Consider the following 144,179-nt stretch of genomic DNA (forward strand, 5'->3'; position numbering starts at 1 on the left):
AGGAATCGAGCAACTATAGACCAGTGAGTCTGACATCAATAGTAGGCAAATTAATGGAAACCCTATTAAAGGATAGGATTGTGGAACATCTAAAATCCCATGGATTGCAAGATGAAAAACAACATGGGTTTACTTCAGGGAGATCATGTCAAACAAATCTTATAGATTTTTTTTGACTGGGTGACTAAAATAATAGACGGTGGAGGTGCAGTAGACATCGCATATCTAGATTTTAGTAAGGCTTTTGACACTGTCCCACATAGAAGACTTATCAATAAACTGCAGTCATTGAGCATGGACTCCCATATTGTTGAGTGGATTAGGCAGTGGCTGAGTGACAGACAACAGAGGGTTGTAGTCAATGGAGAACATTCAAAACAAGGTCATGTTACCAGTGGGGTTCCACAGGGATCTGTACTGGGACCAATTTTGTTTAATATCTTCATAAGTGATATTGCAAAAGGCCTCGATGGTAAGGTTTGTCTTTTTGCTGATGACACAAAGATATGTAACAGGGTTGATGTTCCTGGAGGGAAACGCCAAATGGAAAAGGATTTAGGAAAACTAGAAGAATGGTCAGAACTCTGGCAACTGAAATTTAATGTGGATAAGTGCAAGATAATGCACCTGGGGCGTAAAAACCCAAGGGCAGTATATAGAATATTTGACACAGTCCTGACCTCAGTATCTGAGGAAAGGGATTTAGGAGTAATTATTTCAGAAGACTTAAAGGTGGGAAGACAATGTAATAGAGCAGCACAAAATGCCAGCAGAATGCTTGGATGTATAGGGAGAGGTATAAGCAGTAGAAAGAGTGAAGTGCTTATGCCGCTATACAGAACACTGGTGAGACCTCACTTGGAGTATTGTGCGCAGTACTGGAGGCCATATCTCCAGAAGGATATAGATACTCTAGAGAGAGTTCAGAGAAGAGCTACTAAACTAGTACATGGATTGCAGGATAAAACTTACCAGGAAAGGTTAAAAGACCTTAATATGTATAGCTTGGAAGAAAGAAGAGACAGAGGGGATATGATAGAAACTTTTAAATACATAAAGGGAATCAACTCGGTAAAGGAGGAGAGCATATTTAAAAGAAGAAAAACTACCACAAGAGGACACAGTTTTAAATTAGAGGGGCAAAGGTTTAAAAGTAATATAAGGAAGTATTACTTTACTGAGAGAGTAGTGGATGCATGGAATAGCCTTCCTGCAGAAGTGGTAGCTGCAAATACAGTGAAGGAGTTTAAGCATGCATGGGATAGGCATAAGGCTATCCTTCATATAAGATAGGGCCAGGGACTATTCATAGGATTCAGATATATTGGGCAGACTAGATGGGCCAAATGGTTCTTATCTGCCGACACATTCTATGTTTCTATGTTTCTATTACAAATGCAGTGACTCCCTTAGGCTAATTTCAGGCGAGCGTGTCCACTGCAGAAAACACACACTATGTGGGAGTGTGATTTCCCGCTATAGACACTGCTCTTTTCACAGGATCACACATCATTATAATAATTTATAATGCTGTATGTCTCTGACCAACTTTGTATCTACAGAATTGTACTGATATAATGCTGTTAGAACAATTCTGCAGATACAAGGTCAGACAGAGACACACATTATTATAAATAATTATAATGTTGTGCGGTCCTGTGAAATGAGCACTGTCCATAATGAGAAATCACGTTCCCACATGGAACGTGTTTTCCACAGTTGACACACTCATCTGAAATTATCTTTAGACTTCAATAGAGCCACGTTTTTCACCTATTTTTGGCTGGATAGGATTGCCGTTTTCTGTTTTCCTAGGAACTGAGGATCCCAAGTGATTTCCATCCTCAGAATATTGTAGCGTGGTTAAAAAATACTTAGTTATAGGTGCAGCATCTTGCTCCAAGTGTCATGTACGTATGCGTATGGTACTAACAGGCCATATTCATAACCACCACTATATATATATATATATATATATATATATACAGTACAGACCAAATGTTTGGACACACCTTCTCATTCAAAGAGTTTTCTTTATTTTCATGACTATGAAAATTGTAGATTCACACTGAAGGCATCAAAACTATGAATTAACACATGTGGAATTATATACATAACAAAAAAGTGTGAAACAACTGAAAATATGTCATATTTTAGGTTCCTCAAAGTAGCTACCTTTTGCTTTGATTACTGCTTTGCAAACTCTTGGCATTCTCTTGATGAGCTTCAAGAGGTAGTCACCTGAAATAGTCTTCCAACAGTCTTGAAGGAGTTCCCAGAGATGCTTAGCACTTGTTGGCCCTTTTGCCTTCACTCTGCAGTCCAGCTCACCCCAAACCATCTCGATTGGGTTCAGGTCCGGTGACTGTGGAGGCCAGGTCATCTGGCGCAGCACCCCATCACTCTCCTTCATGGTCAAATAGCCCTTACACAGCCTGGAGGTGTGTTTGGGGTCATTGTCCTGTTGAAAAATAAATGATGGTCCAACTAAACGCAAACCGGATGGAATAGCATGCCGCTGCAAGATACTGTGGTAGCCATGCTGGTTCAGTATGCCTTCAATTTTGAATAAATCTCCAACAGTGTCACCAGCAAAGCACCACCCCACCATCACACCTCCTCCTCCATGCTTCACGGTTGGAACCAGGCATGTAGAGTCCATCCGTTCACCTTTTCTGCGTCGCACAAAGACATGGTGGTTGGAACCAAAGATCTCAAATTTGGACTCATCAGACCAAAGCACAGATTTCCACTAGTCTAATGTCCATTCCTTGTGTTCTTTAGCCCAAACAAGTCTCTTCTGCTTGTTGCCTGTCCTTAGCAGTGGTTTCCTAGCAGATATTTTACCATTCACACAGTCTCCTCTTAACAGTTGTTCTAGAGATGTGTCTGCTGCTAGAACTCTGTGTGGCATTGACCTGGTCTCTAATCTGAGCTGCTGTTAACCTGCGATTTGAGGCTAGTGACTCGGATGAACTTATCCTCCGCAGCAGAGGTGACTCTTGGTCTTCCTTTCCTGGGGCGGTCTGCATGTGAGCCAGTTTCTTTGCAGCGCTTGATGGTTTTTGTAACTGCACTTGGGGACACTTTCAAAATGTTCTCAATTTTTCGGACTGACTGACCTTCATTTCTTAAAGTAATGATGGCCACTCGTTTTTCTTTACTTAGCTGCTTTTTTCTTGCCATAATACAAATTCTAACAGTCTATTCAGTAGGACTATCAGCTGTGTATCCACCTGACTTCTCCACAACGCAACTGATGGTCCCAACCCCATTTATAAGGCAAGAAATCCCACTTATTAAACCTGACAGGGCACACCTGTGAAGTGAAAACCATTTCAGATGACTACCTCTTGAAGCTCATCAAGAGAATGCCAAGAGTGTGCAAAGCAGTAATCAAAGCAAAAGGTGGCTACTTTGAAGAACCTAGAATATGACATATTTTCAGTTGTTTCACACTTTTTTGTTATGTATATAATTCCACATGTGTTAATTCATAGTTTTGATGCCTTCAGTGTGAATCTACAATTTTCCTAGTCATGAAAATAAAGAAAACTCTTTGAATGAGAAGGTGTGTTCAAACTTTTGGTCTGTACTGTATATATATATATATATATATATATATATATATAGATATATATATATAGAGAGAGAGAGAGAGAGAGAGGGATAGAGAGAAGTTAGAATATTCTAAAGAGTATAGCAGTCTAGCCTTGCTAGGGCTAGAAGGAAGCACATGTGTGAATCTGACAGCAAAGCTCGTCCTGGACCCGGTATCATCTAGGACAGGACTGGAATATCTACAGAAAGCCAACCACATGTACAAAGAGAGGTGTATGGTAGGACCAGTAGAGATAACTTGTCTAAAAATAACCTATTGACTCTACTGCACCCATTTTCAGGAGTTGCCTCCGATGCCTGAGCATACCAAAGGACAGTATGGCCGACTGTGAACATCTCCACATCCTAAGGTGGATTTTGTTGAAATATACTGTGAGTACTGCAACCTGTTCAAAGAATGGAGCAAACGAGTTTGCTGCCATGAAAGAGAACAACTCTTCTAGTTGAATTGCATTTATTTAAAGTCTATATATTTAGATGCTTATGTCAGAGTCAGTTAGCCACGTGCAGATTGAGGAAGATTACTTTAAGGAGACACCTTTTGGCCTATTACTACTTGTACAGCCATGAGACCTGTGACATCTGTGTATCAACTGCTGGGCTGTTGCATGATAAGAACTGTCCTAATCTGTTTGCATTTGATTCAGTAAAGAACTGTTCTGCGGCACAACTGCCTCCTCATTGCTTCCTGCACTACTATTACACTGAAAAGTGCTGTCAACAACTGGGACTCTGCCTTGCACCTCAAAACTACTATCATCAAGGGCACCTCAACTGTCATCATGGAAGAGAACCCCAGAACGAGAGTGTGCCCTAAAGGAAGAACAGATGTGCCCTTCCCATCACTGCAGGCTGGTCAAGGGAGCTTCAGGACTGAGTGTACAACTACTACTACACATCCGGCCACTCACACACACATACGCTCCTGCTACCTGATTGCTGCATAGGATCATTAAACAGATTATAAATATTTTCCCATCCTATAATCCCTATAATCTAGCCCTGAAAGAATAATTGAATCTATTTATCTGAATGAGGGTATGAACTGTTTCATCAATCAGTTTGTAGTAAGTGACATGCTTACCATCTTTAATTATTAATTTTAAAACAACTGAGGAATATTTTGCCGCTAGATTTTCATGAATCGGTAATAACTATATAAGATATACAGTTTTCTCCTTTAAATAACACTGTTTATTTTAATGTCTTGTGCGTTTAAATGTAGAAAAGATATTTAACATCACTTGGTCAATCCACACTCCAGTCACATATATCCTCTATGTAGCTGTTTTTGACTCTCTTGAAGTAATGAATACAAGTCCGAAAAAAGTGATTCCATATTTGTAGACTTTGCACATTCCTGCACAGTCTTATGTAGTTCAGCTTGAAGAGGAAAGGGACGAATAGACCCCATCATAGTCTGAGTGAACCATTGCCGAAATATCTTGTCACAGATGACCTAGAAGAAGGGAAATATATTATTCAACTATTTCAAACAAATGTAATCATTCATTTTCTAAGCTTTTCCTTCAGAACTTTCCAAATCCCATCTCAAATGCACTCGATCACAAAACAGAGCAACCTTTGTTGTTTGTGCTGTTTCCCTCCTTAGGAAGAGGTTTCCATGGACTGAATCTTTTAGGATTTAAGAGTTTCAGTATATACTTTAATGACAGGGTTTCTTTTGGCAGGATAAATTAGATTTTCTTGTCTGCTGACATTTCCCATTGTATGAATGGCTCTAAACAGAAACAAGAAGGTTCCTTGGAGTGTTCTGCTTCATCAAGAGCAGACATAATCTGTATGTTTGTAAACAAGAAAAGATTCCCCTACTGTATTTTACAGTATAGCTGCCGCATATGTGGCTAGGTTAAAGTGGTTGTTTGGTCATTTACATTTTTTTTTTTAAACACTCGGAATGGTGTAAGAATAATAAAAGACAGATTTTCTTAACGGTTTGAATAAAACTGCGCTAGTCACATTATGTTGCCTATTACACAACACATATGAATTAATGGCTTTTGAAAATCCTTAAAGATGTTATCCAAAGTTTAAAACATGCCCCCCCCAATGCCCGGGTCCCTCATATAGATTATACTTACCCCGCTCCCTGGCACTCGCGTCACTCCTTTGATCCACACAACGGGGAGATGCAGAGGTGGCCGTGAGGGGATCAGGAGAGACGCGTTTCGGGGCCAAACGTTGCCCCTTCCTCAGTGGAAGGGGCAACGTTTGGCCCTGAAACGCTTTTGGTGAAAGACCCCCGGATAAAACACAGGAATTTTCCTCCAACATATGCCGAAATAATCCAGGCTGATTTCCACTAAAATACGAACACCCTGTGAGTAACCAAGTCCTGACACGCCAACTACTAAAGTATGCAGCACGAAGATACAAAGTATCGTGTCTGAGTAAAGTTAACGTGGGAGAAGGCGATTTGAGTCTCAAGGAATACCGGCTCTTAAGAACTACGGAGCGGTGCCCAGAGTACTTCAGGGTGACGGCAGTGGAAGCCTGTGAGTTAATAACTACGGCACGAGTTTGGATCATAATTTCAACAGTGGAAAATCTCCAGTGCTGCGCAGTGAGTATAGCGGGACGCCGCGACAATACACTCACTAATTACCAGCCACCAAAACTGCAGTATTTTAAATCAGTAAGAGGGAATTTGTTTTTGTGGGTAACAAAGAACATCCAGAGAAGACAGTCACTAGCCGCAAGGTAACCAAGCGGCTAGTCTGGTTCTCAAGACCCCATTGTCCACTAAGTATCGCATCTCCAAGAGACTATCACATGGATATGTCAGCCCAATAGCCATATTGTGGTTTTTTATTACCCAACGATTTATTATACAATTTTAGTAAGCTGTTTAGTGTTTTATATATATTATTATATCCCCGAGGTATATCTTTTTATATATGTTATGATTAAATGTTTATATGTTCAATAGATTGCATGGTTTCACATAAAGAGTGAGTGCCCAGTATTTTTATCTTCATTCGTGTACTTGTCAGAGGAGGGGTGATTCCTCTTTACTGTGAGCACCACCACCTGATTTTATTCACTCCTGTGCGTCACACAAGCTAATTCGATGTATGAAAGTGTTCAGTACTACGTAGGATGGGTGTGGCTATGCTTAGGATATATTAAAAGGATAACCGATGTTGGAGTTCAGGATCCGTTCCATCGCTCGGGTAAGGGGGGGGGGGGATTGGGTTTTAGTTGGGCAGGGAGGGTTGGTCCTATGTTCATTAATTACAATCCCATTGAGATGCTGTGGGGTGACTTGAAAAGGGCTGTACGTGCAAGAAACCCCTCAAACATCTCACAGCTGAAAAAGTTCTGCATTGAGGAGTGGGGTAAAATTTCCTCAGACCGATGTCGAAGACTGGTAGATGGCTACAAGAACCGTCTCACTGCAGTTATTTCAGCCAAAGGAGGTAACACTCGCTATTAGGGGCAAGGGTGTCCTATCTTTTTCCTCAGTTAGAATAGGCATTTTTGTAGAATGACATTTACAGAAGATCTTGAAAAGACTTTTCTTCAGTTTTCTTTGTTTAGTTGGATTACTTTAATCTCTCTGTATTGTTGAAACGGAGATGAAATAACCTTTTATTAAAAATGTTACAAAAAACCACATGCTTTCAAAGGGTGTCCTAATTTTTTCACATGACTGTATATATATATATATATATATATATATATATACTTATAACCTATATATGGCAAATTTCCCCCAAGCACGGGAGCCCACCCAGCTGATGCCGCCTAGATGACTGGACAATTATGTCCAGTTGCGGTCACCTTAAAAGACAGAGGATCAATACAGGGCCGGAGATGTTTTGCATTACAGGGACAGGAGAGCAAAGAGCTTCCCTGCCCCTGTATGCTGTGTACCTCTGGAGCTGTAATTACAGCGCCAGAGGTATGCGGTCTCTTCACAGGTGGGAGGATCAAAGCATCACCCTTGCCTGGAAGCGCGTGCCAGGACGCGCAGGCTGGTGCGGTGACGTCATATTATCGCGCCGGCCCGTGTGTACTGGGCTGCAGCGTGGGAGGCGTGAGAGCAAGCGCCGTAGGGTTTAAATAATCTGGAGGTGCTGCGCTCAGAAGGTAAACTGAGCCAAGCAGCCCAATGGAAGAGAATGATCCCCAGGATGACGAGCAACCCCTGGAGACGAGCAATTAACCCCTGGATGGTTGAGTACCCTATACCAGCAACGATTAAACCCTGCTATAACCCTTGCCCTGCATTAACCCCTGAACCACCAATCCATAAAACCCTGCTATAGCCCCTGCCCTGCATTAACCCCTGAACCACCAATCCATACCCTATACCACCAACTAACCCCCACAATATTAACCCCTTCACTGCTTCCATACCAATCCCACTACCACACATTAACCCCTGCAATATTAATGCATTGCCCTGATCATTAACCACCAACACATTTGCCACTAATACCTTGGGTTAACCCTTTTCACCAACCCTGCATTAACCCTTGCAGGACCACTCCTGCAACCCCTGATTGCATTTAACCTCTTGTTTTCCGTATCGACAGTGTGTAGCCAGGTGGATGGGAGCTGCTAAATAACGTGTTTGGGGTGTAATTGTGTAAGATATTGTATTGTGTTTAGTGTAGTTAGGTGTATTGTAGTGTTGTTAATATATTACTGTGACTATAAGTATATATATTTATTTGTCCATTGATATGAATATATATAGTTATAGCAATAATTAGACTGTAGACCTGTTATTGTGTAATAAATACGTTATTATTCATAGAACAGCGTATAGTCATTTATTGTAGTAGTCGCCGCCGTAGTAGTAATTCACACGTAGTTCAGTTCATAGTAAGAGCAACAAGGAAGTTAGTATTTATAGTATAAATAGGCGGTTTCATCAATAGACGACTCACGCCTATTTATGAATATTAACGCAAAATATTAATAATTAAAATTTCCTTTTACAGTAGGCTAAAATTATTTGCGAACTTGGCAATGGAACATAATCGTCCTAGGAATTCCTTCTTTCAGTATCTTCAGAATCAGTCCCTCATAAAAGCATATGATGGTTCTCTGTCAAGGTTTGTAATCCCAATATCAATAATCTCAATAAAATACATTAAAATTTGTGGGTGTAACATGAACATTTTTTGAAAAGTTTAAGTGGTATGAATATTTTTTGAAGGCACTGTACGTGTAGATGGATGATCAATTGACTCTTCACAGCAGCTAGGAGCTTAATAGCTAGGAATTGGAGGAAGAAAGCTACCCTCACACTAGTCAGATCCTGAACTAGTTGATAAAGCTAATTGTCTTTCTGGGTAGTTGAAGTCCCCCATAATAACAACCTCATGACTATTTGCCGCCTCATCTATCTCCCTTAGTAATAGATTTTCAGTGCATTCTGTTATATTAGGTGGTTTATAACAAATTCCTATCAGTATTTTATTATTGTTTTGTCTCCATGTATTTATTACTTCCCACAATGACTCCACATATTCATTACCCACAGATCTTCCCGGAGTGTGGGCTTTAGACAAGATTTTATATAAAGGCAAACCCTTCCTCTCGCTGTTTTTAGCAATCCTTCCTAAACAGACTATAACCCTGTACGTTAACTGTCCAGTCATAGCTATCATCCATCCAAATCTCAGTTCTTCCCAGTATATAATCTTCCTATGCACACATAACTAATTACAGTTCACCAATTTTATTAGTTAGGCTTCTGGCATTAGTATACATAAAGTTAAGTGATTGGATATTTACTATTCTACACCTTTCCTTATGAACTGTTGTAGTCCCTCCCTCCATTCCATCCCCAATTCCATTACCTCACCCCATGTTACTATCTCCACTTCCCCTTCTATAAGGTAGTCACTCCCCCACAGTCCCTAGTTTACACACTCCTCATACGTGTAACTATTTGTTCTCCCAAAACAGCTTCATACCGCATACCTACCTCTAACTTTGTCATTGTGCCAATGTGGACCATGACCCAGCCCCTCCCAGTATTCTATCAACCCAGTTTTCGATATGTTGAACCTGAGTGCCAGGGAGACAACATACAGTTTGACAATCCCATTCTTTGCGACAGATCTCCCTATCTCTACTCTTAATTATTGATTCTCACACTACCAGCACCTGTCTGCCCTGACCTGCACTCCTGGTCCTCTTCTTACTAGGGCTGATATTCCCCTGACTGGCAGAGGAAGTGCCTTGCTGCTGCAATACTATCCATGAACTGACATCCCCTTATCTGCCAACTTTTTGGGTTGTGTCATTAGAGGGCTAGCTTCCCTGGCACTATTCCCTCTACCCCATCTTGCAACTGTTACCCAGCTAGCGACCTCACTCGGTGACCGATCCTGAGAAAATGAACATAATAATGTCAACATATCTGGTCCACAGTGTAGTAAATTGTGTCCAGATAGAATTAGCCTCAGTAAAGACCATCGTGTCCACCCACCAGCCCAGGATCAAATTTGTATATGTGGGCGGGGCCAGGGGTGCACCACAAATGAGGTGAGGTGAGGCGATCGCCTCAGGCAGCACCAGGTAGGGGCAAGAGGGGGTTAGCAGAAGGGCCATTGGCAATGAGAGCTTCCATTGTGGAAACACTCATCTCTACATATTCAACTGAATAGCTGTACTCAGGACAGCAATTCAGTTGAATGCTGCGACGATGCATGGGAGCAATGTCTCCCTGTCCCATTGTTTCCTCTAATAGGCTTTAGTCCTAGTTCCTCTAGCCTAACATAGGCTGGTGTCAACATTATCGCGCTGCCTGAGCCGGGCTGTATAGAGCTCAGGGCACAGAGGTATGTGTCTTTCACTATATCCAATAATTATTGAAGGTGAACTATCGGCATGGTAATAGTATTTTCATGTGGATTATCCGTTTCTGCAGTATAGTATTGGGAAGCACAGTGGGCATAGTATTAGAGGTGGCAGGATGGGGTGGGGAGGAGGATGGAAAAGTAGTTGTCAAACTCTGCAGAGACAATAGATGGCTGAAAGAAATCATCATAGTGGTCTGGTCTGAATGGAGAAGATAAAGAAAGAGAACATCTCCATCAGAGAAGACATCACTGTATGTAAGAGGTTGGTGTATCACCCTGTATGTTTTGTAGCTCTATATGTAATGTTTTCCAAGTATGTCTTTAACAGTAGGGGTGAAGGGAAGGGGTTAGGTTAATAAACTGGCATTGTGTGGGGGAGCGCTGGTCCAGTCAGTTCACCTCAGGCAGCAGAAAGGCTAGGTGCACCCCTGGGTGGGGCATCTATTCTGTTTTTAGGCAGGGCATTACAGTATAGAGACATATACTAGGGGAAACTTTCTCTTCCTATAGATAGGCACCATCCACCTTCTATTATTTATTTCCCACAATAGAGGGATTTCATGAGCATTTAATATAGGTCACGTTTTATGGTGGTGGTTCTGTGACTGAATTCATTTCCCACTGCCAATCCTATAAGTCTCACAGACAGTTGACTTGCTGGATCTGTGATTTACAATGTTGTTTTTTTTTAGCCTATGCTAGGTTGATCAGAGTGTATTCCCTATTAATGCCAAAGTTTTAATAAAGCTCCCCTAATGAGCTACCTTCTGTAATCACAAATACAATCCTGGATCCAAAAGGTATCATCAGTGTTACGGATCATGAAAAAATAAAATAAAAATACTGTACTCTTTATTAGTTCAAGAGACACACTGAATTATACAAGTTGATGTTAAACCATGTTAAAAATATAACAAAAGGTTAAACAACTAACAGATTTTAATTTTGAGAAATGCCAAATTGAAGTGATCATTGATATTTTGCTGGTGCAGTGAAACAATGCAGGCCATAGTGCCAAAAGCCTTATATGTCCTGACCTCTGAGCCAAATACCAGTGATATGGCTCTTAACCTAGCGTCAGCTGCCAGTCTTGTAGCTCTGACCCTGTTGCCAAGTTTCAGTGATGCTATGAGATCCCTGCTTGCACTGGTCCACCATAGTCTCCACAGCTGACAACAGCTGAGGAGCCATATACAGCGAGCCTGAAAGCAATATGCATTTCCTAAGCTATTGGCTGCTTTTGCTATGATAAAGCTTGAGTGTCTGACATGCATGTATAATGTGACCGTATCATAAGGAAGAGATACTATATGGTTGTGTTAACTACGGAAAGAATTTACAGAAGAGCTCATTTTTTTCATGTTCATGCTGCCTTATACTAATCACTTAAATGAAGCATGTCACATCAAATATGCTGCCTGATCTTTAGACACAATGTGATAGAGCATGAAGTTTAAAAAAGTTTTAAAAGGAAGTGCAAGTTAATTGTTTGCCGCCCCCCCCCCCCCCCCCTTCTCTGCGCCCTCAAGCAGCCGCTTGGGCTGCCGTATGATAGAGCCGGCCCTGGGCTAGATCGCCTCTAGCATGTCCGCAATATACCTGTATACCTGTAAAAATCATTTTATAGATATGTAAACCTTCTTGGAGCCCAGCCAAGCCCCCTTGTAAAGGAGCCCAGCACCGCCTGCGTCCTCCGAATCTCCTCCTTGCTCACAGTTAGATCTCCGTAATCTCGCATGGTGTTCCTTCTCTGTGCTAGAATCAGCCTCAGGGAAGGAACTGCGCATCGCGAGAATACGGCGATCTAACTGTGAGCAAGGAGGAGATTCGGAGGTGCTGGGCTCCTTCACAGCGGGGCGTGGCTGGGCTCCAAGAAGGTTAGTACGGCCCCTTGGGCTCCTTACTAGGCTGATTTACATATATATATATATATAAAATAATTTTTTAAAGACAATAAAAGGACACAGCGCTATGGGACAGGTATATTGCGCACATGCTAGCGGCGATCTAGCTGTGCATGTCCGCATCTCTATAGGGTAAAAAGAGGTGACAGAATCTCTTTAAATGGTTGCTTCACTATAGGCTTGAAGTAGTTATTCCAGAACCCCAAACATTTTGAACAAGGGCAAGAATGATCTAAAATATAGATGAGCAAATCGATTTGTATTATCAGCAGGACATCCTGCAGGTGAAAAATTTCCCACCTGCCGCTAGATTGACACGGCCAAACATTTAGACCGAATCTGACAATTTCCTTCCTGTGCCGCTGCTCCAATTGGCAGACCGAGGATAGAGGCTCGGCTTTGGCTTGGCAGCAGCAACTGGTAGCAGCGCCTACAGGTAAAGAACTGCTAATGAGATAATTTGATTTGTTATAATCCATTTGCTCATTTCTAATTTAAAATATTAAAAACAAAATAAATCAAGTTTACACAGCTGCTGAACACCCTCTCCTCCCCTCTTTCCACCCCAGCACTGCATCTAAGGTGGTCCCAGTGGTCTTTGTTTCCGCTGCTGCAGGGATGACATCAACGACTACTCTATCTGATCACTGCAACCAATCACTGGTCTCACCAGGGATAATTGCCATGTCATAGTTACAATGCCAGTCTGAATACGGCAATGATGTGCAGAACTACCTCACATGATCGCTGATATGACTGGCTGCAGTGATCACATGGAGAAATCGGTGAGGTTATCATAGCACCAGAAACAGAGAACCTGGGACTACCTACCAGACTGGTGGTACTGAAACAGAAGGGGATTCAGTGGGTAAGTAAGGCTTAGTTTTGATCAAAAATTTTGAGGATCTTGGAAAAAGTCTGTAAAGGATTAAAAAAAATATGATATGGCGATGCTAGGGAGACTCGTCGCAGTCGTAGCTTTCTATTGGCTGCTTCCCCCTGTTGCCGGATGTTTTGATACACGCGACAGTGCGGGGATGAAGAGCGACACAGGTGCCGGGAAGCAGGGTAAGTATAATCTATATGAGGGGCCTGGGCATTGGGAAGGGGGTCATTATAGGGGTTGGATAACCCTTTTAAAACTGCATGTTTAAGTACCTTTAAGTACCTTCCTTTCCCACCCTAATTGGATGTGCAGATCAAAGATATGCCCTGCAAAAAAACAGCGATTAACTATCTGCAAATCAATATGTTACATTTTGTCTGTGCTGTTTACATAAGTGGCCATAACAGCTACAAAAAGTAGGCTTAAAAAGTCAAGATTATTGCATTTTGCTTTAAAAAAAAAAAAAGTTTTGTAGACTTGTCTTTTTTTTCCCTTTTTTCAGTGCACTCCTGCTTGATGAGCTGCTGCCCATCCACGAAGAGAGAGGTCCTCCAGATCATGTCAGTAAAAAGGAAGAATAAGCTGAAAATGACACTGGAGAGCAGCCTTTTTTGCATTGATATAGTTAAAATAATGGTGAATATTACTCCAGATATTCTTATTTTCTAATTTATGGGATACCCCCTTTAAAAGAGAATATATCTTTTTTATTACACAAATTCAAATTCTTTTAGGTCATAAATCGTCCACAGGGCCGGCCTTAGGTGTTCAGGCGCCCTGTGCGAGCTAACCTTGTGGCGCCCCCCCCCCCCCCCAAAAAAAAAAAAAAACACTGCTTGTTGCTGACATCATGGCATAGGCTGGCTGACTATCCAACCAAGTAGTTACCAGCCCGCACACACCCCAAAGGCCGGTGTAATGTTATACTTCCCTACTTCGTGAGATTTCCCTACCTTCGTCACTTCCGGTCGCACCGGACATGACGTGAGGAGGTGTGCAGCGCCGTGCAGGCGCACAATGACAGGTTAGGGAAATTTCACAGCAGAGTGCACATGCGCCGGGAGCCTCGCCGGCGGTTAGGGTAGGGAAAAACTATGGGCCAGTGTGCAGGCGCAGTGATCGGATGGATGTTCTCAGCTGGACACCGGCCGACACTGCGCATGCACCGGGAGCCTCGCCAGCGGTTAGGGAAGGGAAAAATTACGTACGGGCCAGTGCTTTTTCCCTACCCTAACCGCTGGTGAGGCTCCCAGCGCATGCGCAGTGTCGGCCGGTGTCCAGCTGAGAACATCCATCCGATCACCGCACCTGTGCACTGGCCCATAGTGCGCCCCCCCCCAATACCCCAGTATAATAAACATTGGTGGCGCAGTGGGCCCCCCCAATATAACAAACATTGGTGGCGCAGTGCGCCCCCCCAACACCCCAGTATGATAAACATTGGTGGCGCAGTGCGCCCCCCCAACACCCCAGTATGATAAACATTGGTGGCGCAGTGCACCCCCCCAACACCCCAGTATAATAAACATTGGTGGCGCAGTGGGCCCCCCCAACACCCCCATATAATAAACATTGGTGGTGCAGTGGGCAGTGCCAATGAGGGTTAAAAAATAAAAAAATAATTAACTCACCTCCTCCAATTGATCGTTTCCTGTTCTTTCTTCATGACCTGTCAAAGGACCTGTGGTGACATCACTGTTCTCATCACATGATCCATCACATGATCCATCACCATGGTAATGGACCATGTGATGAGCTCAGTGACGTCACCACAGGTCCTGAAGAAAGAACAGGAGACCGGCAGCTACGCGATCAACTGGAGGAGGTGAGTTAATTTTTTAAATTATTTTTTAACCCTCATTGGCACTTCCCACTGTGCCACCAACGTTTCTTATACTGGGGTGTTGGGGGGGGTGCACTGTGCCACCAACGTTTCTTATACTGGGATGTTGGGGGGGGAGGGGGGCGCACTATGCCACCAACGTTTCTTATAAAGTTATACAAATACAGGAGGCGGGTGCCGGAATCAAATAGCCGGCACCCGACCTCTGTGACAGGGAGCTGCGATCAGCGGCAGTTAACCCCTCAGGTACCGCACCTGAAGGGTTAACTCAACTGCCGCTGATCGCAGCTCCCTGTCACAGAGGTCGGGTGCCGGCTATTTGATTCCGGCACCCGCCTCCTGTATTTGTATAACTTTATAAGAAACGTTGGTGGCACAGTGGCCACAGCCCCTCCCCTCCTCCTCCCGTCTCTCTTCTTATTGGCAGCGGCGGGGGCAGCAGGCAGGTCAGACACAGGGGAGGAGGAATCAGGTCAAACAGGGGAGGGGGAGATGGAGGGGGCGCCCCGAGGTAGAACACAAGTGCAGCCTCGCCTGCCGCATATACATTGCGAGCTGTCGGCCGCCCAGCGCCCCTGTTGCTATGGCGCCCTGTGCGGCCGCACAGCCCGCACACCCCAAAGGCCGGCCCTGATCGTCCATAGAGAAGAGCAGCTACAAAGACATGTCTCTGGAGGACCCAGCACATCTGTATGATAGCATGTAGTCCCTCAGTTTGCCTTGTGATGGAGCCGCAGGGGTATGGGGTACTTGCTGCTAAGTTACATTGCTGGAGGCTCCAGCAGTGGCATACACTGTGATCAGCTTATTGTTCAACTGTTTCTATGTATGGTTACCTTGATAAATACAGAACATTCTACTTCTGTGACTTTCTGAAGGACATCCCACGTTCAAAAACCCATGATTATGAGATTTTTCCAAGCAATGTTTTTGCTATGAACTTCCCAATGTGTTACCTTTGTATATATTCTTCAGCCACATATAATTAAGTGGATTGCTGTTGTTGCTTTATGTATCCATTTTCAAATTATAGCCTGTAGTGTAGCAATGGTTGAGGAAGCTTTATTTTCAGCTAAATATAAAGTGCCTTGTATGAAATATCACCGCAGGCAGCTAATGGTGGCTAATAGCTGAGCCATTTCTATACATCTGGGCTGATTTCCAAAAAATTTCTGAAAAACTGATTTTAATATGATATTAACCAGAGCCTGGAGGCCAAAAGTACAGCGAATGTGTGCTTATGAAGTCTTAACATAATCCATAAACAGCATGGATTGAATAGAAGTGATGAGTGGGCAGCGTATCGACCTGATGCTCTGTTTCTCTACAAGAGGGCAAGATGCAGTAATATGAAGCTTTGTAATAAAGTAGTATGCAGTATATGCCATATGTGTGTGGTCATTATATATATACAGTTGAAACCAGAAGTTTACATACACTATTTAAAAAAGACACATGCATGTTTTTCTCAATATCTGACATGAAATCAGAATAAACCTTTCCTGTTTTTGGTCAATTAGGATTACCATAATTATTATTATTTGCCAAATGCCAGAATAATGAGAGAGAGAATGTTTTAAGGCATTTTATTACTTTCTGCAATGTCAAAAGTTTATATACATTTCATTGCCCTTAAACTGTATGACTTGGTTCAAACGTTTTGGATATCCTACCACAGGCTTCTCACAATAGTTGGTCAGAATTTGGGCCCATTCCTCCTGACAAAACTGGTGTAACTGAGCCATGTTTGTTGGTCGCCTTGCTCGCACCTGCCTTTTCAGCTTTGCCCATACATTTTCAATAGGATTGAGATCAGGGCTTTGTGATGGCCACTCCAAAACATTGACTTTGTTATCCTTAAGCCACTTTGTAACCAGTTTGGCAGTATGCTTCGGGTCATTGTCTATTTGGAAGACCTATTTCCGCCCAAGCTTTAACTTCCTGGCTGATGTCTTGAGATGTTGCTTCAGTATTTCCACAAAATCTTCTTTCCTCATGATGCCATCTATTTTGTGAAGTGCACCAGTCCCTCCTGCAGTAAAACAACCCCACAACATGATGCTGCCACCCTTGTGGTTCACAGTTGGGATGGTGTTCTTAGGCTTCCAAGCTTCTCCCTTTTTCCTCCAAACAAAATGATGGTCATTATGGCCAAAAAGTTTAATTTTAGTTTCGTCAGACCACAGGAGATGTCTCCAAAAATGTAGGTCTTTGTTCCTGTGTGCATTTGCAAACATTAATCTGTCTTACGTTTCTTTTGGAGTAATGGCTTCTTCCTGGCAGAGTGCCCTGTCAACCCATGTTGATACAGTACTCATTTCACTCTGGATATTGATACAATCTTACCAGCTTCCGCCATCATCTTCACAAGGTCTTTTGCTTTTGTTCTTGGATTGATATGCACGTTCATATCTGGGACACAGAACCCGTCTCCTTCCTGAGCAGTATGATGGCTGGGCATTTCTATCTTGTTTGTACTTGCGTATAATTGTTTGTTCAGATAAATGAGGCACCTTCAGGTATCTTGAAGTTGCACCCAAGGTTGTGCCAGACTTGTGCAAGTCCACAATTCCCTTCCTGATATCTTGGCTGATTTCTTTAAACTTTCCTATGATGCCACACAAAGAAGCAGTGTATTTCAGGTGTGCATTTAAATACATTCACAGGTGTGTCTCTAATTAAGGCCTCATGCACACGACCGTTGTGTGCATCTGCGTCCGTTCTGTCATTTTTCACAGTTTAGCGGAGGTCCCATTCATTTCTATGGAGCTGTGAAAAAAAACTGATAGTCCTCTGTTTTTTCTCCGCGTCCGTAATCCGTGATCCGTGATTCCAGTCCGTCAAAAAAATATAACCTGTCCTATTCTTGTCAGTGGAAAACGGAGGACGGACCCATTCAAGTCAATGGGTCTGTCAAAAAAACGGATGCACAACTGGTATGTCATCCGTGTCCGCGTCCATGTCCGTTTTTTTCTACAAGACCTTGGTGCAATAAAATGACACTTTTCATTAACCTTCCTTTTTTTTCCCCTGTCAGACAAAAAAAATAAGGAAGACACAAGGAAACACAACTGAAGCAAAATCGGACACGGACCACTGAAGCCAAATCACTGACACTGAAAAAACACTGTTGTGTGCATGAGGCCTAACTCAGATGTTGCCAACAAACCTAACAGAAGCTTCCAAACACATGACATCATCATATGGGTAGTCCAGAATTGTTTAAAGGCATAGTAATCTTAGTGTATGTAAACTTTTGACTTTGCAAAAAGTAATAAAAATGCCTTAAAACATTCTCTCTCTCATTTTTCTGGCATTTGGCAAATAATAAAAATTATGGTAATCCTAATTGACCAAAAACAGGAAAGGTTTATTCTGATTTCATGTCAGATATTGAGAAAAACATGCATATGTGTCTTTTTATATAGCGTATGTAAACTTCTGGTTTCAACTGTGTGTGTATATATATATATATATATATATAGTAGGAAGGCGCAAGGGTCTGTTATTGACCGAAAGTATGTGTCACGAGATTCCTGGCCTCAGTGATGTAAGAGCCGGTAATTTCATGTCAGCAGCAGCTAGTGCTGGCTGACATGGTTTTGCTATTTAGTATGGTTGTAAAGTCGATCCAGGCCGGCTCTTACTGGGAGCAGCCAAAGGGCAGGGTGGGTGGCTGCTTCCCATGTTCAAGGCCAGGTCTTGGTTTGGGCTATAAAACACAGGCAGCACTGTCAGGTGGTGGGAATTTACTCCTCTCTGACAGTGAAGCTCTGTCAGTCTCTGTGTTGGGACCTGGGAGTTTGGGCCTGGGTAAAGGCCTGCTACCTTGTTGGTGTGAGAGCAGGTGGTTTCTGCTATGTCCAAGGACTTCTGCATTGCTGCATGGTGAACAAACACCAGACTTTTTTCCTTGAAACTGACTTTTTGTTTTGCTTATCCTTATGTGTGAATAAACACCGAACTGTTTAAGTTAAAGACGTTGTCGTTGCCTCTTTACTGCATCCGCAAGCCTGTCTACCAGAGCAAATCCCTACTATATATATATATATATATATATATATACAGTGTATATACAGTACGTGTCAAAAGTATGAATTTGTGTTTTTATTGTAAAACTTACGCCTAAATACCTTTCGTGGTCTGACTTTTAAGGATACAATAAAACTAAAGATGTAAAGAAAACCATACTGTTGGAAAGTATTATTGCCCTAGTAACGCAATGGCCACTAGTGCTCTCACTAACAAAGGTGAATGAATTTTATATATACAGGTCCTTCTCCAAAAATTAGCATATGGTGATAAAGTTCATTATTTTCTGTAATGTACTGATAAACATTAGACTTTCATATATTTTAGATTCATTACACACCAACTGAAGTAGTTCAAGCCTTTTATTGTTTTAATATTGATGATTTTGGCATACAGCTCATGAAAACCCAAAATTCCTATCTAAAAAAATTAGCATATCATGAAAAGGTTCTCTAAACGAGCTATTAACCTAATCATCTGAATCAACTAATTAACTCTAAACACCTGCAAAAGATTCCTGAGGCTTTTAAAAACTCCCAGCCTGGTTCATTACTCAAAACCGCAATCATGGGTAAGACTGCCGACCTGACTGCTGTCCAGAAGGCCATCATTGACAAACTCAAGCAAGAGGGTAAGACACAGAAAGAAATTTCTGAATGAATAGGCTGTTCCCAGAGTGCTTTATCAAGGCACCTCAGTGGGAAGTCTGTGGGAAGGAAAAAGTGTGGCAGAAAACGCTGCACAACGAGAAGAGGTGACCGGACCCTGAGGAAGATTGTGGAGAAGGACCGATTCCAGACCTTGGGGGACCTGCGGAAGCAGTGGACTGAGTCTGGAGTAGAAACATCCAGAGCCACCGTGTACAGGCGTGTGCAGGAAATGGGCTACAGGTGCCGCATTCCCCAGGTCAAGCCACTTTTGAACCAGAAACAGCGGCAGAAGCGCCTGACCTGGGCTACAGAGAAGCAGCACTGGACTGTTGCTCAGTGGTCCAAAGTACTTTTTTCGGATGAAAGCAAATTTTGCATGTCATTCGGAAATCAAGGTGCCAGAGTCTGGAGGAAGACTGGGGAGAGGGAAATGCCAAAATGCCTGAAGTCCAGTGTTAAGTACCCACAGTCAGTGATAGTCTGGGGTGCCATGCCAGCTGCTGGTGTTGGTCCACTGTGTTTTATCAAGGGCAGGGTCAATGCAGCTAGCTATCAGGAGATTTTGGAGCACTTCATGCTTCCATCTGCTGAAAAGCTTTATGGAGATGAAGATTTCATTTTTCAGCACTGGTAAATGGTTTACTGACCATGGTATTACTGTGCTCAATTGGCCTGCCAACTCTCCTGACCTTAACCCCATAGAGAATCTGTGGGATATTGGGAAGAGAAAGTTGAGAGACGCAAGACCTAACACTCTGGATGAGCTTAAGGCCGCTATCGAAGCATCCTGGGCCTCCATAACACCTCAGCAGTGCCACAGGCTGATTGCCTCCATGCCACGCCGCATTGAAGCAGTCATTTCTGCAAAAGGATCCCCGACCAAGTATTGAGTGCATAACTGAACATAATTATTTGAAGGTTGACTTTTTTTGTATTAAAAACACTTTTCTTTTATTAGTCGGATGAAATATGCTAATTTTTTGAGATAGGAAATTTGGGTTTTCATGAGCTGTATGCCAAAATCATCAATATTAAAACAATAAAAGGCTTGAACTACTTCAGTTGGTGTGTAATGAATCTAAAATATATGAAAGTCTAATGTTTATCAGTACATTACAGAAAATAATGAACTTTATCACAATATGCTAATTTTTTTAGAAGGACCTGTATAGTACTGTGGTTCCCAGAACTCGAAGGCTATTTTAAATGACACATTGAGAGCTGCAAAGAGTCTACCGTGATGATATCAGGAATAGATTTATAATAGGTTTTAACCATGGGTACATTGATTAAAAAGATAATTCAGGTGTTAGTGTTGGTTCACATCATGTTTTATGTCTCTGTTTGACATACACATCAGGAAAAAAAAGGTACAAAAACGCAGCAAAGTATACGTTTTTTTCTTTTTAAATAGTAAAAAAAAAGTATACTTTTTTTTATAGTGGAACTCTATGGGGCACGGATGCCACTGTATGGCATCAGTCTGAGGCATGCGTTTAAAGTACACGTTTTTTGTATACAATAAAACGGAAAGGGAAAAACTTAATGTGAACCCACCCTAATGGATGAGAATTTTTAGCCAAATCTGTATCCAACCCTTTTCAAGATCATAACGGTCAAGACAGCGTTATTAAATGACAGTGACAGCAATATACAGTATATGGGTAAATACATGGTAGCCAATGACAAAAAACAGCCTGTATAAAAACACACTGCACTACTGGAATTTTCTTTGTTAAAGAACAGTGAGAAATGCCATATGAAGTGTCTTTGGAACTGTAAAATTGAGAATTGTCATTTTTAGCATAGTGATGAGAAGCCCAGTACGTAACAGGCACAAAACAAACAGATCCCTGCTCTGTGCGATGCAGCGTGACAAGGGGGAGCATCGGAGCAAGGAAATGCTCCTATGCTCCACTCAATGTAGTCTATAAATAAAGAGCAGTTTATAACCATAAATTGGTCCTGAACCCGGAAAACCCCTTTAAGGATGGTAAATGCACAACTATCAGGGGTATAGTTAAACAGGTGCCAATTATTCTGGGTTTACCCAATACAGTGGTATGCTGCATGTAAACCTAACCAAAACAACTCTGCTAGCATTAGTTTTTAGTGGGATTGTGATTTTTTTTAAACATAATGGGGTCTTAATAAGCAGACCTCTACATCCAGCACCAGTCTAAATGTAAGACAGCTTCCTTGCTGACTTACAATATAGACCATTTTCTACGCCTAAAACAGGCTAGAAAATGATGAATGAGATGGGCCTGCTGCCCCCCGGCCATGCCCACAATATTAGACCTTGAGTGAGCGGGGAAAAGTCGCAGATTGCGGCAATCTGTGCCAGAAATACAGCTAATATAGGCGTATTTCTGGATTATAAATGTTCCCAGAACTGTTTTACTATTGAAAAAGGCAAGCAGCACATTACATGAAATAACATGCTGTTTGTTTATTCCCATTAATGGAAGCCCGGCATTATTAATCCTTGCCTGCGGACACCTTTCATGTTTTGCAGATGAAATGAGAGTAGAGTAAGAGTACAGACACATGCAGGTTTTATATGTAGTTTTTGAATCAAACTTAAGTGAGTGGGCATCATAAAAGGAGAATAAGTATTAAGGAAAGATACTGATTCTCTTTATTTTTTTAATCCCCTCCTGGTTTTGGCTTCAAAAACTTTATAAAAAGTCCTGCACATAGCCACACCCTATGGGTGTTGCAGCTTTGGCAATAATATGATATAGGTGGTTCTTTTTATTCTCAGAACTATGGCTCTGTATGTGATTGATCCTACCTTGGGACATAAATATACACACAGGACATATACTTCCTACTGGCCATCATGTAACATCTGGCCATGGTGATTTTTGCTAAAAAACTAAACAAAAACACACCAACAAAAAAAGATATAGTATTAAATCATACTTTTGGCAGTAAGAGACCAGATAAACTATTCACCACTCCTTAAACTAACTCCTGTCTCCTCTGATGACCCTCATCTAAAATGAAGTGAGATAGGAGGAGATGGCCCCGTTTTTTTTATCATAAAGGTTTGTTTCCAGAACTAAGATTTAGCTTTCCTTTGAGAAACAAGAGTTATTTTCTCTTTTTAAAGCTTCACATTTCAGCCAAATGACAACTTCAATGAAAACGACCCTGAAATCTGTAGTGAATCATTATCGGGAAGATGTGCAGGGTCAAGTAATACAAAAGACATCTGTACTTTACTTGTGAACCACTTACTTGTAAATTACTGTTCTCTCTTTGTGCTCCACACATGAAAGTCTTTAAATCACAAGTTGAAAAACAGTCAAAGAAATTGCAGTCTTTATCAGATGTACATTTCTGCTCCAGTATGTTCCGCATTTTGGGTTCAAAAAATACCATATCCATATCAATGGCCACCACCTGCAACCAATAACATAAATGAAAGACTTAGTCATTTTTATTCTTCATGACAACCTTTACATGTCACATTCCTTGGTCTACGATATGAAAGAATCATTGATTTTGAACTTTACTAGGTGAGGTGAATAGTAGGTCTGTTTTTTACATTTCATGTGCACTGAGAAAGAAGGTATAATATAACCATTTACACAATAGAGAATATGATGTCCATTGAATGTCTGTCAGCCATGAACAGGATCAAATTCTGCTGAGTGCTTTTTGCTAGAAACTGTAGATTAAAGAACCTTCCACTTTCTAAATTACCCTTGAGAGAGACCTATTGGACAATACAACTATCAATATAGATGACTCTATATCAGAATCAGTATTACTGTATATTGCAAGTCTTACTTTTCACAAAAGAGATGTCACTTGGTATCTAATGGTCACGGCACCATTCTCTGTTGAGCTTATGGCATGCAAAACTTAGTTTTCATGAGTAATCATTGAAACGCAGTTCCTTCTAGAGTAAAACATATTTAGGACGACTACGGAAAACTTCTTGAAAAACTGTTTACTAGAGCGATGGTCCTCTCATAGTAGCTTGCCAGCATGCACAGTATATTAGAACATCATGAAATGTAAAGTCTTCACAAAGAGGTTTCACTGCATAATAAATTTCTCCCTCCAGACCCTTTTTTACAAAGGCAACATAGTGTAATGTTTGGTCCAGCCCTGGCCATTAGAAGCTTGAGTTCTTATTTGGAACTGTTTTGCTTGTGACCATATTGCAATTAGTATAGTGTAGAGTATTCTGTATGTAAACCGATGTTACGTGCAGCTTGGGGTCATAAACTGGGCCAAGCTTCGCTTTCCAAGATGAGCAGCTGAAATTCCAGAATGATGACAGCATCTCAAGTGAGAAGATTTTACTGATTATACAAGCTAACTTTCAGCTTTATCTACGGTGTATGTGTACACAATGATTCCAATATTTTTATGTGTCACTGACTTAACCTATATGTAACTTTTTCCATTCTTTCTTGTGCATAGTTTCTTATGAATTGTTTATTGGAGTAGTTTATACTGTAGCAGACAAGTGCCTCACTTATAAAGAACATGCAATGTTTCGTACCCCAAAAATACAGTTGGGAAGCTAATGACACCTTGACCTGACATACAATATTTAAGGGGATTTCTAAGACTGAAATTTTGCGAACTGGTTTTAATGTGAAATTCCTTAGATTTTGTGCTGGGGCTCTGCTAGAAAGTGTTCGGTCCTAAACCAAACTTTTGAATAGGGCCCACCTCACTGAAGCCTTTGCTCACTTCTAGAGTTGACATTTCTGCAGGGTCCGCACATAAACCTAGACTAGGCCATATGCAGGAACTGTCAGCTGTGACTGGTTCTTAAAGCTGCCGTACACATTCAATAGCTGTCGGCTGAACGATCATTCTCCAAATCTATCTCTCCCGACTCCCCATACACATATACATTTGGTTCAGCCAAAAATGTCTATGTATTCAACGGGAAGAGAGGCAAAAGCCACAGCCAGACATCTCTGACAGTGGCTTATCTCCTTCGCAAAACAAAAAAAGGATTGCATGAAAATATTAACTTCAATGCATTCTCGGTGGGTTCGGCTGACAACACATGTTGCCTGCCCCCACCCGATATTTCTGCCTGACATCCTGTGCATGTGTCCCGCCTGATCCTCTAAGCTCATCCCTAGCAGTCGCACACAAAGTCCTGATGCTTGCTAGCTTAAGGACCTTGTAGGCATGGCTCTGAAGTGGCTGCGGAGCCTGTGGACACACTGGATTATAGGCCAAGTTGCTACTGCTGCAGCCCCTCTAGTTAGATCACTAAGTTTGTGATATTTTTTATTATTTCCCTGGTGTATTTTGTATCTAAGCACCCAGGTGCGGTGTGTTCCATAACAGCTTCATTTATCTCTTCAGCTGCAATCCCCAGGCAGGTGATCAGGTAAATTGAGAATTCTGTACAACCATAAGAAAAACTGTGAAGCCCTCAAATACCTCCTAGGCCAATTATTTATTGCTTTATATACCATAAAGGTTATTATTTATGGATTCTTATGGGTGACTGGTCATATTAAAGATATTTCCAAGGTATAACATTAATGGTCAATCATTATGATAGGCCTTCAATGTGTGATCTAACCCCTGAAACCCAGACACATCAGGAGAACATAGGGGCCCTTGGTAATTGCTAGAGTGCCTCTGCCTCCTCTTTTATAGAATGGTTGGAGCACACAAGTGAATCTTTGAGAACAAAGTGGTAATACAGGCACTGAATGCTACCCCATGAGCAACATACCAGGAAGTATATTCAGGAGACCTAATTGCTTACTATGGGCACAAAGCACCTCTCCTTCTTGTATTCACCCAAACCAGTAGGTACAGATGTAGCAAGCATTATTTTGACACCAGCTGCACCAGGATGTTCACTTTAACAGGATTTGTTGTATTACTGTAATGTGTTTTTGTTGAGTTAAAGGGGTTGTTCATCCCTTGGAAAGATCCTTCAGCGTCGCTGGACTTGGAAAGGAATCATTCCTGGTAAGTATCATTCCCTCAGCAGGTCCAGCCACAGATCTGGTCACTCTGTGGGATTTGCCCTTGAGGCCCTAACAAGTGAACAACCCCTTTAAGCCAGTCAAAATAATGGTGGCTACAGCTGTCTATACTTATTATTAGAGTTGAGCGAACACCTGGATGTTCGGGTTCGAGAAGTTCGGCCGAACATCCCGGAAATGTTCGGGTTCGGGATCCGAACCCGATCCGAACTTCGTCCCGAACCCGAACCCCATTGAAGTCAATGGGGACCTGAACTTTTCGGCACTAAAAAGGCTGTAAAACAGCCCAGGAAAGAGCTAGAGGGCTGCAAAAGGCAGCAACATGTAGGTAAATCCCCTGCAAACAAATGTGGATAGGGAAATGAATTAAAATAAAAATTAAATAAATAAAAATTAACCAAAATCAATTGGAGAGAGGTTCCATAGCAGAGAATCTGGCTTCCCGTCACCCACCACTGGAACAGTCCATTCTCAGATATTTAGGCCCCGGCACCCAGGCAGAGGAGAGAGGTCCCGTAACAGAGAATCTGTCTTCATGTCAGCAGAGAATTAGTCTGCATGTCATAGCAGAGAATGAGGCTTCACGTCAGCCACCACTGCAACAGTCCATTGGCATATATTTAGGCCTAGCACACAGGCAGAGCAGAGAGGTCCCGTAACAGAGAATCTGGCTTCATGTCAGCAGAGAATCAGTCTGCATGTCATAGCAGAGAATGAGGCTTCACGTCACCCACCACTGCAACAGTCCATTGGCATATATTTAGGCCTAGCACACAGGCAGAGCAGAGAGGTCCCGTAACAGACAATCTGGCTTCATGTCAGCAGAGAATCAGTCTGCATGTCATAGCAGAGAATGAGGCTTCACGTCAGCCACCACTGCAACAGTCCATTGGCATATATTTAGGCCTAGCACACAGGCAGAGCAGAGAGGTCCCGTAACAGACAATCTGGCTTCATGTCAGCAGAGAATCAGTCTGCATGTCATAGCAGAGAATCAGGCTTCACGTCAGCCACCACTGCAACAGTCCATTGTCATAAATTTAGGCCCAGCACCCAGGCAGAGGAGAGAGGTCCCGTAACAGACAATCTGGCTTCATGTCAGCAGAGAATTAGTCTGCATGTCATAGCAGAGAATCAGGCTTCATGTCAGCCACCACTGCAACAGTCCATTGGCATATATTTAGGCCCAGCACCCAGGCAGAGGAGGGAGGTCCCGTAACAGAGAATCTGTCTTCATGTCAGCAGAGAATCAGTCTGCATGTCATAGCAGAGAATGAGGCTTCACGTCAGCCACCACTGCAACAGTCCATTGGCATATATTTAGGCCTAGCACACAGGCAGAGGAGAGGTTCATTCAACTTTGGGTAGCCTCGCAATATAATGGTAAAATGAAAATAAAAATAGGATTGAATGAGGAAGTGCCCTGGAGTCCAATAATATATGGTTATGGGGAGGTAGTTAATGTCTAATCTGGACAAGGGACGGACAGGTCCTGTGGGATCCATGCCTGGTTCATTTTTATGAACGTCAGCTTGTCCACATTGGCTGTAGACAGGCGGCTGCGTTTGTCTGTAATGACGCCCCCTGCCGTGCTGAATACACGTTCAGACAAAACGCTGGCTGCCGGGCAGGCCAGCACCTCCAAGGCATAAAAGGCTAGCTCTGGCCACGTGGACAATTTAGAGACCCAGAAGTTGAATGGGGCCGAACCATCAGTCAGTACGTGGAGGGGTGTGCACACGTACTGTTCCACCATGTTAGTGAAATGTTGCCTCCTGCTAACACGTTGCGTATCAGGTGGTGGTGCAGTTAGCTGTGGCGTGTTGACAAAAGTTTTCCACATCTCTGCCATGCTAACCCTGCCCTCAGAGGAGCTGGCCGTGACAAATAGCTCTGATATAGCAGAAACGACTAAATTATGAAATTGCTAAATTGGGAATTGTATTTCAACCCAGAACAAAAAATGTGCTTTGACGGACACTAAATAACTTTCCCAGCCACAACAGGACAGCGGTAACGAGAGATTTAGCGGGATATAAATTTGAGGCCTAGTATTTAGGCGCTGGGTGACAGGTATGGGTTTAGTGACAGAATTAGATTTGGAAATGCACAGTAGCGGGTGTGTGAAGTTATTCTGAATGACCCTATGTGCACCTTGAATATTATATACCCTTTTAGGGATAGATTTCAAATAGCTCTGATATAGCAGAAACCACTAAATTATGAAATTGCTAAATTGGGAATTGTATTTCAACCCAGAACAAGAAATGTGCTTGAACGGACACTAAATAACTCGCCCAGCTACAGCACTAAGGACAGATTTAGCGGGATATAAATTTGAGGCCTAGTATTTAGGCGCTGGGTGACAGGTATGGGTTTAGTGCCAGAATTAGACTTGGAAATACACAGTAGCGGGTGTGTGTGAAGTTATTCTGAATGACCCAATGTGCACCTTGAATATTATATACCCTTTTAGGGATAGATTTCAAATAGCTCTGATATAGCAGAAACCACTAAATTATGAAATTGCTAAATTGGGAATTGTATTTCAACCCAGAACAAGAAATGTGCTTGAACGGACACTAAATAACTCGCCCAGCTACAGCACTAGGGACAGATTTAGCTGGATATAAATTTGAGGCCTAGTATTTAGGCGCTGGGTGACAGGTATGGGTTTAGTGCCAGAATTAGACTTGGAAATACACAGTAGCGGGTGTGTGTGAAGTTATTCTGAATGACCCAATGTGCACCTTGAATATTATATACCCTTTTAGGGATAGATTTCAAATAGCTCTGATATAGCAGAAACCACTAAATTATGAAATTGCTAAATTGGGAATTGTATTTCAACCCAGAACAAGAAATGTGCTTGAACGGACACTAAATAACTCGCCCAGCTACAGCACTAGGGACAGATTTAGCTGGATATAAATTTGAGGCCTAGTATTTAGGCGCTGGGTGACAGGTATGGGTTTAGTGCCAGAATTAGACTTGGAAATACACAGTAGCGGGTGTGTGTGAAGTTATTCTGAATGACCCAATGTGCACCTTGAATATTATATACCCTTTTAGGGATAGATTTCAAATAGCTCTGATATAGCAGAAACCACTAAATTATGAAATTGCTAAATTGGGAATTGTATTTCAACCCAGAACAAGAAATGTGCTTGAACGGACACTAAATAACTCGCCCAGCTACAGCACTAAGGACAGATTTAGCGGGATATAAATTTGAGGCCTAGTATTTAGGCGCTGGGTGACCGGTATGGATTTAGTGACAGAATTAGACTGGGATATGGCCAAAAAATAAACAGACTATTGCTGGTTAAATGCACTTGGTGTGACAGCTTCACCCTGATGTAGGCTTTAGCCAAAAAACAACCACACCATTGAGGGTTAAATGCACTTGGTGACAGGCGCAGCTTGCCCCTGATTTAGTATATGGCCAAAAAATGAACAGACTATTGCTGGTTAAATGCACTTGGTGTGACAGCTTCACCCTGATGTAGGCTTTAGCCAAAAAACAACCACACCATTGAGGGTTAAATGCACTTGGTGACAGGCGCAGCTTGCCCCTGATTTTGTATATGGCCAAAAAATGAACAGACTATTGCTGGTTAAATGCACTTGGTGTGACAGCTTCACCCTGATGTAGGCTTTAGCCAAAAAACAACCACACCATTGAGGGTTAAATGCACTTGGTCGCAGCTTGTGCTGGCGCACCACAAGACACAAAATGGCCGCCGATCACCCCAGAAAAATGTGACTGACAAACGGTCTGGGCAGCCTAAAAACAGTGAGCAATTGAGGATCAGCAGCTCAATGATCCACAGCTGCAGATCGATCAGTTAATCAAGTCCTTTGGAGGAGTTAATCTGCCTAATCTCGCCCTACTGTCGCAGCCGCAACCTCTCCCTACGCTAATCAGAGCAGAGTGACGGGCGGCGCTATGTGACTCCAGCTTAAATAGAGGCTGGGTCACATGGTGCTCTGGCCAATCACAGCCATGCCAATAGTAGGCATGGCTGTGATGGCCTCTTGGGGCAAGTAGTATGACGCTTGTTGATTGGCTGCTTTGCAGCCTTTCAAAAAGCGCCAAGAAAGCGTCACAAAAGCGCGAAGAAAGCGACGAACACCGAACCCGAACCCGGACTTTTACGAAAATGTCCGGGTTCGGGTCCGTGTCACGGACACCCCAAAATTCGGTACGAACCCGAACTATACAGTTCGAGTTCGCTCATCCCTACTTATTATACAAATGGCACATTAGGAGTGACCACTGAATAACCAAGCATAGTCAAAGGACCACTGGACCAGGGAATAGAATAGATGGCTGGCCCTATGTGTAAGCAGTATATAAAGTAAGCTATTGCAACCTAGATCTTTTAATATCTTAAAGCCACTGATCTTTAAAGACTTATAAAACGCTGCAGGCAGATTTTCATTTTGGCTGTAGGATGTTTTATGATCTGTCATAGGAAGATGATAAAGTATTGATCACAGGGCTGATAGCTAGGAGCCCCAGCAATTCTGAGAACAGGGTCCTTCTGCTATCCATATTGATATTACGGTACTTCACATTCGCACTGACACAATTTCGAAGCTGAGAATTTGAATAGACACTGAAGATGGATGCTGCACTATTCTAGGCTAACAGCATTTTTCACGGACCAGAATAATGTTTCCATTAGGCAATTAGAATTGGTTTCTTTCTGTTTGCTATGGAGTTGCTTTGATTATACTCAAAGTGAGACAAATGCAGGACGCGAAGCCAAGGACGATCTGGAATGTGTAACAAGCAATACGTTAATTATGTTAATTGAAGCAAGGCTTCAATAATCCAGTTTTCTCTCCATCAAATAGAATCTTTTAAGCTCAATCCTTACTGGGACTATTATGAAGAAATATTCAGAAAGCCGTTTAACACATAAACGAGCTTTAACTAGCATTAGCAGTCCTCTTCATTTTCCTCAGCATGATTTGAAGTGTTACCAAAGTATCATGCGGGAAATTCATATGAATCTTTCTTTTTTTTCCCAGTCAGTCCATTACGGCTAAGGAGTGAAACTAAACTCGTGCAAGTTCTGCCTATGAAAAACTGATATGGTTTCCTCAGTTTTGCTTCAGTTCTATTCAGTGGCACAGGTTTAGTATCGGTCTAAAAAAGTGGCAACTGGGTTTCTAGAATTTTTTCTGACTGGTTTGTAAAAGGGGGTTGGACATAATGGGAAGGAGCGTGGCTTCACTAGGAATGGAGTATGGCCTACGATGCACCATTTTGTTCGAAAATTGCTCCACAATTGTAATAGAAAAATTCTAACCCAAAGTTAGCCAAGGAATAGTTGGTATAGAGTAAAGCCTGTATTACACTGCACAATGTTCGGGCATTGAGAATGACGATGGATGATATCACATCCATTAGCACTCATTTGTGGCCTGATTACACAGGTCAACTGAAACTGAATGTGTGAGGAATGATTACTACCACAATTAATTATCGGCAGCACCTCCCTGTGTAATCAGAGAGATATGCTGCCAATAATTGGGCATCTTTCATCCCAATGAAAAATGTCTATCAGCCAACAAACGAGAGTTGACTGATTTGCTGCTCGATAGGCCAATCATTAGGAACAAGCATTCATATGAACTCTTGTTTCCAATAATTGGCTCCAAAATCATGCGTTCTAATAGGGCTCTTAGACAAAAGTGTCTAGTCATGCACCACATTTGTCACCCAGCCTGAGCCACTGTGATAAATTTGTTGCAAGTCCAGACAGCCTGTTTAAAGGGTATATTAGACACCCCGATCACACAGACGATTGTCGGGAGGGAAGAGTTCCCTTCCAGCAATCGCCTGCTCGCTTCCTGAGCAGCAATCTCCTTAGCAACACGGGGAGGAGAGATCGCTATGCCATCGCTCGTCCCCATGCTGTACAATGGTTTGCCGGCGGCATATCGTGATTAGACAGCATGTTATGCCGCCAGCAAATCCTGATCTTTCAGCATGCTCGTTCATCGTGAAATTGGCAGCAATATTAGACTGGCAGATGATCGCTAACTAGCAGAAAATCTGCCCGTCTAATATACCCTTAAGTTTATACCATCTACAAGATTAGTAAATCTGCCCCAGTGTTTTCTGTGATTCTGTTCTTGTGTTTTTTCACACGGATGTCATCAGCTTTCATTCTTTTGTCACATGTGTGGAAAAAAAAACTGAAGAATAACCCACTGCATCTCCTAGCAACCTCAGTGAAAAGCTCAGTCCTTCAGGAGGTTCAGTTTTATTTCACCGACCTGCGTGAAAAACACAAAGCAACGTATGCTTTACATTTGGTTGCATTTTTCCCCCAAAAACATGAATTTATATGAATTTCTATTAAAAATGCATCAGCCCTTGTTCTCTGTGTGTCTTGTATTCAGGTTATTGCTACCAAGTCATTGCCATATTTTAGTTTTTGTACAGTAATTAATAAAATGTTTAGTTATTTAAAAATGTGCCCAGTTGTCAATTTAGTTATATCATTGGGGAGGAATACCAGGAATAGCACAATGTAGAACTGTAAGGAAAGATTCTTCACTTTTGCAATGTCATGGGGAATAAAACTATTTACTAAACAGCCATGTCAAGATGGCAACAGGTCCTTTTTAAAGGGACCCTGTCACCATGAAAATGCTATCAATCTGCCGGCATCATGTTATAGAGCTGGGCTGAGCACATTGATATATATAGTTCTGAGGGGAAAAAATTCAGGATAAGTTGTAACGTAACAATTGAAATCCTTGCTCTTTCTATGCTTAGGAGTCCATGGGTGGTCTCACTCGCTAACTGTTAGCCTTCCCTGTATGAGACTGCATGCAGAGATAGCTGCCAATCACTGAATTAAGACCACCCACTGGACTCCTAAGCATTTCAATCGATAAGTTACAACTTATGCTGAATCTTTTCCCACACAATTATACATTAATCTGCACAGCTCATCCAGCTCTATAACAGGCTGCCTGCAGCTCAAACTGCATGTTTAATGTAAAATGTTATGCCATGATTGATGTAAAAATGAAAATCAGACATCATATGTTACATGACCATCTCTTTCTAACAAAACTAGGGCCACCCCTGTACCTTACATGGATGCAGAGATTTCTCCATTCATTGCTCCAGTTGCTCTGCTAGATTTATTTCAGCCTGGCAGCTCACGGGCGTGTCCTTTCTACAACAGCTCTACCCCTGTAACTGCCACTGTGCACATGCGACCACCTCAGTTGGACGAGTAATGAGGAAAAGAATAAACAGCAAGTGGCGCTAAACGGATAGATGTTATTGAATAACTCAGTGGCTATACTAAAACTTTAATTACATGCAACTAATCTAAACTCTTTTATGTCTTTTTTTACAGTACATTTTATAGATGCTGAAATTACACATGGCAATGGTCTTGGAAACATTTAGATAATAATAAAAAAATCTGGAATCAAATTCATACTGGGCCCGATACCCACTCCGTAATTATACTTGTACTATATAGGCAGCAGCAGTTCTCAGTAGTGGCACTCAGGGCTGACTCCAAGTATATTTGGGCTGTCAGATGACTGGGTCAATTTGGAGACCATATCTTTCCTAACATTGAAAAGTGTGGGGCACTTTAACCTAGATTGCTGTGGGATTTGCATTTGCTTTGTTATACCTGATGCTGACTCTGACCCAGGTGGCATCTACAGTATGTCGGCTCCTGGAGAAATTGAAAATGCAATGTGTAAACTGGATATCACAGAACACCATGAAGCTGCTTTATTGCTGCATTAATAGCTGAATGATATCCATGTTATACCTAATACTTGGACCGCAACATTATTGTATATACAGTATTTGGCATGACTGTTGAAAGCAGAGAATACAAAAAAAAAAAAACATATAAAACAATCCTTGCAGATATTTTTGCCATTTTTTTTTTTTAAAGTCTCGGCGTTCAGGTTAGAATGGATTCCGTTACCACGGACCATAACAGAATTCCGTCATAATAGAAGTCTATGGCCAGCAAATCGCAAGTTCACTCAACTTGTCACCTCTCCTGACTTGTCTTTTTTAGTAAATACTTTAGTATTCTGAAATAACAATTCTGGATCACATTTTCTTAGAACTTTGTGTTGTGCCGTTCCACTGTTATTCTGACTAGAAATATTTGAATTTAACTGGGGGTGTTACAGCTGTGGGTGTGTCCATAAACACTCTGACACCATCCAATCATTTAGGCTGTCTGGGGACAACCCCCTGACAAGGGGAAAGGTAGTACCCAGTTCTTAATTTATTCAAAAATATTCAGGAGGAAAAACAGAGGCAATACAGAGTGCTATGAACAGATGCCCCAGAATTGTCATTTCATGGGGAACCCAAGTATTCACTAAAAAAGACATGTCAGTAGAGTTGTCAGGTCCTCCGTAAAGAATGAAATCTGTAATCAAAGGAACTAATCTTTAAGTTACAGCCCATATTACAGTCCAGAGCTGCTTTCACAAATCTGAAGGTTGGAAACTGTCAACAGGATTGTCAATAGACACATTCCTAACAGCTAAGCTGCCCATATTGCAGAATACTAGTTCTATGTAGGCAGTGAGCTTGCAAAGAATGTTGGGAGATTTCTTCTCTAAAACCAGAACTGTGAATGCAGCTCTGAAATATATTATGGGCTGTAATTCAGAGTGAGTGAAAGATAAGCAAGAACATGTTCACACTACTACTAGTCATTTCTTCTGTTAGAAGAGCAGATCAATGAAATTAGCCAAAGTGCCAGATTCAGCACATAACTGAACAAACTGGAGCTAAACCGGCCCCACTGACTATAATGTGAGTAATTTGGTTCCCTTCTTGAGTATGCTTTTTTTTTTGTGGAAAAAAGGTCCTGCATGCAGGACTTTTTTGCAGGCTCTTTTTGGCAGAATCTGCCAAGACGGCCACAAACGGAGCGTGCAATACAGGTGTGAACATGCTCTAATTCAATATACACTCACCTAAAGAATTATTAGGAACACCTGTTCTATTTCTCATTAATGCGATTATCTAGTCAACCAATCACATGGCAGTTGCTTCAATGCATGTAGGGTTGTGGTCCTGGTCAAGACAATCTCCTGAACTCCAAACTGAATGTCAGAATGGGAAAGAAAGGTGGGCTACAACAGCAGAAGACCCCACCGGGTACCACTCATCTCCACTACAAATAGGAAAAAGAGGCAAAAATTTGCACGAGCTCACCAAAATTGGACTGTTGAAGACTGGAAAAATGTTGTCTGGTCTGATGAGTCTCGATTTCTGTTGAGACATTCAAATGGTAGAGTCCGAATTTGGCGTAAACAGAATGAGAACATGTATCCATCATGCCTTGTTACCACTGTGCAGGCTGGTGGTGGTGGTGTAATGGTGTGGGGGATGTTTTCTGGGAACACTTTAGGCCCCTTAGTGCCAATTGGCCATCGTTTAAATGCTACGGGCTACCTGAGCATTGTTTCTGACCATGTCCATCCCTTCATGACCACCATGTACCTATCCTCTGATGGCTACTTCCAGCAGGATAATGCACCATGTCACAAAGCTCGAATCATTTCAAATTGGTTTCTTGAACATGACAATGAGTTCACTGTACTAAAATGGCCCCCACAGTCACCAGATCTCAACCCAATAGACCATCTTTGGGATGTGGTGGAATGGGAGCTTCGTGCCCTGGATGTGCATCCCTCAAATCTCCATCAACTGCAAGATGCTATCCTATCAATATGGGCCAACATTTCTAAAGAATGCCATCAGCACCTTGTTGAATCAATGCCATGTAGAATTAAGGCAGTTCTGAAGGCAAAAGGGGGTCCAACACCGTATTAGTATGGTGTTCCTAATGATTCTTTAGGTGAGTGTATTTACAAAGTCAACAACATTTCATGTAGCTAATATATATGTATACATTTTAAAAAATGTGGTTAAAGTTGAGTATACATTTTACCACGTACACAGTTTATTGCAGTTAGTTTCTTGCAAAAAAATTAATTAATTTATTGTTTCTCAGGAATTCCAGAGAAATGTAGTACAGCCAGGAGTGGACTGGAAACTTAAAGTGGCCTAAAAGTGTTTTGGACCCATGTTGTAGGCGGGTCCAAAATGACAGAAGGTGGAGCAACAGAAGGAGGCAGGGCCAGCAATACTGTAGTGTAGAACAAAACACCGCCCCAGCAGAACCAGATACCACAGTGAAGCATAAAATACTGTCCCAGCAGCACCAAATTCCACAGTGCGCCAAAAACTACTGCCCCAGCAGATCCAGATACCACAGTGCAGCACAAAACACTGCCACTTGCGCCACAACAGGAAACTTTATCATTATCCTGAGATCGGCAATAAAGTTGTATTCGGGAGGGGATGTACCATCGCTGGCCAGATGTATAAGTACCTGATGCTCTTACATCAATTATTGCTGAGAGCATCAGATCTTTATGTACCTGGCTGGAAGACAAGAGGAGGTCTTGGATGGCCCTCTGGGCATTGGCCCACTGGGATTTTTCCCTGTAGAGTCTAAGGGCAGTCCACCCATGAGTAAAGCCTGGTTTCCTGCACCTTTTTTCCCTGTAAGGGATCTACTGCAGTTTCTTCTATATTGTTTCTACAAACGTATACCATATATTATTTTTTGGTCTTAACTTTGGTCTAAAGACAGAAGAAAAATATGTATTGGAGTAGCAGCTTTAATTTATGACCTCTGTATTTATTAGCTGTGATAGATGGAGGGTGAATAACATGTCCTTATGTTCTTTCATACAGTACAATGAAATAATGATTCTATAAAGTAGATGAACTTAGGAAAGTACAAGTTGCAAAGAAACTATTCTGCATATCAAGCTTTTTACAGCTGGTTATAAAGAACAAGTTAAAACTTGGACGGAACCCAAACTAAACATCTGATCCCCAGCTGGAATTGCTTAGTCTTATGGTAGATTCATCACATAAAATTAGGTTTAGAGTGATCTACACATTTTACAGGTTTTAACAGGCTGTTATCAGGACTAAACATCTTTGTAAAGTCTTTACCCCACTTACCATCTAAATACACTACTGTTTATTGTATTATAATGATATTTAGGGATTAGAGCCTTTTTACACAGTACATAAAAAGTATTAAAGATTGTAACCTTACACCACTCAAAAAAGTGAGTGTTCGTTACCTACTGAACCTTTTTTTTAACTTAGTAACTGTAAAAGAAAAAATATTTACAGCAAGGAACATAAAAACTATTTGTAATAGCAAAGCAAGTAATATTCAAGGGGTTTCACAGGATTTTTATATTGAAGGCCTATCCTCAGGATAGCACATCAATATGAGGTTAGCAGAGGTCCAACCCGATCAGCTGTTTGAGGAAGTTGTGATGCTCACCGAAGCTTCAGTGAGTGCCACGGCTTCCTCACAGCTTACCAAGGACATGGTGGCAGCAGGAGCTTGTGAAGATGGGAGTGGTGGAGGTGGCAACAAGGGTGGTAGTATTCCTCACTGTGACTAATGCCTCTCCTTCTTGAGCTCCCTGGGCCACATGTCCAATGAGTGGATGGCGCACCCTTTATTCCCTCAGGGCACACTCTGGACCCTTGGGATCTCCTGCCTGATGGTGGTTGGGGTACCCTAGATGGTAGGTTATAGAACGGGTGTATAGATGGAGGACTGGCGGATGATGGATGAAGTCAATGACCAGGCCCGTTTGGTTGCAATAAACAAAGTCTCTCTTTATTGGATAGATAATCGGATTTGCATTACATATAGCAGCAATCGGTACAGTTCTAAGGTATATCACTGAGTAGGCTTTTCCCAATAGCTATGTACAGGTAGTAGCAATGATGGTAATAATCTTCCCAAAGCCTCTCTAAATAAACTTTAAAATCTTCCCAAATAATTTTGTTGTCAATAACACTTTCTGCAATGCCCAGTCTGTAGGGCGCAGATTCACAGCAGTAAAGTCTTTTGCCATAAACAAGCGATTACCTTACTGTCTGTCCAAGCACTGCCTTGGAAGTGGTTCTCAACCATCAAGAAATGTCTGTTCTCTTTCTCTCAGGGGTAGTCTTTCAGTTCAGTTGCTTCTCTGGCAGCTTTTAGTCTCAAGGATGAAGATTCCCTGGGTCAGGCCTAGTTAACAGAAGCTCTCACTAGGCACGTTCTCACTCTATATCTGCCAGCCTATCACCCCGGCAACTTAAACAAGACTGTCAGATTTGACTAACTGCTGCCCATAGACAAACATGTAGGATACACAGTACATAAAGAATACTATAGCCATAAATCACAACATTAGCTCTTAGCAGTGATACTTGACAACTTTAACCCTTTTACAGTGATACACTGTATCACTACACATGGAGGAAGGGACATTTACTGATATGTTTAAGATGGAGATAAAGAGTGGTGAATAATTATCTAATTTCTTGAGTACCTTTTTTTTTTTACTTGCCTGCTATGGAAGTGGTGAGCTGATATGGGACTGCCACAGTAAAGACGCTTATTAATTAATATTGAGACATGTCTGCCTCTGTCTTTTGGCTGTAATAATTCTAGATGGATTCAATTTTAACATAAGTTAAGAAAAATCTTTACGAAAACTCCTAAAATTAAATCAACTTACAGTTGGTACTAAACATTTTTTTTTAAAAGTTTTTATTTGTTATTTTTGAGGAAAAAAACACATTTAAAACAGTTCAGTAACCTATCAATGAGACATTTCAACAACGGTTTGGTGCAATAAAGAGATACCACAGAAGTCTGTCATTGTATTTCCTTCAGAACAGAGTTTTTTCGCCATTGCTGAATAATAATTGTGTTATACATTTTTACCTCATTCACTCGCTCATACACACCTCCACAACTCCGCTGGACTCCCACCTTTCTTTAGGCTAACGATGTTCTAGCATTGAGCCATAATCCCAAGATTTTATCAAATTTCTCTGGGTTATTTCTGGCTAAATATGTCATCTTGTACATTGGCAAGTCTTCATTTATTATTTGCATCCAGTGTTGGATTGAGTGGACTTTAGGGGCTTCCAATTCAATAGGATAGACTTCCTAGCATAGAACATTAGTTTTTTAGAGTATTTGGATTGCAATAGATCATCTACCAGTCCTAACAGGCTATTTTCAGGGGAGCACACTGCCGGTAGTCCCAGCTTCAGATTTAGGAATTCATGAATTGCTGACCAAAATTCCACAATTTTGGGGCACTCCCAAATCATGTGGATCAGAGTGCCTGTCTCTTCATTACATCTACAGCATAGTGAACTGTCAAGTGCATTTGTTTTAATCTGACTGAGGTTAGGTAAACTCTATGTAGCCACTTTACTTGTATCAGTTGGTCTCTAGCGCTTATGACCGTGTTCCTCCAGTTGTGTGTGAGTTCCTTCTCATGCCTATCTTCTAATCTAGGGACATCTTTCTACCACTTTGCCATAGCTCTGGTCAACGGGTAGGCTAATTGGGATATAAGTACTGAATAAAAGGAGGATACTGGCTTACATAAGTTCGTTTGTCTAACAATTTTTTCGATCTCTCCATACTCTATCTTGATCCTGCCGCTACCAAATTGCTTTACACATGCGTGTCTTAATTGAAAATATCTAAAGAGACTGTTCCTGGGTAAACAGTACTCCTCCCTTAATTCATGAAAAGCTTTAAACGTTCCTTCCGAGAATATCTGGGTCATGTATTTCATTTCATGTTTCGGCCAAAACTCAAAATCAGGAAGTGTGTCTAGTTCCGGTAGCTTTGCATTTCTCCACAATGGCAATACAGGGGACCATCCATCCCCTCCTCCCCTATTACTCCATACCCACAAATAATCGTTCCATACTTTTATTACTGCCGTCATGTTAGAAGAGAGATGTTCCACTGGGTATTTACCCATTCTGTACAAAAAAATTGTCAGGGCCTTATATGATCCAAGGAGTGCCGCCTCCAGTACCACTGCTGGGTTGTTGGCATCCGCTCTTACCCACCAGCTTGCATATGTCAGCTGGACAGCACAGTAATATCTGTACATATCCGGCAGGGCCAGGCCACCCTGAGTATATGGCGCTTTCAGAGTCTCCCTGGCCAGTCTGGGTTTCACATTAGCCCAGAGGAATGGAGTCAACATTTTGTCAATTTTCACAAATGGGATTTTAGAAGGACAATTGGTGCTGCCCTATATATATAATAATAATTTGGGTAGGATTATTATCTTGAAAATGTTAATGCATCCCACCAGAGACAGGGGGAGGGTTTCCCATGCCATCAGTTTACAGTTAATATATTCCATGGTTGGTGAGATATTAAGTGGGATAAATTGATATATATCCTTATGTATCATAATTCCAAGATATTTAAATCAGTCAACCACCAATAATTTGGATATGGGTGAAACCAAGATCCCTTCCCCTTCGTCAACTAGATATAGCGCTGATTTAGCCCAGTTAACTTTTAGCCCAGAAAATTTGCCATATTCATTTACTACCTCCAAAAGTGCTTCCAATGTCCCCTCTGTGTCTCCCAAGTACACCAGCATGTCATCTGTGTATAATGATAACTTCTCAGTTATCCCCGCAAAGTTTCATCCTTCTATACTGTTGCAGCTACTTAAGAGACATGACAGAGGTTCGGTACAGTGGCGTACCGCCCATAGAGGCAGACCACGCCATTGCTATGGGGCCCGCGGCACTGAGGGGCCCGAAGCGCAGCGAAGGCCCCGCCCACACTATTTGGCCCCGCCCACTCATGACATGCGGGCCGGCTATGCGGCTGGCCGGCTGCTTTTCTTCAGCCAACTCTTCTTCTGCAATCGCCGCCCCCCCCCCCCCGGGCCCCATCTGACCTGATCCTGACCTCCTGACCTGATCCTGACAGCCTGAAAGTAGCGCTCGAGTCGCTGGCCAATCAGCACAAAGCAACTCTGTTAAGGCAGCTGCTGATTGGCCAGTGGCGCAAGGGAGGCGGGAGAATCGTTTTGAACTCGGCCGTCGCCAGTGTGCCTGAGCTGAGGAGACGAAGAAGGAAGAACAGAAGCACCTGTGTCCCTGGCCTGAAGTAAGTCAGAACCGTTCGTCCTGCCGTGCTGCCTGCAGTGCCTGGCCCTGGCTGCCTGAGACGAGTGAGACTGAGAGAGAGCAGACTCAGTCAGCACTCAGCAAAGACTAGGTACCGTATGATAATGTTATGTCAGATGTGGATACTCAGATTGTCAGACACTGACAGCGGCAGGCCAGGCAGCAAGAGAGAGGAGGGGTGGGGAGGGGGACAGCCAGGACAGGGTGGGACATGCTTCAATCCCACTCCAGTGAGTCCTGTTGTCCTATGAGCCCCAAAGTGCCCATGGGGAGAAGGAAGAAAGAACACTGTCCTGAGATTTATGGGGGGCATTAGGGGTTGGGGGGGCTCATAGAGGACAGTGTGCTTTCCTCCTACACCCACTCCTTCCTAACAACCCCCCACTGGGCATTTTGGAGGGCATTAGGCGGGGTTGGCTGGATATTAACCCCTCTAAGTCCTTGCTGCTAATGCTGAGTGTGCACATAGCCACCAAATGATATTTCACCAACCAGCCAAACCCCCCCCACACACAAACATATGTGCACACTCAGCATCAGCAGCAAGGAGTTAAAGGGGTTTGGGGTAAGAAAGAGAAGCGATGACAAAATGGCGCAGGTAGCAAAGGGGTTAAGATGTGGGGGATGACTTACGTCCGGCTTTAGCACAGTGGACAGAGGCAGGAGGAGTGATGTGTATGCGCTTCTGCCCTGCACTCGCTCAGTTGTGTGGCATGCATATTGCGCCCTGTGTCCACTGTCCTGTGCCCACTCTGCTAAAGCCTGGCAAGTGACATGGCCCATCTGTGTCCACTGTCCTGTGCCCACTCTGGCAAGCCTGGGAAGTGACACGCCCATTGTATGAAAATATTAAAAAATATTCCCCATATGGCAAAACAGAAAAGACTCCAAAAGGCGGATTAGCTGTTTTTAGTCGCTTCCTTTTCCACAATAAATTTAACTAAAAAGTGATCAAAAAGTCATAAACACCCCAGAATGGTATCAATGGAAAGTTCAGATCGCCCCGCAAAATTTGAGCCCCCATATAGTTCCGTATACATAATTACAAAAAAGTTATAGGGGTCCAAATATGGCGACAAAAAAGTAAAACCTTTCCCCCCCCCCCCCCCCCGCCAATTTAGAATTTTTTTTCACTGTCAAAACGCAAACAAACAGAACAAATCCTTATTGGAAAATACATGTACATTTTATACGTTACTGCAACAAAGTTGGTTAATAATAAAATAAAAATGTTTATCCCTAACAGTTTCAGTAGGTCATGTATAAATTTATTTAATGGGGGTGTGGCATGGGAGGAGCCAGGTCAGGCAGTGGGAGGGGCCATGGTGGGTAGTGGGCGGGGTTAGGGGGCCCAATTCAGATTTTTGCAGGGAATATCTAATTAGTCTGGTCTTTTCTATATGAATTGTAATTGTTGAAGAATGTGAAGTTATACTTGAGCATTGGAGTATCTCTAGGAATACTGGAGGATGGCAGGACCTACCGGCATTAAATAATGGTTTAATTTTTGACCTATCCATAATACTGTGAGGTTTATGGGCGGGGGACCGGGGCTCGGGACTTCGGGGGAGCTGGGCATCGGGTGCGACCCGAGACGCGGCTCTTCCTGTCAGACATGAGGTTGGACTGTGGGCAGTGATACGACACATGTGTGGTATGGGTGCTACTATGTGTTCTCTTAATGGGACAGAGTCAGTCTTCGGTTGTGTCTCTGTCCACAATTTCTTTAATTGCCGGTGACTGTCGAGTGATACTCGATTCGAGTCCTTTGGCATATGAGATACTAATGTGAATACATGTGAGGTACGGTTATGCAGGGCACTAATGCTCAATTTTAATCACACGGGGATGAGGCAGTAAAATATGCGAGTGGTTTTTCCACCATTGCGATAGAAGACTGCTGGACCCCCTTTCTTGCTTTACGAAATGTTTGTGATCAAAGATCGCCGTAAGCCCGCTACGTATGGTTTATGTGAGTATCAGGTGACTGGTCACATGATTGTTAATCCTGCCGATTGTGCTCACCCATGTTTGGAGGAGGGCGTACGTGGTGCGCGTTCGCTGCTTGGCGGCCGACTGGGCTGCGGGCCTCTGATCCCTGCCTCTTATAGATAATATTACGCCAAAAGAGATGCTTCGCGTATCCGCTTTATTAAGCTTTGGATGCTAAGTGAATCCTGCTTTTTTCCCCAGTATGTGAGATCTCCATTTGATTTTTTATATCTACACAATTATGGGCACCCGTATGAAATTATTGTTAATCATGCTCACAAATTAGAATTGACGGACTTATGGATTTTATAATACCACAAATGTAATATTGATATGAATTTTTGTTTTATAATTAATAAAATATTGAAAGGGAAAAAAAACAAAAACAAAAACATAACAGAATAGAATTAACTCCTTCTTTCCAGGACAAGAAATCGTAGGGTAATATAAAAGTCAAAAGGTCCCTTTACACAGGACTATTGTCAGGAGGTGTATGGGTTCCCGAAAACTGGCCCGTGCAAAGGTGCTACAGACTTCCCAATAAACAAAAAAATACTCGTTCGGCTACTTTCACATTAGCGTTTTAGTTTTCCGGTATTGAGATCCATCATAGGGGCTCAATACCGGAAAAAACACTTCAGTTTTGTCCCCATTCATAGTCAATGGGGACAAAACTGAACTGAACAGAACAGAATGCTCCAAAATGTATTCCGTTCCGTTTAGTTGAGTTCTCATACCGGAGAGCAAACCGCAACATGTAGTTTGCTTTCCGTCCTGGGATGTGAAGCAAGACGGATCCGGCATGACCTCCAATGCAAGTCAATGGGGACAGACCCGTTTTTGTCTGACACAATCGAAAACGGATCCGTCCCCCATTAACTTTCAATGGAGTACATGATGGATCCGTCTTGGGTATGTTAAAGATAATACAACCGGATCCATTCATAACAGATGCAGATGGTTGTATTATCAGTAATGGAAGCATTTTTGCTGAACCCTGCCGGATCCAGTAAAAACACTAGTGTGAAAGTAGCCTTCATTGCGTAAAATAATCACATAGGCTGAGACAAAAATCATTGGTTCTGTTCAGCAGATCACACGGTTTAAATAGCGACCCCCTGCTCAGAATCAATGAATCTCTATGGGCACTAGTGATAGCAGTTGTGATTACTCATCCCCATACAGTGGAGGTGATTTATGCTTGATTAGTTAGTCCATCTACTGTAAATTCACGTTAATTTTCATCATAGGGTAACGGCTGTGTAAACTGAACAGCTGTAGAGAAACCTCCTTATTGCAGTTTTCTACACAGAATCACTTGTCTTTTGGATTTAAGACGTGAAGTAGGGTCATCGACTTATATCACACGAGCGCAGCATTCAATTGCACGCAGCAATCTAGATAATGTGCTATACAACATTTTTCTTTCAGTCTGGTTATGAAGGAGGAAAGCTTCTACTACAATTGATCTGCCCCCTTATTACCACCGTTATTACTTATATTGATATTTGCAGCAGTATGGCCTCGACACATAAAGAGTCAAGTCCAGGAGCAGCTGCTGGTGTGTAAGATTGAGTTGGGCTGATTTTCTGAGCCACGAGGCACCTTGCAAGAAACATTACGCTGACTATGGAAATACAACCATTTATCTCTGCCAAAAGTTACAGTGCTAGCTATTTAGTTTGGAGGCTGCATTGTAAAGAATGTGTATTTTTTTCACCAATGTATGAATAATATCCATTCATCTCAAATAAAGATGAATACGACAACACCCCATTGCAGGCACAGAGGTCACCTAGTCTCCACTGCAGGAGAATTTCTGTCTACAGATGGTGGCTATAAAATACAATGTCTCATTGTGCCCACAACAGAGTCAATCTTTTACTGAGCACATATTCAAGGAGCCTAAATGTGCATTGTTGCTGCCCTGATATGGAGGAAATGTATTCTACTGTTGTCTTTATGGTCACTGATTCTAGGTTCACACTATGCCAGCTTTCAGCAGTGGTATTTGTCCAGTCGGCATTTTTTCTGGAAACCGTCCGGATCACCATCAGATCCTATTATAGTCAATAGGGATACGGCAGTGCCTAGCCATGCCCACCAATGGATACAGTGAACTTCTCTTACGGATTTCATAAAAAATAAATCTATTATTAAAAAAATGTCTTAGAAAGATGACAGAAGCACCTTTCAGGCTTGCAGTCCATTCAGTATCTTGCTTTGTCACTGGATCCTAGAAGAACAAAAAACTTTACTTTTCTAAACATTTCCCTTTTTCCAGGCCTCAGAATGGTCTATGTTAACTAATTCGCAATGTACTGATCTTCAAGCCAAGCTGAGCAGGCGAGTCGATATCTGGATCTCTGATTAACAAATGTTCATATCAATAATAATCTAGACCACCCACAGTCTACATGGGAAAGATGGATGAATTCAACAGGGATCATTTAACGTCGCTACATATAGTCATTGTTTAGTAAGAAAAAGATCAATGTGGATTTTATTTACTCCAAGCCAAGACAAATCGATGAGGTGGCCATGGTTAAGATTCATAAGTCTGAGCTCCGGGGAGAAGATTATTAGGTTCAGTGTTTGTACTGCCTTTCTCTTAATAACATACTATTGTCAGGTTACCAAGAAGTAAGGAACAGATGGAAGAGAATTTAGGATCAGACCACAGAAGTTATTTTTTTTGCAGTCTATTATTATGGAGACACCTAGTCATGTAGAGAAATTCCATTAAGTGCTTATTCAAGTCAGTGAATGACAAACGTATGCGGCCCATGTTCTTCACGGACAGCATGCATATCAATTCTCAGCTCAACTGTTGGCCATGAATGGAGAACTTTGCAATGGACTACATATCTCTGTCTGCATAGCTGGCAGCACATGACTGAGAACTTACATTATACAGTACTATTGACTATAAAAGTTACCATTGCCATCTGCCATCTTGTATTCTCAGAAACTTGTATAGACAAGTCCCATTACCTAAACTGTGATGCACTATAGTTATTTTTTCTTGATACATAGCAGCATGAAGCATACATAGTAAGAAGGGAACCATGATTATGGCATTGCTCATTAAGGGATTACCGTTTGTCAGGTTATTTCTTCTATTATGTACATAAACAGCGTTCTACAATAATTAAACTCTACAGCTTCAATGAAAATATTAAGCTGAACAAACATCCTGTCTAAATACAAGAAAGCTGTATAAATGTACAATTCTTGACTGGAGTTGAAGATTTTGCCAACACTCACTAATGATCTTTCCTCCTCCTTTATGGCAAGAGAACAAAAACAAACACATACTTTGAGGATGATTCTTAGGATTAGCAATGCAAACACAGTCATTTTATCCAAGAAGACTGGAGAAATCCAATTGAAGGGTGTGGATCAAGAACCAAGAAAAGGAATGATAGACTTTCAATCTTACGTAGTCATGACTGTGATAGCCAACAAGAATATAGCACTGGCACATTGACTTAAAGGGATTCTGTCACCTCTCATAACACAAATTCAGATTTTAAACCAGTCATGCTCCACAGATTACCTTGAATCGGCTTTGCTATTCTATACTGTAATCCGTCCAGTAGTTTTGCTGAAAAACGACTTTTATAATTATGCTAATTAATCCTGAAGGTGCCCAGAGGGGCATTATGTTCCACTTTGTGTGCCCAGTAACGCCCCCCTGCAGTGCCCAAAACGCCTTCCTCCTGAATCCCTAACCGCCCACAGCGTCTCATCCCTGTCATTCCCCTCCCTGACGGCCCAGCGAAGTCTGAGGGCTGCGCCAGTGCGATTTGCTGGAGACTGAGGGCAGGAGCTTTATCGTCGTTACTGGGCATGCGCCGAGCCCAGTGACGTCCGATTCTCGCTCTTCTCTCAGTCTCCAGCAAATCGCACTGGTGCAGCCCTCAGTGGGTACTGCGTCTGCGCGAGACTTCGCTCGGCCGTCAGGAAGAGGGAGGAGAGGGATGAGATGCTGCGGGCAGTTAGGGATTCAGGAGGAAGGCGTTTTGGGCACTGCAGGGGGGCATTACTGGGCACACAAAGTGGAACATAACGCCCCTCTGGGCACCTTCAGGATGAATTAGCATAATTATAAAAGTCGTTTTTCAGCAAAACTACTGGACGGATTACAGTATAGAACAGCAAAGCCGATTCAAGGTAATCTGTGGAGCATGACTGGTTTAAAATCTGAATTTGTGTTATGAGAGGTGACAGAATCCCTTTAAGAGTTCATTGTGACTATTAAATTGGTTCAGCTACAGTAACAAGCATATATTCATTCACAGAGAAGAGTGAATGTCAATCATTAATTCAGTTGAATGCCTCTTAAAAGGGACACACAGCATTGCTTCTCTTTATGCTGGGAATGTTTTATTACCAGTTATCTAATATATAAAGCTGTGTGTGTGTACGTATGTATGTCCGCTAAAGGAATCCGCACCATCGCATTTACAATCTCGAAATTTGGCACACAGGTACATCAGGTGTCCGGGAAGGTTTTAGACACCTGATCTCTAGGTTCAGCTCTCTAGCATGAGGGTAGGCTTGAGAACTAGCAGGAGGCGCGCCTGGGCTCCTTCCTGCAAGAGTGGCGCCCCTCTGGGCACCTTACTGGCTCATTTGCATACCAAATAAACTGGATTTTCAGAAGATAGAAAACATCTATTGTTGTAACAAAGGCACATCTAAAAAAAAGGTACTAAGTGCTACTAGGCCATGGCTTTAATTCAATAGCGATTATTCTGCTGACAGATTTCCTTTAAAGGGGCAGGGTGCTGTGGATGACACTGTTAAGGGAGTGGAGTGCTGTGGAGGTCACAATTCAGGGGCAGGTAGGGTGGCCATTCAGGCCACCCTCAAAAGAAGGACCTAAAACCCCCACCCCCAGGTCCTGCTAAGACATGTCCCGGTTAGGCCACGCCCCCTCACACTCCGCAGCCGACGGGATTGAAAAAATGAAGGTAAAAATCAACTTCTGTCAGCTACAGGGGTGGGAGGGAGGGGGACTTTCTCCCTGCAGCTCACGCTCAGACAGCATAGTGCTGCTGTCTGAGAGTGAGCTGTTCAAAAGGACATCCCTGTGTCTGACCAGGCCCTGCACCAGACTGAGACAGGGATTCTGAAAGCCGGACTGCCCTGCCTAAAACCGGACCTCTGGCCACCCTAGAGGCAGGCTGCTGTGGAGGTCACAATTAAGAGGACGGTCTGCTATGGAGGTCAGTGTTAAGGGGCAGATTGCTGTTAAGGGGATGGGGTGTTGTGGAAATCACTGTTAAGGAGAGGGGGTACTGTGGAGGTCACTAATAAAGGGGCGGCCTCTGTGGAGGTCACTGTTAAAGGGGCAGGTCACTGTGGAGGTCACTGCTAAGGGGATAGGATGCTGTGGAGGTCACTGTTAAAGGGGCAGGCGCTGTGGTTGTCTTTGTTATGGGGACAGAGAACGGTGAAGGTCACAGTTAAGGGGACGGTCCGCTATAGAGGTCAGTGTTTAGGGGCAGGGTGCTGTAGAGGTCATTGTTAAGGGGGTGGGGAGTTGTGGAGGTAACATTTTAAGGGAACGGAGCTCTGTGGAGGTCACTTTTAAGGGGTCGGATTATTGTGTACATCACTGTTAAGGAGGCGGGGTACTGTGGAGGTCACTAATAAAGGGGCGGCTGCTGTGGAGGTCACTGTTAAAGGGGAGGGCACTGTGGATGTTACTGCTAAGGGGGGAGGCCGCTGTGGAGGGTAATGTTAAAGGGGCGGGCAGTGTGGAGGTCACTGTAAAAAGGGGCAGTCGCTGTGGAGGTCTCTGTTGAGGGGGCTGGGAATGGTGGAGGTCACAGTTAAGGGGACTGTAACCTATAGTCAGTGTTAAGGGGGCGGGCCCCTGTGGAGGTCACTGTCAAGAGGGTGGGGTGCTGTGGAACTCACTGTTAAAGGGGCAGGCTGCTGTGGAAGTCCCATTTTAAGGAGACACGGCACTGTGCGGGGATCAGTGTTAAAAGGTGGGGGGGTGTGGAAGTCACTCACTATTAAGGGGGCGGGGTACTTCAGATGTCACTGTTATAGTAGATACTGTCCACTTCACTATGGCGGTCACAAGAGCTCAGTTTAAATCTTCAACTGCCAACAGGAATATCTTCTGTAAAAAGCTGTGCCAGTTAGAGGGAAAGAGCTACAGCAGAAAGGACACACCCTCTGAGCTGTGATAGAGAGAGAGCTACAGCAGAAAGGGCATACCCCATGAGCTGCCATCCCGAAATAAATATACAGAACAACTAGGGCAATGGATGGGGGGATAACTGGTTCCTTCTGAGGTTCAGGGCTGGTTCTAGCTTTGTTAGCAAGAGATTGTCATGTACTATATGTGACACTATATAATGTCTGATTTTTATTTTTTACATTAGTCATGGCATAACAGCTTTAAAGATAGTATGGGACATGTGAAAATAAATAGACAGTCATCTACAGGAGTGGTCCTCTGAAAGACGAGGGCCCATTCACTTAGGATAGTGGTATTCTCAGAGAGGTTTCAATATATAGGGACTACATGCAGTTCTTCGACCTTTTATAAAGCTCATGAATTCCTAGCTCCAGGTCGATGTAGTGTTTGGGATTTAGTAAGGCAGGCTTAGTTGCCTGGTACTGCTTTGGAATGAAACACATATTCAACAGTTTCTGCCTTGTATATTGCTGATCTCTGGCATATTGGTATAGCAATTTATAACTAAATTGAAGACGCTAATGACTGACAGTTCCTTTCTAAGTCCCTGTTTGAAATGTAGAGGAGATGGAGAAGATACGTTTCTTTGGTGAGAGCCTGACTCCAGACTCATTATGACTCTACATGTAAGCCAGACACTTAAACCTAATGGGAATCTCTAGACTAAAGTGTGCTCAAGTTGCAATGGCCAAAACTAGCAATGGTGTAAATACGGAGGTGTCACTGATGGTCTTTACAAATGCTTAGCTAACACATTGGACAGAAAACCAATCTGACATCCAACAGTGCAGTTAGTATATGAAAGCAGTACCTCTGTAGGCTCCCACAATAGGCATAATTCAAAGACAATAGCTAACTGACTACTCTATGTTGTTTACTGAAAAACAGTTTGTATATCACAGACCGTGGATACATACACTGATCAACCATAAAATTAGAGCCAATTACCTAATTTTGTGTGGATCACTCTTATTCTATCAAATCAGTATCTGACACCAAGATATTTTAGGTCCTGTCAGTTCTCAGGTGGCATGTCCATGTATTAGACTTGTATTTCCAGCACATCCCACTTATGCTCAAACAGACTGCGATCTGGAGAATATGGAGGCCAAGTCAACACCTTGAATTCTTTGCCATATTCATCAAACGATTTCTATACATTTTTTGCAGTGCACTTGGGTGAACTTTGTGTGCAACAATATTTAGGTAGGTGGTACGTGTCCATCAAATCCATATGAATACCACTACCAAAGGTTTCCCAACAGAACATTGACCAGAGCAAAACTCTGCCTCTGCAATCTTTTTCTTCCCATTGTGGACCCTGGGGTAATTTCTTTCCTGGATATGAGATACAAACACACTTGGCTGTCTGCATGATGTAAAAAAAAACTATTCAGCAGACTAGGTCAACTTCTTCCATTGCTCTATAGTCCAGTTCTGATGTTTGTGTTCTCATTAGGGCTTTCAGTGGTGGGCAAACTGTGATGCACTATGTGTTCTGATACTGTTCTATCAAGCCAGAAGTAACTTTTTTAGTAGATATTCTGTGGAATAGCCTTTTCTCCCCATGCATATTAATGAGCCCTATGCGCCATGACCTTGTCAGCTGTTTACGCCTTGTCCTTCCTTGGACCACTTTTAGTTGGTACTAAATAATAACTGTATACTTGGAACACCCCACAAGACCTGCCGTTTTGGAGATGCTCTGACCAAGTCATCTAGTCATCACAGTTTGGCTCTTGTCCATGTTGCTTGCCGTTCTTCCTGCTGCCAACAAATCAGCTTAAAGAACTAGCGGTTCACCTGCTGCCTTAAGGTTCTGCAACATGTGCAGGTTTTTAATGCAGTTTTTGGAGCATTTTTTAATCTGTTTCTAGTTTTGGCTTCACAAACTGCATGAAAAAACCTGCACATGTGGCAGCATCTTTATATGTTCCACCCCTCGACAGATGCCATTATTACATTTTAATGAATGTAACAATGTTTTAATTTTATGGCTGATTAGATGCATATAAGTAGATAAATACTGTTAACACCCTGCTATATTCCCACTTTGGCACTTGGGGCTGAAACAAGAGCACAATTCATCTAGACAAGATCTAATTTTTAAAATGATAGAAAATTTTAAATGAAAACATAAAAAAAAAGTTTATATATGCAGCAGTGTGGGCACTGCTTAAAAGCACTTTTTACCTTGTCAATTGCATTATGTTGTATTGTGGTACTTTGTATTAATGTATCTGCAAAATCCCTGTTACCAGGCAGATTAGGTGTAATTTATACATCGCACCACTAGATGGGGATATAGCTTAGGATCCATATATACCTAGGTCAGGCCTAGTTAGTCAGTTGAGACCAGAGTGAGTTAAGAATGTAGTTCAGATTAGAGCAGATCTGAAGAGATCAGATTAGATTAGTGGGAGAAAATGTAGAGTGAAGACTCCATGACACAGATTAAGGAGTGGAGCCAACTTCGCTATGAGGTGATACTAAGATGTGAGGCGCAGAAGAGCGTTTTCCTTCTGTGGCCAGACTATACACTTGCATCCCTGACCAGTAGGAGAGAGTTTGCCTCCCTGGAATAGAAACAAGCTTCCTAAGGAATTATCGGTGATAAGAGCCATTATTGAGGGCCACAGACACCTTTGCACATGGTGCAGGATTTATAGCTTTTGGCAGTCACACCATACTTCTGAGAGACAGTTGAGTTTTCCTGTCCAAATGTTCAGCTTGTAGGGAAAGGACAAGGAATAGGACTGAGCACATCAACAGAAACAAGGTACACCTAAGCCACAGCTCCAAGACAAACCTAAAAAGCCTAGAAACAGTGGATTTGCAGAAACAACTCAGTTAACATCAAGAGACTGCATTTTTGTACTGCTGCAACCAAAGTCATCCACAGTAAAAGTTGTGAGTTGCATCTTACCACTGTCTACCTCATTATTACCACTATTAGTTGTACCACCATTAACGGTACTGGCGTCACGACAAAAACTATCAAGGGACTCAGCCGCAACAAGCACCCTAAGCACCCCTAACATCAAGGGCACCTCAACCACCATCTTGGCTGATGCTTCCCTACCACAGAGCGTGCCCCGGGGGATTTCGTGCTGTTCACCTCAACACTGTGCTGCCAGCCCAGGGAGGCTTTCTGCTAACCGTGAGTAAACTGATGAACTGTGTGTTATAATTTGGCCCCTCATTGGTCCACCGTGCACCTCACGTGTTGCCCCTGTGCTACTGGCTGGCTGCATATATTTGTGGCTGTACGAACAACACAACAATTGCTCTTCATCTTTCATTAAAGGGTTTCTCCAGGAATTAAGAAAATGAAAATACCCAAATTTTACTTTGTTATAAATATATTCCCAAATACTTTCATTAGTTATAATGGTTTGTTTTGCCTGGGGAGCAATCATTAGGAGAAATAAAATGGCCGCCATCCTGTTAATACACATAAAACCTGTCCTAATCACACAGTAGGACAAGTTATTTCAGAACACTGAGCTAAAGAGCTGCCTCAGCCTCCTCTCTGCTCTACATATCAGGGATTATGATCCTGAAGACAGATGATAAGATCTCCAGAGGAATCTCTGGAATGGAATTCATGAGGAGACATGAAGTATAGACAGGATGGACAGGACAAACTGTGGTAATGTGGGGCTGTGGTAATGGAGACTCTATACAAGTGCTGCTGCTCATTAGCCACACATCACCTTCTTCTCTGTACTGCCTCCTCATGATCTCCATTCCCATAGTTGCCAATTGTGGCGGATTTGCTGGGGCTGTCCCTGATTTCAGAGAAAGTCCTGGCAAATTTTCACTGACCTGTGCTGAAATGGTTGGGGTTAACACAAAGCCAAAGAGGGTGTTTCTAGAGGAGGGGCTTATATGCCCTGATTTTACCAAATGCATTCCCCAGAAATTCAGCAGAAGATCTTATCATCTGTATTCAGGATCATATTTCCTGACAAGTAGAGCAGAGCGGAGGCGGAGGCAGCTCTTTACCTCAGTGTTGTGAAGTAACTTGTCCTGCTGTGTGATTAGGACAGGCTCTGTGTGTACTAATAGGACGGCGGCCACTTTGTTTTTCCTACTCATTGCTCCCTAGACAAAAGGAGCCATTATAACTAATGAAAGGTATTTGGGGATATATTTATAACAAAGTAATATTTAAGTATTTTCATTTTCTTACTTCCCGTGATCCCTTTTAAGGTTGAGGTGACTGATTAGCTGCGGATTTGCTCTTGCGGATTTATGTGCGGCAAATCTGCAGATTGTACAGTACCAGAAAAGTGGATGAGAATTCCAAAATGTATCCAGTGCATTTATCCCTTCTAAATGGAGAGAGTGAAATCTTCTGGCTTTTCCGCAGCAAAAAACACATATAGTACATGCAGTTTTGTTGCTTTATTTGTGCATTTTTTGCTGCAGAAATGCAGCAAAAGTTGCAAAGGATTTTTCAGCTTGATTTTTCATCATGTGTCACCCCAGATTTCAAAGGGCAATGATTTTTTGCCGTTTCAATTACTGTTTCCCAAGTTACTCTTTTCTCCTTGTCAGGCTCCTCAAACTAACAGAAATATATCAATACTTCTTTTCATGTGAAATATTTAATATAATTATGTAATAGGTTTTTCTAAGCCAGAAAGTAAGTGTTTTCCCCTCTTAATTTGCTTGGCTATTACTGCAAATAACAATAGACAATTCAGAGGAGCTCACCAGCAACCTACTGGAGCCCAGTCTTTCAGATACCAGCTGAAAACCAAAAAATACTGAAACACAATTAGACTGGCTCACAGTATTTTTGCATTTATTACACTTAATAAAAATCACAATTATTTACTGTTGTAATTGTAAAATAATAAAATTAATAAAATTAATTGCCCACTAAATATAAAACATATCCTAGTAGTATATCAGAATAGCATAAATATATGGGTATCTTGGATGCGGAGCTCACGCATATACCCAACTAACAGGAGTACTCCAAAGGGATAATAGGACCACTTGATTATGCTGTGTGGTGTCGGTCAATAGCGCATTGAATCCATACTTTGACAATGTTCAGATAGTTATAAAATGACTTGCCAAATGTTCAACATACCAATCGGTAAGAAGATATCCACCCTGCGGTCCACGGAATGTTCTTATAATATCCGGGGGGTACTTTGTACTTATTCTCGTAGCGGTATCTGCTGACTACCTCCTGCCACGAGGTAGTATCACTGCTTCTCCTTCTCGGCGTCTCACGTGACCTGACCTGTAGATGGTTCACTTGGTCGGTGATGACATCCACCTGCGCCAGCGGAGTAGCGGGAGTTCGTGTAGCAGAGCTATACCGGTATGGGGTTCGACTCCCCTTCACAGGAACTGTTTAGATGGTAGTTGAATCAGTCCTCTTTAAAGATTAAGTCGCTGCCGTTGCCGCATGGATTTTTCTTGGGTGGTTCTAGATAATAAATAGCACGGATCCTTTTTTTGTGCTTAGACAGAAATAGCGCACCACTGGCTGGGTCCTGTTCACACTGATTTATCCTAGACGCGTTTCAGAACCGTAGTTCCTTCCTCAGTAGGCAAATGTGAAATGCTACCTGTGTACTGGCTGGACATGTCTTTATATCCCCTTTTTGGGTTTAATGAAATATCTGGTCTGGATTCTTAATTAGTTGGCTGCAGGGAATTTATCACTTGCAGCCTGATTTTGTCATGGATCCAGACAGAGGGTTTTTGACACACATGTGTCAAGCTTTGTGGGCAACATATATATACTATATAGTACCAAATATAAAAAGAACTATAGACATTATTTTTACATAAAAACCTTCTATATAGAAAAGGACAGTAAAAGGGACAATAAAATAAAATAGAATACAATTATCATAAAAATAAAAATAAAAATAAACTAAAGATAAATAAAAATAGAAATAAAAATACAAATAGACATATGAGATAGAAAAAAATAAAAATTGAAAATAAAAATAAAAATAAGACATGGATAAGCAATGATGGTATGGTATTGACAACTTTATAGCTGAATCCTGAATTTGAAGGTCCTGGACTGATCTACGTTGGAGGGAGAGGGGGGGAGGAACGCAGGGAAAGTCGGCGTGTCGCCAACAACCCAACACCGACTAACCATGTGGTCCTACCACCCTCTCCTATAGGAAACCAAAAATTTCGATCTCTGAATTCAGTCCCTGTGGCATCAGGGACCCAAACTCAAAGATCTTCTTTGATTCTTGTCTGGACATTTTTGCCAAGAAGTCCCCTCCTCTCCAGTCTAATTTAACTGACTGGATGGCACAGTATCTCAATTTACTAGGATCTCCTGCATGATGTAATTTGAAATGTTTTGACAGGGGGTGTGTTTCTGATTGTTTTTTAATGTTATTAATATGTTCTGCGATCCTAGTTTTGAACACTCTTTTGGTCCGTCCTATATACTGTTTCGGGCATGGGCATTGTATAACATAAATAACTGCCTTACTATTGCACGATAGAATTTCTTTAATCTCCCACTTGAAATCATTAGATGTTGAAGATATAGTTCTCAGATTTCTCTCAAAGTGGGTCTGTTTGCAATTATGGCAGCAACCACACCTGAAAAACCCTTTTAAATTGGACCATGGAGTTATCATTGGTTCTATGCTCTTTTTTCTTATCGTGGGGGCTACTTGCAGCCCTAAATTGGGAGCCCGGGTATAAACAATTGGAGGAAGAGCCGGGAGTATAGAGCCCAAGATTTTATCGTTTTTTAGATGGTGCCAATGTTTATGTATGATGTTGTTCACCATCCAATAGTCTTTATTGAATGGGAGAATCATTTTTGCAGTTTGTTCTTTATCTCTAATCCTTTTAGACATTACCTCAGATTTAAAAAAGGTAGTTCTATCCAATTGTCTTACTTTTTTAATTGCATCCTCCAATAGTCCATTGGAATATTTTTTAGCTAGAAATTGTGTTTTCAGGTGTTCTGCCTCTGCCTCAAACTGTTCTTTTTCTGTGCAATTTCGTTTTAGACGTCTAAACTGGGAGTAAGGGACATTTAGGAGCCACCTTGGGAGGTGGCAGCTTGGGCTTAAAATGAAACTATTTTTGGCTACATCTTTTTGGAACGTACTACAGACCAGTGTTTCCTGTTTTTTGTGTATATGCAAGTCCAGGAATTCGACAGCTTGTGAATTGATATTTGCCGTAAATTTCAGGTTGAGCTCATTATTATTAATTTCTTGTATGAACTGCATTAGTGAGGCATATGAGCCTCTCCATATTAATAAAACATCATCGATATAGCGCCGCCATAGGACCAGGTCCGCCCCGAGTTTGGGGGAAATGATGTCCTGTTCCCATGCTGCCATAGATTGGCATAACTCGGGGCGAACCTGGTACCCATGGCGGTGCCAGTCGTCTGCAAATAATAATTGGACTCAAACTGAAAATAATTGTGACTTAACACAAAACCAATACCATCTAATATAAACTGTAATTGTTCTATTACTAAATTGTTTTTTTGGGACAAAATTTTCGATATTGCTTGTATACCCTGCCTATGATTAATGCTCGTATATAAAGAGCTCACATCTAGCGTGGCAAGTATCCAATCTGGATGGCAATACATATTTTCCAAGAGGGCCACAACTGTTGAGGTATCCCCAAGATACGAAGGTATGTCTCTGACATAGGGCTGCAGAAACCTGTCTAAATACTGAGACAGATTAGATGTCAGCGATCCTATGCCAGAGACAATCGGCCTTCCAGGAGGATTGACCGAGTCCTTATGTATCTTGGGGATACAATAGAACATAGGCAGTCTTTTCTGGGTGCCTAAGATGAAATTGCACTCTGTTACATTTAGAATGCCTTGTTCTTTAGCTCTATTACATAACAGTGACAGTTTTTTAAAATATATGTCTATAGGGTCCTCACTTAGTTGTGTATATGTTGTAACATCAGACAATTGTCTAAGACATTCTTTTTTGTATGATTCAGTATCTAGGATCACAATCGCCCCTCCTTTATCGGCTGGGCGTATTGTGATCTCTAGATCTGCCTGAAGTTCTTTTATCGCCTGTATTTCTTGTTTGGAGAGGTTTATGTTACTTTTCTGTTTTGGATTAAGTTTTCTGAGATCTGCCTCTACTGCCCCTCTAAACGTAATCATTTCGTTGCTTAATTCTTGTTTTGGATACATTTTAGATTTTAGTTTGACATCAACATGTTGGTATTCTGATGGTACTTGATTTAATTGGTCAAGGTTGTTCTTCATAAAATATTTTTTACAGCATAGTTTTTTTATGTATTTTTCAATACCAATATAACAGAGGGTTTTTGACACACATGTGTCAAGCTTTGTGGGCAACATATATATACTATATAGTACCAAATATAAAAAAAGAACTATAGACATTATTTTTACATAAAAACCTTCTATATAGAAAAGGACAGTAAAAGGGACAATAAAATAAAATAGAATACAATTATCATTAAAAAAAAATAAAAAAATAGAAATAAAAATAAAAATAAACTAAAGATAAATAAAAATAGAAATAAAAATACAAATAGACATATGAGATAGAAAAAAAAAAAAAAATTGAAAATAAAAATAAAAATAAGACATGGATAAGCAATGATGGTATGGTATTGACAACTTTATAGCTGAATCCTGAGTTTGTCAAAAACCCTCTGTCTGGATCCATGACAAAATCAGGCTGCAAGTGATAAATTCCCTGCAGCCAACTAATTAAGAATCCAGACCAGATATTTCATTAAACCCAAAAAGGGGATATAAAGACATGTCCAGCCAGTACACAGGTAGCATTTCACATTTGCCTACTGAGGAAGGAACTACGGTTCTGAAACGCGTCTAGGATAAATCAGTGTGAACAGGACCCAGCCAGTGGTGCGCTATTTCTGTCTAAGCACAAAAAAAGGATCCGTGCTATTTATTATCTAGAACCACCCAAGAAAAATCCATGCGGCAACGGCAGCGACTTAATCTTTAAAGAGGACTGATTCAACTACCATCTAAACAGTTCCTGTGAAGGGGAGTCGAACCCCGTACCGGTATAGCTCTGCTACACGAACTCCCGCTACTCCGCTGGCGCAGGTGGATGTCATCACCGACCAAGTGAACCATCTACAGGTCAGGTCACGTGAGACGCCGAGAAGGAGAAGCAGTGATACTACCTCGTGGCAGGAGGTAGTCAGCAGATACCGCTACGAGAATAAGTACAAAGTACCCCCCGGATATTATAAGAACATTCCGTGGACCGCAGGGTGGATATCTTCTTACCGATTGGTATGTTGAACATTTGGCAAGTCATTTTATAACTATCTGAACATTGTCAAAGTATGGATTCAATGCGCTATTGACCGACACCACACAGCATAATCAAGTGGTCCTATTATCCCTTTGGAGTACTCCTGTTAGTTGGGTATATGCGTGAGCTCCGCATCCAAGATACCCATATATTTATGCTATTCTGATATACTACTAGGATATGTTTTATATTTAGTGGGCAATTAATTTTATTAATTTTATTATTTTACAATTACAACAGTAAATAATTGTGATTTTTATTAAGTGTAATAAATGCAAAAATACTGTGAGCCAGTCTAATTGTGTTTCAGTATTACTGCAAATATATTACTCAATATTGCTGAGACTATAAGATGTGAAGTTCTGAACACTGTACACATTCTAAAAATACTGCACTTAAAAGAGAATATTTCTTTTCCCAATCTTCAGTGCAGCACCCTTGTCCATTCCCCCATTGTCCATATACATTTGGACTACTTTTGGCATCTGATTAAAGGAACAGGTACTTTGGTAAGTTGCCTCTTAATGCATACATTTTATGTGGAGATTTGGCAGTTCCATCACTTCCATGAAAGCAAAACATCGCATTTGGATCTGTCAGAAGACAATTTGGCACAGTATGGTAGCTTACATTATGAACCAAACACAGAAGATTTGAACAGAGCCAAAGACTATTCTGAGTACTTTAAAAGGCGGTAAAGCAGAGACCTTCCACATTTCTAGTTATTTTTACAGAAATGGCAATGTTTTCTAATTTCTGAAAACTGGAAAAAGCAAAGTTGATATATATATATATATATATATATATACACACACACCTTTGCATAACATTCTTTTTAAAGCATAATTTTAGTCAAAAGCTTAGATATGGTATATGTGATATTATGCTGAGCTGACCACCAGGTTGTGAACCACGCCAAAAAAAACATTCCTGACTCCGTGTGACAGGGGTCGTTCTACAGGCATTTACAGATCTGAGGAAGTAGGCTTTACCGCTTTGTCTGACATGGCATTGAGGGTGATTTTTACACAAAAAGAAAGACACATCATGCTTACTTCCCTTCAAAATCGGAAGATGTTCAGCAGCACCATGAGATCAGAACTGGCAGAAACCAGTGGGATCCTGGCACACCCATCTACTGTTTGGAGTAGTCTGGCCAGAAGTGGTCTTCATGGAAGAATAGTGGCCAAAAAGCCGTACCTTCAATGTGGAAACAAGGTAACATAGAAACTGAGGTGCAGAAAAATGACAACAGGTGCTTTGGACTGATAAGTTTGGAGGTAACAGAAGGAAGTTTGTTTGCTGAAAGGTTAGACAACGGTACATTAATGTGGGTCTTCACGCAACAGTGAAGTATGGTGGAGGCTCCTTGCAAGTTTTGGGGAAGCATTTTATGACAGTGAGTTGGGGATCTGGTCAGGAGTAATCATGTCCTTAATGCTACGAAATACAGCCAGATACTAATTCATCATGCAGTACCATCAGGGAGGCGTCTGGCTCCAGCAGCCTTTGTACTGCAGCAGTACAAAGACCCTAATCATACAGTCAATGTAATTAAAGGGTTTCTACCACCAGATTTTGAGATTTTTCGCTGACTGACACTAGCGATCTGGTAGTGTCTGCACTGCCTAACAGTGCTCTTGTATCACCTTTTTCTGCTGCCGTTAAGCTTAAAAACATACTTTTATTGATATGCAAATGAGCCTCTAGGTGCTATGGGGCCGTCTTTTCAGCACCTAGAGGCTCTGTCTACTCACTATTTCTGCCGCCGACCGCGTCCCTCCAGCCCGCCCCGCTGCTCCTGATTGACAGCCAACCGCGCTCCATCTCGAATTCCAGCACCTGGAGTGAGTAGACAGAGCCTCTAGGTGCTGAAAAGACGCCCCCATAGCACCTAGAGGCTCATTTGCATATCAATAAAAGTATGTTTTTAAGCTTAACGGCATCAGACAAAGGTGATACAAGAGCACTGTTAGGTAGTACAGACACTAGCAGATCGCTAGTGTCAGTCAGCGAAAAATCTCAAAATCTGGTGGTAGAAACTCTTTAAGAACTATTTTCTGTGTAGAGAAGAACAAATCCTGGAAGTAATGATATGGCCCCCACAAAGCCCTGGTCTTAACATCATGGAGTCTGTCTAGGACAACATGAAGAAACAAAAGGTTTTGAGCAAGCCTACATCCACAGAAGATCTGTGGTTAGTTTTCCACGATGTTTGGAACATTCTCCCTGCCGAGTTCCTTCCAAAAAATTTGTGTGCAAATGTGCTTAGAAGAATTTATGCTGTGTTGAAGGCAAAGGGTGGTCACACCAAATACTGATTTGATTTAGATTTCTCTTTCGTTCAACTTCACATTTTGTTAATTGATAAAAATAAACAATGAACACATTTTTAAAGCATTATTACTTTGCAGCATTTTTCCACACCTGTCTTGACAGTACTGTATATTTTACCACATACCTATACATTTGTCAAAAACTAATACCTGCCACATTGTGAAATTGCAACCTAGCACATTACACTCAAGGGTGCCTTCGTGCAATTTTGCATCAGAGTGTAATGTTTTTGTTTAGCTATAGGATCCAAGCAGAGCATCAGAGTACAACACCACCCACCCAGAAATAATAGTTCATATATGCAGAGATAATACATGGCACTTATTGTATATCTATATGCACCAATCATATTCATACCTCATTATTAGGGGAAAAAACTCTGTCCCAAAAGTCACAAGCAGACAGCACATATCTAAATGGTGACTACATAAAAGTTGCTGAATTATACCCCTGGGTTACTGAAAGGTTGTATAGGGTTAAGTGCCTTTTACTGTGGCCGATAATCTAGAATCTATGAATACTGTATGTGTTTGGCCAATGATTAGTCAGACCGGCCGCAGAGAACTGTTGTTAACAGTCGCCCCCCTTTCAGTTTGCATCAACCTATTAAAGTTTCAATTTTTTCCATTGCCCCCTCCCACTTTTCCTCTACAGAGACCCATGAAGTAAACATTTTCATCCTGCTCCCCAAATTATGCAGTTAGCCAAATTCCCTCCTGGTATCATTTGAAAGCTAAGATTATAATACCAGCTCAAGCCTATAAATTTGCGTTGTGTCAATCATTTCAAATATGTATTACATACATATGACCTTTGCATTGAAAGGGTGAAGCCAGTAAGTATTTTCTTTAAATTATTCACTGTAAATGTGAAGCAGGGGTTTTTCAGCAGGGAGGAAAAAGATATGTCATTACAAGAGAGTAAACTTACAGTGAGGTCGCTTCTAATAGCAAAGTTCTCCGGTTTGACATCACAAAGGTGGAGCCGATGAGAGAACTCGTTGTCAAACTGATGGACCATATCTAAGAAACTGATGGCAATATCAAGGACAGCGTTCATCTTTTCCTCACCTGTTTTGCACTGACCAACAACTTCTTCCAAGGAAAACAGATTTTGTTTCCAAGAGTGTCCAGCACTAAGAAACTCTACTGCATAAAAGTGTCCACAGGTCCCAACTATATGTAGGACATGTCTACTAAAATCTTGGAGCAAATTAAAGAGTAGATATTCTTCTTGTTGGTATAAAGACCACATACTTGCAAGTTCCACTTTCCAGTTCTGACTATGTTTTCTTTCAGGCCACAGAGGTAGTAAGGTGCTGTTTGGTAAATCCAAACCCAGAGTATTTTTAATTTCCACAGCTACCATCACAAGGAGTTCTGTGTCTGTAAGAGACTGGCCATCAGATTCATCCAAGAACAGAGGTGCTTGGAATTTGGAAAAGGCATCATTTTTGGATTTCAGGATGACTGGTGTGCCTTGCCAGTCAGCTTGCAGAACTTTTTTACCCCGTTGGTAGTAAAGACAGTGCTTATACACCAGCTTTTCAGTCACACAAAGATCTTCACACAGGTCTCCGGTCACAGCTCTGTTGTTGTAATCATAACACTACATGAGGAAGATGAAAAAAAATAGGAAACATGAATATTAAACATAGCTATATATAGTTATATCTTCTACTGTCAGGTTATAGATATAATTTCAGATTACAAACAAGTATATTAGGGGGAATTTATCATAGACCAGCATTGTACCCCGGTCTATAACGTCCCAGTGCGCTGCCCGAGGCTGTGCCTAATTTATGATGAGTTTCACTTTGGCAGTCAGTGTGCCAAAAATGAAACATAGTATTTGAGACTTTTTATCCCAGAAAACTGACGTGGGGTGAATGATAAATTTCCCCTTCTGGGATACCGCACTCTGACACAGGGACAGACTGGCTATAGACCTTATCTGGGAGATTTCTGATTGGTCAATTCTCAGAGGGAATACAATCCATCCACACAGTTGCGGGCCAGTTACATAACAATCTGGCACTCCTAGAGTTAATACTGTAAAAGCTAGGTACTTATGTGACCAGCCGTCGGCCACAGGTGCCCTCCTGAATTCAATGCGCTCTGCTATACAGTTGAATACTGCAGCAATGCACGGAAGCTGATGGCTCCCTGCCCTGTCGTTCACCTTCATAGGCCTGAATCTGATGGCCCCCTGCCCTGTTGTTCACCTTCATAGGCCTGAAGCTGATGGCTCCCTGCCCTGTCGTTTACCTTCATAGGCCTGAAGCTGATGAAGCAGTAGACTGGTGAAGGTGGTCACAAAGCAAAGGCATCATTCCGACTGTTTGTGCTGAATCTCAGGTGGTGCAACAATATCATCACAACTGCCTGTGCTGAGACACAGATAGCACAATGACGTCTACCCTGGGGCACAGACAGCAGCGTTTTACTTGGTCATTTGGGGAGGATAAAGGACACTATAGGAAGCATTACTATGGGCATTTGGGGTATTTTTTTATGTTGTTGGTACTATATGAAGCATTAATGGGGCAATGGGGACATCTAAAATACTGGGGGGCCCTGTAGGTGGCATTTTTAATACAGGGGCACTATGGGAGGCATTACTGGGGGAACTATGGGGAAATATTCACCACTATGGCACTCTGTGAGCATTTTTAATACTGGGGTACAACAGGGGCATTACTGGGTCATTTTTAATACTGGGATCGCTACGGGAATATTACTGGAGGTACTTGGGCCATTTTTCATACTGAGGGAACTATAGGGGGCATTACTGAGGCACTTGTAAAACTGGGTGCACTATAAAGTGTATTATTGGCAGCACTATGAGGGAATTTTTAATACTGGAAGCACAATTGTGAGGCATTATAATTGCTGGAGGCACTAAGCATTATTAATACTGGGGTCACTATAGGGGCATTTTAGGCATTATTATTACAGAGGACACTATAGTGTGCATTATTATTGCTGTAGCACTATAGGGAGAATTTTTTATTATTACTAGGGGCACTATGGAGCCATTATTATTACTAGGGGCACAATAGGGGCATTATTATTGCAGGAGGCACATTAGGGGGGCATTATTATTACTGGGGTTATTTATTCTACATTATAGTATTTAGGAGATTGAGGAGCACAGCTGGCACAGTACTGGTGGTATCAACAGGATGGGAAGTTTCTATTGAAGGGGGAAGAGGATGAAAAAGTGAGGAACCTAAGCTGTCTGCAAACTCTGAAGATGTGGCTGAAAGATGTCTCCATGGTGGTTTGTGACAAATGGAGAAGATAAGGAAAGATAACTTGTACATCAGAGGAAACATCACTGAGGAAGCATAATACACATACTGAACAAAATGAAAGACCATGAACAGGTAAAATAGCAACAGTTATTATCCAGTTAAAGTACATAGCCCACTGATGCAGAGATGCGGTACTTATTACAGCACATATGTCAGCTTATCATTCCTGGCAGTGCAATAGTTACTTAAGCAATCAAACTAAAAGCTAAGTGTAACTTTGAGATTCAGAAACTGTTTTAAAGGTGTCAATAAAGGTCATTGCTTTAACAATATTCAATCATAAAATATGCAATAAAGTAAGATATACTCTGATAATTAGTGGCAGCAAAGCTAATTCTAAAACTGAACTCTTATGGGTGGGATCAATACATGGAAGCACTGGCTTCATTTACATTATTTCACTGAAGATCAGAAACTGAAGATGAACTTTCACTTCATGTTAACTTAAAGGGATTGGCCCATCTCATACATTGGTTGCCTATCGCTAGCATATGCCACTAATGTCAGGAAGGTTTGGTTCCCACCTCTCGGACTCGCCTCTAGATCAAGAACGGGGCTCCCAAAGCGAAGAAGAGTGCACGGCGCGCTCTCCATTCACTTCTATGGGGGTTCCAAAAAGAGCCAATCGAGCGCGCTTAGCTATTTCCAGAACTCCCATAGAAGTGACTAGAAAGCATGGCCACCTCTTTATTTCCCTTTATGGGAGTTCCAGAAAAAGCCAAGCTGGCTCCCAGCAATATTTGGCACTCTCTCCCCTTGTGCAGTGCGCCCTCGTTCACTTTGGGGGCCCTGTTCTAGAAATAGGTGTGGGTCCCAGAGTTGGTGGCCTATTCTAGTGATATGGCACCAATGTGTTAGATGAGCCAACCCCTTTTTGTTTCTAGGTGATTGTTTTCTAGGTATTGCCTAAACATATTTAAGGTCTCCTTGTGTATACTAAGGACACATATAAAATTACGCTACAAACCCTGTTAAAGGTACTCGAACACCTTACCATCATGCCTATAGAAGCTTGAGAGACATCACATTCCAAAAACCACTGGTGTTAATATGAAATTGGCCCCCTTTTGTGGCAATAACACAAGTTTTGGAGAATTTACCCCAGATGTGTTCAGTGGGGTTGAAGTCAGGGGTCTGTTTAGGCCTCTCAAGTTCCTGAACGACCTTGTCTCATTTAAAGGGTTTGGCCACTTTCTAGTTATTGTTGACCCATATGTTTGTAAGATGATTATATGACACTTACTAATATAGTCTTTGTTGAAATTGTGTAGTATTTTATATATTTCATAAGGTATGCTCTTTTATTTACACAGTTTTGTGCTGTCCACACAGAGATTCTGTCCATAAAATGGCTGCTGATGGAGGGTCATGTGACCAGGTAAATCGCCTCCATGTAATGTCTTCTCTGTTCAAAGACAATGCACCTGCACTAAAGTCCTAACAGAACAAGTGCAGATGTATTTGAATAGCTGACGCATCACATGGAGGTGATTCGCCTCGTCACATGACCGTCAATCAGCAGCCATTTTATGGACAAGAGCTCTGTGTGGACAGCACAAAAGACTTTGTAAACAAGGCAGCAATAGCTTATGAAATATAGAAAATGGTTCTGAATTTCAACAAACGCTATATTACTAAGTGCCATATAATGATCTTACAAACAATGTTGTCAACAATGACCTGAAGGTGGCCAACCCTTGGAAGTTTAACCCCTGTTTAAGCAGTCCCCTATTAACCTCCCCACGATGCAATTGTGTGGTGCCAAGTGGTTGTCATGGCAGCTGGGGATCTAGTAAAGGCATCCAGACATGCCATCTTAGTCCTCACATTACAGCATGCCAGAGACAAGACTTAATGGGATGGTGCTACAGGCACGATACAATAAAATAGAGAAGTATTGTGGCATATTGGACAAACAGTCACATTGTCAAGTCCGCTAGTGGGACTTAAAAAAAGTAAGTAAAAATATAACAATAAAATAAAATATATGAATAGTTCAGAACACCCCCTTTACCTTTATCATGTAAAATATCTAAATATAAAAAAATTATTGGTATCACAATAACCGTAAATAAACCTCCGACCAGGAGAATCACCTCTATGTAATGTCTTCTCTGTTCAAACACAATGCATCTGCACTAAAGTCCTAACAGAACAAGTGCAGATCAGTGTTGATCAAGCATGCTCGGCACATCGCAGTGGTTGGCCGAATATCGCGTCTGCTCGAGTCAGTGTATTTAAATCTAATTTAGCCTCTATTTCTGAAAAGTTTCTGGCAGGATTCAAATTCACAACCTTCTACATTACAGCCAAGAATGTTAACCTCTACACTATAGAGCTGCATGGCCAGTTACTTAAAAAAAATATATCCTGAGATATTCCCAAAAAATGCATTAGCCAATAGAAGCATAGTCCCTTATCAGCAAATAGAAGCTCGCAGGTTCTTAGTCTCCAAATACACACAGTTTTAAACCAGGTTTCTTTAACAACTGAGCCATTTTTCTTCACTGTTGCAGGTCAGCTTTAAAGGGGCAGGGCGCTGTGGATGACACTGTTAAGAGAGCGGAGTGCTGTGGAGGTCACAATTCAGGGACAGGTAGGGTTGCCATTCAGGCCACCCTCAAAATACGGACTAAAAGACACCGCCCCTGGTCCCACTAAGCCACACCCACGACACCGTTAGGCCACGCCCATCCCGCTCCGCAGCCGACAGGGATTGAAAAAATAAAGTTAAAAATCAACTTCTGACAGCTGCAGGGTTGGGAGGGAGGGTGACTTTCTCCCTGCAGCTCACACTCAGCACACTGCTGCCGTCTGAGAGTGAGCTGTTCAAAAGGACATCCCTGTGTCCGTCCAGGCCCTGCGCCAGACGGAGGACATGGAGTCTGAAAGCCAGACTGTCCACCTGAAAAAAAACTGGACCTCTGGCCACCCTAGGGGCAGGCTGCTGTGGAGGTCACAGTGTTAAGGTGCAGATTGCTGTAGAGGCCACTGTTAAGGGGGCAGGGTGTTTTGTAAATCACTGTTAATGAGACGGGGTACTGTGGAGGTCACTAATAAAGGGGTGGCTGCTGTGGAGGTCACTGTTAAGGGGGCAGGAAGCTGTGGAGGTCACTGTTAAGGGCTGTTAAGGGGGCAGGGAATAGTGGAGGTCACAGTTAAGGGGACGGTCTGCTATGGAGGTCAGTGTTAAGGGGCAGGGTGCTGTAGAGGTCACTGTTAAGGGGGCGGGGTGTTGTGGAGGTCACATTTTAAGGGAATGGAGCTCTGTGGATGTCACTGTTAAGGGGGCGGGATATAGTGAAAATGACTGTTAAGGAGATGGGTACTGTGAAGGTCACTAATAAAGGGGCGGCCGCTGTGGAGGTCACTATTAAAGGGGAGGGCGCTGTGGATGTTACTGTTAAGGGGGCAGGCCGCTGTGGAGGTCACTGTTAAAGGGGCGGTTAAGTGAGGAGAGGACTGTGGAGTCCACTATTAAAGGGGCAGCGGGGTACTGTGAGGTCACTGTTAAGGCAGCGGGGTACTGTGAGGTCACGGTTAAGGCAGCGGGGTACAGTGGAGATCACTGTTAAGGGAGCGGGGTACAGTGGAGATCACTGTTAAAGGGGCAGTCCCTGTGGAGGTCTCTGTTAAGGGTGTCGGGAATGGTGGTGTCACCACCAGACATCTGAGAAGCTCTGACAGACGTTCTTCAGAACCTGCTGCTTGAGGTTCTTTTGTTTTGCTTTGGTTTTGTCATCTCGTTAGCCTCTCTCAGCTGTCATGTAGTTACACTGAATTCATCCCTTTAAATCTCTTCCCATACTGCATCACTTTGCGGTTTATACAACTTCCTGGAGTGTGTGCATGCTGGATGCTACTACTGAGTCTTCTACAGATAAGTTTTGTTCATTCATTTGTGTTTTCCTGTTTGCTGGATCCCAGGTGACCCTGACTCCCTCCGTATCAAGTGTAGGGAGCCGGTGGTCGTGTCCCCTCACTATTATAGGGTGTTCAGGTGTTATACAGTCGAGGAACGAGGCTATGCGATCATCTTCCATTGAGATTTTTAGGACAATCGTACTCCCTGTGAGGGGGCAACTCCTGAACACCACTCTCGGAAAACACATCCAAAAATTCAGAGAGAAAAGATGGTACAGTCTTAGTAGAAACCTCAGAAACAGATGTCGTGAGGCAATTCTCTCTGCGAAAGTCACTCCAACCATTTATTTGCCTCGCTTGCCAATCAATGGTGGGGTTATGTTTAGTGAGCCAGGGTAGCCCCAACACTAGAGGAGTAGGCAACCCGCTTAGGACGAAACATGACACATCCTCAACATGGGTATTCCTTCTGACGTGGTCTCTGATAGGGGCACACAGTTTGTTTCCAGATTCTGGAAGGCTTTCTGTTCTCGCTTGGGGGTTCGGTTGTCATTCTCTTCTGCTTTCCACCCGCAGTCGAATGGCCAGACAGAGCGCGTCAATCAGAATCTGGAGACATATCTGCGCTGTTTTGTGGCGGAGAATCAGGAGGATTGGTGTTCTTTTTTGTCCCTTGCTGAGTTTGCTTTAAATAACCGTCGTCAGGAGTCCTCTGATAAGTCACCATTTTTTGGTGCATATGGGTTTCATCCACAGTTTGGGACATTCTCTGGAGAGGGGTCTTCTGGTTTACCTGATGAGGACAGATTCTCCTCGTCTTTGTCATCTATTTGGCAAAAGATTCAGGATAATCTAAAGAGCATGAGTGAGAGATATAAGCGTGTGGCGGATAAGAGACGTATGCATGGTCCGGACCTGAATGTTGGTGATCTGGTGTGGTTGTCTACTAAGAATATCAAATTGAAGGTTCCCTCCTGGAAGTTGGGTCTTAAGTTTATTGGGTCTTACAAAGTCTTGTCCGTCATCAATCCTGTTGCCTACCGTCTTGATCTTCCTCAGATTTGGAAGATCCATAATGTTTTTCATAAGTCCTTATTAAAACCTTATGTCCAACCCATTGTACCCTCGTCTTTGCCTCCTCCTCCGATTGTGGTTGATGGTAATCTTGAATTTCAGGTCTCTAGGATTGTGGATTCTCATGTTGTCCGCGGTTCTCTCCAGTACCTCGTTCATTGGGAGGGTTATGGTCCTGAGGAGAGGATGTGGATCCCAGTGACGGACATTAAGGCCACTCATCTCATCAGGGCTTTTCATAGGTCCCATCCTGAGAAGGTGGGCTCTGAGTGTCCGGAGTCCACTCGTAGAAGGAGGGGTACTGTCACCACCAGACATCTGAGAAGCTCTGACAGACGTTCTTCAGAACCTGCTGCTTGAGGTTCTTTTGTTTTGCTTTGGTTTTGTCATCTCGTTAGCCTCTCTCAGCTGTCATGTAGTTGCACTGATTTCATCCCTTTAAATCCCTTCCCATACTGCATCACTTTGCGGTTTATACAACTTCCTGGAGTGTGTGCATGCTGGATGCTACTACTGAGTCTTCTACAGATAAGTTTTGTTCATTCATTTGTGTTTTCCTGTTTGCTGGATCCCAGGTGACCCTGACTCCCTCCGTATCAAGTGTAGGGAGCCGGTGGTGGTGTCTCCTCACTATTATAGGGTGTTCAGGTGTTATACAGTCGAGGAACGAGGATATGCGATCATCTACCATTGAGATTTCTGCATAGGCTGAGCAGTTAGAGAGAGAGAGCCAGGTCTGTTGCAGGGCTTTCCCTTTGGTTCCTTAGTTTTGGATCCAGTCAGTTGGATCTTCATTTTGTGTTTTCTGTACACCTTCCGTGACAGTTGGAGGTCACAGTTAAGGGGACTATAACCTATGGTCAGTGTTAAGGGGCGGTGCTGTAGAGAAGATCACTGTTAAGGGGATGGGCCCCTGTGGAGGTCCCTGTCAAGGGGGTGAGGTGCTGTGGAACTCACTGTTAAAGGGGCAGGCTGCTGTGAAGGTCAAAGTTAAGGGAGTGGGCTGCTGTGGAGGTCCCATTTTAAAGAGACTGGGCACTGTGGGGGGTCAGTGTTAAGGGGTCGGGGGCTGTGGAGGTCACTGTTAAGGGAGCAGACATTAAGTGAAATAGATTAAATATACCCGTGCGAAGCCGGGTCCTTCAGCTAGTACTTTATATAGTGTACTTACTACTGAATAACGGATATACTTTATATAGTGTACTTACCTTCTCCCCACTGCTCTGTCTCAGCTATGGGGTACACAGCTGTCTTCACTGGACTTCACATCCCCATCTGTTAACTTCCATATGGACGGAGGCTACATGCACCACTGAAGCCAATGACTGGTGTCCGCAGTGATGTGTCCCCATGTGGCATGTCCCTGCTGGGTCAAGTGCTGCTTGAGGACACATCACCTGTGAGGCCAATTATTGTCTGCAGTGGCTTACATTAGTCCATCCGGAAGTTTACATACAGGGACGGGAAGTCTAATGACTCTGAAACAGGACTCCCTGTTTGCAATGACCATGGCTGAAACATCTGAACTCAATAATGACGAGGGGGGTCCACATATCTTTGTATACTTTATATAGCGTACTTTTCATTTTCTTTCTCAGTGGCCGTTTTTAAAAGGCAAGAATCATATAATTTGGCACAAAAATATATAGAGACAGACACTGTATATTAATGTACAAAAAGGATAATAGATGTATTGAGGAGAATATTCCATAAGCATGGCTTCTGCTGAGTTGTACTATTACTGCTGTGGAGGGGGCCTTGAGCATGTAAACACTTTTCCTGTAGTCTGCTTGTAAATGATTTGCATCACTGATCAAGAGTATAGGATATCATTTTGCTGCACCTTTTACTGCCATGAGCCAGTGACAACCTACTGCAATATTCAGATAAACAACAGTGTAAGCTAATGGCATGTGAATATGATGGCGAGTGGTCAGGCATGTGTGACTGGTTGTGTGTCGTCTTATGGCATTCTGTGGTTATTAAGCACGGTCCGCAAAAAATATGCATAACATCTGTGTGCATTCCGTATTTTGCGGAACCGAACAGCTGATTCCTAATAGAACAGTACTATCCTTGTCCGTAATGCAGACAATAATAGGACATGTTCTATTTTTTTGTGGAACAAAAATACAGACATGCAGAAACGGAATGCACACGGAGTACCTTCCGTTTTTTTTTGCGGACCCATTGAAAAAAGTACGGCAAAAAAACGGACACGGAAAGAATATACGTTCATGTGCATGAGCCCTAAGTCAATTACCTCATTCAGTTCATAAGAAGATTCTCACTCAATACCACATCTTACAGTTAATTGGCTATTTTTATATATCCATTATCTAACGATTCTTAAAACTATAGATCCAGTTACTATAGTAATAATATACACTTTAGGATTTTGTAAAATCATTTACTTAGCACAGATGTGGTGACAGCAAAAATGTCCACAATGAGAGTTTATAAGAGTTAGGCCTCATGCACACGTTTTTTTTAGTGGTCCGCAAAACGGGGTTCCGTTGTTCCGTGATCCGTTTCCGTTTTGTTTCCGTGTGTCTTCCTTTATTTTTGGAGGACCACCAGACATAAAGGGAAGTAAAAAAAGTCTAAGACAGGTTTGCCATGCAAAAAAACGGAAAGACGCGGATGACAATCTTGTGTGCTTCCCATTGACTTAAATGGGTCCGCAAACTGTTTTCCGCAAAAATAATAGGACAGGTTATATTTTTTTGACGGACTGGAACCACAGATCACGGACGCGGATGGCAAACGGTGCATTAGCCGAGTTTTCAACAGACCCATTGAAAATCAATGGGTCCGCAGAAAATCACGAAAAATAGTGCAACGGAAACGGAATAAAACAACGGTCGTGTGCATGAGGCCTAAGGCTACTTTCACATTTGCGTTCTGCTGTCCGTTTTTGAGATCCGGTACAGGGTCAGCACAGTGCTTCAGTTTTGTCCCCATTCATTGTCAATGGGGACAAAACGGAACAAACTGGAACGGAGTGCACCAGACTGCATTCCGTTCCGGTTTGTTGCGTTCCCATGCCGGACACAAAACTGCTGCAAGCAGCGATTTTAGTGCGGCATGGAAAACTGAAGAGGACAGATCTGGCATCATAAACCATGTAAGTCAATGGTGCCGGATAAAAAATTTTTGGGACACAGATCCGGAACCATTCACTTACATGATTTTTGGTGCCAAATCAGGCTTCTGCAGTTACACATGCCGCACACAAAAACGCTGCTTGCAGCGATTTTGTGTCCTGCATGGGAACGCAACAAGCCGGAATAGTTTCTTCATTACCGATATAATACAACAGGATCCGTTCTGGACAGATTCAGCCGTTTGTATTATTATAGCAGAAGCGTTTTGCTGTGGTTTTGAGATCCCATGCCGGATCTTAAAACCGGACAGCAAAAAACGCTGATGTGAATGTAGCCTTACTAAGGATACAAGTTTAACAAGTTTTCTAAGAACTATGTTATGAGTTGTCCAACTTGTTTGATCTGCGTTCTCCTTTAAAGCACAACATGGATTAATGCCAATTTAAGGCTATGAGTATTGGTTTGTCAAAATATCATCTCGGCTAAGGAATTTGTTCAAGTCTAATTGATTACAGGTGCTTCTTACCTTAAAAAATATGATGCGTGAAGCCCTGTTTTTTGTAGAAAACCAAGATTTGGTTATTTTTCTTTATTATTCTTTATTTAGGACTCTTTTGAGCACTGCCACATTTATGTAACACTGTAGTTGAAGTAAGTAGACTATGTTCATGTCGGATACATGTTACACGGCACAGCTGGCCATGTACAGTAGCTTAATGTTGGCTGACTCCAACAATTGTGGCAGGCTCCACGGGCAGTCAATTGTAACGTGGCAAGCAGGCCACGAGATCAAACAGTAATTTGTTTGATTCTTAAATAAAGAAGCACCAGATATTTTGTGGTCACCTATTCCTGGTTCCACTATAGAAATGACTCGTCCCTTCTACCAACCTGAGAAAGCTGGATCTGATTATCCTGCCCAATAACAATACAATTTTATCATGTAGCTTATCTTATACAACATGGCGCTCTTCATCTAGGCTGCAACCTATTGGTACAAAACCACTAAAAACCCAAGTGACCAAACATTTTTGCAAAGAAACTGTTCTTAAAGGGGTTTCCAGGAGTTTGATATTGAATGGTTATCCCCAAGACATTTCATCAAAATCTGATTGGTATGGCTGTGACTCCCAACACCCCCACCAATCAGCTGTTTGAAAAGACCACAGTCTCAGTGTAGTGGCTGTGCTTGGAACTGCAGCCCAGACCCATTCACTTGAAATAGGCCATGTGACCAATGAATGTGACATGTCTAGAAAGAGACAGCAGCCCTCACAAGAGCACCGTGACCTCTTCAAACAGCTGATTGGTGTGGGTGGTGGGAGCCTGATCCCGACCAATCAGATATTGATGACCTATCCTGAGGACAAGCCTTCAATGCTGAACTGCCGAAGACCTCTTTGACACTTACTTAATTCTTTCTGAAAGTTGAATTCATTGGCTGTATGGGTAATCACCAGGATAAAAGGAGATATAAATATTAGTCTTGTTTACCGACTTTAGATAGTTTTTTTTTTTTTTGTTACAGGTATGAAAACCAAAGGAGAAAACTTTGCCAGCAGTCACTTAAAAATCAGACTTTTGCTGATTCTGGTGGGATATTCCAATGTTCTAATGTGTATGAGGTCCATGAACTGTCCCATGATGTCTCATGAGACTGGAAAGGTTGGATTTTCCTCTGCTTTACGTTTTATTTCCCTCGTTTTGTAGCACAAGAGATGTTTGGCATCTTTTACCTTCTTCCCTCTATTAAAATAACATGTCCATCTCAATAGTCACTGACCAAACATTTCATGTGCTTTTCTGCAAGGCATTATCAAGAACGAGGGAGGATAAATAGAAATAAATTAGGACTGTAAATCAAGCTCATTGTGAAGGGATATTTGTTACCTACAGGATATTGTATGTCCATGGATATGTGATGACAAAGACCGCAATATGCATGATACAAAACACAGTAATGAGTATGCAGAGCGTAATATACATTATGTCTACAGTGCCCACATAACATCTGGGATATCAGACATGGGGCACAATATCTCGATTGTGGTATGGTATGACATATGTCTAACCTCTTACGTTACACCTTTGTAGTACGTGAATGACAAGGTGCGATTTCTGTTCCCCAGACCTGTAATTAAACTCAAAATGAGAAAAACATAAAACAAAAAGCTAGCACCTGAAGTCTGCGGCCTCTCTGACCTCAGTGAGCAGTATCCATTACTTAAGCATTAGCTCAATAGCCGTGGGCTATACCTTTTCCTGTTTATGGTACAACTGAAAAGCTGAAGAGAAGGAACCTGAATTTAAGTTTTAGAGCAGAAAACAAACATGATTTCAATTGTGTCACTTTAGGAATAAGCTAAAAATTCTAATAGCCATTTGTTTGGTGTGAATTTAAAGTTTTGGTTCACTTTGAATCTACTTCTAGATTATATTAAGAGGGTTTTCCTCTTTGGACAGCACTATAATTTCAGTACATATATACCAGAGGTAATGTAAGGTGGTCCCCTGATCAAGTCAGGCTTTTGCACTGGAGGTCAAATTGTTGGACCATCTATTGTGTAATGCTTCATACCCACTGCCACATTCTCTTCGTGTCCCCTGCCATGTTCTCTTCACACCCCCTGCCACGTTCTCTCCTCGTCCGGTCATATTCTCTTTATGCCCCCCTGTCATGTTGTCTTCACATCCCCTGCCACATTCTCTTCATGCCCCCTGCCACGTTCACTTCATACCCCTGTCACATTCTCTTCATGTTTCCTGCCACATTCTCTTCATGCCCCCTGTCACATTCTCCTCATGCCCCCTGCCACATTCTCTTCATGCCCCCTGTCACATTCTCCTCATGCCCCCTGCCACATTCTCTTCATGCCCCCTGCCATGTTCACTTCATGCCCTCTGCCACGTTCACTTCATGCCCCTGTCACATTCTCTTCATGTTTACTGCCATGTTCTCTTCATGCCCCCTGTCACATTCTCCTCTTGCCCCCTGCCACATTCTCTTCATGTTTGCTGCCATGTTCTCTTCATACCCACTGCCACGTTCAATTAATGCCACCTGCCATGCTCACTTCATGCCCCCTGTCACATTCTCTTCATGCTCCCTGCCAGATTCACCTCATGTTCGCTGCCAGATTCACCTCATGTTCCCTGCTATGTTCTCTTCATACCTGCTGCCACATTCTCTTCATGCCCCCGCCACATTCTCTTCATGCCCCCTGCCATGTTCGCTTCATGCCCCCTGCCATGTTCGCTTCATGCCCTCTTCTCCGTTCTCTTAAAGCCTGTTACATTCTCTTCATGTTTCCTGCCACGTTCGCTTTATGCCCCCTGCCGCGTTCTCTTTATGTTTCCTGCCACATTCTCTTCATGTCCCCTAACACATTCTCCTCATGCCTCCTGCCATGCTCACTTCATGCCCCTGTCTCATTCTCTTCATGTTTCCTGCCACATTCTCTTCATGATCCCTGCCATTTTCTCTTCATGCCCCCTGTCACATTCTCTTCATGTTTCCTGCCACATTCTCTTCATGATCCCTGCCATTTTCTCTTCATGCCCTCTGCCATTTTCTCTTCATGCCCCCTGTCACATTCTCTTCATGTTTCCTGCCACATTCTCTTCATGATCCCTGCCATTTTCTCTTCATGCCCTCTGCCATGTTCTCTTCATGCCCCCTGTCACATTCTCTTCATGTTTCCTGCCACATTCTCTTCATGATCCCTGCCATTTTCTCTTTATACCCTCTGACACATTCTCTTCGTGCCCTCTGCCAGGTTCTCTTCATGTCCACTGTCACATTCTCTTCATGCCACCTGCCACATTCTTTTCATGCCCCCTACCATGTTCGCTTCATGCCCCCTGCCACATTCTCTTTATGTCCCCTTCTCTGTTCTCTTAATGTCCCCTGCCATGTTCCCTTCATGCCCCCTGCCATGTTCCCTTCATGCCCTCTGCCATTTTCCCTTCATGCCCTCTGCCATGTTCCCTTCATGCCCTCTGCCATGTTCCCTTCATGCCCTCTGCCATGTTCCCTTCATGCCCCCTGCCATGTTCCCTTCATGCCCTCTGCCATGTTCCCTTCATGCCCTCTGCCATGTTCTCTTTATGTCCCCTGCCACGTTCTCTCCACGCCCCGTCATATTCTCTTTTTGCCCCCTGCCACATTCCCTTCATGCCCTCTGCCACGTTTTCTTCATGCCCCCTCCGGCAGAGGACATGAAAAGCCTGAACATGAGCCCTAATGTGCAGTCTGTTTGTTTCCCGGCTGCCCCGCATGATATAAATCCCAGATGAAGAGTGGATTTCTGATATTAGCATAATCTTTTTCCTTCTATCGTCCATAATACGGTCTGTTAAGTAGCTTCAAGGTGAACCTACACTTTAAACTTTGAAAACCACTTTCTAAAATTCTCTTCATATTTCCTTGTATTTCATACCACAATTAATTTCTTGTAATTAAGATGTCATTTCTATTGTGCACATATAAGAATTTTAATTATGTTTTTTATGTGAAAGTCTAATTATGGTTTGGATTATATTTGAAAGTATAATTTGGGGGGATAAAGGGCAATGTACTAGGTGTATATTAAAAGTAAATCTTACAACATCACTTTAGGTCGAGTCATACAGTAATAAAACAACCTTGCTCCTCTGTGTTTTCTACCCCTCGCCCTTCTGTACTTTCCATTGCCTTCCATTTCCATTCCTCCCCCTGCTCAGTAGCCAATGACTACTTGTATTGGTGCCTATTCCAGTGAGGCTCTGTTCATATCATTAGTATTTGTCAGACCTATATACCTGTATACCAATAAGGGATGCACAGATACAATATATACAAATAATGTCCTTGTTGCATATGTTTGGTAATCCTAAAGTCACTAAGGCAATCTAATCTGCAAGGCAGAATATGATGGAGCAGGAGGAGATGACCAGATTCATATCATTCTGTGAGTATAAAGTGTAAGGGCTCATGCACACGACCGTATGTATTTTGCGATCCGCAAAACACGGATTCGCAAACAAAATGGATGACATGCGTATTGCATCAGTTTTTTTTGCGGATCCATTGTAACAATGCCTGTCCTTGTCCGCAAAACGGACAAGAATAGGACATGTTCTATTTTTTTGTGGAATGGACATGTGGACATATGGAAACAAAATGCACATGGAGCCATTTTAGTTTTTTTTGCAGATTCATTGAAGTGAATGGTTCCACATACGGACCCGTAAAAAATCGTTGGTGTGCATGAGCCATTATACATTGACCTACCGCTCTGGTCTCCCTATGCTAAGGAGTCCAGTGGGCTGTCCTACGCTGTGACAGCTATCTCAGTATGCACAGAGGAAGTGTTAATCACTGAGTAGGACCGCCCACTGGACTCTTAGGCCCCTTTCACACGGGCGAGAATTCCACACGGGTGCAATGCATAAGGTGAACGCATTGCACCCACACTGAATCCGGACCCATTCACTTCAATGGGGCTGTGCACATGAGCGGTGATTTTCACTAATCACTGGTGCGTTGTGTGAAAATCGCAGCATGCTCTATATTGTGCGTTTTTCACGCAATGCAGGCCCCATAGAAGTGAATGGGGCTGCAATAAAATCGCAAGCATCTGCAAGCAAGGGCGGATGCAGTGCCATTTTCATGCATTGTTGCTAGGTGACGATCGGGACTGGGACCCGATCTTTATTATTTTCCCTTATAACATGGTTATAAGGTAAAATAATAGCATTCTTAATACAGAATGCTAAATAAATTAGAGATGGAAGGGGTTAAAAAAAAATTGATAATCAAACTCACCTCATCCACTTGTTCGCGCAGCACGGGTTGTCTTCTTTCTTTTCCTTTGAGGACCTGGGAGGAAAAGGACCTTTGGTGACGTCACTACGCTCATCATATGGTCCATCACCATGTTGATGGACCATGTGATGGACCATGTGATGAGCGCAGTGATGTCACCAAAGGTCCTTTTCCTCCCAGGTCCTCAAAGAAGAAGAAAGAAGACAAGCCGGGCTGCACGAACAAGTGGGTGAGATGAGTTTAATTATTTTTTTTTATTATTTAACCCCTCCATCCCTAATTTACTTAGCATTCTGTATTAAGAATGCTATTATTTTACCTTATAACCATGTTATAAGGGAAAATAATAAAATTTACACAACACCGATCCCAAACCTGAACTTCTGTGAAGAAGTCCGGGTTCGGGTCTGTGTACCAAACATGCCAATTTATCTCACGCGCGTGCAAAACGCATTAAAACGCTTTGCATTCGCATGGAAAAATCTTGCATTTTCCCGCAACGCACCCGCATCTTTTCCTGCAACGCCCGTGTGAACCCAGCCTTAAGCAAGTCTTTTCCTAAAGATCTACAGATCAATATCCTCAGTTCCAACTGTTCGATTTCATGTTGCCTGTAGACTCAACAGCATTTTCAATGTGACAGGTTCAGCTCAGTGTAGGCTACTGCTCTTTTCAAAAGCACAGAAAAAGTATAATTTTTTGTAATATAAATCAATAGTAGACAAATGTGGTGTGGAAATAACCTAATATATACAGTTGTGGTGGTCACCAGTAGTAATTCTGTATTACACAGATACATGACACTGTTTGGTCATTACATAAGCCGTGGAGAAAGGTGCTAAAGATAGGGGTAAAACAGTAGAGAAAATAACTACCGCTACACGTATGTATGTATAGGGCTAGAGATTGTGCACTATTACCACAAATGTAATGTCTACGTGGATTTAGGCTTTAAATGAACCGTTGCATTTCTACCTGCTGGCAGCTCCTGAGGGGAAATCAGCCTGGTCACAGCTAACAAGAAAAATGTGCAGATACTAAACTGACAGCCTGTGCTGAATTAGGCAAATGTGCTACTTTTACATTATTCCCGCTTCAGGCCAAACACAGAGCTTTGATAATACAAATGATTTCTTCCCATTCAGCTAACATACTCCTAACTTTTCTATTGCTTTCTTAGCCTTCTGCAGTAACATCACAAATTATAAACCAATATTACACCCAACACGTTTTCTCTTATTTTACTGAAGTCAATGGCTCAGATTTATTAACGTGTCTGCGCCAAAAATCTGTCTAAAATGTGGTGCAAATTGATGCACGTCAGTGCATCTTAAGGGAGATTTATCAAAACTGGTGTATAGGAAAACTGGTTTAGATGCCCATAGAAACCATTAAGATTCCACCTTTCATTTTTGACAGCTTCTTTAGAAAATGAAAGGTAGTATCTGATTGGTTGCTATAGACAACTAAGTCAGTTCTACTTTACACAAGTTTTAATAAATCTCCCCCCCCCCCCTTGGGTTTGTACACTTTTTCCCCGACATGCTTGAGAAGGGATAGGGCTTCACAAGAAAGGGCAGGATCTAATATGCACCATTTTGTACCACATGGCTCCACAATTCTGGCATAAAAATCTGTTCCAAAGTAAGCCAACCAATAATTGGTATAGAGACAGAGAAAAGAGTCTATCCCAGATTTATGACCCAGAGTGAGCCACTTTGATAAATCTGCTCTAGACAACCAGTCTAAGCTTACACCATCTTTAGTATTAGTAAATCGGGGCCAATGTGGTGGGACAATGTGCCGTATAGCATCCCTGTAAAATTGTGCAGGTTTCTTTCACCAAAAACTGTTAATACTAGTCATGTATGGTATGTAGTGAAGAAATCATGTAGACTTACGACTTCTAACGATAAGGTACTTAGCTGATCAACTGGGAGGGGGGAGGGGGTAATCCGCTTCACTGACTGCTTCAGGTCGGGTACAATGCTGGTCGTGTTGTTTGCATAAAGAGCAATGGAAGTCCCTCAACTGACCCTGACTTCTCATTCCTCACCTATCAGACAGTGACTGTGGGAAAGTAATGTCATAGTTTGTTCTCCTAATTTATAGGAGTTGTCTTTTTTTATTTTAATGATCCCTTTTTGCATTTGAATAGCAATTAGATTTTCCGTGAAAGCACAAAGCCTATTTGTTCCGGCTATGGAGTTCCATTGTTGGCCATGCATTCGGTCCACTAGTGCTAACACGCTTGTCTCAATGTGACTAGTGCATTCAGCTAGTGTAGAACCCATGAAGAATCAGCTTTAATAGGTGAAATAAACACTTAAGATAAAAGTATACCCATATATGATCTACACATTATGTTACAAAATGCTAATGATGTCCACAAAGCATAGGGAACACTAACCTGGACGACATGGACCAGGGTAGCAGCCATAGCTGCTCATGTTCTAAAGTTCCACAGAAAAGAAAAAAAAAAATTCAAAGACTTAACTTTTATTAATACGATTGAAAGGATCATAACGTGGCCCTCCCTAATACATCTCTAAAAAACGGATTCCTGCCTAGGGAGTGGAATAGCTGCCTTGACATCAGTAATTCCACTCTCTTCAAAGCTGTCCCTATCTCACCCTAATCCATAAATCGTTAATCACATTAATAAAAGTTACGTTTTTTAGGGTTATTTTTTCTTTTCTGTGATTTCTTTGGCTATATTCCCCTTAGCTATTGTACATTTTTTCCTGATGACGGATCAGGTCCTGTGATTAGCATGTTCTGAACTTGCGACTGAAGGTGGTCATGGTGGAGTTAATAAAAGCACTGATTATTTGCTATAGGCAAGAGAACTGTTAAAATATGCATAATTATAAACTGGCATTGCCTACTGATAAAATGTCTTGCAACCTTTGTTTTTAAAGGACATCTGTCTGCAGGTTTGTACCTATAAAACTGGATGACCTGTTTTACATGTGAGCTTAGCAGCTGAAGACATCTGTGTTGGTCCCATGTTCATATGTGTCCTCATTGCTGAGAAAAATTATGTTTTAATATATGCAAATGAGCCTCTAGGAGCAAAGGGGGCGTTGTCGTTACACCTAGAGGCTCTGCTCTCTCTGCAACTGCCACGCTCTTTCTACTTTGATTGACAGGGCCAGGCGTGATGATATTTTCCTAGTCAACTATAATGGTAGTTGATTTCTGAAGCCTTGTGAACATATTGAAGTGTAAACCTACAACAATCCAGCTAAGGCTACATGCACAAGACCCTATGTATTTTGCAGTCTGCAAACTGCAGATCTTAAAAATACGGATCAGTGGCGTGCCCAGGGGGGGGGGGGGTGCTGGCTCTGACGGGGGTGCCAGCAGGCCCAGAAGCAATGAGCGCTTCAATCAATACAGATGGAAGCGCTCATTGCTGAAGCGCTGACACCCGTGACCCAGTCCCACATACTGCGGCAGGGCAGGGAGCAGAGCGCATAGTTCCCTGCCCCGCTGCCGATCACCGCAATAGGCCTGAAGCCTATGCGGTAGTGAAATCCGGGCGTGATGACGTCATTGCGCGCCCCTGTGACGGGACTCAGCAGCACAGTGCCAGGACTCTGCAAGCAAGTGCAGGTAAGTATTTAGCTTTTAGGGTTTCTTTCTTTCTTTTTTGTTTTATGTGTCAACTTTGGGGGACATGAGGGGGCCGGGGTGGACAGAGGACGTGTGGGGGCAAACTTTTATTTTATTTTATATTATAATGTGGCAACTTTGGGGGACACGAGGGGGCCGGGGTGCACACAGGACAGAGGACGTGTGGGGGCAAACTTTTATTTTATAATGTGGCAACTTTGGGGGACATAAGGGGGGTGCACACAGGAGGTTGTGGGGGGAATATGGTGGGATACTGTGTGACACAGTGGGGGGGCAATTTATTATGGGAGGGATGGCAATGTGGGGGACACTGCAGTGTGGGGGACACTACTGTGTGGGGGGCAGTGTGGGGGACACTACTGTGTGGGGGGCAGCGTGGGGGACACTACTGTGTGGGGGGCAGCGTGGGGGACAGTACTGTGTGGGGGCAGCGTGGGGGGATACTACTGTGTGGGGGGACTACTGTGTGGGGGAAATTACTGTGTGGGGGACACTACTGTGTGGGGGACACTACTGTGTGGGGGGCAGCGTGGGGGACACTACTGTGTGGGGGGCAGTGTGGGGGACACTACTGTGTGGGGGGACTACTGTGTGGGGGGCAGTGTGGGGGAAATTACTGTGTGGGGGACACTACTGTGTGTGGGCAGCATGGGGGACACAACTGTGTGGGGGCAGCGTGGGGGACACTACTGTGTGGGGGACACTACTGTGTGGGGGGCAGCATGGGGGACACTACTGTGTGGGGACACTACTGTGTGGAGGGCAGCATGGGGACAATACTGTGTGGGGGGCAGCATGGGTGACACTACTGGGTGGGGGGCAGTGTGGGGGACACTACTGTGTGGGGGGCAGCGTGGGGGACACTACTGTGTGGGGGGCAGCGTGGGGGACACTACTGTGTGGGGGGCAGCGTGGGGGACACTACTGTGTGGGGGCAGCGTGGGGGACACTACTGTGTGGGGGCAGCATGGGGGACACTACTGTGTGGGGGACACTACTGTGTTGGGGGCAGCATGGGGGACACTACTGTGTGGGGGCAGCGTGGGGGACACTACTGTGTGGGGGGCAGCATGGGGGACAGTACTGTGTGGGGGGCAGCATGGGGGACACTATTGTGTGGGGGCAGAGTGGGGGACACTACTGTGTGGGGGCAGCGTGGGGGGAAACTACTGTGTGGAGGGACTACTGTGTGGGGGCAGTATGGGGGAAATTGCTGTGTGGGGGGACTACTGTGTGGGGGGCAGTATGGTAGAAATTACTGTGTGGGGGGCAGCATGGGGGCCTTGCTATTAGGAGGCACTGTAGGGGCCATTCTATTATTTCTGCTGACACTATACAGGGATTATTACCTGGAGCACAATATAAGGTGTTATTATTACTGGGGGCACGCTAGGGGACATTATAGCTGCTGTAGACACTATAGTGACATTTGGGGTAATTTATCAAACTGGTGTAAAGTAGAACTGGCTTAGTTGCCCATAGCAACCAATCAGATTCCACCTTTCATATTTGACAGCTCTTTTGGAAATCCAGTTCTACTTTACACCAGTTTGATAAAGGACTCCAATTATGTCTATTAGGGTCACTATTTTTTCAGCAGTATAGTACCTGGGGTATTGGGGGGCACAACGGGCACAGTATTGGGGGTGACAGCAGGATGACACTGTGGGGACACCAGGATGGGGAGGTTGATGGAAAAATTGAGAAATCTAACACGTCTGTGTTACAAACTGTAGAGATGAGATGTGGCTGAAAGAATTTCTCATGGCAGTCCAACGGAGGAGAAGAGGAAAGAGAAGGTCTATATGACAGGAGATATCCCTGGATGTAAGAGGTATGTGGTCAAGTATTGGGGGGGAGGGTGCCAGAGAAATGACCCGTCCCGGGTGCCAAACACCCTGGGCACTCCACTGATACGGATACTGGCCGGGTGCATCCCACACTTTATTTGGTCCCTATTATAGAAATGACTATTCTTGTCCAAAACATACAAGTGCCACGGCCATGGTCTTGACTCCTGATCCGCAAGCGGTTGCCTGCGGTTTTGGTTTGGTTGTTCAACCACAGGTGAGGGCCACTAGTGTGCTGCCTCACTTGTGGTTGCAGCGGGCAACAAGTGTTGTTTTGTCGCAGTATAGCAGCCTGAGCTGGTTCTAGGCAGCTTGCTGCAATGGCATGCGGTTACACCTAGCAACCTCTCTGTTAGGTGTGTCTTTATGTGATGCACTTTGTATGTCTGGTGTGCACTGTGACATTTCCCTTCACTGTGGATGTCCGTGGCAACGTTTGGTTTGATGTACGTGTGGTGGCAGTGTCTCGGCCTTCTGGCTGACTCCCAGGACATGGTTGCCACCCATGTCGTTGCCTGCGGTAACAGCTGCAGTGGGTTGTGCTTTTGGACACTTCCCCTTTAAGTGGTTTCACTTCCCTGGTTAGTCTTGGAAGGGTTAATTCCCTCTCGTTGTGTGTCTGTGTGGGTGTGGCCACTTTGGGCTATATAGCCTCTTTGGATATCAGAAGCTGAGGGGTGCTTCAGCCATGCTTTGCTGGAGACACCCTCCTGGTAATTCCACCTGTCAGTGGGGGCCACCCTTGTGGTCATAAAATTATTGTTATATATTTGTATACACTATGTTCTGTTGATGCTTTCCTTTGTGATGTTAAGCACCTATGGATCTGGGTTCCTGTGTGTTTGTGTGTGTGCTGTGTCCACTGGTGTTTGGGTGTGGACACTTGTTGTATTGCACGGGATCCCGTCTGTGTGTCTGTGGCAGGTAGGTGTGGAAGTGCTTTTCATCCTCCTGCCATATCCATAGGCCGTTTATGTTCTCTTCCCTTTGCAGCTTGGTTAGTGAGACTGCTGTTCCTCCGTGCCTAGGAAGAACAGGTCGTCTTACCCTGCTCCTTGTTCCAGGGCAATCCTGAGGGCTAGCAGGGACCCCAAGGCATCCGGTGAATGAGTCCTCCCACCTTCAGGGTTGACTCATATGGTTAGGAGTCAGGGTCAGTTTAGGGACGCGATAGGAGGTGACCTGCTCCCTAATACTGTCGTCCTGGCCAAGCAGCGCTTTACATCTTCTGGTTTTCCCCATCCTCAGCCGTGACAACAAGAGAAAGACATGTTCTATGATTTGTGGACTAGCTGCACGGATGCGGACAGAACATGGATGACCTCCGTGTACTGTCTGCATGTTTTGCAGCTCCATAGAAATAAATGAGCCACATGCAATCCGCAAAAAATGCAGAGCGAACGTGGACCAAAAATATGGACGTGTGCATGATTTTTAAAGGGCTTCTCCAGGAATCAAAAAATGAAAATACTTAAATATTATTTTATAATAAATGTATTCACAATTTCACAAATACCTTTCATTACTTAGAAGGACTTGTTTTGTCTAGGGAACAATCATTAGGAGAAATAAAATGGCCGCCATCCTATCAGTGCACACAAAACCTGTCCTATTTACACAGGAGGACAAGTTACTTCACCACAATGAGCCATACTGCTGTCTCATCCTCTCTGCTCTGCTTGTCAGGAATTATAATCCTGAATATAGGTGAATCTCTGTGGGAATGGAGACGATAAGGAGACATGAGAGGAGGGTGAGGTGTGGCTATTGAGCAGCAGCTCTTGTTTACAGTCTCCATTACCACAGCTACACATTACCACAGCCTGTCCTGTCCGTCCGCTCTGTACTTCATGTCTCCTCATGAACTTAATTCCCCAGAGATTCAGCTAGAGTTCTTATTATCTGTATTCAGGATCATAATCCCTGACATGTAGAGAGGAGGATGAGGCAGCTCTTTACCTCAGTGTTGTAAAGTAACTTGTCCTCATGTGTGATCAGGACAGGTTTTGCGTGAGCTAATGGGACAGTGGCCATTTTGTTTTACCTGATGATTGCTCCCTAGACAAAACGAGCCATTATAAATAATGAAAGGTATTTGAGAATGTATTTATAATAAAGTAATATTTATATATTTTCATTTTCTTAATTCCTGGAGAACCCCTTTAAGCTGCAGTTACTTGTCATTGCTGTGCTCTAATGAAGCAGAGGCACCGGGCAGCCATCACCGAATATAATAAATAGCATCACCCATGGGGTAGTAAGTAGTGATTACCATAAACCTCCATACACTTTAACAGTAAATCTACCAGTGTCTGACCTTGTACAGATATCCCAGCCTGTAGAGAACATCTGGTCCTAATTCAGGTAATATTCATGAGCTGCAATCAACTTCTATAAAGAGCTTTGGGAAGCTGTATTTCCTCTAAACAGGTCAAATATGTCTATTCCTATATGCTTCCAAAAATGTGTAGCTAAGCGAAACATCCCTGTTCCAACAGAGGAGCATGAAAAGAGACTGCAAGTCAAATCAATTCTGGGCAACCTTCACTTTACCTATGACCCCTGCATACTGAAGTTGAAGGGCCAAACAGAATGAAGTTCCTCATAAGTAAAACAATTAAGACTGCCATTTTTTGAACGTCAAGAATAATATATTAAAGAAAAATAAATTTAAAAAAACGTTTAACCCTATAATTGTCTGTTCGTAACCTTTATTTTAATCTATCAGCAATTATCTACCCCACTTTAGTATATATAACATTCTCCAACTGTGTCCTAGGGGCTCTATAGTGCCATCTAGTGTTCATTTTGTGCAAGTGCTCTGTCTTAACTAAACAAGACTTTATAGTTATCTGTATTAATACAGCTATAACTTGTGGTTTTTAGAAAATAACATCAAAAAGATAATACAAACAAACAAGTGTAATGTCCACCTGACATATGCAGTGTCTTATTTATGTAAGAACACACATGCATTGGAAACACAGCACAATGACATCCTGCCCAGGCTAGTTAATGGCAGGTTCTGGGGAAACATTGAATAAGTGTAAATGCTGCCCAATACCTAGTCATTTTAACAATTACTAGTAATAACTAAATAACTGACTGAGATATGTCACTATATATATATATGAATAGATAGATGATAGATACAGATATAAAACAGTTACACACAAGATATAGATAGACAGACAGATAGATAATATTGATTGATAGATGTAGACATATAAAATAGCTATAGACAGATAAGATAGGTAGATAGATAGATGTATAGATAGAGGATAGATAGATAGATAGATAGATAGATAGATAGATAGATAATGAATGGATAGATAAATAGATAATGGATAGGTAGATAGATAGATGTATAGATAGAGGCTAGATAGATAGATAGATAGATAGATAGATAGATAGATAGATAGATAGATAATGAATGGATAGATAAATAGATAATGGATAGATAGATAGATAGATAGATAGATAGATAATGGATGGATAGATAATTAGATAATGGATAGATAGATAGATAGATAATGGATGGATAGATAGATAGATAGATAGATAGATAGATAGATAGATGTACAGATAGATAGATAGATAATGGATGGATAGATAGATGGATAATGGATAGATAGATAGATAGATAGATAGATAGATAGATAATGAATGGATAGATAAACAGATAATGGATGGATAGATAGATAGATAGATAGATAGATAGATAGATAGATAATGGATGGATAGATAAATAGATAATGGATAGATAGATAATGGATGGATAGATAGATAGATGTACAGATAGATAGATAATGGATGGATAGATAGATGGATGCTGTGTTACTTATTGCTAGTAATTGTTAGAGTTATACACTGCTTTGTTGGTAACACTGGCATTGACATTGGCAGAAAACATTCAGCCATTACAAACCCTATTACCCATATAAGAGAAGACACTGTCTCTTGGTAAAGTAGAAAATGGGGATAACTTTACAATAAATAAGTTGAGGGATTTGGGGGGAGGTTGAGCCAACATCAGAGTCTCCAAAGGGTTTGCAGCAAGTTACTCTATATCAGGCATTAAAAGGACTTCCTCTAGGTAAGCCCTGCATAATAAGTGATGTACCAGCATCAGGTGTGGGCACCAGTGTGTTACATACCAGTCCTGCCAGGATCTTCTTACTCTCCTCATCAGTGCAGCGACCTGAAAACAGGCTCCTGTGGAGGAACAGAAAAGTGCTCCCGAGAATCCAGCAAGAAGCCCAGAAGAGCAGGAGCAGGAAAGTGTTCTTCTTGCAGATCTTTATTCTCAGCCATTTGCCAGGGAATATTCTCATGGTAGGATCAGTCAGAGTGTGCCATCTTTGGAGGATAAGAAGGATGGCAGGGAGGACTGTACAGTACAGAGGAGGCTCAGGGAGTCCTGCCCAGCCCCTGCATGGACCTCAGGACCCCTGTGACCACCTCCCTGTGCTGGTGCTCCTTGCAGTAAAGCTGAGATGTGCTGTTGAAGTGAAGCCACGTAGTTCCGCCTTCTTTTGTGTGCTGTCAAGCAGAAATCCAACTTAACAAGCAGCCTGTGAGGTGGACTCAGGAGAAGATGACAGACCTGCTTGGAGATGATGGATCTGGCAGTGAGTCAGTGCCCACAGATACAGTGAGCTGCTATGTTCCTCTGGTGGGTGCCAACATACAGCTGCTGGATGGGCACCCTCATAAAAGCTGGTATGGATGCTTATGAGCAGTTTTCATCCTGTGGGTAGCTTTATTAGTGCTAGTCTACACATGCTAGATTGTCTACAAGCTCAAATCTGGGAACTAATATTTGTGTAGAGATTAAATTACATACATATTTCTTCCCAGCAGAAGTAAGGATGCCAAAAGCCTCCTAGAGATGGGAGTAATTCATAAATAAGTAATATGTGTGCAGATAATATAGTATGATTCCGTTTTCACCAAATGTACATTCTAAGTAAGTGTATACGCAGGGAAAAACTGTTGGCCATACAGTATACGTCAGATTTATCGCTGGCTTGTAGGCAGCTGTATGCCATACGGTAACATATGGCTGCCATTGACTTCCAATGCAAAAAAAAAAAGACATGCTGTACAGTATAGGGGTGCGTTCACATGACAGTATGTATTTTGTGGTCCGTGGATCCGCAAAATGCTAATGACGTCCGTGTTGTATACTTTTTTTTATTTGCTGACCCAATGGCTTCAGTGGGTCCGTGGCCCACATTTGTGACCACATTTGGCAGAATGGACATAGATATGTATGGCAATGCATTAAAAGCTATGGCCACCTTTGTAGGCTTTTTTTTCTAATTGGTTTGTATTAAAAAATGTCAACAGTTTTTCCTCTGTTGTTGAAAAAAAATACCCTCAAAGGTGGTCATAGAATTTCATGTTTCAGTGCATCTACAGTAATTGCTTTCTGTTTCTCAGTGAATCCATCAGAATGCTGCTCTGACAACTAAAGGCACCTTTACAATCGCTGACAAGCAGGCAATTATCGGGAAGGATAACAGTCTGCAGCAATCACTTTCACTGTATGGGGACCTGCAATAGCTACTGATATCACTTGTTTTCATACAAACTCATTGTTTCTAGGTAGCAGAGCAAGGATTTGCGGCACCTTTACAGGAGTCTATTATCGCAAATGAGCGCTTATCGGCCCAACAATTATCAGGTGTAAATCCATAACGCCATAAATCTGTAGCCCTTACCTTTCTTTTCCTGACAGCTCATAAACACACATTATATTTAAATTCTCATTAGTTTTGGTAAGAACATGACTTATACGAGAGTTTATGAGCTGTCAGGAGTTCGGAGATAAGGGCTACAGATCTAGCCGTCAGAGCTGCTCCCTGATAGATTCACTGTTAAACAGAAAGCAATAGTCTGCAGATTAGAGATGGCCTTGTGGTTCGCCCGGCGGTCGTTTCACGGCGAACTTTGCTCGTTCGTGATTCGCCGAACATGCGAACATATGGCGATATTCGCACATGCCTTATTTTTTTGCATAGCACCGATCTTTGACCCATGACACATCCATCAGGTGGGACAGGACAGCCAATTGAGACATTTCAGCACATGGCCCCCCCTTAACCCTATAACAGAACCCGATCTGGCAGCCATTTTACATTATGTGTTTTGCCAGTGTAGGGAGAGGTTGCATTTTGGAGCAGAGACAGTTAGGGACACCAAACGCTAGCTAATTCGGCCACAGAAGTCCTTTTAAGGACTGTATAGGTGTACTATTGATAGGTGTGATATAAAGGGGTGTGATATACTTATAAAATACTTTCTAACTTAGAAATTATATTATAGTGTATTTGTATTGTGCAGCATTTGTGTGCGGTTCTGCTGCGATACCGCAGCTAGGTAGAGGTACAAATGCTATTGGAGTAACTAATTGCAACGGGTGTGATATACCTGTTGCCCCCCCAAAAAACTGGTCGAGGGCTGCGATATACATTCTTCCACAAAATCCTGATTGAGGAGTGCTATATACCTGTTTCTGCCAAAAACTGATTGAGGGGTGCCATATACCTTCTTCCACAAAATCCTGATTGAGGGGTGTTATATACCAGTTTCCACCAAATACTGATTAAGGGGTGCTATATACCTTCTTCCACAAAATACTGATTGAGGGGTGCTATTACTATATACCTTCTTCCACCAAATACTGAATAAGGGCTGCGATACACCTGCTTCCACAAAATACTGATTGAGGGGTGCCATATACCTGTTTCCGCCAAATACTGATTGAGGGGTGCTATATACCTGTTTCCGCCATATTTCTGTTTCCGCCAAATAATGATTGAGGGGTGTCATATACCTTCTTCCACCAAATACTGATTGAGGGGTGAAATATACCTACTATTACAAAATACTGATTGAGGGGTGCCATATTTCTGTTTCCACTAAATACTGATTGAGGGGTACTATTGCTATATACCTTCTTCCACCAAATACTGATTGCAGGCTGCAATACACCTGCTTCCACAAAATCCTGATTGAGGGGTGCCATATACTTGTTTCCGCCAAATACTGATTGAGGGGTACTATATACCTGTTTCTGCCAAATACTGATTAAGGTGTGCCATACACCTGTTTCCGTCAAATACTGATTGAGGGGTGCTATATACCTGTTTCCGACAAATACTTATTAAGGGGTGCCATATACCTTCTTCCACTAAATACTGATTGAGGGGTGCTATTGCTATATACCTTCTTCCACCAAATACTGAACGAGGGGTGCAATACACCTTTTTCCACCAAATACTGATTGAGGGGTGTCATATACCTTCTTCCACTAAATACTGATTGAGGGGTGCTATTGCTATATACCTTCTTCCACCAAATACTGATCGAGGGGTGCAATACACCTACTTCCACTAAATACTGATTGAGGGGTGCTATATTCCTGTTTCCGCCAAATACTAAGGGCTCTTTCACACTTGCGTTGTCCGGATCCGTCGTGTACTCCATTTGCCCGAATTACACGCCGGTTCCAGAAAAACGCAAGTGAACTGAAAGCATTTGAAGACGAATCAGTCTTCAAAATGCGTTCAGTGTTACTATGGCAGCCAGGATGCTATTAAAGTCCTGGTTGCCATAGTAGTAGTGGGGAGCGGGGAAGCAGTATACTTACCGTCCGTGCGGCTCCCGGGGCGCTCCAGAATAACGTCAGAGCACCCCATGCGCATAGATGACGTGATCCATGCGATCACGTCATCCATGCGCGTGGGGCGCCCTGACGTCACTCTGAAGCGCCCCGGGAGCCGCACGGACGGTAAGTATACTGCTCCCCCGCTCCCCACTAAACTTTACCATGGCAAACAGGACTTTAGCGTCCTGGCAGCCATGGTAACCATTCAGAAAAAGCTAAACGTCGGATCCGGTAATGCGCCGAAACGACGTTTAGCTTAAGGCCGGATCCGGATTAATGCCTTTCAATGGGAATTAATTCCGGATCCGGCCTTGCTGCAAGTGTTCAGGATTTTTGGCCGGAGCAAAAAGCGCAGCATGCTGCAGTATTTTCTCCGGCCAAAAAACGTTCCGGTCCTGAACTGAAGACATCCTGATGCATCCTGAACGGATTTCTCTCCATTCAGAATGCATGGGGATAATCCTGATCAGGATTTTTCTGGCATAGAGCCCCGACGACGGAACTCTATGCCGGAAAAGAACAACGCAAGTGTGAAAGAGCCCTAAGGGGTGCCATATACCTTCTTCCACTAAATACTGATTGAGGGTTGCTATTGCTATATACCTTCTTCCACCAAATACTGATTGAGAGATGCAATACACCTTTTTCTGCCAAATACTGATTGAGGGCTGCCATATACCTACTTTCACTAAATACTGATTGAGGGGTGCTATTGCTATACACCTTCTTCCACCAAATACTGATTGAGGGGTGCAATATACCTAATTCCACAAATTACTGATTGAGGGGTGCCATGTACCTTTTTCCACCAAATACTGATTGAGGGGTGGTATATGTCTGTTTCCGCCAAATACTGATTGAGGGGTGCCATATGTCTTCTTCCACCAAATACTGATTGAGGGCTGCGTTACACCTGCTTCCACAAAATACTGATTGAGGGGTGCCATATATCTGTTTCCGCCAAATACTGATTGAGGGGTGCTATATACCTGTTTCCGCCAAATACTGATTGAGGGGTGCCATATACCTTCTTCCACTAAATACTAATTGAGGGGTGCTATTGCTATATACCTTCTTCCAGCAAATACTGAATGAGGGGTGCAATACACCATTTTCCGCCAAATACTGATTGAGGGGTGTCATATACCTTCTTCCACTAAATACTGATTGAGGAGTGCTATTGCTATATAACGTCTTCCACAAATTCTGATTGAGGGCTGCGATACACCTGCTTCCACAAAATACTGATTGAGGGGTGCCATATATCTGTTGCCGCCAAATACTGATTGAGGGGTGCTACATACCTGTTTCCGCTAAATACTGATTGAGGGGTGCCATGTACCTGTTTCCGCCAAATACTGATTGAGGGGTGGTATATACCTGTTTCCGCCAAATACTGATTGAGGGGTGCCATATACCTTCTTCCACTAAATACTGATTGAGGGGTGCTATTGCTATATACCTTCTTCCACCAAATACCGATTGAGGGGTGCAATATACCTTTTTCCGCCAAATACTGATTGAGGGGTGCCATATACCTTCTTCCACTAAATACTGATTGAGAGGTGCTATTGCTATATACCTTCTTCCACCAAATACCGATTGAGGGGTGCAATACACCTTTTTCCGACAAATACTGATTGAGGGGTGCCATATACCTTCTTCCACTAAATACTGATTGAGGATTTCTATTGCTATATACCTTCTTCCACCAAATACTGATTGAGGGGTGCAATACACCTGCTTCCACAAAATACTGATTGAGGGGTGCCATATACCTGTTTCTGCCAAATATTGATTGAGGGGTGCTATATACCTGTTTCCGTAAAATACTGATTGAGGGCTGAGATACACCTTCTGTCACAAATACTGCTGTTCTCTACGGACTTAGGCAGAGGGTCATTTTGAAAATTACAGGCAGAGGAAGAGGCAGACTTTTCCACAGGGATGGTAGTGGTCGGGCAGGTGCACCAGGCCAGAGCCTAAGTGGGAAGTTGGAGAAGGCGCGTGCGATAACTTCAAAGGGCGCACCAGAGTTGGTTGAGTGGTTCACTCAGCCTTCTGCACCCTCCTCATCCTCTGTATCTGCACCTTCCTCACTCTCTGCTGTGTGCACCCCCAAAGACACCACCACCACCACCATAGCCCCTCCACTCGAGTCAGAGGAATTATTTTCCCATCTATTCCCAGACCTTACCTATGCGCAGCCATTCTTGGCATCAGATGAGGAAGAGGAGGTAGTAACGCACACCACCCAGCGGTCTGACAACAGTACCCTCAAACTTTTAGGCTGAGTTCACACGAGCGTGACAGATTAGGTCCGGATGCGTTCAGTTAAACTGGCACCATTTTGCAAGCAAGTTCAGTCAGTTTTGTCTGCGATTGCGTTTAGTTGTTCAGTTTTTTCCGCGCGGGTGCAATGCGTTTTAATGCGTTTTTCACGCGCGTGATAAAAAACTGAAGGTTTACAAACAAACATCTCTTAGCAACCATCAGTGAAAAACGCATCGCACCCGCACTTGCTTGCGGATGCAATGCGTTATTCACGCAGCCCCATTCACTTCTATGGAGCCAGGGCTGCGTGAAAAACGCAGAATATAGAACATGCTGCGATTTTAAAGCATTGTAGAAGTGATGCGTGAAAAAAAACGCTCATGTACACACCCCCATTGAAATGAATGGGTCAGGATTCAGTGCGGGTGCAATACGTTCACCTACTGCATTGCACCCGCGCGGAAATCTCGCCCGTGTGAACGCAGCCTTACTGCCCACTGGGTGAACCTTTTGACGGCCGTCAAGCATGTAACCCGTGTGGATTTGGTGTTACCACCACGGATTGCATTTTTATTTTCACCGTCCCAGTGGCTTCTTATGTGCGACGCATGCAGACTTCTGCGGCCATTAGATGAAATCACCAAACTGGTCAGTTGCAGCCAAGGCGCCCCACCATTTACAATTTAGTGCAAATGGGGGTCTTCATGCTCCAGTGTTTGAAGAGGGACCCCCGTATAAAAAGGATAAAGGGCACGGACCAGTACTGGGTGGCAACGTACTTAGACCCCCGGTACAAACAGAAAATGGCTGACATGTTACCAGCATCACAGAGGGCTGTCAGAATGCAGTATTTTCAGGTATTGCTGCGAGAGATGCAGCATTCTGCTGTTGTGGGCTCTGGCAGAGGAATTTCCACCCAAATAGAAACAGTTGCGGATACCAATCCTACCGCGCATGCAAAAAGAGAGGGCGGTTTGAAGATGTATTGGTCACTTCGGATATGAGATCATTCTTGCAGCCAACCCATGGACAGTCGGCCTTTGGATCCAGCCTTAGGGAATGCCTAGACCTACAGGTGTCCGACTACATTGGGTTAACGGCCGATGTGGTCGCTCTGAGAAGCGAGGAATTCCTGGACTAGTGGGTGTGCAGGCTTGACCTGTGGCCAGAGCTAGCACAATTTGCCATTGAACTGTTGGCTTACCCCTCGTTGAGTGTCCTGTCCAAAAGGACATTCAGCGCAGCAGGGGATATCGTGACCGATAAGCGCACTCGCTTAGCTCACGACAGTGAAAATGAATGAGGCATGGATCTCAGACGACAACGTTTAATTGAATTTCATCATGGCAGCCCATACATATCTGCCACCACCCAGAACAAAGAATGGTCCCTGTCTTATGTAAATAAAGCGGCATAAAAGGCTTTTTCTGTTTGGTGAATGCCTAATTGTTGGGGCCTCAGAGGAATTCAACACCTGTGACGACCACGTGTTATCGAATTTCACCTATTATCATTTGGGGTTTATCCAAGAGGGGGGATTTCGTTAGCCATGTTTTTAATCCAATTTTATATTGTTAATTCTTTTAAACATATGTATTTGACATGTATTTGTACTGGCCTGCAGTAAAATTGATATCCAATGACCGTCTAATATACCTCCAGTCACATAATCATTTGATCTTTTCCATGTTGTGAGACTATTTGTGCACTTCTAGTAAGTATTTGGTGGCTGCAAATATGAGCTGAAGGTTTTTCCGGTTTGCCTGCCATTAAAGTGAATGCGGTTCGCGAACATTTGATCACGTTGGCGCGATCGCGTTCATGAATCGTCCCGGCCTATGTTCGTCCATCACTACTGCAGATGTACTGAGACTGAAAGCTGAAGAGCAAAATCCACTGCAAATGATTAATAAAGACCAACTGAAAAAAATTATTTTGTAGCCCAAAGTGAGTAATGCAATGCTAAAAAAATGTTCTCCAAAGGTGTCCATAAATTTTAAGCAATTTTAGCAGCAAATGTCCTAGAGTAAGGCCTCATGCACACGACAGTTGTGTGCATCCGTGGCCGTTGTGCTGTTTTCCGTTTTTTTAGCAGACCCATTGACTTTCAATGGGTCCGTGGAAAAATCGGATTATGCACCGTTTTGCAGCCGCATCCGTGATCCGTGTATCCTGTCCGTCAAAAAAATATGACCTGTCCTATTTTTTTGACGGACAACGGTTCACGGACCCATTCAAGTCAATGGGTCCGTGAAAAAACACGGATGCACACAAGATTGGCATCCGTGTCCATGATCCGTGGCCGTAGGTTACTTTCATACAGACGGATCCGAAGATCCGTCTGCATAAAAGCTTTTATCTGACAGTATATTCTAACACAGAGGCGTTCCCATAGTGATGGGGACGCTTCTAGTTAGAATATACTACGAACTCTGTACATGACTGCCCCCTGCTGCCCGGCAGCACCCGATCTCTTACAGGGGGCTGTGATCCGTACAATTAACCCCTCAGGTGCCGCCCCCCTCCCTCCCTCTATTGTATTTAACTCATTGGTGGCACAGTGTGTGGCCCACCCCCCCCCTTCTATTGTATTTAACTCATTGGTGGCACAGTGTGCGGCCTCCCCCCCCCCGATCATTGGTGGCAGCAGAGAAGCATCATACATACCTGCTAGCTGCTGCGCTGTCTGTGACCGGCCGGGAGCTCCTCCTACTGGTAAGTGTCAGATCATTAAGCAATGCGCCGCACAGACCTGTCACTTACCAGTAGGACGAGCTCCCGGCCGGTCACAGACATCGCAGCAGCCAGCAGGTAAGTATGATGCTTCTAATATTGCTAAGTAACCATGGCAACCAGGACTGCAGCAGTGTCTTGGTTGCCATGGTTACCGATCGGAGCCCCAGCGATTAAACTGGGACTCCGATCGGAACTCTCCGCTGCCACCAATGATCGGGGGGGGGAGGCCGCACACTGTGCCACCAATGAATTAAATACAATAGAGGGTTGGAGGGGGGGGCCCGCACACTGTGCCACCAATGAGTTAAATACAATAGAAGGAGGGAGGGGGGGCCCGCACACTGGCCACCAATGATATTCAAACTGGGGAGGGAGGGGGTCTGCTACAAACTGTGTACATGACTGCCCCCTGCTGCCTGGCAGCCCCTGATCTCTTACAGGGTTATATGATACGCACAATTAACCCCTTCAGGTGCGGCACTTGAGGGGTTAATTGTGCGTATCATAGCCCCCTGTAAGAGATTGGGTGCTGCCAGGAAGCAGGGGGCAGTCATGTACACAGTTTGTAGTATATTCTAACTAGAAGCGTCCCCATCACCATGGGAACGCCTGTGTGTTAGAATATACTGTCGGATATGAGTTTTCACGATGTAACTCAAATCCGATGGTATATTCTAACATAGAGGCGTTCCGATGGTGATGGGGACGCTTCAAGTTAAAATATACCATCGGATTGGAGAAAACTCAGATCCGATGGTATAAAAGGGACTCCTGACTTTACATTGAAAGTCAATGGGGACGGATCCGTTTGCAATTGCACCATATTGTGTCAACATCAAACGGATCCGTCCCCATTGACTTGCATTGTAATTCAGGACGGATCCGTTTGGCTCCGCACGGCCAGGCGGACACCAAAACAACTTTTTTTTCATGTCCGTGGATCCTCCAAAAATCAAGGAAGACCCACGGATGTGAAAAAATACTGTCGTGTGCATGAGGCCTAAAACAAATTTTAACAAATTTGCAACAAATCTACCGCATGTGAACATGCCCTTACACTTCTGACTATATATACTGGCACATTAGCAGAACACTTAGGCCCCTTGCAGACGAGCGCGAGCGGATTAGGTCCGGATGCATCGCGGATGCATGCAGGAAAAATGCGCTATTTCGCAAGCAAGTCCATTCAGTTTTGTTTGTGATTGTGTTCAGTTTTTATCGCACGGGTGCAGTGCGATTTAATGCATTTTGCACGTGCGTGATAAAAAACTGAATGTTTACAAACATCTGTTAGCAAGCATCCGTGAAAAACTCATCACATCCGCACTTGCTTGCAGATGTAATGCTTTTTTCACGCAGCCCCATTCTCTTCTATGGGGCCAGCGTTGCTTGAAAATTGCAGAATATAGAACATGCTGCGATTTTCACACAATGCACAAGTGATGCATGAAAACCAACGCTCATGTACAACGCAATTTGCATATGTATCCAATCTTTTTTTTACACAATAAAAGCACACAGAGCTATGGGGACTGGGTATTGAGGATGTGCTAGCGGCAATCTAGCAGCCCATGTCCTCAGCTCTATACCCAAAATCCCGGTGACAGGTTCCCTTTAAATGCATAATTGGCATTGGCAGTCCAGTTTTGGGAACCCTGTGTTTTTGCTGTGTGAAGTGACATTTTATTGAGCAAGAATAGACTTTATTTAGATTTATGTTCTGTAAAGTCCTTCTTGTACAGCCTGTGGCATTTGCTCTATTTTCTCTTTATAGGCAATTTTCATTTTATTGTTTCCTGGCTGTTTCTGTTCCATTTGTTGCATTTTCCTATTCTGCTTGTAAACAGGCTACGTCTATCTCCCTTGTGTATCCTCGCATGTTGTTTTAGCATACTAACTTACTGTTTATGTCATTGATCATGCTGTGCTACTTTTACCGCTACAATGGCAGAGACCATGACAGAACCAGGCGAACCCCATTATGGTGTCTGTCATGTGATGGATTTGTCCTTGCTCTCATTTTGTTCCTATGATGCAACAGAAAAGAGAAATACTGATGCAGATATGAACAGAGCGTTAGCGATGATCTAGCAGTGTAATACTGCTGCCGACTGCCAGATGTATCGTATTGGGCAATCCAAATCTTTTGACATGTTAAAAAAATATTGTTTGCAGGCGTCAGTTTGTGGTGTTTAATAATGATCTGTCGTCGGCAAACCACTGTACAACATAGGGCCGAGCGATGACTCCTCCTCATGCTGTGGAGGAGATCACTGCATATAATAGCAATAGTCTCCTCCACTTGCAAGCAGGCAAGTGCCTCCCACATAGGGCTGTGTAATATAGCCATTATAACCAAGATTGCTATTTCATATTTATCCGCTAGTAGTGACACATGGTTGCCTTAAGGCCTCCTGCACACAACTGTTTTTTTTCCCCATTTACTGGCCGTTTTTTGCGTTCCGCATACGGTCCGTATACGGAACCATTCATTTCAATGGTTCCGCAAAAAAAAACGGAATGTACTCCGTATGCATTCCATTTCTGTATTTCAGTTTTTCCGTTCTGTTTAAAGATAGAACATGTCCTATTATTGCCCGCAAATCACGTTCCGTGGCTCCATTCAAGTCACGTTTATCCGCCAAAAAATCGGGCAGTGTAATACAGGCTTTAGTCTTGACCTATTTTTGCAAAAGATCTGATATTCGCTGATATGGAATGATCATTCTATTATATTACATGCAGTCTACATGCTTACTGATGAAAAGCAAGTCATCTGGCATACTATAGCACAGTGCAAGTTCCTCTCTGGAAGGGATCTGCAGCACTACTCAGTCTGTTTTTCTTTATTGAGAATAGAATTCTAGTTCTACACTGATGACTGGAGAGAAGAGAGACCGGAAGAAATGCACCCCAGTACAAATTTCTGCAGCATGTTGGCTATTTGAAAAGTTGGGTGGCACCCCTATAAGCGTGGCTGAATAGAATTTAAAGAAAGTTTACAGAAAACAAACTTTTCCAGATATTGCATTTTATTATATTTAGGGCAATGGTCTGCATCTGTGCAGAGTGTGTCCAGCGTTGTGATGGAGTCTAATGTATTTAAATGTTCTGTAGGCTCAAAAATGTCATTGTGCCTGACCTGTCAATTTAAGTGCAGAGGGAGCAGCAGTTGCAGAGAGAGCAGAGCTTCTAGGTATAACAGCAACTCCTTCATTGTTCCTAGAGGCTCATTTGCATATATTAAAACATCATTTTTCTCAGCAATGCGAGGACATATGAACATAGGACCAACACAGATGCCTTCAGCTGCCAAGTGCACGTGTAACGCTACTTTCGGATCCGTCCTGGCACACAATGTAAGGCTGCATGCACATGACCGTGGTGTGTTTTGCGGTCCGCAAATCATGGATACGCAAAACACGGATGGCGTACGTGCGAGTTCTGCAATTTGCGTAAGGGCCTGGACAGCCTTCAATATAAATGCCTATTCTTGTCTGCAAAGCGCGGACAAGAATAGGACATGCGGACAAGCGTTTTTGCAGATCCATGACGGAAAGTAGCCTAACAGGTCAGCCAATTTCATAGGTACAAATATACTGACAGATGTCCTTTAAAGACAAGTAACATGTTTCCCCCTCTGTGTTCCAGTGGTCACAATTTTTTTTCTTCAATTTTGCTATATGAGACCTTACATTTTAACATTATTTTGTGGTATTTATATTTATGGCGTTCACCGCGTGGTATAAGTAATATGATAACTCTATTCTGTGGATCAGTATAGTTATGATGATGCCAAATTTATATTGTTTTTACTATGTTCTACTACTTGCACAATAAAAATACTTGTCTTTACAAAATAATCTGTTTTTGGGTCGCTGCATTCCAAAACCCAGAACATTTTTCGTTTTTCTGACGATATAACCGTGTGGGCTAATATGTTAGATTCCTTTCTAATCATTTACTACTTTAGCGTGTAACGGGCATCTCTAGAGATGTGGTCCGCATATTGTGTGGTAAAGATCAGTGGCGTGCCTAAGTTGTTTGGCACCCAGAGCGGATCCTTTCTCTAGCACCCCCCCCCAATACTTAAAAAAATGATACCCCCTCATAGTAGTATTGCCCTCATTGCACAACCTTCACAGTAGTTTTGTACAGATATGTGCCCCTCATTGTGCCTCTTTCACAGTAATTATGCCCTCTCTGTGCCCCTATCACAGTGGTAATGCCCTATATGTGCCCCCAAAACAGTTATGGCCCTTCACATTAGTAATGCCCCCTGCTTCACTATTCAGTGCTGGAGAGATGGAGTGCGGGGAGCTGAGCGGTCAGTGAGTGACAGGACCAAAGCTCCCCGGTGCTCTAGCAATGAGCACTTCCATCTGCATTGATGGAAGCGCTCATTACTTCTAGGCTCTGGCACCCCCTGAGAGTGGGCATCCGGGCAGACACCCCCCCCCCTTGGCACTCCAGTGGTAAAGATATAATATGGACAGGGGGAACAGTGTAAAAAGGAAACCTTATTGATGTTTGTGTGTAGGGTACAAGTGTTTGGTGTGACTTATTTGATGCCGTGATCCAGATGCTGGTAAATGTCTAGATCAAGATGTCAGTACATGGCCTAATATAATGCAGAGGGGTGATTAGATGGGCAAGGACTCATCTCACTCATTTCCTAGATAAAAAAAGACCCCCATATGTGACACTTTCTGATTGATAATGGAGAGGGGGAGGAGAGGGTGATAGGGAACATGCACAGAAGTACATGTTAATTTCCCCCTGGGGTCATGAGAGAGGATGTTTTTTACTCCTCTCTGCAACCTGTCAGCGCCACCCCACCTCCCTCCTCCCACCTCCCTCCTTCAGGCTGGCGGAGATGACAGCCATCAAAAAGGGCGAGTGCCGATTTAACTATGTATATCTGGGGCTCTGTAGAGGATATTGAAAGCTGATAATCTAAGCTTTAACCTCCTCAGGACCACCGTACGCAGGATTGCGTCCTGGCGGCGGCCCTGCTCTCTTGGGTGGACGCATATACGCATCCTCTCGCGATAGCCGAGATTTCCTGTGAACGCGCGCACACAGGCGCGTGCGTTAACAGGAACGGAAGGTAAGCGAGTGGATCTCCAGCCTGCCAGCGGCGATCGTTCGCTGGCAGGCTGGAGATGCGATTTTTTTTAACCCCTAACAGGTATATTAGACGCTGTTTTGATAAAAAATTATTTTTTTTTACAAAGTCTCATAATCCACTAACTTGTGACAAAAAATAAAAAATTCTAGGAACTCGCCATGCCCCTCACGGAATACCTTGGGGTGTCTTCTTTCCAAAATGGGGTCACTTGTGGGGTAGTTATACTGCCCTGACAATTTAGGGGCCCTAATGTGTGCGAAGTAGTTTGAAATCAAAATCTGTAAAAAATGGCCGTTGAAATCCTAAAGGTGCTCTTTGGAATGTGGGCCCCTTTGCCCACCTAGGCTGCAAAAAAGTGTCACACATCTGGTATCGCCGTACTCAGGAGAAGTTGGGCAATGTGTTTTGGGGTGTCATTTTACATATACCCATGCTGGGTGAGATAAATATCTTGCCAACTTTGTATAAAAAATGGGAAAAGTTGTCTTTCGCCAAGATATTTCTCTCACCCAGCATGGGTATATGTAAAATGACACCCCAAAACACATTCCCCAACTTCTCCTGAGTACGGCGATACCAGATGTGTGACACTGTTTTGCAGCCTAGGTGGGCAAAGAGGCCCACATTCCAAAGTGCACCTTTCGGATTTCACCGGTCATTTTTTACAGATTTTGATTTGAAAATACTTTGCACGCATTTGGGCCGCTAAAATGCCAGGGCAGTATAACTACCCCACAAGTGACCCCATTTTGGAAAGAAGACACCCCAAGGTATTTCGTTATGGGCATAGTGAGTTCATGGAAGTTTTTATTTTTTTGTCATAAGTTAGTGGAATATGAGACTTTGTAAGAAAAAAATAAATAAATAAATAAATCATCATTTTCCGCTAACTTGTGACAAAAAATAAAAAGTTCTATGAACTCACTATCATAAATCAGTGAATACCTTAGGGTGTCTACTTTCCGAAATGAGGTCATTTGTGGGGTGTTTGTACTGTCTGGGCATTGTAGAACCTCAGGAAACATGACAGGTGCTCAGAAAGTCAAAGCTGCTTCAAAAAGCGGAAATTCACATTTTTGTAAACGCTATAACTTTTACCCAAACCATTTTTTTTTTACCCAAACATTTTTTTTATCAAAGACATGTAGAACAATAAATTTTGCGAAAAATTTATATATAGATGTCTTTTTTTTTGCAAAATTTTACAACTGAAAGTGAAAAATGTCTTTTTTTTTTCAAAGAAATCGTTAAATTTCGATTAATAACAAATAAAGTAAAAATGTCAGCAGCAATAAAATACCACCAAATGAAAGCTCTATTAGTGAGAAGAAAAGGAGGTAAAATTCATTTGGGTGGTAAGTTGCATGACCGAGCAATAAACGGTGAAAGTAGTGTAGTGCAGAAGTGTAAAAAGTGGCCTGGTCATTAAGGGGGTTTCAGCTAGGGGAGCTGAGGTGGTTAAAACACAATGTGGATCACAACATTGGCTGCTATAGGTAGGGAGATGCAGCTTTTAGAAATTGGGTCAGGAGTGAAAGCAGCTGAAACTTGTTTTCATTTTCAGCTGCTATCACTCCCAAGCTGGTTTTTAAAGGATTTGTCTCCAGATGTAAAGGAGATTGACAGCTTTCAAACAAGACCAGGCCCATATTTGAAGGGTTAAACAGTCCTTTCCACCTCACCCAGCTGAAATTTATTAGATCGTTAACTGTTGAGCATGACCATATAACATAATAACTATGCATTACACACAATGATACAATCAGTGTGTCTGTCAATACTGCATGGTGCTCAGAGAGACAGCAGTATGATGTAGCTGACAAGTTCTCTTTAAAGATTAATACACTTGCATGAACACTCTGTGCCGGTAAGAATACCTGCCAAAAATGAGATTGTCTATGATGAGCTATTAAAACTTCTGATAATCATAAGCACTCAGCATTGTACAAAAAGTTTTTACACATGGGATCCTTCTTTATCATTTAAAAAATAGATTTATTTCTCTTTGATGGTAGTGATTCTAGGAGAGCCCAAGTTCAGCTGCCTACTTCTTTAGTAAAAAGGCAAAATACATTAATAAAGTATATTAGAAAAAATATTTTTAGGACCTTTCCAACATTTTTAAACACAGTTGTTTAAAAGTGTAGTTAGGCTACTTTCACACTTGCGGCAGAGTGATCCGGCAAGCAGTTCCGGAAATGCCTGCCGGATCAGGCAATCTGCATTCAAACTGACAGCATTTGTAGACGGATCCGGATGTAGACGGATCACAAATGCATTGCAAGAACGGATCCATCTCTCCGTTTATCATATTGTTTCATACCGTTTCAATTTTTTTCACATTTTTACCAGTCTGCGCATGCGCAGGCCGGAAGGACGGTTCCAGCATTCCGCTTTTTTTAATGCCGGATCTGACATTAATACATTTCAATGTAAATTAATGCCGGGTAGGGCATTCCGGCAACTGATCCAGAAGTGACTGAACTGAAGACATCCTGATGCATCCTGAACGGATTTCTCTCCATTCAGAATGCATGGGGATAAAACTGATCAGTTATTTTCTGGTATTGAGCCCCTATTGCGGAACTCAGTGCCGGAAAAGAAAAACGCTAGTGTGAAAGTACCCTTACTCTTTAAGTTTATCTTCAATAAAAACATGGCCATACATGTCCTAACTCCCTAAGACCGCATTTACATGGGAATATTTTAGCCCATTTATGGTTTTGGCTGAATAATGCCCAGGATACACCAGTGTGAAAGTGTCCTTATAGTGTTAATTAATACTTACAAAAGTTATTTTCATTATCACTTTTTTTATGTATGTAATTTTGAGGCATAACCACAGAACATTTGAACATTGGCATATACAGTATATGCATCTCTACATGACATGTTCACACAGGAGACCAAAAGAAAAATAATATTCAATGCAATCACCTCCTAACCCAATCCCCAATTTTCCACAGAGCTCTAATAGAGTGAAAATACAAAGATGGTGCCGTTAGTATATATAAGAAAAGAAATCTAAAAAAAAGGATCAATAAATGTGAGTCACGTAGCCTTATCAAAGAATGCAGCGAGACTTGTTTCCAAGAACATCAGATTTTATTAAGTGGTTGTGCTTAGATCAGAGTCACTATGAGAGACTATGCTGCTGGAGCTGGAGGGACTGTTTACTAGAGAAGCTTTTTAAATGAGGTTACGTCCTGATCAAACGCAACCTGAAATCTGATCGACACAAATGGGAATTGTTTTCCTTGCTATGGACTTTTGGGTCTACTTTCTTTCAAAACTATGATGAATTTCTCAAAATGACCAAAAGCCGGTTCTCTGGTATCCTCCAGGGCTGAACTGAGTCGCTGTGATCACTGTGATTTCATTTGCCTCACGCTACGAGCAATGACAAAATGCAAAAGTGACCAAAACAACAGCCATAAAGGATGAGAACAGAGAAATGGTCTTTGGTCATCACCTGCAGAACCACTTCTTTATAGGGGTTGTCTTGCTAATTGCCTATCATTTCTACCTGTTTATTCAATTTGCACAACAGCAGGAGAAATTGATTCACAATCAGTGTTGCTTCATAACAGAAAAATATTTCACTAATAGGAATTTACCAAACTAAGTCATAACCACCTCTATACATACTAAAAGCCAGAAAGTAAGGAAATCATCCCATGGCCTCAGCAGGACGTCTTCAGTAAGCAGATGTTTTTCATAATTAGCTTAAAATATGTTCACTTGGATATTTGATAAATGACTTATGTACAACGATTATCTAAAGAACAGATGGAGTTCAGTATTTTTGGAAACTCTGACAACATCCGGAAGGATGATGTTGCTATAGCCTACGATCGGTTCCAATATGTTAGGGAACGTTGGAAGAATTTAAGTTGGAGGAAGAAAGTTGTTTCCTTACTATTCCCTGAAGATTGTTAAGCAAACATTTCTATCTGAATTTCTTTACTTACCCGTTTACCATTTTTATGAATAACATGCATACATACTGTCTATATGTTGTAGATGTCATATTTTTATGTGAAGGGGCTTACACTTATTACTGTAATACCAAAGGACATTGCCAGTCTGATGATTTATTGGTTTGGTAGAGATAGTATTTCTGTGTTAGAGGATATTTCCAGTGTTTGCCTATATGATTGTGAGACATGTTTAACCCCTTCACGCATTTTCATGTACATGTATATGAGGGAATGTGGCTTCTTACTGATAGCCGGGCCCCTGCTGCATCCACCGGCATCACTTTATGCGGTGATGCCGGAGAATTAACACTTTCACATGCCGCAGTCAGCTATGACCGCAGCACGTGCAGGGTTTACATAGTGAGGGGGCTCCCTCTGCTTCCATCGCCCCCCCCACGCACCTCCCCCCCTTGACACTAGGCCGATGGTTGCCATGGCAGCCCTGATGCCTTCCACAGGCATCTGAGCCTGCCAGCTATGGAAGCCCAGAAGATCCAGCCTGAGGGCTGGGTCTCCTAAGCAACTGTCAGTGTCTTAGGGCTCATTCACACAAACGTTTTTTGCGTTCTGTATACGGGCCGGTTTTTGCAATCCATATACGGATGGTCCCTATTCATTTCAATGGTTCCGCAAAAAAACTGAATGAACTGAGCAAGCATTCTTTTTCATATTTACGTTTTTCCGTTCTGTTGAAAGATAGAACATGTCCTATTATTGCCCGGAAATCACGTTCCGTGGCTCTATTCAAGTCAATGGGTCCGCAAAAAACCCGGAACATACAGTACAGACCAAAAGTTTGGACACACCTTCTCATTCAAAGAGTTTTCTTTATTTTCATGACTATGAAAATTGTAGATTCACACTGAAGGCATCAAAACTATGAACACATGTGGAATTATATACATAACAAAAAAGTGTGAAACAACTGAAAATATGTCATATTCTAGGTTCTTCAAAGTAGCCACCTTTTGCTTTGATTACTGCTTTGCACACTCTTGGCATTCTCTTGATGAGCTTCGTACTCCGTATGTCTTCCGTATCCGTTTCATTTTTGCTAAACCATCTGTTTTTTCTATGTAATTACTGTATACTGTATATACCATACGGAAAAATGAAACGGAACCGGAAACACTAGTGAAAAATGGATCTGGGAAAAACTACCCGCAAAACATTGAAAAAGATATACGGTCGTGTGAACGAGCCCTTACTGTGTAAGACGCTGACAGTTCAATTCAGTACAATACATAATGTGGGACAAATATAAAAAGTAAAAAGAAGTGGGGTTTTTGAAATAATTTTGTTTTTGTTTCATATGCCCCCCAGAATAATGCCAATCTAACCGCAACCTCATCTCGCAAAAAATGAGCCCCTACCTAAGACAATCGCCCAAAAAATAAAAAAAAACTATGGCTCTCAGACTAGTAGACACTAAAACCAGATTTTTTTGTTTCAAAAATCTTTTTATTGTGTTAAATGTAAAAAAAAAAAAAAGTAGACATATTAGGTTTTGCAGCATTCGTAACAACACGCTCTATAAAAATGCCACATAACTTAACCCTTCAGGTGAAGACCGTAAAAAAGATAAAATAAAACCGGTTTTCAAAAAAGCCATTTTTTTGTCACCTTACATCGCAAAAAGTGAAATACCAAGCGATCAAAAAGTCATATGCACCCCAAAATAGTGCCAATCAAATAGTCATCTCATCCTGCAAAAATGATAACCTACCTAAGACAATCGCCCAAAAAAAATTAAAACAAATATAGCTCTCAGACTATGGAGACACTAAAACATGATTTTTTTGTTTAAAAATGCTGTTAATGTGTAAAACATAAATAAATAAATGTACACATATTGGGCATCACCGCATCTGTAAGAACCTACTGTATAAAAATATCACATGAACTAACCCCTCAGGTGAATATCGTAAATTAAAAAAATAAAAACGGTGTAAAAAAAGCCATTTTTTTTCACCTTACATCACAAAAAGTGTAATACCAAGCGATCAAAAAGTCATACGCACCCCAAAATCATACCAATCAAACCATCATCTCATACTGCAAAAAATGAGATTTTACCTAAGTCAATTGCCCTAAAAATAAAAAAAAAACTGTGGCTCTCAGGACATGGAGACACTAAATGCTTTATTATATAAAACAGAAACAAACATATTTGGTATTGTCCCGTTTGTAACAAGCTGCTCTAGAAAAATACCACATCATCTAACCTGTCAGATGAACTTTGTAAATAACACAAAAAAAAACGGTGCCAAAACAGCTATTTTTTATCTTGCCTTACAAAAAGTGTAATATAGAGCAACCAAAAATCATATGTACCCTAAAATAGTACCAACAAAACTGCCACCTTATCCCGTAGTTTCCAAAATGGGGTCATTTTTTGGAGTTTCTACAATAGGGGTTCATCAGGGGGTCTTCAAATGTGACATGGCAACTTAAAATTATCCCAGTGAAATCTGCCTTCCAAAAACCATATAGCATTCCTTTCCTTTTGCGCCCTGCCGTGTGCCCGTACAGCAGTTTATGACCACATATGGGGTGTTTCTGTAAACTACAGAATCAGGGTAATAAATATTGAGTTTTGTTTGGCTGTTAACCCTTGCTTTCTTACTGGAAAAAATTGAAAATCTGCCAAAAAAAGTGAATTTCTAAAATTTCAACTACATTCTCATTTAATTCTTGTTGAACACCTAAAGGGTTACCAAAGTTTGTAAAATCAGTTTTGAATACCTTGAGGGCTGTAGTTTCTAAAATGAAGCCATTCATGGGTGGTTTCTATTATGTAAGCCTCATAAAGTGACTTCAGACTGGTCCTTAAAAAGATTTGCTTCTAAATTTCTAAGCCTTCTAATGTCCCAAAAAAAGAAAATGTAATTTACAAAATTATTCAAACATGAAGTAGACATATGGGAAATGTAAAGTAATAACTATTTTAGGAGGTATCACTATCTGTTTTAAAAGCAGAGAAATTTAAATTTAGAAAATAAGTTTTCAAAATTTTGGGTAAATTTGGTATTTTTTTATATATATAAAAATGAAATATTTTGACTCAAATTTACCACAGTCATGAAGTACAATATGTGATGAGAAAACTGTCTCAGAATGGCTTGGATAAGTAAAAGCATTTTAAAGTTATGACCACATAAGTTGAAAAATGGCAGCGTCAGGAAGGGGTTAAGGCATGAGCACATGTTTGGGGATATGGTGGAGTGGTGGAAGAACATATGCCAGAGCAGGTGTTGGAGGCATATGGGAGCCAGTTAGTTGGGATAGTACCATTTGGGTAGAGACAAGGGGACAATACCACCACATGTGGGCTGCTATGCTCTTCTCCTGGTAATGTACACAGACTGATAGTTGAGGATAGAATGTGAAAGTTTAGGAGTTGAAGTTTCCTGCTTTGTTTGGCATGATTAATACAATAAGATCCCATGGCTTTCCAATACAAGGCATCTTTCCAGCTATTCTGGGTAAATGGACCATTTAATTCCTTTTCCCATTTCAGTATAAAGTTTAGTTTGTCACAAGAGAGTGGTAAAGAGAGTGTTGTATGCAGGTGAGAGATCTTTGGCTCGAGATTTGGTAATTCTAAAACAATTCTCTAAAGCAATGTGATGTGAGATTGTGTGGGTCAGTGAGATCTTGGACTATCTGTAGGTATCGATAAAATACTGCATTGGAAAGTGAATATTAATTATGCAATGATTCAGGCTGAACAATTGTTTAATTAGAGAATAGTTAACCTAAGATATTAATGCCACACCTTGAACATTCTGTGATATCTAAAAAGGTCATCATGAAAACGCAATGCAATCTTCAGGCCGCATGTTCTAGAGCAGGAGGAGCTGAGCAGAATGATACATAGTTTTGTGAGAAAGATTCAGCAAAACGTACAATTAATATATTTACATGTAGTAAAGAAAGGATGTGCATCATGTCTAGAGCGATAATCGAAGAACAGAAAAGAATCTACACAGGCTGCTTACCTTTTGGTGCTGTGTTCAGGGCACAACACCTCTCCAGGCACATCAAATCAGAAATGTGAGGTCTGCTGCCGCATGTCGTAGGCTTGAGTCCCGGGCTCCAGTCTGAGTATCACAGAACAGTAAATGTCAAAAAGTACATGGTGCTGCAGGACATCTGACAAGAGAAGGCTTTCAGTAGTGTATTATTATTAATACCAGACAAGAACTACACGTTTCAGGGGGTGGAACGCCCCCTTCGTCAAGTTTACTTGTCATTTATAAAATTAAGCCTCTGTATTTTCAGAATTCAGCTATACACTGGACCATCTTTTCAGTGACTGACAGATATGCCTGTAAACAGAGAGAATGCGATCAGTCAGTGATAAAACAGCCCCGTGTACAACTTAGCTAAAAAAGAACAGAGATTTAAATGAACTTATTAAAGGGGTTGTATCATCTCACACAATGGGGGCATATTGCTAGGATATGCCCCCATTGTTTGATAGGTGTGGATCCCACTTCTGGGACCTGTACCTATCTCATAAACAGAGCCTTTAAAGTCACGGAGGGCGCACCGCACTTGTGCGCCCACCACTCCCATTTATTTCTATGGGGTTAACGGAAATAGTCAGCGCTTGGCTATTTTCAGCAGCCCCATAGAAATCAATGGAGGGCGGCTGTGCATGCGCAGTGCATCTTATGTGACTTTCAAGGCTCTGTTTATGAGTTAGGTGGGGCAATATGCCTAGCAATATGTCCCCATTGTATGAGATGATACAATCGCTTTATGTTTTACTAAATCTTTTCCCATAAAGCTATATATCAACCTGCTCAGCTCCTCCTGCTCTATAACCTGCTGCCTGCAGATTACACTGCATTTCATGGTGACAGGTTCTCTTTATAGGGCTCTAAAGGTGTTGTCTCATTTCAGAAAATGATATTTATTATGTAGAGAAAGTTAATGCAAGACACTTACTAATGTACAATGCTTGTCCATATTGCTTCCTTTGCTGGCTGGATTCATTTTTTCATAAGTCTTTTTGTTGTACTCCTCTAAATTCCATCAAAAACTGCCCTGTGTGAAACTGGACTACACTGACATGCAGCAAGAATGTCACCTCTCAATGGGACTTCTTTTGTATTGCAATCATTTATTTCAATAGGGAAGTTTGGAATTTAATATGCAGTAAAGAAGGGAAGGTTAAGACCCCTAGAACCCTGACCAATCACCAGAAATGGGGACTACCATTCCCTATGTTTGGGAGGAGATGTATGGGCTGCAGGGCATACATAACGGGGGTTAGGGGCTATAATTTCTACCTATCTGTGCCATTATACATCCCTGGCTCTCTGGTTTGCTGTTCTCCTCCAGCTCTTTTACATGTGTCTGTATGTAATGCTCTCAGCCATCTGCTGGTGGAATTAGAACATTACATCCATTAAATGGAAAGGGAATTGAGCTTCTTGAAAGCCCCAACTTAGCTACTGGCTGGAGTTTGAAGAGCATGTCCATAGCTCCATAGCTACAGTGGGAGAAGAAAGGGAGCTCAGAAGACAGAGAAGTGGGTTTTTACATGTATGTCAGGGTGTATTTGTGTGTGACAGTGTGCAGGTGTGTGCCACAGTAACCACAACTGTATGAATGTATGCATGTGTCACAGTATGTAGATGTATGTGTATGTACATGCCTCCCAAGTGTCCCTCTTTTGGAGGGACAGTCCCTCTTTCATCCTTAAATGTCCCTCTTTTTGACCTGGAGAATGAATGCATAAATGTGCATTAATAAATGTACTCAATTGCTTCTTACTCAACTATCAGTATGGTTTTTACCTGTGTATTAGACCATAACTTCATTATATGGTGCAATTTGGACCTGAAAATATCTATAATCCGATTATTTTTATGCTAATATTTAAATGGATATTGCCGCACAAGAAAAAAAATTGTCCCAGGGGCTCCACATGCTATAAAAACATGAAGGAACTTACACTCACCTAACCGATCCCCAGCTGCTGCAGTAAATAAGCTTTGGGCCGGATTTAGGGGAGTGGCTTAGTATGAAAAAATTGCCGCGATGCTCCCTGAACATATTGTCCTTCTTTGCAATTTTCAAAAGTTGGAAGGTATGGTGTGTCTTGTATATCTGTGTGTCACTGTGAGTTTTTGTGTACACCTGTGTGTATACAGTTCACGGTAAGGTGTTATTTTAGCACTGTAGTTTTGTACTACTAAGGCCTCATGCACACGACCGTGTGCCGGCCATGCCTGTGCTGTGGTCTGCAGACTGCAAACTGCAGTCCACAATGCACAGGCACCACAGGTATGCCCACCATCTGCGGACTGGACCCTCTCACTTGAATATGCACTATGTTTTTTTTGTGGTGCAGAGGCACAGACAGAAAACCCACAGAATCTCCTGGATTGCGCATCCATGATACGGTGCACACACGGCCGATGCCCATATATTGCCCGACCCCGTGTTTGTGGGCAGCAATATGCGCAGAGACCTGCTATGATCATGTGCATGAGGCCTAAGAAATGAAAATGCAGAATACTCCCTTGCATTTAACAGGTCCATACAAGTCCAGAGCCATACAAGTTATTTGGAGATATATACAGATACCTCATAGACTTACTGTATGTAGAGTTGGTCACACACATGCTTTGACACCATTTCATATCCAACAGTATGGAGCAGTGATTCATAGACCCTACAGGGAAACTTCCTGGCGGGCCAATGTCCGGGGGCCACTTGAGACCTCCTCACAGCCGCCTGTCAGTTAAGTAATGATCTATGCTCCCAGAGTTTGGAGCTCAGTAGTTATGTATCTGGCCGGCGGCTGCAGGTGCCCTCTTAACTCCTGAATTCAACTGTATTGCCATCCTGAGCCAACTAGTGTAGGAGGACAGAACATAGCAGCTGGCACTGAGGGGGCAACTTCTGGGGAGGTTTTATTTAGCTGCTGGATTAATTATTTGTGCTGCACTCTGTTATTTGGGTCTGATAGGGCAGTATTTTCTGCTTCAATATGATATTGCTGGCCCCACTAACTTGTGTTGGCCCTGCCTTCTGTCAATTTTGACTCGCCTACAACAAAGGGCCACATTTAGTTTTTTTCCAGGTCCACTTTAAAGGGGTTATCCAAGTTCTCCAACAGCCCCCCCCACCCCCCCCACCCCCCCCCACCCCCGAGTCCAAGCCGCTCACAGGTAATATACTTAACCCGCTCCCCGCACCGCCGCAGGGTAAGTATATTACATGTGAGGGGCCCGGCACATGGGGGCTGTTGGAGAACTTGAATAACCCCTTTATGGTCCAAGTCCGGGTCTGAATATTTTACATCAATACAAAATATGGATCCATATAAAAACTGTTTGTGGCCATGAGGTACCAATGCTTCAATGTCAGAATACCTGCTTAATACGTTGTGTGTTGTATTCATGGGGCGTGTGTTGTGTGCATGAGGCAGCTCCCATTAAATTCAATACTAGCTTTATAAATCATAGGACTCCCACAAATAATGACTACAAGTGTACAGAATTTTATCATATAGTATAAGCCTATGGTTGCAGCAGAGTGGGCTTCTTATAGACGACACTACTAACTATACTGCCCTCATAGCAGTTTTAATGGCAAAATATACAGTTAGTTACATAGTTGATACGGTTGAAAAAAGACATAAGTCCATCAAGTTCAACCAAGGGATAGGTGGAGAAATTAGGCCCAGGTACTATTGGTGTAGTTCTGAACTGCACTCCTATAGCCCCATAAAGGGTAACAAGACCATGTTCACGCAAAACAGTTTTTGTATACCTATCTTTAGCCAAGAAGTAAGTCCTAAAGGGAGGGAAGATATAAAGGAAGCCTTTTCCTCCTCTTTATGGATCCTTACCCAGTTATTATTTATACAGTTTTGAGCCTTAATCCTCAAAACATGCATTTACGGTTGGTTGACTACTGAAACATTTGTAATTGCTTACCACACACAAGGGAAACTGCAAAGACTTTATCAAGATGATTAAATAAAGATTCATTGATATCAAGTTAATGAAAAAGGACCCAGCAAAATGACCCCTTTCTCCAAGTACAAAATGTTGTTTGAAAACTTCTCACTTAATTTATTACGGCAGGTGCCCGCACTGCATTCATTAATTGAATACAATGATGTATCTAAAAGATCAGCTAATTAATTCAGCACAGGTAACTGCAACAGTACACAAAGGAATCGGGTGAGGAGGTCTCCGGTAACTAAATGGAAAACACAAAACAAGATAAGACGTTACAGACACATAAAAGACATTAAAATAAAATACATAACATGTATTTTGTTTGATGCAACTACCATTATACTACTATGAAAATAAGAATTCACTAATATTCCGGTAGGTAGAAGTCCTCTGCCAGTTCCTAACCTACCACTCTATGGAGGGCTGATCTGTATTTTGTATTGATAACATTTTGGGTATGTATGAATTGTTGATCACATTGTATTCATTTTTTTAGAGGCGAAGTGACCAAAAAACGGCGAATCGGCCATTTAGATTTTTTTCCTGTCATGTCGTTCACCATACGGGATAAACACTTTTATGTTTTAATAGTTCCAGCATTTTTAGATGCAGTGATACTAATAATATTTTTTTTTATTGTCTATTTTTATTTGTAAAATGGAGAAATTATTTGATTTGAATTTTTATATCTCACGTTTTTTCATTATTTATTTTTAAAAAATTCACATGTATTTGTAGTCCCCTTAGGGGACTTTAACATGTGATCACCTGATTGCTTAAACCATAGACTGCAATGGTTTACCACTGCAGTCTATGGGAAAATCAGTGCATTCATATCAAGCCCTGCCACCGGTAGCTATAAGCTTTGCTATGGCAGGCCTCAGAGTCTTCAGAAAGCCCCAGGCTGCCACAGCAACCATATGCCTGCAGCGATTTAGTTGTGAGGAAGCCGGTCTGTCACCAGGAGCCCAGTGCTTCCGGTAAATAACCACTCAGATGCCAATGTTGCAACTGACCATGGGATCTGAGTGGTCAAAAGTCTGTGATTGGAGTTGTCTCTGATCTTAGACTCTGCCATTTGTTGTCTGCTCTAAAACAGCAGGTGCCTGGTGGCTATGGCGCCCGCTCAGCTTCTGAGCAGCCCTCTCTTTAAAGACACAAAATCTGCTGTACATGTACATCAGATGTCGAGAAGGGTTAATATTGCTGCTACATAGGTCTGAAGAACTCTGAGGCTCAGTTGATGCTTTGTATTCTTATTCAGTTGTTTCTTCATGCAGTTGTTTTAGCAAAACAGTGCAGCCTAAAGCTAGGGGAAGTTTAAAGGGTTTCTGTCACCAGATTTTACCCCATTAAGATAGCTGACATTAGCTATGTGCTAATGTCAGCTAAACCTAACTAGCCTATCCTACTTTTATCTATGCCCCTGTTACGCCAGAAATCGAACTTTTATAATATGCTAATTAGCCTTTAGTAGCAGGTGGGGCGTTGTTCCTGCTCCTAGAGGCTCCGTTCTCCCACCTTCGTCGCCTCCCTCCAAGTCCTGATTGACAGGGCCAGGCAGCGCTCTCATCTGTCTGCCAGCCCTGTGCTCTGGTAAAATCTTGCGCCGTTCAGCATTCAGCGAAGACGCGGTGAGGGAAAGACGCTCGCAGGCTGCCAACTTCCTCACCGCGCCTGCACCAAATACTGAATACTATGCTAAAAAAAATGATACAAGCTGGTTTGGGACTTTTTAAATGGCATTTGCACTAAAAATGTTGTCTTTTTATGCAACCCCGACCACTTAGTGATAAGGGGAGTGGCAGGGGCAGCCCCCACAAATATATCATTTTCTGATGTAAATGATGATATATTACCAGCTATGACCAGGTGTAGATTTCATCCTAGGTGCACAGACAGCCGGAGACAAGCCCTTTAATATGATAAATAGGAAAAATGTTGGGGGGGGGTGAGGGTGTTAAATGGCTGGTGGATGATAACTGTATAACACAAATGGCATCCGCCACTTATGAAGTGAGCTCAGCTTGTACTCCTGATGTATTCCTTGCATACCTCAGAAGTTTACGGTTACATCAAGGTACCAGAAGGATTTAACAACTGTGACGAATACCGCACTTTGCAGCCCCACCTGACGTCAACTACGATGAGCTCACGTGGTACGGTTTCTTCATTGGTGATCAAGATGTGACATTACGCTCTTCCTGGGAGTACGTAAGGTCAGCTTGGCACAGTTTATACAGACACCTCCTGTCCACACAGGCACAGGGAGGCATGAGGAGTGAGTGTGGGTGGTCCACGCTACCTTCGGTGTGACTCCACACTTGCTCAGAACCCTGACAAGCTGAGAGAGCCTTTTTACTGTCCCAGTGAAACAGCGCTCTGCCAGCTGGGTAGACTGCCACCAGTTCCTTGTTAGATATAAGCCCAGTCCGCTAGCAGGATTATATAGGGTCAGAAAGCAGTAGCGTATAACTATGCCGAAACATGGACATGGGGATTCATGATCGAGATACATAAACAGCTCAAGATTACATTATATATTTGATTGCCTTAAGGGCACACTAGACATAACACCATATACACACAGAATATATACAATGGTCTGGCGTGCATTTACAGTTGGGGTGGTACAAACAGAGTTGAACAGATCAAAAGTCAGTTACCAGGTAGATAACTGATCATTGGTTTATGATGATGAATTCTGGGTTGCTTTAATCCTTAGCTATAGTCACACAGGGGCAGTGAAGACACCGAGTTTCCAAGGTCCCTCCAAACACGTTACACGACGTGACCCTCCTTCAGAGAAATAATCTGGCCTCTGTTCTGCATGGATCTTTTCACCTATCTTCTGCCACTCCCATTCCTTCCCCTGGGAGGACCCCATTTCCCCTTTGTCCGGTGAGGCAGCTCAGAATCCAAAAATCCATTATGGATCATAGCTCATCACTGGAATGTCATCAGGGAGATGGTTCTGGCAGCACTGTATCTGGCTGGGTTTCGGCTACAAGTGGAGACCAAACATGGCGCTGTTATTAGGTTCCGACTGGGAGATCTCTGTATCTCCCCTTCCTGGCACCCAACCCCCAGACGATGACCAGGGTTGCAGATATGTCCCCGGTTTATTCCTGTGATGGACAGGCAATTCATAATCCCTTATGAACCCCCGGTTCCATGATGTCTGATGGATTCTTTTGTTCTGTTGACCAACTAAGCCCCCCCACCTGCATTCATCCTGCCAGAGAAGTTGAGTTGCCAGTGTGGCTGAGTGGGGTGTAAAAAATGAACACATAGCTGCACTTTGAAGCAGGGCCCCCTGTGGAGTTTGATTTCCTCTGCCCACCCCTGGAGCAAATGGCAGGAATAAAATCATAACTCCACATTCCTAACAACAAATAGCCCCTGGCTATACAAATCTAATTTTATAACCTTCTCAAATACACCACCTAAAACTTATAATTTCTTAATCCTTTATTTTTATTTTTTAAATGCATCTTTAGGCCTGATTCACATGACCGTGCTTAGTCCAGAAAACATGGCCAGTGTGTCTGCTGCAGTTCTGGACCAACCACAGCTCCCCTGACCCAAGCTTCTTATCTGATCACGGGTTTATTACACCGTACTTGCATCATGTGAGAACAGTAAAATAGACCGGCAATGAGATAGTAACCGACTGTCTCATTAAACACTATAATGCTGTCAGGTCAGGTCAGGGAAGCCACAGTCATTCCAGGAGAAGCAGGCAACAAACGGGCCGTGTTTCCTGGACTAAGGATGGTCATATTGAACCCTAAGTAAAAAATTAGCAGTCACTTAAATCTGTCTATATTCATTTATTATTACTGTGGTGAAAATATATTGCGGTTTGACAGTGATAGCACAATGACTGTTGCAATAATGTCCAAATTGCATGTATTACTAGACAACGAGTAAACTAAAGCTGCCAGAGAGATAAAGGTTAAATATCTGGTGGCTAAACTCTAGCCCCAGATGCCCATAAAAAAGGTAATTACAGCATGGTGGTTTGGCTGTCAGAAATGTAAATATTCAATGTTCTATATCAGCAACTGGCTATGCCTGCCTTGGCTGTAACGTAGAGTGCTTGCAGTATGCTTCTACCAGCCACACATGCCAGCTGAATGGAAGGTTAGGCAACTGCTAACTAAAATCAATAGCTCGGTGGGCATACAGGAAGCATCATGACTTGAAACAATTGAAAGTAAAACTGCCATCACATTGGGGGCGGACTGGCAACTAAAAGTGGCCCTAGAAAAAAGGTACACGTGGCCCTATGTTGCAGGCGGGTCCAAATTGACAGAAGGCGGGGCAAAATAGTTAGGCAGGGACAACAGAAGTAGACAGGGTCAGCAGTACTCTAGTGCATAGCAATATACCAGACCCAGCTGAACCAAATACCAAAGTGCATCACAAAATACTGCCACCTGTGCCACAGTATTCAACTGTATCACTGTCCTGAGGACATCCATACTGTTGAATTCAGAAGGGACCTGCTGCTGCTGGCTAGGTGTGTAACAGAGAATCAGATCATTATGTACCTTGCTGGTGGCCTTGAGGAGGGCTTGGGTGGCCCTCCTAGGCATCGGCCCACTAGGAAATTTTCCTGTAGGGTCTACGGCCAATCTGTCCCTAATCACATTTATGCTGCTCTCTCTTAGGGCAGCATGCATTATTGTCAAGTGGCTGATTGCATATGTATGTTTTATGAATAAAAATGCTATATTCTGAAGAAATTTACAGTATGCTAGTTGCAGCATGCTGCAAATTTGTGAACTAGGAGTTCACTGTATCCCTGACCTGAGGGTTCCCTTTGTCCTGCAACCAATGGTTGACAACTTTCTCCTATCACTGTTCTCTTTATGGTTGTCATTTGCATCACTATACAGGTATACAGACTGAGAACCTGTGGTTGTCTTGAGATTACACCATCTGAGATACAGCAAAGACCATATTTAGCAAACTTAGTCACTATAATAGCTAGGTTTTCATATGGGGAAACTTTGGAGAAGTAGTAGTCTTAAAAAAGCTCTGTGTGGCATGAAAAAATACACAAAATTAATTTAAAAGCTATATGCACCTTCAGAGGAAGTTTTTATGATTGCATTTTACTAATTTTAGGCTAAAAATCGTATTTTCTATTGGCCTTTATTAAAAATATTGAGCCCTTCTCTCACAAAAAGCTTACCTTTTTTTCTAATGGTGTGACTGGTACTTTCACTTTCTGTCATCTAATGAACCTTATATCTAAACTACTAAGAGGTCATAAACACTTTATGTAAGATAAGAACTGAGCTATAGTAAGTATTTATATGTAATTTTTTTATTTTAAAGATATTTTTAGGATTTATATTATGGAGTTACATCACTCCAAAATGAATAAATGTAAGCATTCCTTTACATAATGGAAAGTATTCCCCCCCCCCTCCTCCCGTCTTCCCTCCCCTATCCTTTCCATGTTTGTCATATTTTATTTGTTCTTGTATATAGTAAGTATTTATAATGTCAGAGAGCAGAGATAAGGAGCCTGCCAGCTCCCCAACTGACGGAAAAAAGAGAAAATCCAGAGGCTGTTACTAGAGCATCTCAGCTTTGTACAGAAAATAGGGCTCCATTATTTTTTTTTATAAAGACCAACTGAAAAAACTTTAGCTCAAAATGAGTACTATGCAATAATGAAAAAAAAAATGCTCCAAAAGGTATAAATAAAATGTACATAACCAATAAAAATTTTAATTATGAAATCAAGATGCAGCGTTCCTTCTTGCGTAACAATATGTATAATAAAGTGTAGCTACATTTCAGCAGAAATCAGGTCTTCTGCTTAGCCCAGTCCCTTCATCAGGCCTAGTAGCTGGAGGACCACATCCCAGACATGACAAGAAGGTTCATGAACTACTGCTTCCTGTCCTTAAAACCAATGCTGGAGTGTGAAAGGCCCTGTGTAAATGGCCTCTATCAGCCCAACAACGATCACTGCCAGTCCGTGGTGAGTCTAATATCATCCATGTATGTTATGGGACCTATATGTGTTACCAGGGCCGTATTTAACACGGGGCAAAAGGGGCAGCTGCTCCGGACCTAGTTGCTCCTGGGGGGCCCAAGGCAGCTGCCTCTTGAGCCCCGCTGGCCACTGGCGACGTGGGGGGCGGCGGCAGGGCACAGGGAGATGAGCGTTTCCATTGTGGAAGTGTTCATCTCCATAGTCATTGGTATCGCTGTCCTCAGGACAGCAATACAGATAGAAGTTCTGCGGCAGGGCAGAGGAGGGTCTCTCTTTCCCGTTCCTTTGATAGGCTGCAAGCACTAGGCCTGCAGCCTATCAGAGGCCAGTACATATGCCTGAGCCATACAGCGCGAGACACAGGCCGGAAGAGGCCTGCATTGCATCGCTGCCAGCCTGATAGAGGTAAGTATAAGTGTTTATTTTTTTTATATGGTACTACTACTGGCACATGATTGGGGGGCATCTATGGGGGTACATGTTACTGGCACATGATTAGGGGGCATCTATGGGGGCAACTGTTACTGGCACTGGATTGGGAGGCATCTATTTGGCACTTGTTATTGGCACATGCTTGGGGAGCATCTATAGGGGCACCTGTTACTGGCACATGATTGGGGTGTATATATGGGGAACTTGTTAATGGCACATGATTGGGGGCATCTATGGGGGGACTTGTTACTGGCACATGATTGGGGGGCATCTATGGGGGCACTTGTTACTGGCACATTTTGCTGGACAGTTTTTTTTGACACCATGTCCCATTTGAAGCCCCCCTGATGCACCCCTAGAGTAGAAACCCAAAAAAGTGACCCCATTTTAGAAACTACGGGGTAGGGTAGAAGTTTTTTTGATACTAATTTAGGGTACATATGATTTTTGGTTGCTCTATATTACACTTTTTGTGAGGCAAGATAACAAGAAATAGCTGTTTTGGCACCGTTTTTATTTTTTGTTATTTACAACATTCATCTGACAGGTTAGATGTGGTATTTTTATAGACCATGTTGTCACGGACACGGCGATACCTAATATGTATACTTTTTTTTTATTTATGTAAGTTTTACACAATGATTTCTTTTTTGAAGCAAAAGAAATCATGTTTTAGTGTTTCCATAGTCTGAGAGCCATAATTTTTTCAGTTTTTTGGCTTATTAACTTGGGTAGGGTATGATTTTTGCGGGATGAGATGACGGTTTTATTGGCACTATTTTGGGGTGCGTGTGACTTTTTGATCGCTTGCTATTACACTTTTTGTGATGTAAGGTGACAAAAAATGGTTTATTTAGCACAGTTTTTATTTTTTACGGTGTTCATCTGAGGGGTTAGGTCATGTGATATTTTTTTAGAGCCGGTCGATACGGACACGGCAATACCTAATATGTATATTTTTTTTTATTTATGTAAGTTTTACACAATAATATCATTTTTGAAACAAAAAAAAATCATGTTTTAGTGTCTCCATAGTCTGAGAGCCATAGTTTTTTCAGTTTTTGGGCGATTGTCTCAGGTAGGGGCTCATATTTTGCGGGATGAGGTGACGGTTATATTGGTACTATTTTGGTGGGCAAATGCCTTTTTGATCGCTTGCTGTTGTACTATTTGTGATGTAAGGTGACAAAAGAATTGTTTATTTAGCACAGTTTTTATTTTTTACGGTGTTCATCTGAGGGGTTAGGTCATGTGATATGTTTATAGAGCCGGTCGATACGAACGCGGCGATACCTAATATGTATACTTTTTTTTTTACCCCCTACTTTTTACCAATTTCTTTTTTACTTTATTTGGGGAAAATGACGTTTTTGTTTATTTTTACTTGAAGCATTAAATTTTTGGGTTGGAAAACTTTATTTTTTCAACTTTTTTTTGTCCAACTTTGGGACTTGAACTTTTGAGGATCTAATCCTTTACAAAGGATTCCATTACTTCTGTATTGGAATGCATTGGCTGTATGAGTACCGTATTTTTCGCCGTATAAGACGCACTTTTTCTTCCCCCAAAATGGGGGAGAAATGCCCCTGCGTCTTATACGGCGAATGCAGTCAGTTTTACATCGCTGGCAGCGATGTAAAGAGAGCGAGGACTCGGGGAGGGACTGGGAGGAGGAGCTGGGGCCGGCAATAGCGGCGGGGCGGTGCAGTCACTGTACTAAAGGCCCGTCCCGCCGCTCCGGTGTACTAATAAAATATGTCATATTCAATGAATGGTTATTAAATATGCCCCTTTATGCCTAATAGTACCTTAAATCCTAAGCTTATCCGTACAATGCAGGCCGGGCGGGCGGCAGTGTAACTCCCTGATGTCACGTGCCTGCGCCGCCTACTTTATGAATGAAGCAGGCGGCGCAGGCAAGTGACGTCAGTGAGTGACGCGCCGCGCCGGCTGCCCGGCCTGCCGGCATTGTACTGAAGCGCTTAGGATTTAAGGTACTTTTAGGAATAAAGAGGCATATTTAATGACTATTAATTGAATAAGACATATTATATTAGTATACAGGAGCGGCGGGGGATCTGTGGATGGCACAGTTATGGGCTGGGAGGGTCTGTGGATGACACATGTATAACAGTGCCATCCACAGATCCCCCCCTGTAACATTGCCAGCCACAGATCCCCCTGTAACAGTGAAAGCCACAGATCCCCCCATAACAGTGTCTGTCATCCACAGTTCCCCCCTAACAGTGTCCGTCATCCACAGTTCCCCCCATAACAGTGTCCGTCATCCACAGATCCCCCCATAAGTGTCCGTCATCCACAGATCCCCCCATAACAGTGTCAGTCATCCACAGATCCCCCCATAACAGTGTCCGTCATCTACAGATCCCCCCATAACAGTGTCCGTCATCCACAGATCCCCCCATAACAGTGTCCGTCATCCACAGATCCCCCCATAACAGTGTCCGTCATCCACAGATCCCCAGTAATAGTGCCATCCACAGACCACCTAGTTCCATACCCACCAAACCCACAGCACACCTTTTGGTTAAAAATATTTTTTTTCTTATTTTCCTCCCCAAAAACCTAGGTGCGTCTTATACGCCGGTGCGTCTTATACGGCGAAAAATACGGTAATACTGTGTATTACTCATACAGCTTCCGGGGCCTGTGAGATCCAGGGGGCAGGATCTCACAGGCTCTTCACTGGAAGGCAGCACAGATGCCTCAGGAAGGAATCGCGCTGCCTTCCATGCCATCGGGTCCCCCCACAGCCCCATGGGAACCCGATGGCACCGTCCGCCGCCACAATAGATAAAAACCGCAAACCGCAGATCTGAATTGACCTGCAGTTTGCAGTGATCGCTGACATGGGGGGGGGGGGGTCACGGGACCCACCCGGGCATTTAGCTGAGGTGCCTGCTCAATGATTTGAGCAGGCACCAGCTTCCGAACACCACCCGCTGCGCGGCGGTGATCGCAAATACACAGGGCGTACAGGTACGCCCTGTGTGCTTAAGTACCAGGACATATAGGGCGTACCTGTACGCCCTGTGTCCTGAAGAGGTTAAAGGGGCGGTCACAGTGAAAGTCACTGTTAAAGGGGCGGTCACTGTGAAAGTCACTGTTAAAGGGGCAGCCACTGTGAAAGTCACTGTTAAAGAGGCGGTCACAGTAAAGTCACTGTTAAAGGGGCGATCACAGTGAAAATCACTGTTAAAGGGGCGGTCACTGTGAAAGTCACAGTTAATGGGGCGGTCACTGTGAAAGTCACAGTTAATTAGGCGGTCACTGTGAAAGTCACTGTTAAAGGGGAGGTCACTGTGAAAGTCACAGTTAATGGGGCGGTCACTGTGAAAGTCACTGTTAAAGGGGCGGTCACTGTGAAAGTCACTGTTAAAAGGGGCGGCCACTGTGAAAGTCACTGTTAAAGGGGCGGTCATAGTTAATGGGGCAGTCACTGTGGAGGTCACTGTTATAAAAGGGGCGGGCATAGTGGAAGTCACTGTTATTAAATAGGCGGGCACTGTGAAGGTCACTGTTATTAAAGGAACGGGTGCTGTGAAAGTCACTGTTAAAGGGGCGGTCACTGTGAAAGTCACTGTTAAAGGGGCAGTCCCTGTTCAAAGGGCGGTCACTATTAAAGGGGCGGTCACTGTGAAAGTCACTTTTTAAAGGGGTGGTTTTCTGTTAAAGAGGCAGTCACTGTGAAAGTCACTGTTAAAGGGGCAGTCATTGTGAAAGTCACTGTTAAAGGGGCGATCACTGTGAAAGTCATTGCTAAAGAGGCAGTCACTGTGAAAGTCACTGTTAAAGGGGCAGTCATTGTGAAAGTCACTGTTAAAGGGGCGGTCACTGTGAAATTCACTGTTAAAGGGGCGGTCACTGTAAAAGTCACTGTTAAAGGGGTGGCCACTGTAAAAATCACTGTTAAATGGGCGGTCACTGTTAAAGGGGCGGCCACTGTGAAATTCAACGTTAAAGGGGCGGTCACTGTGAACGTCACTGTTAAAGGGGCAGTCACTGTGAAAGTCACTGTTAAAGGGGCGGTTACTGTTAAAGGGGTGGTCACAGTAAAAGTCACTGTTAAAGGGGCGGTCACTGTTAAAAGGGCAGTCACTATTGAAGGGGCGGTCACTGTGAAAGTCACTGTTAAAGGGGCGGTCACTGTTAAAGCGGCGGTCACTGTGAAAGTCACTGTTAAAGGGGCGGTCACTGTGAAAGTCATATGGCATGGAAGGCAGTGCGATGTCTAAGGAATTACTGTATTACTCATACAGCCAATGCATTCCAATACAGAAGTATTGGAATGCATTGTAAATTATTAGACCCCCAAAAGTTCAAGTCCCAAAGTGGAACAAAAAATAAAGTGAAGAAAGTTGAAAAAATAAAGTTTTCCACCCCAAAAATTAAAAGTTTCAAGTAAAAATAAACAAAAACGTCATTTTCCCCAAAAAAAGTTAAAAAAAATCGATAAAAAATAGGGGGGGGAGTATACATATTAGGTATCGCCGCGTTCGTATCGACCGGCTCTATAAACATATCACCTGACCTAACCCCTCAGATGAACACAGTAAAAATAAAAAATAAAAACTGTGCTAAAGAAACCATTTTTTTGTCACCTTACATCACAAAAAGTACAACAGCAAGCGATCAAAAAGGAGTTTGCCCACCAAAATAGTGCAAATATAACCGTCACCGCATCCCGCAAAAAATGAGCCCCTACCTGAGACAATTGCCCAAAAAATAAAAAAAAACTATGGCTCAGAATATGCAGACACTAAAACATCATTTTTTTTTTGTTTCAAAAATTATATTATTGTGTAAAACTTACATAAATAAAAAAAAAGTATACATATTAGGTATCGTCGCATCCGTATCAACCAGCTCTATAAAAATATCACATGACCTAACCCCTCAGATGAACACCGTAAAAAATTTAAAATAAAAACTGTGTTAAATAAACCATTTTTTTGTCACCTTACATCACAAAAAGTGTAATAGCAAGCGATCAAAAAGTCACACGCACCCCAAAATAGTGCCAATAAAACCGTCATCTCATCCCGCAAAAATCATACCCTATCCAAGGTAATCGCCCAAAAACTGAAAAAATTATGGCTCTCAGACTATGGAAACACTAAAACATGATTTTTTTTGCTTCAAAAATGAAATCATTGTGTAAAACTTACATAAATAAAAAAAAGTATACATATTAGGTATTGACGCGTTCGTGACAACCTGGTCTATAAAAATACCACATGGTCTAACCTGTCAGATGAATGTTGTAAATAACAAAAAATAAAAACGGTGCCAAAACAGCTATTTCTTGTTATCTTGCCTCACAAAAAGTGTAATCTAGAGCAACCAAAAATCATTGTACCCTAAACTAGTACCAACAAAACTTCCACCCTATCCCGTAGTTTCTAAAATTGGGTCACTTTTTGGGGGTTTCTACTCTAGGGGTGCATCAGGGGGGGCTTCAAATGGGACATGGTGTAAAAAAAAAAAAATACAGTCCAGCAAAATCTGCCTTCCAAAAACTGTATGGCATTCCTTTCCTTCTGTGCCCTGCCGTGTGCCCGTACAGCTGTTTACGACCACATATTAGGTGTTTCTGTAAACTACAGAATCTGGGCAATAAATATTGAGTTTTGTTTGGCTGCTAACCCTTGCTTTGTTACTGGAAAAAATGGATTAAAATGGAAAATGTGCCCAAAAATTTAAATTCTGAAATTTCATCTCCATTTGCCAGTAACTCTTGTGTAACACCTAAAGGGTTTAACGACGATTGTAAAATCAGTTTTGAATACCTTGAGGGGTGTAGTTTCTTAGATGGGGTCACTTTTATGGAGTTTCTACTCTAGGGGTGCATCGGGGGGCTTCAAATGGGATATGGTGTCAAAAAAACCAGTCCAGCAAAACCTGCCTTCCAAAAACCGTATGGCATTGCTTTCCTTCTGCGCCCTGCTGTGTGCCCGTACAGCAGTTTACGACCACATATGGGGTGTTTCTGTAAACTACAGAATCAGGGCCATAAATAATGAGTTTTGTTTGGCTGTTAACCCTTGCTTTGTAACTGAAAAAAAAATATTAAAATGGAAAATCTACCAAAAAAGTGAAATTTTGAAATTGTATCTCTATTTTCCATTAATTCTTGTGGAACACCTAAATGGTTAACGAGGTTTGCAAAATCAGTTTTGAATACCTTGAGGGGTGTAGTTTCTTAGATGGGGTCACTTTTATGGAGTTTCTACTCTAGGGGTGCATCAGGGGGGCTTCAAATGGGACATGGTGTCAAAAAACCAGTCCAGCAAAATCTGGCTTCCAAAAACCAAACGGCGCACCTTTCCCTCTACGCCCTACTGTGTGGACGTACAGTAGTTTACGGCCACATATTGGGTGTTTCTGTAAACGGCATAGTCAGGTCAATAAAGATACAGTCTTGTTTAGCTGTTAACCCTTGCTTTGTTAGTGGAAAAAATGGGTTAAAATGGAAAATTAGGCAAAAAAATTAAAATCTCAAATTTCATCCCCATTTGCCAATAACTCTTGTGCAACACCTAAAGTGTTAACGAAGTTTGTAAAATCAGTTTTCAATACCTTGAGGGGTGTAGTTTATAGAATGGGGTCATTTTTGGGCAGTTTCTATTATGTAAGCCTTGCAAAGTGACTTCAGACCTGTAGTGGTCCCTAAAAATTGGGTTTTTGTAAATTTCTGAAAAATTTCAAGATTTGCTTCTAAACTTCTAGGCCTTGTAACATCCCCAAAAAATTTAATATCATTCCCAATATAATTCAAACATGAAGTAGACATATGGGGAATGTAAAGTCATCACAATTTTTGGGGGTATTACTATGTATTACAGAAATATAGAAACTGAAACTTTGAAATTTGCTAATTTTTCAAATCTTTGGGCAAATTAGGTATTTTTTAAATGCCCAAAAAAATTTTTTTTTACTTCATTTTACCAGTGTCATGAAGTACAATATGTGACAAAAAAAACTATCTCAGAATGGCCTGGATAAGTCAAAGTGTTTTAAAGTTATCAGCACCTAAAGTGACACTGGTCAGATTTGCAAAAAATGGCCAAGTCCTTAAGGTGAAATGGGGCTGAGTCCTTAAGGGGTTAATGGCGCGGTCACTGTGAAAGTCACTGTTAAAGGGGCGGTCAGTGTGAAAGTCACTGTTAAAGGGGCGGTCACTGTGAAAGTCACTGTTAAAGGGGCGGTCACTGTTAAAGGGGCGGTCACTGTGAAAGTCACTGTTAAAGAGACGGTCACTGTTAAAGGGGCGGTCACTGTGAAAGTCACTGTTAAAATGGGCTGCCACTGTGAAAGTCACTGTTAAAGGGGCGGTCACTGTGAAAGTCATTGTTAAAGGGGCGGTCACTGTGAAAGCCACTGTTAAAATGGCGGCAACTGTGAAATTCACTGTTAAATGAGCGGTCACTGTTTAAGGGGCGGCCACTGTGAAAGTCACTGTAAAAGGGGCGGGCACTGTGAAAGTCACAGTTAATGGGGCGGTCACTGTGAAAGTCACTGTTAAAGGGGCGGTCACTGTGAAAGTCACTGTTAAAGGGGCAGTCACTGTTAAAGAGGCGGTCACTGTGAAAGTCACAGTTAATGGGGAGGTCATTGTGAAAGTCATAGTTAATGGGGCGGTCACTGTGAAAGTCACTGTTAAAGGGGCGGTCACTGTGAAAGTCACTGTTAAAGGGGTGGTCACTGTTAAAGTGGCGGTCACTGTGAAAGTCACTGTTAAAAGGGGCTGCCACTGTGAAAGTCACTGTTAAAGGGGCGGTCACTGTGAAAGTCATTGTTAAAGGGGCGGTCACTGTGAAAGTCACTGTAAAAGGGGTGGGCACTGTGAAAGTCACTGTTAAAGGGGCGGCCACTGTGAAAGTCATTGTTAAAGGGGCGGCCACTGTAAAAGTCACTGTTAAAGGGGCGGTCACTGTGAAATTCACTGTTAAAGGGCTTCTGTCCCCCCATTAAACCGTCTTTTTTTTTTTCTTTACTAATAATCCCTACACTGCGATCTCATCATACATAAGCTAATTAATGATTTTGGTTCAGTAGAATTTCTTAAAAATCGATTTTTATAATATGTAAATTACCTTGCTACCAGCAAGTAGGGCGGCTACTTGCTGGTAGCAGCCGCATCCTCCGATGGTAATGACGCCCCCTCTGCTTGTTGATTGACAGGGCCAGGGAACGGAATAGTTCTCTGCTGGCCCTGCCTGTTTTGATTCAATATCTGGCGCCTGCGCCGCGGCCGTACCTCTCTTCAATCTGCGCAGGCGCACTGAGAGGCGGCCACTCACTTGGCCGCTCGCTCCATAATGCGCCTGCGCCGGGTGTAGATGTGACGTCATCGGCGCAGGCACACTGAGAGGCGGCCACTCACTCGGCCGCTCCATCCTCAATGCGCCTGCACCGATGACGTCACATCTACACCCGGCGCAGGCGCAGTGAGTGGCCGCCTCTCAGTGCGCCTGCGCAGATTGAAGAGAGGTACAGCCGCGGCGCAGGCGCCAGATATTGAATCAAAACAGGCAGGGCCAGCAGAGAACTATTCCGTTCCCTGGCCCTGTCAATCAACAAGCAGAGGGGGCGTCATTACCATCGGAGGATGCGGCTGCTACCAGCCAGTAGCCGCCCTACTTGCTGGTAGCAAGGTAATTTACATATTATAAAAATCGATTTTTAAGAAATTCTACTGAACCAAAATCATTAATTAGCTTATGTATGATGAGATCGCAGTGTAGGGATTATTAGTAAAGAAAAAAAAAACGGTTTAATGGGGTGACAGAAGCCCTTTAAATGGGCGGTCACTGTTAAAGGGGCGGCCACTGTGAAAGTCACTGTTAAAGGGGAGGTCACTGTGAAAGTCACTGTTAAAGGGGCGGTCACTGTATAAGTCACTGTTAAAGGGGCAGTCACTGTGAAATTCACTGTTAAAGAGGCGGTAACTGTGAAAGTCACTGTTAAAGGAGCAGCCACTGTTAAAGGGGTGGTCACTGTGAAAGTCACTGTTAAAGCGGCGGTCACTGTGAAAGTCAGTTAAAGGGGCGGTCACTGTGAAATTCACTGTTAAAGGGGCAGTTACTGTGAAAGTCACTGTTAAAGGGGCCATCACTGTGAAAGTCACTGTTAAAGGGGCGGTCACTGTGAAAGTCACAGTTAAAGGGGCGGTCACTGTGAAAGACACTGTTAAAGGGGCGGTCACTTAAAAGTCACTATTAAAGAGGCTGTCACTGTGAAAGTCACTGCTAAAGTGGCGGTCACTGTGAAAGTCACTGTTAAAGGGGCGGCAACTGTGAAATTCACTGTTAAATGGGCAGTCACTGTTAAAGGGGCGGCCACTGAGAAAGTCACTGTTAAAGGGGCGGCCACTGTAAAAGTCACTGTTAAAGGGGCGGTCACTGTGAAATTCACTGTTAAATGGGCGGTCACTGTTAAAGGGGCGGCCACTGTGAAAGTCACTGTTAAAGGGGCGGTCACTGTATAAGTCACTGTTAAAGGGGCAGTCACTGTGAAATTCACTGTTAAAGAGGCGGTAACTGTGAAAGTCACTGTTAAAGGGGCAGCCACTGTTAAAGGGATGGTCACTGTGAAAGTCACTGTTAAAGCGGCGGTCACTGTGAAAGTCACTGTTAAAGGGGCAGTTACTGTGAAAGTCACTGTTAAAGGGGCCATCACTGTGAAAGTCACTGTTAAAGGGGCGGTCACTGTGAAAGTCACAGTTAAAGGGGCGGTCACTGTGAAAAACACTGTTAAAGGGGCGGTCACTTGAAAGTCACTATTAAAGAGGCTGTCACTGTGAAAGTCACTGCTAAAGGGGCGGTCATTATGAAAGTCACTGTTAAAGAGGTGGTCACTGTTAAAGGCACGGTCACTGTGAAAAACACTGTTAAAGGGGCGGTCACTTGAAAGTCACTATTAAAGAGGCTGTCACTGTGAAAGTCACTGCTAAAGGGGCGGTCATTGTGAAAGTCACTGTTAAAGAGGTGGTCACTGTTAAAGGCGCGGTCACTGTAAAAGTCACTGTTAAAGGGGCGGTTACTGTGAAAGTCACTGTTAAAGGGTCAGGCACTGTGGAGGTCTCTGTTAAAGGGGTGGACACTGTGGGAGTCACTGTTAACCACTTCAACCCCGTTAGCTGAAACCCCCTTCATGACCAGAGCACTTTTTACACTTCGGCACTACACTACTTTCACCGTTTATCGCTCGGTCATGCAACTTACCACCCAAATGAATTTTACCTCCTTTTCTTCTCACTAATAGAGCTTTCATTTGGTGGTATTTTATTGCTGCTGACATTTTTACTTTTTTTGTTGATAATCAAAATGTAATGATTTTTTTGCAAAAAAATGACATTTTTCACTTTCAGCTGTAAAATTTTGCAAAAAAAAACGACATCCATATATAAAATTTTCGCCAAATTTATTGTTCTACATGTCTTTGATAAAAAAAAAATGTTTGGGCAAAAAAAAATGGTTTGGGTAAAAGTTATAGCGTTTACACACTATGGTACAAAAATGTGAATTTCCGCTTTTTGAAACAGCTCTGACTTTCTGAGCACCTGTCATGATTCCTGAGGTTCTACAATGCCCAAACAGTAGAAAAACCCCACAAATGACCCCATTTCGGAAAGTAGACACCCTAAGGTATTTGCTGATGGGCATAGTGAGTTCATAAAACTTTTTTTTCTTTGTCACAAGTTAGCGGAAAATGATGATGATTTTTTATATTTTTTTTCTTACAAAGTCTCATATTCCACTAACTTGCGACAAAAAATAAAAAATTCTAGGAACTCACCATGCCCCTCACGGAATACCTTGGGGTGTCTTCTTTCCAAAATGGGGTCACTTGTGGCGTAGTTATACTGCCCTGGCAATTTAGGGGCCCATATGTGTGAGAAGTACTTTGCAATCAAAATGTGTAAAAAATGACCGGTGAAATCCGAAAGGTGCACTTTGGAATGTGGGTCCCTTTGCCCACCTAGGCTGCAAAAAAGTGTGACACATCTGGTATCGCCGTACTCAGGAGAAGTTGGGGAATGTGTTTTGGGGTGTCATTTTACATATACCCATGCTCGGTGAGAGAAATATCTTGGCAAAAGACAACTTTTCCCATTTTTTTATACAAAGTTGGCATTTGACCAAGATATTTTTCTCACCCAGCATGGGTATATGTAAAATGACACCCCAAAACACATTCCCCAACTTCTCCTGAGTACGGAGATACCAGATGTGTCACACTTTTTTGCTGCCAAGGTGGGCAAAGGGGCACATATTCCAAAGTGCACCTTTCGGATTTTGCAGGCCATTTTTTACACATTTTGATTGCAAAGTACTTATCACACATATGGGCCCCTAAATTGCCAGGGCAGTATAACTACGCCACAAGTGACCCCATTTTGGAAAGAAGACACCCCAAGGTATTCCGTGAGGGGCACAGCGAGTTCCTAGAATTTTTTTTTTTTTGTCACAAGTTAGCGGAAAATGATGATTTTTTTTTTCTCTTTTTTCCTTACAAAGTCTCATATTCCACTAACTTGCGACAAAAAATAAAAAATTCTAGGAACTCGCCATGCCCCAAGGTGAGACTTTCTCACAAAGTCTCACCTTGGGGTGTCTTCTTTCCAAAATGGGGTCAGTTGTGGGGTGTTTGTACTGCCCTGGCATTTGAGGGTCTCCGCAATCATTACATGTATGGCCAGCATTAGGAGTTTCTGCTATTCTCCTTATATTGAGCATACAGGTAATGAGATTTTTTTTTCCGTTCAGCCTCTGGGCTGAAAGAAAAAAATGAACGGCACAGATTTCTTCATTCGCATCGATCAATGTGGATGAAAAAATCTCTGCCCAAAAAAAAAAAGGAGGGGAAAGGCGTCTGCCAGGACATAGGAGCTCCGCCCAACATCCATACCCACTTAGCTCGTATGCCCTGGCAAACCAGATTTCTCCATTCACATCAATCGATGTGGATGAATAAATCATTGCCGGGATTTTTATTTTTTTTATATATACAAAGTGTTTGCCAAAGCATAGGAACGCCGCCTCCTCCTCAGCTCGTATGCCTTGGCAAACGTATCTGTTACTGCAGAGTAGAAATCCCATCTTGCAGCGCCGCATACACCGACTTGCGTGTAATCTGACAGCAGCGCAATGCTTCTGTCAGAATGCACATCAGTGCTGCAGCTAGTCGATCGGTTGGTCCACCTGGAAGGTAAAAAAAAAAATAAAAAAAAAAAAAAAAACAGGCCGCAACGCAATAATTTTATTAACTTTGGAACAGAATATATAAACTTTAACTTTTTTAACTGAACATTAACCTTTTTGCTTACTGGTGTTTTATTTTTTTTTATTTTTTTTACCTTTATAGAACAAACCTCTCCTTCCCCATGGGTCAATGTGCAAAGCGCAAATCGCCCAAAGATGTGGCGAAGTGCGTTATGCACTTTGTCCCAGGTGAAAGGAGACGTTTGCAGCAGCTGTGTGAGTGAATGGGCCCTAATAGCCCTGTGTGCCTGTCCTGGTGAGATGATCCCTATGCTAATAGTGTACCTGTGAGTGGTACTTCCGGAAACACTCTCCAAAGCATAGGGTAGGGTGGTCAGGACAGTCAGGACAGAAATAGCGGGTGTCACGCCTTATTCCACTCCTGCTACAGACACGACATCTTTTTCGGGGTGACTGTTGGGTTGAGGTACCAGGAACGACATTGGGGAAATTTCGCTCGTGTAGACGGTTAACTACACTGGTGGATGGGGCCACGGAACCTCCTGGGTACAGGAGGTTCTCGATGATCTCTTCCTGAAATTTGAGGAAGGATCCTGTTCTCCCAGCCTTACTGTAGAGAACAAAACTATTATACAGAGCCAATTGAATTAAATATACAGACACCTTCTTATACCAGCGTCTGGTTCTGCGGGAAACTAAATACGGAGACAACATCTGGTCATTAAGGTCCACCCCTCCCATGAGCAAATTATAGTCGTGGACTGAGAGGGGCTTTTCAATGACACGGGTTGCTCGCTCAATTTGTATTGTCATGTCTGCGTGAATGGAGGAGAGCATGTAAACGTCACGCTTGTCTCTCCATTTCACCGCGAGCAGTTCTTCGTTACACAGTGCGGCCCTCTGCCCCCTTGCAAGACGGGTGGTAACGAGCCGTTGGGGGAAGTCCGCGCGACTAGTTCACGCGGTACCACAGGCGCCAATCCGTTCTAGAAACAAATGCCTAAAGAGGGCCACACTTGTGTAAAAATTGTCCACATAAAGATGGTACCCCTTGCCGAATAAGGGTGACACCAAGTCCCAAACTGTCTTCCCACTGCTCCCCAGGTAGTCAGGGCAACCGACCGGCTCCAGGGTCTGATCTTTTCCCTCATAGATCCGAAATTTGTGGGTATAGCCTGTGGCCCTTTCACAGAGCTTATACAATTTGACCCCATACCGGGCGCGCTTGCTTGGGATGTATTGTTTGAAGCCAAGGCGCCCGGTAAAATGTATCAGGGACTCGTCTACGCAGATGTTTTGCTCTGGGGTATACAAATCTGCAAATTTCAGGTTGAAATGGTCTATGAGGGGCCGAATTTTGTGGAGCCGGTCAAAAGCAGGGTGGCCTCTGGGACGGGAGGCGGTGTTGTCGCTAAAGTGCAGGAAACGCAGGATGGCCTCAAAACGTGCCCTGGACATAGCAGCAGAGAACATGGGCATGTGATGAATTGGGTTCGTGGACCAATATGACCGCAATTCATGCTTTTTAGTTAGACCCATGTTGAGGAGGAGGCCCAGAAAAGTTTTAATTTCGGAAACTTGGACTGGTTTCCACCGGAAAGGCTGGGTATAAAAGTTTCCCGGGTTAGCGGTTATAAATTGTGTGGCATACCTGTTTGTTTCGGCCACAACTATGTCTAAGAGCTCCGCAGTCAAGAACAGCTAAAAAAATCCCAGGGCCGAACCGATCTGAGCTGTCTCAACCCGAACTCCAGACTGGGCAGTGAAAGGGAAAACTACAGGTGCGGCTGAAGTTGGGGACTGCCAATCAGGGTTTGCCAGCACCTCAGGGATTCTAGGGGCTCTACGGGCACGTCTTTGCGGTGGCTGCGACGGGGTCACTACTGCACGTGCCACCGTACCAGCTTCAACTGCCCTTCTGGTGCTCGCTACTTCACCAGGTTGTACGGCAGTGCTGGTACTAGGTCCAGGGAGGGCTGGGCTGCTGGTGTATGCCTCACCACGTAATCCGACAGCACCAGCCCCACTCTGCTGCTCTTGAAGCGGATCCTGCGCAACCTGTGGTCTAGCGACACGGGGCCGGGTACACCTGGTGCTATCAGGGACCTCAGCCTCCTCGTCCGAACTTTGGGTCAGAGAGCCACTGCTTTCTACAGGTTTGTATTCTGACCCGCTGGATTCATCAGATGAGGGTTCCCATTCCTCATCCGACTGGGTCAGAAGCCTGTAGGCCTCTTCAGAAGAATACCCCCTGTTTGACATTTTGGGCAACTAAATTTAGGGGTATTCCCTGAGACTACCCAAGAAAAAAAAGCAAGCCTGTCTTACATAGGGGAGGCTAGCGAAGTACCGGAGGCCGCTGCGGTTGATAAAAAATATCAAAACTGATTTTTTTATCGCCGCAGTGCGTGTAAAGTGATTGTGCAGTGATCAAAAAAAAAAATTTTTTTTGTCACTGCGGTGGGGCGGGCATGGGTGAACGCACGTGTGGGCGACCGATCAGGCCTGATCGGGCAAACACTGCGTTTTGGGTGGAGGGCGAACTAAAGTGACACTAATACAATTATAGATCTGACCGTGATCAGTTTTGATCACTTCCAGATACTATAAAAGTACAAATGCTGATTAGCGATACGCTAATCAGTGAATAACGGACTGCGGTGCGGTGGGCTGGGCGCTAACCGATCCCTAAACTACCTAACCAAGGGGCCTAAACTATACCTAAAACCTAACGGTCAATACCAGTGAAAAAAAAAAGTGACAGTTTACACTGATCACTTTTTTCCTTTCACTAGTGATTGACAAAGGGGTGATCAAAGGGTTAATTGGGGTTCAGGGGGGTGATCTGGGGCTAAGTGTGTAGTGTTGGTGTACTCACTGTGTAGCCTGCTCCTCTGCTGGATCCAACCGACGAAAAGAACCAGCAGAGGAGCAGGCAGCCATATAACAGATCATATTTACAAATATGATCTGCTATCTGGCACTCTGATTGGATTTTTTTAAAATCATCAGCTTGCCAGCCGCGATCATTGGCTGGCAAGCTGATGACGATTTACTCCTTGACGAAATGCCGGCCCAAACTGTGCATGCGCGGGCCGGCATAGCGCGTCATCTCGCGTCTCGCGAGATGACGGGTATATGCGTGACTGTGCTCAGCGCTGCCGCCTCCGGACCGCACATCTGCATTAGGAGGTCCGGAGGCGGTTAAAGGGGCGGGCACTGTGAAGGTTACTGTTAAAGGTGCGGCCACTATGAAAGTCACTGTTAAAAAGGTGGTCAATGCTAAAGGGGCGGTTTCTACTAAAGAGGCGGACACTGTGAAGGTCATTGTTAAAGGGGCGGGCACTGTGGAGGTCAATGTTAAAGGAGCGGCCACTGTGGAGATCAATGTTAAAGGAGCGGCCACTGTGGAGATCAATGTTAAAGGGGCTTGCACTATGGAGGTAATTGTTAAAGGGATAGGTACTGTAGAGGTTACTGTTATAGTGAAACTGTCGATATCTGTTTACAACCTACGGAAACAAAATGAAAAAGATGAAATATACCCGTGCAAAGCTGGGTCCTTCTGCTAGTCTCTTATATATATATATAAAAATGAGTTTCTGTCTGTCTATCTGTCTGTTCTTTATGTGCGACCAAACGACTGGATCAATCTTTACCAAATTTGGCACACAGGTACATCAGGTGTCCGGGAAGGTTTTAGACCAGGTCTTAGCTCTCTAGGAAGTACCGTTTCTAAGATATTCCCAAAAATGACCTGCATTATCCAATACAAGCCTGCAAGTCTCTCTTTTCATATCCTACCTGCCATAAACACGGTCACATGTCCCTTATCAGCCAATAGAAGCTCGCAGGCGCTTAGTCTACACATACACACAGTGTTACTCCAGGTTTCCATAACAACCCAGCCATTTTTCTTTACTGCTGTAGGTCAGCTTTAGGCTAGGGCTACACAACAACATGTGTCGCATGACACATAGGGCACAACTACACTGCTACATGCATACATCTTGGATGGATTTTTTGTGACTGTTGCAGTGCGACACCATAGCCTATCATTATAAAAATTGTTGCACGACATTGATACGACAAAATGTTGCGCAACACATGTCGTCATGTAGCCCTAGCCTTAAAGGGGCAGGACACTGTGGAGGTCACTGTTAAGGGGGCAGGGGCCACTATTAAAGGGGCAACTGCTGTGGAGGTCACTGTTAAAAGGAGCTGGTACTGTGGAGGTCACTGTTAAAGGGGCATTCATTGTGGATGTTACTGTTAAGGGAGCAGGCCGCTGTGGAAGTCACTGTTAAAGGGGTGGACACTGTAGAGGTCACTGTTAAGGGCGCAGGGGCCACTATTAAAGGGGCAACTGCTGTGGAGGTCACTGTTAAGGCAGCAGGGTACTGTGAGGTCACTATTATGGGCGGTGGTACTGTGGAGGTCACTGTTCAGGGAACAGGGCACTTGGGCAGCCACTGTTAAAAGGACAGGTGGAAGGCCTAAATATTTTAGTTTTTCCGGGCATGGTTGTATGTCTTACATCAAACCAGCGAGATTACAACCCGTGCCCCTTGACAAAATGGAAGCTGTCGTAAAAGCCCTCGTGGAAGCTAACCTGCAACAGTGGGAGGCCAATAAACAACAGCAGGAAACAAACCAGCTGCTGTTACAAGATGTGATGGCTTTACAAGCAGCAGGAGCATCCCAGAGCGTCCACGATTCCCGGAAAGCGGTCCGTGCGGCAATCCCCAAGATGACCCCCGCAGACGACGTCGAGACCTATTTGGCGATCTTCGAGAAGGTAGCCGTGAGAGAGAAGCTACCCCAGGAGCAATGGGCTGAGGTCGTCGCTCCGTTCCTGGCGTCTGGACCGCAGCAGGTGTATTTTGACTTACCAGATAATCAAGCGGCTGATTATCCGACAGTAAATGGTGAGATCCTGGCGATACTAGGGGTGATTGTATTAGTCCGGGCCCAGCGGGTGCATCAGTTGGAGTTTAACCCGGCTGAGCCCACGAGGCCCAAGTATTATACATTACTACACCTGTTGCAAAAATGGCTGCAACCTGACATGCTGAGTCCCATTGCTATGTTGGACCGTCTGTTGGCTGATGTATTTTGGAGGGCTTTGCCGTACCCCCTCCAGCACTGGATCGCCCAGGTGTCTCCTGGTAATGCCCTTGATATGGTGGACCTGGTGGAACGCTATGAGGCTACCAGGAATTTGAAAGGGGGTTCGTTTGGGAGGGGGCAGCCAAACCCCAGCAATCTCCAATCCAGATCCAGAGACTTGTGCCCACCAAGCCTGCCCAGGGTGTACCCCCCGTAGACCCGGCTCCGATAGTATGCTGATGGTGTCAGGATCCTGGCCACGTAAGGGCCGACTGTTCCCATCGGGGCGAACCCATGGAGACTATCTATGGATACCGCAACTTGTTGTACGCCAGGGAGCTGTGTGCATCAGGTATCCCAGAGACTATAGACAATAACCACCTGTGCCAGGTAGAAGTGGGAGACACTCTGGCAGTGGCTTTGTTGGACTCAGGGAGTCTGGTGTCCCTGGTAAGAGCTACCCTGGTGCAGCCCGACCAGTATACTGGCTAAAAAATCTGTGTCGTGTGCATACATGAAGATTTAAAGGACTACCCCACCGCCCTGGTGTCTCTATCCACGGGAGGCGGCAAGTGGATCCACAAAGTGGCCGTTGTTACCATTTTAAAACTAAAAATAGGGAGAGACTTTCTGGGCTTTCCAGGCCTGTGGCCGGCTGTGAGAGTTGTTGATGCCCCTGAGTCAGGGGTAACTTCAGCAGAGTGGCCTGGCTCGGGCGGGAGGCCAGAACCCTGGAAACACGAGGCCGAAGGGCCAGCAGTAAGGGTGACCGCCACTTCAGTGGAAGAGGGGGAGACAACCCCGCTGAGTGTGTTGGTAGGAGACGTTGAGGACGCCGGGTCATGAAATGGCAAATCTCAATGTCTCCGGTGAAAATTTTGGAACCGCACAACACCGGGACCCAACCTTATCCCGGGCCTGGGAGAATGTTGTAATAATTGGGGCCGAGTCGATGTTTCCCCGTTTTGTCGTTCACCAGGAAATACTGTATCGGGTAAACCAACTACGGGGTGAGCATATTGAAAAGCTGGTGGTGCCCAAGGTGTATTGCAAGCTCGTATTGGAGCTTGCCCACCAACATGTTCTTGGGGGTCACTTGGGGTGGCAGAAAATGCAGGACCGGATAATACAGCAGTTTTACTGGCCCAGTGTGTTCAGAGAGGTAGAAAAGTTTTGTAAGTCTTGCCCAACCTGCCAGATAAATAGCCCCCAGCCATATTTCTGGAGCCCCCTATTGCCTCTCCCGATTATCGAGGTCCTGTTCGAGCAAATTGCTATGGATCTCATAGGCCCAGCACCGAAGTCCGCTAGAGGGCACCAACACATCTTGGTCGTCCTCGACTACACCACTCGGTACCTGCGACATACATCAGCCAAACTCATAGCTAAGGAGTTAATGGAGATGTTTTCCCGAGTGGGACTACCTAAAGAGGTTCTGACTGACCAAGAGACTCCTTTTATGTCCAAGGTCATGAGGGAACTCTGTAAGTTGCTCCACATAAAATGGCTACGGACGTCCGTCTATCATCTGCAATCGGATGGCCTGGTAGAGAGATTTAATCAAACATTAAAAAACATGTTAAAAAGAGTGGTGTCTAAGGATGGGACGGACTGGGACCTTCTTCTGCCCTATCTCATGTTCGCAGTGTGAGAGGTGCCCCAGGCCTCTACTGGGTTCTCGCTCTTTAAACTGCTAAATGGCAGACACCTCGCAGACTGTTGGACATAGCCAAAGAAGCATGGGAACAACAACCAACACCACACAAAAGTGTTATTGAGTACGTCACCCAGATGCAAGGATGGATGGAGACAGTGTTGCCTCTCGTCAGGGAGCATATCAAGGCAGTGCAGCGAGCCCAGAGTAGGGTCTATAATCGGCAGGCTCGGGTCCAGAACTTTAACCAGGGTGATGGGGTTTTGGTTCTGGTATCAACTGTAGACAGTAAGTTCCTAGCTAGGTGGCAGGGGCCTTACGAAGTAGTCAAGAAAGTGGGAGAGGTAAATTACAAGGTACACCATCCGGGGCGGCGAAAGCTGGAGCAGGTGTACCATGTGAATTTATTAAAACCTTGGAAAGATAGGGAGTCCTCTACTGAAGACTGCCCGAGGCCAAGTTTTGTAGGAGAAAAGGTTCAGGCTCCTCGGTCTGATGCAAGAGAAGCAGTTGCCACAGTAAAAATTGCTGACAGCCTCTCCTCTAAACAGGCTCAGGAAGCAAGGGAGTTCATTAGTTGGAACACGGATGTGTTATTGGACCTCCCTAGACACACTTCCATAATCCAGCATGACATTGTCACTGAGCCTTGGGCAAAAGTCCGGTTAAAACCATACCAGGTACTCGAGGCTCGGCGACAAGCCATCGCGGAGGAAATGCAGCTAATGTTGCAACTAGACGTCATTGAGGAGTTCAAAAGTGAATAGGCCAGTCCAATAGTCTTAATACCCAAGCCGGACAGGATGTTACGGTTCTGTAACGATTTTCGCTAACTAAACAAAATCTCCAAGTTCGATGCGTATCCCATGCCCCCGGGTAGATGAGCTTATTAATGGTTAGGAAAAGCCCAATATTTTTCTGTTTTGGATCTCACGAAGGACTACTGGTAGGTGCCCTTAACGGAGGCTGCCAAAGAGAAAACTGCCTTTGTCACCTCTGAGGGGCTGTATCAGTATAAAATGTTACCCTTTGGTCTGCATGGTGCCCCCGCCACATTCCAATGACTTATGGACATTGTACTTTGTCCACATCGTCGGTACACGTCGGCTTGGGCTACTTTCACACTAGCGTTCATAGGTCCGTTCGTGAGCTCCGTTTGAAGGAGCTCACGAGCGGACCCGAACGCCTCCGTCCAGCCCTGATGCAGTCTGAATGGAGCCGATCCGCTCAGACTGCATCAGTCTGGCGGCGTTCAGCCTCCGCTCCGCTCGCCTCCGCACGGACAGGCGGACAGCTGAACGCTGCTTGCAGCGTTCAGCTGTCCGCCTGGCCGTGCGGAGGCGAGCGGATCCGTTCAGACTTACAATGTAAGTCAATGGGAACGGATCCGCTTGAAGATGTCACCATATGGCTCAATCTTCAAACGGATCCGTCCCCCATTGACTTTACATTGAAAGTCTGAACGGATCCGCTCAGGCTACTTTCACACTTAGAATTTCTTTCTAAGTTTTTAATGCAGACGGATCCGTACTGAACGGAGCCTCCGTCTGCATTAATATGATCGGATCCGTTCAGAACGGATCCGATCGAACGCTAGTGTGAAAGTAGCCTTACCTGGACGATATTGTCATCCACAGTACCGACTGGGAAAGTCATCTACCCAAAGTGCAGGCTGTAATTGACTCCCTTAGGAAGGCTGGACTGACTGCTAACCCAAAGAAATGCGCAATAGGGTTAGAGGAGACTAACTACCTGGGGTACATCATTGAACATGGAGTTATCAAACCCCAAGTGAATAAAATAGAGGTGATTCAGAATTGGCCACGACTTGTCACCATGGAGGCAAGTAAAGTCGTTCCGGGGAGTGGTGGGCTATTATATGAGGTTCGTTCCCCATTTTGCCACTTTAGCGGGTCCATTGACAGGGCTTTTGAAGGGACAGAAGTCTGTGATGGTCCGCTGGAATGACCAGGCGGAAGAGGCTTTTTCCCGCGTTGAAGTCGGTCCTGTGCGGGTCACCGGTTTTGGTGACGCCCAACTTCAAGAGGGAGTTTGTGGTACAGACCGATGCCTCTGAAGTGGGCCTCTGAGCTGTACTCTCTCAGGAAATCAATGGGGAGGAACATCCCGTTGTTTTCCTGAGCCGCAAACTCACCCAAGCCAAGACTAGGTACAGTACAGTGGAGAGAGAGTGCCTGGCCATGAAGTGGGCACTCGAGTCTCTCCGCTATTATCTGTTGGGGAGAAAGTTCCATCTGGTGACCGACCACTCCCCTCTCAAGTGGATGAGCCAGGCCAAACAGATGGTTCTTGTCCTTACAGAACTTCAAGTTCTCAGTGAAACACAGGGCAGGCCGCTTGCAGGGAAACGCAGATGCCCTGTGCTGGGTACACTGTCTGGCAATTGTTCACCCCCTCAGGGTTGAACAAAGGGGGGAGGTATGTAGGAAGGCGCAAGGGTCCGTCGTTGACAGAAGGTATGTGTCACTGAGGTTCCTGGCCTCGATGAAGAAGGAGCCGGTATTTTCAGGTGTCAGCGGCAGCTAATGCTGATTGACACTTTGCTATTTTAGTATGGCTGCATAGTTGACTCAGGACGGCTCTTACTGGGAGTAGTCAAAGTGCTGGGTGGGTGACTACTCCCCACGTTCCAGGCTGGGTCTTGACTGGACTATAAAAAACCCAGCCGGCAGTGTCAGCTGGGAGTGATTACCTCTCTCTGACAGAGGAGCTTTGGCAATCACTGGTGTGGGGATTGAGCCCTGTGCTGGACTGAAAAACGGAGACCTGTGTGTTGGGAGAGCAGGCCACCTAAAGCCTGCATTTGGACTGCTGGAGGCAGAACCGCCGACAAGGTGACTTTTTTTGTTATGCACAAACTTTCTACTTGGTGTGAACAAACACCAACCCTGCAAAGTGTTTTTGTTTGACCTTATGTGTGAATAAACACAGACATTTGAATTACAAACTTGTACTTTGCCTCTGTACTGCACCCGATTATCCCAACTACCAGAGCAAATCCCCAATATATATACACTCACCTAAAGAATTATTAGGAACACCTGTTCTATTTCTCATTAATGCGATTATCTAGTCAACCAATCACATGGCAGTTGCTTCAATGCATGTAGGGTTGTGGTCCTGGTCAAGACAATCTCCTGAACTCCAAACTGAATGTCAGAATGGGAAAGAAAGATGGGCTACAACAGCAGAAGACCCTACTGGGTACCACTCATCTCCACTACAAATAGGAAAAAGAGGCTACAATTTGCACGAGCTCACCAAAATTGGACTGTTGAGGACTGGAAAAATGTTGCCTGGTCTGATGAGTCTCGATTTCTGTTGAGACATTCAAATGGTAGAGTCCGAATTTGGCGTAAACAGAATGAGAACATGTATCCATCATGCCTTGTTACCACTGTGCAGGCAAGTGGTGGTGGTGTAATGGTGTGGGGGATGTTTTCTGGGCACACTTTAGGCCCCTTAGTGCCAATTGGCCATCGTTTAAATGCCACTGGCTACCTGAGCATTGTTTCTGACCATGTCCATCCCTTCATGACTACCATGTACCCATCCTCTGATGGCTACTTCCAGCAGGATAATGCACCATGTCACAAAGCTTGAATCATTTCAAATTGGTTTCTTGAACATGACAATGAGTTCACTGTACTAAAATGGCCCCCACAGTCACCAGATCTCAACCCAATAGAGCATCTTTGGGATGTGGTGGAAGGGGAGATTCGTGCCCTGGATGTGCATCCCTCAAATCTCCATCAACTGCAAGATGCTATCCTATCAATATGGGCCAACGTTTCTAAAGAATGCTATCAGCACCTTGTTGAATCAATGCCACGTACAATTAAGGCAGTTCTGAAGGCAAAAGGGGGTCCAACACCGTATTAGTATGGTGTTCCTAATAATTCCTTAGGTGAGTGTATATATATATACATACACACAGTCGAGTCACTTTATCTCCAGCTAATATCCAGAGTAACCGCTGTGTACAGCACAGACAGCAGCTAGATGGGCTGGGAGTGAATCTATAAGGTCCTGGTAGGTTATCACAGGTATTTGAAGCCATGCTGACTGCAGTTCATCCCACAGCCACTGGAGGGTGCATGGGGGAGGATCCATAAAGTGAATAGGACTTCAAGATTAAAGTGATCCTACAGATGCTTGAATAGGTTCAAGTCTGGAGAATTGGTGCACTAGTACTTAGAAGTCTTGGTCATGCTCTTCCAACCAATGTTGGACATTTCTGGCCATGTGACATGTTGCATTGTTTTGCTGGAAGATCCCTTCCACCCAGGGCACACAATCAGCATGTATGGGTGTCCGTGATCTGCAAGGATTGACTCATACCCAAATCACTTCAGAATGCCTTGCACATTGATAAAAGGGCCCAGAGAATGCTACAAAAACATTCCCCAGACCATAATACTGCCAACCAGCAGCTTTTGTTGTTCCAGAAGTGGTTTCAGGGTGTTTGTTCTCAGATGTTTTTCGCCTGACACTCCAACAACCATCTGTTCGATGAAGCAGAAAACATGACTCTTTGCCAATCAGCAGAGGTCCAATTCCAATACTGCTGTGCAAATTGAAGCCTTTTCTGCCATTGCAACTTTATTAGCAGATGTGCAGTCACCTTTCATCTGCTTTGGAGCACCATACGCAGTAGGGTTCACTGACGTGTTGTTTTAGATACACGACTGGTAGCCCATGGTTCATTTTGGCAGCGAGCTGCTCCACTGTAGTGTGTTGGTCCATCCTTGTGCACCTTTGTAGCTGACGTTCACCTCTCACATCAATAGAACGTGGTGCTCTGCAGTTTGACACTGATGGTACAATTTTTCCACTCACAATACACTTTCACCACAGCAGCATACGAACAGTTCACAAACTATGCAATCTCAGAAATATTGCCACCCTTGGCCCGAAAGACAATAATCATCCCTTTTACCTATGACAGCAACGAAAGATATGTGTGCAGACAGCCTATTGCACACCTTATATACCCACCAAGGCAGCTCACCACACACCTTTATTCATGAGCTACGTGTTGCCGACATCGAAAGTAGGAAGTGGCCATAAATAATGTGACTTGACTGTGTAATTCCATACTGGATACGCATGTTCTCTGACCAACACCAATGTTGAGTGGGGTATTTATATCTGTATTTGCACAATTGTCAATATACTTGTGATGCTGTAATCCATGTTCTTCTATTTTCAGATTTCTTACCAGAGAGAAATCACGTTGTTCTTTTCCAGGAGATCCATTTCTGTACCAGGCACATTCCCACCATGCCTGACAGATATTCACCACTTTCTTTAAAGGCTATGTACAACCTTTGGAGGCAATTTTTGTTTATGATTGCATTTTACTCATTTTTGGCAAAAAATCATATTCCGTTGGCCTTTATTAAAAAATATTGAGCCCTTCTGTCACAAAGGGTTAACTGTTTTTAGAAGTATAAGTATGCATTTTCATACTATTTTCATAATGAGACCAGACACACAAGTTGGTTTCATGGAAAGAT

At 43.1% G+C, this 144,179-nt stretch overlaps 1 protein-coding gene across 1 annotated transcript; it reads right to left on the bottom strand.

Annotated features, from left to right (window-relative positions):
* Positions 1-4,824: 4,824 nt before the first annotated feature.
* DIPK1C (divergent protein kinase domain 1C) lies at positions 4,825-87,855 on the bottom strand. Its single transcript, XM_044294897.1, has 4 exons — positions 87,551-87,855; positions 61,668-62,345; positions 23,028-23,192; positions 4,825-5,080 (listed from the first exon to the last, which is right to left on the bottom strand). Exons 1-4 carry the CDS (start codon positions 87,725-87,727, stop codon positions 4,886-4,888), a joined length of 1,215 nt encoding a protein of 404 aa, XP_044150832.1. The 5' UTR covers positions 87,728-87,855; the 3' UTR covers positions 4,825-4,885.
* Positions 87,856-144,179: the final 56,324 nt, after the last annotated feature.

This window comes from Bufo gargarizans, chromosome 5 (genome assembly GCF_014858855.1).
Source record: "Bufo gargarizans isolate SCDJY-AF-19 chromosome 5, ASM1485885v1, whole genome shotgun sequence".
Classification (NCBI taxonomy): domain Eukaryota; kingdom Metazoa; phylum Chordata; class Amphibia; order Anura; family Bufonidae; genus Bufo; species Bufo gargarizans.

Bases quoted from the DNA above. Each gene is read 5' to 3' on its own strand.
- DIPK1C (XM_044294897.1), bottom strand. From the start codon at position 87,727: ATGAGAATATTCCCTGGCAAATGGCTGAGAATAAAGATCTGCAAGAAG. The intron at 62,346-87,550 runs GTATGTAACACA...TTCCTCATGTAG, and splicing joins AGAAGATCCTGGCAGGACTG to TGTTATGATTACAACAACAG. The intron at 23,193-61,667 runs GTAAGTTTACTC...TATTGGTTGCAG, and splicing joins CTATTAGAAGCGACCTCACT to GTGGTGGCCATTGATATGGA.